Source organism: Strongylocentrotus purpuratus, unplaced genomic scaffold (assembly GCF_000002235.5).
Source record: "Strongylocentrotus purpuratus isolate Spur 01 unplaced genomic scaffold, Spur_5.0 spur5_scaffold_13, whole genome shotgun sequence".
Classification (NCBI taxonomy): domain Eukaryota; kingdom Metazoa; phylum Echinodermata; class Echinoidea; order Camarodonta; family Strongylocentrotidae; genus Strongylocentrotus; species Strongylocentrotus purpuratus.
In genome coordinates, this window is record NW_022145598.1 from 18,738,227 (window position 1) to 18,862,356 (window position 124,130).

The 124,130-nt window shown below is 37.7% G+C and overlaps 3 protein-coding genes across 4 annotated transcripts in view; 1 reads left to right on the top strand and 2 right to left on the bottom strand.

Moving 5' to 3' along the window:
- LOC574688 (proteoglycan 4) overlaps positions 1-5,471 on the bottom strand; it is a 14,643-nt gene extending 9,172 nt beyond the window's left edge. For both annotated transcript variants that reach the window (XM_030983082.1, XM_030983083.1), the window contains exons 1-2: positions 5,128-5,471; positions 3,845-4,070 (exon numbers count right to left, since the gene is read on the bottom strand). In XM_030983082.1, coding sequence (XP_030838942.1) covers positions 3,845-4,070; positions 5,128-5,307 — 406 coding nt within the window. In that variant the 5' untranslated portion in view covers positions 5,308-5,471. The remainder of the gene's footprint in view (positions 1-3,844; positions 4,071-5,127) is intronic.
- Positions 5,472-9,943: 4,472 nt separating this feature from the next.
- Positions 9,944-111,249, top strand: LOC578626 (laminin subunit alpha). Its single transcript, XM_030983592.1, has 79 exons — positions 9,944-10,430; positions 26,050-26,286; positions 27,212-27,373; positions 28,104-28,320; positions 29,581-29,790; positions 30,837-30,971; positions 32,177-32,314; positions 32,774-32,911; positions 33,840-33,977; positions 35,333-35,467; positions 36,180-36,391; positions 36,917-37,069; positions 38,174-38,194; positions 43,070-43,175; positions 43,912-44,011; positions 44,568-44,724; positions 45,476-45,605; positions 46,086-46,237; positions 47,162-47,256; positions 47,967-48,135; positions 48,506-48,666; positions 49,055-49,166; positions 49,819-49,904; positions 50,298-50,430; positions 51,415-51,544; positions 51,999-52,147; positions 53,158-53,273; positions 54,046-54,254; positions 54,931-55,061; positions 55,687-55,757; positions 56,254-56,398; positions 57,211-57,351; positions 57,656-57,808; positions 58,358-58,471; positions 58,949-59,032; positions 59,779-59,900; positions 60,577-60,685; positions 62,126-62,242; positions 62,780-62,907; positions 63,829-63,912; positions 64,459-64,667; positions 67,227-67,327; positions 67,972-68,152; positions 69,048-69,176; positions 70,082-70,233; positions 70,746-70,856; positions 71,486-71,597; positions 72,363-72,527; positions 73,285-73,472; positions 74,286-74,402; positions 75,239-75,396; positions 75,990-76,128; positions 77,231-77,321; positions 78,176-78,214; positions 80,476-80,510; positions 80,726-80,807; positions 81,136-81,222; positions 81,987-82,172; positions 84,356-84,510; positions 88,784-88,939; positions 89,322-89,452; positions 90,052-90,196; positions 90,915-91,036; positions 91,810-91,990; positions 93,025-93,200; positions 94,250-94,357; positions 94,765-94,885; positions 95,407-95,562; positions 96,740-96,894; positions 99,679-99,693; positions 101,799-101,984; positions 102,550-102,843; positions 103,097-103,292; positions 104,099-104,260; positions 104,785-104,941; positions 105,331-105,461; positions 107,376-107,478; positions 108,903-109,025; positions 110,710-111,249. Exons 1-79 carry the CDS (start codon positions 10,026-10,028, stop codon positions 110,856-110,858), a joined length of 11,109 nt encoding a protein of 3,702 aa, XP_030839452.1. The 5' UTR covers positions 9,944-10,025; the 3' UTR covers positions 110,859-111,249.
- Positions 17,286-22,150, bottom strand: LOC587682. The gene is made up of 3 exons (XM_030983084.1): positions 22,052-22,150; positions 20,336-20,846; positions 17,286-18,083 (listed from the first exon to the last, which is right to left on the bottom strand). Exons 1-3 carry the CDS (start codon positions 22,136-22,138, stop codon positions 17,545-17,547), a joined length of 1,137 nt encoding a protein of 378 aa, XP_030838944.1. The 5' UTR covers positions 22,139-22,150; the 3' UTR covers positions 17,286-17,544.
- Positions 111,250-124,130: the final 12,881 nt, after the last annotated feature.

Consider the following 124,130-nt stretch of genomic DNA (forward strand, 5'->3'; position numbering starts at 1 on the left):
CCCAATTCAAAACCCAAATGCCCCAATCTACACGTAAGGTGCATGTACAGTATGTGTACTTTTATAGCATAAAACACTAGACATCAGTGATATGTACTTTCATTGAATAAAATGAACATTTTATATATGAGGCACTCATGGAGGTAACTGTAACTGAATTCTTGAATTCTGATATGTATGAAATTTACTTTATCAAATGAAGACCTCATGGGTAGAGCTCAAATTCAATCATTCTCAATTTCTCCTCCTCATTCATCAGTAATTTTCAACTCTTTGAACAAAGTCCTAAACATCAAAGCAACTAACTATGTACATCTTATTAGCTTCAGATTAAATACAAACAGAAAACTGTTGGAGAATATTGATGCCCTGTGGAGAATCTGATGACTCAGATTTTCCAGGAAACTTTCACGTGAAATACCGCCTTGGAATCTCTCCACCCACATACCAACCATGATAACATAAACATACTTGTTGTAACTCAAGTGATTTGTCCAAAAGAGACCAGTAATGGGGATTCTAAGTTAATATGTACATTGTAGAGCCTGTATGTGTTGGCAGTGCACCTTGTTAAAAATGTGAAATTGAGGGGATGGACTTAGATTAGGGGCACCACTGTGTCTCGGAGGGGGGAGGGGGGCTGGTAAAGTCAAGCCCTGCAATGACTATACAAGACAATTGTATTTTTTTTCTCTATATAGACCTATTCTTCACATATCCCAAACACCATCTTGAAACATTATTGATTTTTTTTCGTCTATCATTTACTCTGTTACATGTAACTATGACTGTGAAAAAAATTAATTCAATATGGATCAACATCAATAAATACAACAAAAAGAAATACTGTGCAACACATCTACTTATCTATTACAAGTGTAAATTCAACTCGATTTGTGTTAATTATAAATTGTGTGGTGATAAAGCAACTTAGAATTGATCAATCAAAACCACCTGACTGATAGCTTTATTTTTCAAGATTAGACTGCGTAGACTTGTTTCACTTGTTAAAATTGGAATGGAAACTGGAAAGCAGCAATGCAATACTTCATGAATTGATTGTAAATATTGATCAACAAAGACAAATCTCACTTCCTGCACGGGATTCAGAAAGGTCTGCTTTGAAGCACAAGCTGGCTTTGTACATTGTCTGTTTTTTCCTTCTTCCTTTTTTCAACACTGGGTAATACTATACACACAGCCCTAGACATAACTTTCCTCAATTTCAAACTCAGTCAAGATTAAAAGAAACAGCAAGAACTGAAATACTGGGAGGCCTCAGATTTTTGCTGTTAGCACTTATAAATTTTCAAGATTTAGCCTGGTACCAAAAATAGAATATCAAATATAAAAATTGAAAATAAGAATAAAACAAAAACAAACACCTATAGCCAGGGCTTCGTTTCTGAAGGGCATCTGGATCTAATTCTAGAGTTTGTATGCATAAGAGTTGAGACCGATATAACATTTTGAGGTTCTTGACTGAGATTTTAGACACCCTTGTGTCCAAGAGTCCTGTGACATGTTAATGTTGAGCCCAGCTTTAGCTCTATATCATAAAAGGCAAAACAGGGTTACAGACTTACAGCATTGTTGACTAGGTGAATTATTTTTATACCATATTTAATATCATTATTTTTACCATTAATGTCTTCTTATCATTATTCATCATTATCATTAACAAAATACAGCATTTAAGGGCTACAATTTAATCTTAGAAGCAAATGACTGAACAACAGCATGGGATGATTTTAACCACATCTGGATATGAGAGATGAGAAGTACATTCCATCATACTAGTTTGTAATTTGTGATCATTTCATGATAAATTTACTTTAGCATCAACACTGCTGCTACCCGGCATTGTAAAGAACCATGAGTACCATTTTCCACCCCACATGCTATTACGAAGACACCCAACCCTTTTTTTTAAATCCACATCACTTAATGTTGGCCCCTTGACGGATACCCAATTTTTTATATTTTTTTTAGGGGAAACCAAATTTTAAATGCATAAGATAAAGCCTGATTCTTCTTCCTCTACTCCACTAAAAGTCCTGTTCCTCTCAATCTGTCCTGTATGTTCCAAATTCTTTATACCTCCATGATTGTTCTGTGAAAGTAAAATACTTTTGCTGACGTGCATCTCAATCTACCCAATACCCAATTATGACATAAATGGCTCTATCGCCATAAATCGTAGTCCGGGTGATCCTACACTTTACATGTATATGCTCCTGGGCCAATTACAGTCCAAGGGAAGTCCACCTTGATATTAAGTTGGTTTTAATAGAAGCAGAAAAACGAGAGAAGCAGAAAAATGAGAGGAACAGGTCAGTAATAGTTATTATTTGTGACAAGTTCACAAGCACAAATCAGCGCCTTCGACTGTAACTCACAGTAAAATAAAGGTCCTTCCCCGCGTGGTTTTTGATCAGGGACCTAGCCTGCTCCCTGCGGAGTCGGCCCCCAAAATAGGGGGGCATCTTATACACAGGTGCGTCTTATCCACAGAGATTTACAGTAATCTGACTTTGCTCAAACTTCCACTAAACTGCTTTCTCTCATTTTTGTGCATTTATTAAAACCAACTAAATATTAGGGTGTATTTCTTCTTTAAAGTGCGGGTTCATAGAAAATCACAAATATGGCAAATAGCGTATTACTAGAAACTGGTAAGCTAACAGATGGCCATCATGTAAGTTTTAGTTCAACTACATATCGGGTGATTTATAAAAATACAAATAAAACAACCTCTATAGCATCTGGTATATGCGAGAGATTCGCCGGAAAAATAACAATGTTTTAATGCCGTCACAATATGAACCAACCCTGCCCAAGCAGACGACACCCCATAAAGAATGAACATAATTGCAATGCTTTTATTTCTCAAATTATAATGAGTTTAGTGTATATAAATGTGATGGAATTTTACACCATTCAAAAAGGGATATGACCCCCATTCTGAAAACTAAATTCTTTTGTTTGTAAATACACAGGATAGGGGTTAATGAACAATCAAAGAAACCACACTTTCAAATTAAAAAACCTCCGGAATGATAGCATGGACGTCATTTGTTCCCTCTTGAAACGCTGAACATGCCGCGGTGTATGCAGCTGAAAATACAATGGCGTCCTATTTTGTTTACAAGCGACAGATTCCTTTTTCTTCTTTTTTCCTTGCTTTTTTCATCCAAATAATACCATGCACGGGGTTTAGAGTGAGGCAATAGATTAAACATTTCGCCTGAGGGTATTGAAGTAAGAGAAAAAACTGAAGAAAAGATGACAAAACAGGCAGTGAAATTGTGTGAGATGTCATGGGACATCGTCTGCTTGTGCACATCATGTTCAACATGTGACGTCATATCTCAGCAGCGACCGGAGAGCTTTTCAGGTGCTATGTCGGGGCTGTATCTAAGCGTTTTGTAATTGTTAATAATCATTACTTTGAATGTTGTCTTAGCATTGGCTTTTGATAACCTTGGCCAATCAAAGTGTCACCTTTGCAATAATGACATTAAAGTTAGTTTTTTAAATCAATGAATTTTCTCTTTAAAGCCTATTTGCACTAGTTTGGCAAGGAGGGATTTAGACCTCCCCGCATGGTCACTGGCAGGTGGTTATCTCATAAAATCAGCTCTCAATTAACATAAGAAAAAGGGGACCATGGGGGATCAATGGGTACCACTTAGGCATTGTCGGCTGTATAGAGGGCGCATCTGGCGCAAGTAGCTACAAGTAGTGCAATCCCGCTTTAAGGTTACATGTAGGTTTGGGTATGGGTTAGTCAACTCAAGGGTAAAGTGTTTAGTCAAGGATTGAAGTTTTTCTGAATACTTGCCTCCTTCTTGCTCCTCTTTCTGCTGCTGCTTGCCAGCACCCTCGTTGGTCTTCTTCTGCTTTGCGGCACTGTTATTTGTCGTGATCTTAGGTACTGCCGGCTTAGCCTTCTTAGGCGAGGCATTGCTACTGCTACTGCTTGGAGATGCTGTCTTGACTGGTGCTACTTTCTCCCGGTTCTCTTTCTGTGTTGGTACTGACCCATTGGTACTTGCTTTCTCTGGCTTCTGTGAAGATAAAACAAGTTAAGTCTGCATGGTTAGGCTTACATTTCCCACAAGACATGCATATATTGCCTGTTTGGAGCCAGAAGGGCATTAACCCAAATATTTTACTACAGATTTAACGCCCTTCTGGCTCTGGCTCTGGCTCATACTGTACAATTGCATGAGCAGAAGTTCAGAACTCAACTTTGTCTTTGTCTACAAGTTTTAAGGTATTTTTTGTCTGTGATCTCAATAACAAAGATGATATGAAGTCACAACATTTAAACTACATACATAAAAGCATCAGATTCTTCAGACAACTTACATACATATCTTAAAGACTCTAGGTAATTCTCTGGTTTCTGCCTAACATAGAAAAATAGCCTGGAAAGAGAATAGTTATGCAATCGCGATTACTACTCGTGATACCTCACTTTCATGGCCACATACTTACTAAGGGTTAGGGTTGGTTGAATTTTAGGCCGTTTGAGGTATCGCAATCGTAAGTGCGTATCTATTCTATCCTATTCTATTCTATCTTTCCTTTTTTCTTCTACTTTGGCCTTTGGGCGGAATCAGGAGAATTACATGTACCAGACTCCTATAATCAGTGGAAAGAATGTTATCCTATGATTCGATCCCTACTATAAATTAAGTAACTGGGATCGAATGCAGCCGAGCTCAAACACTCTCAGAGTCGGAGACGGAGTTACGGCCAAAATTTTTGTAAGAAACTTCTCTCACAACAAAGATTCCCGACATTCATCACATGAAACAGATTGCGATTTTGACCATGTACATCTGCGTCAATCATTTGATATTCATTTCTGATTTTGATAACATTTAAAAGTGTTTATTTGATGGAAAGATGGCTGAAAAATGACAGACATGAACAGATTTGATATCAATGAATTGAACTTTGAGTTTGAAGAACGTTATCAAGACCAACGAGAGCACCTGAAGAGTTCATTTTTAACAGTAACACACCTGAGCAATGCACACTAGATTATACACAGAATAGCATTTCACATCGTCAAATTTCAATAGCTTTATAGTTGAGAGAGATGAATAAACATACCGAGGTCACTCTTTTTCTGCCGCGTCTTGATTTCTTGTCATTGGATTCATCATCAAAATCGAAACTCGGTGGCTGCGGACTCGTCATGCGAAATCCAAACATGAAGACAAGACAAACCAGCACAATCACGGCTAAAACCGGGATTGTAATGTGCGGTGGAACGACGCTTTGGACATCCATGTTGGGTTATCAACCGTCACCTAAAACTCGTGAAATTCGTAGTCATTTAGGAGTTCGTTTTCGTTTTCAAGTTCACCAGCTGTTCACAAGTTTCATTCGTGTCACTGCATGATTTTTAGCGTGCAAAACATAAATGGCCGATTTTGTACACGTACGTACGTAGTGACGCACAAACTAGATTTGTTCCAGTAGTTTGTAATATCTATAAACTCAGCAATTATTTTTTTTTCAATTGAATTTAACTCTTATCTATTTTGTACAGGCATAAACATTAAAATAGTTCTTAGTTTTATTCAATATCCACTTATGATTGTATTCTTCCCTTTAAATGTATTTTAATTTTAATCACAATAAACAAAAGACTTGAACGAAGCTATCAATTACATCCTCCGCAGCCACGTAAGCGTAACATTTGCGATGTTATTGATACATCCACGCTGAGTTTCGAGAAATTGCGAAATAATAATTCGCAATAACAGAAAATCTTGGTTCAAGGGACTTTCGATGGAGTGGTGGATGTAGGCTCAAAAGATAAGAGGAGGGACACCGCCCCCCCCCCCCCCCACACCCCCTGCATAGACACGCGTCCATCCAATCCCGGTGGATTCACCCTTGACCATTGTGGAAGCCTTTGAAATGAGGGTTAGATTAGATGAGGGCGATTAATTCCCAAGATCTTAGCTGGAAAATTAACATGGGGGAGGGGGGGGGGGGTATACTCACACATTAAGACATACGAGGTGTGCCGCTCTATTAACTGGGTCATTTTTCACACAAAAATTCCTTAACAAGGGTCCCATCTTTAACCCCAAAAAAATCCCTAGACATGGGTCAATTCAGCATCAAAATTGTAAAAAAATGGGCTTTATTTCGAGAAAAATCCCCCAAAATGACCCTTAAAACAAGCGCGTATAGCCAGGATTTCATTTTAAGGGGGGGGGGCGGAAGTGAGCACATATACATATTTAAACGTCTTTGACGCGAAGCGTGCAAATCACTTAAAGAGCGGCGCGTAGGGGGGGGGGGTGGGTGCAGAGAGGGGGAGTTTCCCCCCTCCCGCGCGAAGCGCAGAAGCTTTGAAAAAAGATGATTCGTTGTACCTTTCTCGACTCGTAATCCTTGTCTGAATTCAGTCCGCCCCTCCTGCGCATAGCGCGGAAGCTTTGACGTATAATTAGACAAAGAAGACGATTCGTTGTACCTTTCTCGACCCTTAAATCCTTATCTGAATTCAATTTCCTCCCCTCCCGCGCAAAGCGCGGAAATTTGAAGTTTCATTAAATTATTAGAGAAAGAAGACGACTCGAAGTACCGTTCTCGACTCTTAATCCTTGTCTGAATTCAGCCCCCCCCCCCACCCCACCCCTCCCCCTCCTTGTCCGATGCTGAGCTTTAGAGAGAAAAAATAGAATTTCATATCTTGATCATAGTGAATCAGGGCGTTAAACAGGGACATGGGGTCGGCAAACAGGCGGTTAATTGCTCCCTTTTCATTGGAAGTAGAGAATAAATTTCGAATGCCTCCAATCAAAGCGCCCTTCCCCCGGTCCACCCAGTGAAAAAATGACAATCGAACTGAGCTAATTACTAGGCTCACAGTCACAGAGAACTATATCCATGCATTTCTGCTTTCCCCAAAGCTTTTGGGGAGAAACAAAATTCAAAACTTAAAGAACTATTGGTCGAACTTTTAAAACCAACTATAGAGCGACAATAAATATATCTGTCATAACCAAAAAGGTATTCAGTTCTATCTTATCACGCTTGTGATTTATTATCTCTCCATGATGCATGAGAAGATAGCTATAACCTAGGAATAAAATGACTTTGTTTGAATAAATCAACTGAAATCACCAAACGGAGTGACGTATAGCTATAGAGCATGGAAGCACGTGCCACTCGCTCCCCCCCCCCAAAAAAAAAATCGAGGGTGAAAATTAAAGAAAAGAGAGACTAGGGAACCCAGAGAAAAAGGGACGAGAAAGAAAATGTCTGGACCATCTCACGTACCTGCTTTCGGGGCTCTAGCCTCCCCTAAAAAAAGGAGTTGATTCCCCTCCCAATTTTTCTTAATTATTCTAGCACGTGTATAAAATAAATGCAAAACCCTCAGTTCCCCCATCCCCTATTAAAGTCAGGGGCGGATCCAGCCGGCGGCAGGGGAGGGGCCAAAGAGGGGGCCCAATTCGTGAGAAAATATTTGGTGGCGAAACAGCCAGTCGGTGAATAAGCGGTTAGTGAGCACTAATTTTTATGTTGCCCTCGAAAATTTAAAAATCGCGCCCCCCTCCCCCGTCCTTGAGCACCAGAGGAGGGGGTACTGGATCCGCCACTGCCCTAAGTCGCATCCTACAAATTAGTTCCGTAGAACCTCGCCTTGGAAAATGCCCTCGATCCTTCGTTTCTTTGACCTGAATTTGTTCTTCCATCTTCAAAAATACAAGTGCCGTAAATAAATTCGGGAAGTTTTCTTGGTTTGTAGCTCAAATATATTTTTTCATAAATTATTACACAAAATAAGGGACAAGCTACAGAACAACCAGGTATATTAAACTCACATATCCCTGGAACAACCAATTCAACAGACAATCCTCAGACATCTCCATAATAGTTAAGAGCGCCCTCTCTCAAACTTAAAACGCGCACCGTCGTAAATTTGTCCCAAAATCATGTTCAAAATGTTTCTTCGTTCGTGAATCTATTGTAGTTTCAAGTTACTCTTTCGAAAGAATTGTTATCCTTTTGCTCATCCTTATGAAAAAAATATAAAGAACTGATAGGACTATACTACAACTCCGTCCTACTATGTCTTCATTGATCGCAACAATCCTTCTTTTTTTTCTTTCTTTTTCTTGAAGAAAAAAAATGTAAAACACGTGAATTTAACCCTTTTTTGTTATAAAAGGAGACAGACCCCTTCCCTGACGCTCAAGGGGGAGGGGAGGGGGGGGGGGGATGAGTGCTCTGAGATTTTCAAATTTTCGGGCGGAAAAATAAAATAGCGCTCACTACCAAAAAAAATCTCCAAAAATAAAGTGCTTCCCTGTGACAAACAAATGCCTCTTTCGAATTCCAAGTAAACATATTATGACCCTTTTGCAAAGTGCCCCTCCAGATATGTATTGCGCATTTTTACAATGTGTGACCGGAACAAATTTTCTTGTATTCTTGTAAATTTGGATGAATAAAAAGAATTGTATTGAATTGAATTGATGTAAAATACCCCCTTCTTTATGTATAAAGTGGTCTCAGATTACAAAACGCAACCCAAGTTTAAGGTTTTGCCGTATTCCAATCGCATGAATGATTTACACTTTCACATACAGTATCTTAATGGCTTATAATTTACTTATAATATGCAGCTTTCCATGTTTCAGCTGTTTCCTTTTTCTCTAATTTCTTTTAAACTTTAAAAGAAGCTTTCTTCAGTTTTGTGTACTTCCCACCCGGACTTTGGATGAAAAAAAGAAATGATTTCAATTATGTTTGCGGGATTTAGCATCTGAAAACTTAAGCGTGATTATGGGTCAAATGGTTGAGATATTAATCTGAAGATAGAAACCCATGTTTGAGGCCAAGATCTGACAAGTGGGGGCACTAATTTTATAGGGATTCATTGGTTGCACTCACAAAATCAATGTTTAGGGATTGTTTGCAACAAAAAAAACCCATTAGAGCGGCACATCCCCGTATACCGTATTGGGTACACCCCCCCCCCCGGGGGGGGGGGGCATAGGCTCTACTCAGTTCCAGTAGGCAACGGGTTAACATGCATCTTACTTTTTAATTAAAGGTAACCCTTCAATCTTTTTTTTTGTTTTTTTGGGGGGGGGGGGGTTGTGCTTTGATCTTTCACTACAACGCCCCCCCCCCCCGAAGTTCTAAGTGATAAGGATGTGGAATTAGGTAATTCTCACTATTTGGTGTAACCGGCAAATATACATTTTTCTACGACGTGTCATGTTTTTATTTGAAAGTAATTTTAATAGGCCAATTTCGTAATGTAACCAAATTTAATACAGAAATCTTTGTGAAGTGTCTCGATACAAACTATTTCATTCACCTGATAAGAATAATAGTATTTCAATAGACAGAATCCGAATTGCATACATCATTAGTGTTTCCAGGTAGGGCAAACATTATGGATTGCCCTACCTAGCAACACTTGATATATGCAGTTTGCATTCTGACTATTGAAATACTTTTATTCGTATCAGGTGAATAAAATAAGATGTATTGAGGCACTTCACAAAAAATTATGCAATAAATTTGGTTACATTACGAAAATGGCATATTTAAATTGTTATTCTTTATTCATGATACGACCCGAATGGCCTTCAAAGAGGGCACGAGGGAATGTTTTAATTGCCAACATGATTAAAGTAGGAGGAAGGAGCCTTCGATCATTCAATTATACATAAAACAGGCCAAAGGTTGATATTTCTATCTGTCTATCTGCTTATGAAACCAGTTCCTCTGGAATTCCCTAAGAACCGCAGATTCCAGGCCAATCAGTAAAAATGTGGACTCCTTGAGCAAAGAATACAAGCCAATAAAAGTCCCCAAACTTTTGTGTGTGTATTGAGAATGCAGTACAGCGCATCGTACTGGGATTAGATTAGCGAAGTGAATAGTGGAGCGACCGTACCGTTCCGGGGAATTGGCCGCGCCCGAATTACCAAACTTCAGTTTACACGAGAGAACGGAGAAGGAGTGACATGAAAATGGCGTTGGGGCTAATCGTAAAGCTCCTTTTCGCGGCTATTTGCTGCGTATCTGCGACAAGCCATGAAAACGAGACATTAGTATTGAATCCTCCTTATTTTAACATTGCCCGTGGACGTGAAATCGAGGCGACTGCGACCTGCGGTGAGGGATTTGCTACCCCTGGAGAGCAGGGGGAACTTTACTGCAAACTTACTGGAAACACGGCTGACATCTACCGACCCGGCGAACATGTTATCATCCAAGGGCAGTATTGTGATAATTGTGACCCCGGCGATCCCGCCAAGGCACATTCCATCGAATACGCAATCGACGGTACAGAGAAATGGTGGCAGAGTCCTCCGCTATCCCGCGGGATGAGCTTCAATGAAGTCAATGTCACTGTCAATTTGGGCCAGGTAAGATGGAGGCAGATGAAAAGATGATGAAGAAGAAATCGCAAGGAATGTCAGAAGAAAAGTCAGAATTAGGAGACAGATTATGATGATGATGATGATTTTGTTGATGATGATGTTGGTGATGATAATGGTGATGATGATGATGATGTCGGTGATGATGATGTTGATGATGATGATGTGGTTGATGATGATGTTTAATGATGATGAAGTTGGTGTTAATGATGTTGGTGATGCATGATGATGGTGGTAGTGGTGATACTGATGATGATGTTGGTGACAATGATTTGGGGAGATGATGATGATTAATTGCACAGATGACTGGTGTCGATGTAGAATGACTAGAGTTGATGAAAGAAAGAAAAAGTTTGGGAAGAATGATTATTATAAAGAATTTAAATTGTTGATGATTGTATTGATGCTGGAATCATTTTATAATGGATATCTTGCTGATAGAATCAGAATGACAGAATCACTGATGATGATTGTGATACAATTGATGAGGATGATATTTGATGATTTAAAGTGATTATAATGGTGATGAATAACTACAAATAGCACGAAGATGTCAAAGTTCACAAAGGGTATTAATTAGCAATTGCACTGATGTCAAAATCTCAAACTTAAAGTCAGGTAGCAAGTGGCAGGGCTCTTGAAGAAGTTAAAATAAAAGAACATGGCAATGGTAGATGTCATGATCAGTGATGGCATTATCAGGATGATTGATGACATACTGTCATGGTGATGGAGATGGTGATGATCATCAACAATTTACACTTTGGGGGAAAAAAAAACTTTGCAAAAATTGCAAAAAAATGAATTCTTGTGTGACTTGTGTCAGTTGTAATTCATTATTTAGCAGCATAAAACTTTCATGAATCCAAACAAATCCAAACCTCTCACAAAGGTTTCATGCATGTCAGAAGTTTCATGTTTTTAATAGTAGACAGGAAGTGGACTAGCCTTTAACCTCAACAATGACATAAAGTTGGCAAAGATTAAGAAAAACATTGTGGTAACATGGAATTTGCGGAAGAAAAAACAACAACAAATATTAAAACGACACTTTACTGTAATACTAAGGATTCATATTCAGAAGCGTTAATCATTATGATGTGCATACAAATCAAAAAATTTAAAATCAAAGAGCTTAAAGCCAATTTTAGAATTAGATTGACCAGTTTTAGAATTAGATAGGATTCTCTCTAGCCTAGGATTTTGACTTTACAAAAAGTATTAAGTGAAGATCAAAATTCCCCCCACCATTAAATTTGTAGATGCCAGAGATTTCCAGCAATTCGATGAAATTTGTGTATGTTAAATTTTAAAATAGTTGGGAAATTAATACTTTACTGTACACTACATAATGTACGCAAGGAAAAGTTGCCTGTAATGTGCTATTTGCACAGGTTGATTTTAATATACCATAGCTTGTATGAATTTGTGAATCACAAATTGTGATGCTTCAATTTGATTTAATTTCTGTTGCTTGTAGGACTCTCCAATTGCATAACCTGTACACCTCTTGACTTTCTTGCACACTGCTATTTATTTGTTGGCCCAAACTGAAAGACCTACATTTCCTTTTTGCTGAAACCTGTAAAAAACTCAAGTAGCCTGTCCAGTCCAGAGCTTTTGTTCCCATTATGTGAAACGTTGTATAACTATAAGGATCCAGGCTGCACTGAGCAGCCTTTATGCACTGAGAACCCCTTTGACAAAGGGATGATTTTATGTGTAGAGACTCAGTGTCCATGGAATGGGTTATGAGGAATGCACAAATTTGCACAAAAGAACCTAGATTGAATCTTAAAGGGTGAGATTAGCCAAAGTGGAGAGCCCAAATGCACACAAGCCACACTTAAAGCTATCTGCTACCTCCCATCTCCATGCTGGGCCTAAATGGGACCAAAATTATAAAAGTGCACATACAGAATAAAGAACTGAAGATAGCTTCAGGTCTTCTAAAACGTAAGCTGTATTACATTACAATCAAAAGTCAGATCATTCTTGGTTGTAAATTTATGAGTTATGACATTGTTTGACATTTGTTTATTGGTATAGAGCAATTTATGTGAAATTGTCTTGTGTGATATTCAGTCTTGTGCATTGTACAGTAATTGACTTTAAAGGGAGAAATTATGAAGAGAAAAAGCAGACCAAAGAAAACCAAACGTCTACTTTTAGATCTACATGTAGGTATGGGCCATTATGCACAGATATCAGGAGCTCACTCTGACAGTCCTGATCTACCAGTATAGGCCTGTCTCCATCAGCTCGAGTTTGCCAAATAACCCGCTACTTTCAGACTCTGGATATTTTCCAGAAGCTCGAAATTGCGTCATCACCAGACCGATACGCTCATCACAAATTAGCCCACTATTTCCCTAATGGTGGGATATTTTGGAAACAAGATCAAGATTTCTCTAGATATTTCCTCGACCAAATATCCCGCTAATTGCAACTGGGAGCTGATGAAGACGCAAATTAACTGGTTAAATTGCGATAGGGATATTTAAAATAGTGGGTTATTTGGCAAACTCGAGGTGATGGAGACGGGCCTTATGTCACCCACATTAGTTTCACGTTGACCTCGATTTGATAGCAGCCACAGGAAGGAAGGCGACTAGACCAAACAATTGAAACCAAACCATATTGTCCTGTTGATATAATAGACTTGTTTTTATTCTTTTTTGATAGAGTGGTGTGAAAATATATGCCACCTCCAGTATTTTTGTATTTGTGTACAGTGCATCAGCCTGGAAAGGGTGGGCTATTGGTAAGATAGATTGGTGTTATAGCACTTTGAGACAAACTAGTAATGATATTAAACATTAACTTACGGTATATATTCTATATTATTTTGTTAACATTTTTACATCAATTTTCATTTGTTTCCTCTGCTTTTTATCAATTCAAGGTCTTGATAATTTTTGGTAATGGAAATTGCATGATGAGAGAATTGGTTTAAACTGATTTTGAACTGTTTATCATGCAGTTGATGGGATGTTGTTTAAGAAAATATTTTGATATAGGCCAAGGGCAAGACCTTTATTTTGACCTTACTTGAAATCATGTTCAGTGTAAAGCACAACTCATATTTGCTTGTACATGCCACTAGATTTTATGCATATGATTGTAATTAAAGGGAGTGGATCGCCAGTTTCCATGTGCAGAAGGCCATAATTCGCTGACACCAGACTTGGTGGAAATACCATTAATGGGGGTACAAATTTGCACACAGCAAACCCATAGTCCAGTCAAGAATTACCCCCTAATCTCTCGGAGAGCTCGAGAGTCTCCGGGCAAATCAAAGCATTACATAAGGTCCAATGGTCATAAAACTCAAGGCTAACCCTGGTGATTGACAACACCTGTTATTGGGTAAACACCCGAACGGTGTCGAATTCCCCATGAGAGCCGACTACTCAGTGACTTTAAAGAATGTATTTAAGTATTAACTTAGTTTTCTGATCATCTGTTGCTCATTACGAAGAGCTCCAAGATATATTCTCTACCAATGAAAGATATTTCATAGTCATACTCATGATAGTCTTGACAATTTAGCACATGGGAAAAAATACTTTAAAAATTTCGGGGGCTACTTTACAAGCTTGCGTGCATGAAAATAACACTCTTTAATTTGTTTTGCGTTGAACTCTATGCAAATTTTTGGGGCTCTTTTATGACTTTTGGAGGCTCTTTTGGGCATTTCAGGGGCTAAGTAGCCCTGAGCCCCCGTATATTTTTTTCACTGATTTAGCAGGAAAGCCAGAAACCATGCAGAAAGGTCGAGCTCAAAGTTCTTTTTCCATGTCAGAATTTAAACTTGAGATCTGCTTTGAAGTATCTTGTTCATGTTGATGGGTAACAAGATGTGTTTCTTGTTCAGGATCATACACTTGAAAAATCAACCATTCAGTGATCTAAATTGGGTCTATTCAGCTTGAAGTTCTGAACCATAAAAAGCCTGATCACACATCTTGTATAAGTTGTGTGCCTTTTGACTGATACATGTTACAACCCATGCAAGCTAAATCCTTGTGGATTAAATTGCCATTCTCAGCCTCCTATGATTCAGGGGGACAAGGTGGCTTTGTCACCGTACAAAAGGGCTGAGGTTTACATGACCCACAGGCGCTGACCTTTTAACAAAAGTGCAGGTAATGAGTTGGTCTGACTAACCCCCTTGTCAGGGTGCTGCCAATTTACCATTCTATAATCAACATATGTCGACCAGACTTCCTGTGTTCCCAAAACAATTTTGACAAAAATCCATAATGACTAGATTTGGTCAGGCCTAACTTAGTTTGATAAAATGGGAAATGCCATTAGGGGTCCTAGGGTACATGTTCAATTGTTCAAGCACACCAACACTTATAGTAGTGAAACATTATTCATTCTCCCAACCCGGTGTTTTGCAGTATATTTGTACTATTTAATGCATATTGTAAGTTGTAGTAAATAATATTAACCAGAAACTTTCGTCTGCTTGAAATTTACATAGATTTTGCAAGTGGTCAAGATTGTGAAAGTTACCTGCCAAAGTTTTTTTGACCAAGATTGAATCACGACATGAAAATTGCATTACCGGGTATTTAAGATACTATGAGTAAAAATGCAAAAAATTCAGGTCTCACACAAGCTTTAGGTTTTACATTTTGGATGTTACACACTCACTGATTCTCACAAGATCCAGAGCTGCCAACCTTGTGCGACCAAAAAAAAGGAATCATGATGGCAAAACAAAGGAATTCATAAAAACAAAACTTATAACCACAGGTGACACACTTCCAATGCAGAAATGTTCAATCATCATGCTGTTTTTTCCATACAAGCAGGTAATTTTTGTGGTGGTTATTTTGGTTATTTTTGAGATTTCATTTTTTTTTGAGAATATTTTTCTCTTCAAGTATGTTTTAAAATAAGTTTTCTATTGAATTTGTGATCAAATCACCATTTTAGGGCAGTTGTTTGACGTGCGGTATGTAAAAAAAAAAAAAAAAAAAAAAAATTAAAAGAAATTAAAAAAATAAATAAAACTAGACATATAATACTTGTTTGGAACAAGTATAGGTGGGCTGGTCAACTAACATTTGAGACAAAATAGAGCAAAAATAAGCGACATACTGCTTACAAATTCTTAAAAGACAATATCATGTAGATTCATAACGTGAACTAAATTCACCTTCTATAGGCATAACACGCAAATTATGAAGTTTTTGACATGAGGCCTTTAATCAAAATGTTCACTATGATGACGTCATCAAAATGAAAAATGGTTATTACTGCGCTTGTAGAGAATTGTCTTAGCTACAACATATCGAAATTTTGAAGAAAATTGATCAATATTTACAGAGATACAATCAATTTTACATAAATATGCTGACGTCATAATATGCAAATTCGTATTTTGAGTTCCAAGGCCATTGTGATGATGTCACGATACACTTAATGGCCAAACTAGACATGGAATCATATTTCCGACTCATACTCTATCTTAATATGAAAAAAATTGAGGATCCCGGTGCATTCCAAAGAGCTATAACGGATTTTGTATAGGCATGTTTTTGCCCATATATGCTATGTATTAAAAGACCTCGCGCGCACTGACATTTATCTTGAATTTACGCTCATCTTGTTAATAATGGTCATAAAGAGATAAACATGGAATCAAATTCCTTGAAAAAATATGAGAAATATCATGAAAGAAAAAAAAATGGCGATTCTCTGTTTTTTAATGGTGTTACGCGCGAAAACGCGCGCGCATGCTCGTACGCGCGATTTTTTATAAAATGCTTTAAATGACCTGAAACGTATGCAAAATAAATTTGAGACGAATTTGAGCATTTAAAAATTTTGCGCGCGCACTGACGCGCGGACGTACGCGCACGCGCGCGTTTTTTGACCTGAAATTGACCGGACTGATATTGACCTAGATCATGATAAATATGAAGGTGAAATTACTTTTGGTTATGAAGATATGATCATGAGTTGATTTTCAGAAAATTTCACAAAATGGCGTCTAGATGACGTCATGAGTCAAGGTCAAGGTTGAACAATTTGCTGTGTTTTGTTCTAATGCCTATACATATGTGTGCAAAATTTCAAGGCATTTGATTGAACCATTTTAAAGTTATCTTGTTAACAAAAAAGTGGTTAGAAATAAAATAAATAAATAATAATAAAGGCAATTTTAACAAAATTATAAGGTGGTCTGTATAGATACAGCCCACCTGATAAAATAAAAAATAAAAAATAAAAAAATTATTAAAAAACATATTTTATGAAGAAAAAACGTAACACCATATTTGGGAGGAAAAAACGGAGTAATTCCGGCAAAAATGGAATGGTTGGCAGCTCTGAAGATCTATTCATCATTCTCCACTGATGACAGTCATTAGGAAATAATTCAGTTCATTCTGTTCTCATTTTTTATCATGAAAAAGACCACCCACAAAACTTTCAACAACTCGCTCTCATCCCCGCTGAGGAAGCAGTTCTACTTTAGTTTTGAATTTTATCGACCAGGACCCTCTTGCTTAAAGAGTTGCATTTAAATGCAACTCTGAAAATCAAACGCAAGTCCTCAAAATCAAGATTCCAATTCGATTGAATAAAGTAAATCAAACAAACTTTATGATAGATATTTTACCAAATGCAACTCTTTTTATGCATTAGGAGGTTACGTTTAATAGCAAGTTGCATAAGATATTTGGGTTTGATCTGAGTTGCGATCAATCACAACTTGACTTTTATGCAAGATGGCCCAGACCAGTTTTTAATTTGTCAACTCTTTACAGTACAATACAGATCACACTGTCACACACACACACACACACACTTGTAACAAGGTGCTACATTTAACATTTTGTAAATTATTTATTACAAAGATCGATGTACATATATGTAAGCATGCAAATTTTCCATATTGCTCAGCATCACTTTGTCCTGAATGTTGAGAAGTCTGAACAAAGTCGCGCGATCATGTTCAGAGTGGTCACTTTTTTTTTCTCCATCTATAGCAGTTCTCAGGCATACTCATATTTTTATTGGAATGTTTTTAAACAAAGAATGTCAAACATGTTCATAGTTCATAAGTGCATCATGTCACAGATTAGTTGCCATCTTCATCGGGCACTTCAGTCTCCTCCTGTTCCACTTCCTGTCCATTTTCTTGTCCATCGCTATCACCATCACCATCACTGTCAGCGACTGTCTCCTCAACAACCTCCTGACTCTTCGGTCTACCACAGGGAACATTTCCTCCCTTTCTGTCCTTCTTGTCCTGACTGCCGCTGGACCCTTCCTTTTGCTGCGCCACCTGTTGCTCCAGCAGCCTAACCTCCAGCTTCAGTTTCTTCTGCGCTAGGAGAAGGTTCTCGCACTCGATGGACAACTTCTTCCGCTCCATCGCCAGGTTCTGCCTCTGCAGCTCTAGCAAATCATCAGCAGTCGTCTTAGATGAGGAGGAGGATGTGTCTTGAGCGTTGTGGTGTTTTCTTTTCTTTGGAGTTGGCTCTGAGACTGAGGTGCTGGAGGTGTTTCTTGTGTAATGCGGCTTCTTCGGGGCTGGTGCAATGGCAATTGGGTGGCTTCCGGGAAGAAAGAGCTTCTTGATGATCTTCTCAGGGTTGTTAACACTACCAGACACATCTGCAGAAACAAGATTTAAGGAAGTCAGAAACTAGAATCAAAGAGGGCCAATACTAAAATTCAAAATCTAAAGAATTTTTTTTAAGGTGCCAAAAGCTGGTCAAATTCTTAATAATTACATGTATTTTCATTGTCAGGCCTTCATGGCTTTAGGGGTGACTTTTTCCCAAACTAAATATCTAGACAAAAAAGGAAGGATGTGTATAAGTTACAAAGTTCTCAATACTACTGCAATCTTGCATATGGCTAGACATTGTCACCACAGGGAATTTCCTGTCTGTATTTTTACTGTAGGTTAGTTGTGATAAAAGGTATACAGTGTATCTCTACTTTCTTTCTCTATTCACCTCACTTTTGAGTTATATTTTCAAATAATTGTTTTCAATTGAAATCAAGTGTCTGCAGGGCGCGACAAACCCGCTTGCCCGACGTCCCGGGGCAACCAAATTGAGCCGTCGGGCAAGTAAATCAAATTATCACTTGCCCGATTCGGGCAAGTGATACTTTTACAGTAATTTCCTAGTGTCCAAGAACTCTACCATTCACCCGTCAACTTCTTACCCGTCGTCAAAATCCAGAAGCAAAAAAGCGATCGTTCCGATTTCGAAAAAACTTCACAGACAGCTAGCCAGCTCAGCTAGCTCAGCGCGCATGCAACAGTGACACTTCAAGCCATGAATGCCGCTCCGCTTCCACGCACGGCCGGCCGTGAGCTAGCTAGAGACAGCTAGCGCGATCGTACCAGCTGCGAGCTTATTCGCGCTCTCTCTCTCTAGCTCTGCAGGCCGCACCGACAGGCCTTTGCTATTCTCTGATTGCCGATTGGTTGAATCACGCCAAATATGACGTCATTATTCTAGGGAAATGAACACGTGCGAATCGGAATGGAATAAACAACAGGGATTTTCTAGTAAGTACAAAAAGTCAAATGTTTGATATTTATTCATAATGACTGTTAATGATTGTGAACATATTATTTAAAACTCGCTGCTCATATAAATCAGATGAATGTTTTTGTCTCGTTTTCAATTTATTACTGCGGTCTCAAGATCCGACCGAGCGAGTCATTTTGATAATAGTATCGAGACCCCCAGAATATAAGCCGTTGTTGTTTTGTTTTCATGGTTTTAGCGACGTTGTTTAGTCTAGTTTTCGCATACTTATCCGAGATTTATCGTAAAATATCTTCAATATTATTATTTAGTAAGAATTTACAAATTTTGGCATGATATTTATAGCAGTGAATGATGAAATAAAAATGTCCGTACTTTATTTAAAATAGTTGATTACCCATTATTTACATGACGTTTCTTGATGGAAGAGTTGACCCAAATTATTAACAGCTGAAAATTAGCCTACGTTTCCAAATGACAGCGGCTTGCACAGACACACATGTGATGTTGCACCATGGTACATGTGGCTACCATTAATGACATGTTTGTATCATATTTTTTACAACAGGGTCATTATGCTTTTTTACATGACTGAATATTAAAAACTTAAACCTGCTTGAACCATTCTACGTTGCCGAGATTCATGTGAATCTGATTATTTATGGAGAATCAATAAAATGCGTTTTTTAAACCTTCAACCATCCTTTGTTGACCATTTTCTTTGACATATTAGGTTATTATTCAGTACAGTTACACTGTACATGTATGTGCATTAATTTCCTATCTAAAACACTAACTTATCATTACGAGATAATAAATGCTTTAACCTCGAGTCCTTTTTCGCTTTAAAGTTTTGGGCAAGTGGAAATATTGTTTGGGCAAGTAAATTGAAAACCCACTTGCCCGACAGGGCAAGTGGTGAAAAAAATTCTTGTAGCACCCTGGTCTGAAATTGACAAAATTTTAAGAAATGAGAGTCTCTCCAGGCATGTTTACTTTGGGATTTCTTTCAATGTGTCCCCACCCCTGTAAAAGATTTTTTTTTTTAATGAAATGGAAGCTCTACCAATCATGTGAAAGAATATGTTTTGACTATGATGATACAAATTTTGCCGGGAAACCGCCTACTAGTTGATATATTTGGTACATTATCATATCGATCTGGCCTAGACATTTGGGGATACATGTATTTCTGTTTTTTTTGCGAATTTGGGTTGAAGTATTGCCATCTAAACCTCTGAAGGCAATATTTAAACAATATTGAATAGATATTTTGTACCCAAAACCCTTGAACCGCAATTTTACCACTACTGGTCTACATTTTTAAGGTAACCCATTGAGGTCATCAAATGCACTTACGTTCCTCATCGCCATCTTCCACATATTCCACATCATTGTCGTCATCATCCTCTGGATCTTCATCATCAAACTCCACCTCGTACTCCACGAAGTCTCCATTATCGGCCGCCCAGTCTTCTTCCCCCCTCATCGCTTTCATCATCATCTTGTGTGCAGGAGACATGGAAAGCTTCAGCGTCCTGTCCGAGAGGAGCTCCTCGATGTTGGCTCCTTCAGACTTTAGCTGCTCCCGCTGCATGATCATCTTCGCTTCGCTTCGTAGCTTGATCAGCTTCCTTCGGATGTCCAGGGCCGTCCGATCGGTGTGCGGGAACTGCTCGCAGTACTGGTCGAAGATGTCCTGCCAGACTTCGGTCTTCTCGAAACGGGAGCCATTGGTCCAGTTGTTCTCGAAGTATGCTGCGTGCAGTTTGAACTTTTCAACAAGAAAGCGACTTTCAGCCAAACTGTAGTTGGCCTTTCTGTTCAGTTTTCCCATGGTGTCGGAAGGTCCTGGCAAAATGTACATGCCCTGTATGTAAATGAAATTAAAAAAAGAATGGAGAGCAATTTAGCTCCGGAAAGCTCAAAGAGAACTATACAAATATTCTCTATAAATAATAATGCTCTACAAAACAAATGGGAAAACAATGAATTCTCATATTCTGCAGTAAGAAATCTCACTTTTAATTTGTGAAAATTCAAAGGTAACAATTAAAAGTGAAATTTCTGTAAAATATGTAAAATTAGAAACATACCGATACTTTTTTCCAGTCAAACAATAAGCTTCTTTATTCCCACCCCCCCCCCAAAAAAAAATATCCCTCTCCTGATATAAAGAAAATTATCCTTAAAACAATGCAGCCAAATTGAATATGGAAGGCTTAAAGCTATTAATGGAAAAAAGGAAAGAAATTTAGAAACATATGCAGGGAATAATTTTCCTGGTATCGCATCGCAATTTGCTATGCATTTTTGCATGACTGCTATACAAAATTATCTTGTGTAGCAGTTTTCTTTCATAGAAATGTACAGAATTTCATTTGAAATATTTATCCATCAGCTGAAATTGCTAATCAAGAAATTTGAGGAAAATTATTCCCTGATATGAGAGTGATTTTTCGTTCAATACAAAGATTTTTATGGGTAATTTTTTTTTGTTTTTTGCATTTGAATAAACATTTATACTGTTATTATTTAATAAAGTAGTAAAAAGAAATGTTTTAACAATTCTGAATTGTGAAACCTTGTCCCCACAAAATAATCCTGCCACCCCCTACCCCCACCACTCACCTAAGCCACCTCCTCCTCCCCCCTACCACTACCACGCCTCTACCAGTGCGACCCCCCTTTCAGAGCCACCCCTCTTTCAAAGCCCCCACCCCCATCAACCCCAAGATCGAGCATAGCATACACACAAAGCGTTCCCCCACTCCCCTATTTCAAGCACACACAAACAACTTTATAATGCTCTGCCCACATAATGTACATACACACACACTGCACTGGTTTCCCTGGCTAAACTGCAGGAGCTGTGCATTTGATCTTAGTACTGCAGTCCTAACATTAGTACAGAGTGAGATATTTTTTCACACTGAATATCAAAAATTACAAAAGATTTCCCTGTCTTCATTTCTTCTTAAGTAAATATGTACACTATAATCTTCTATGATTTTTGACTGAAGAGCTAGTGCAATTGCTGTAAATTGTTATTAACCTTTCAGACCTCAAACTTACCAGTTTTGTCCACCAATTTGTGCTTGAAACTGTACTCGTACTAAGATCTTGTGCTTGCAATGCATGCATGCAATCTTGTATGTGCATGTGTTGTGATACTACATGCATTTGTGTATAATGTAAGCGCTTGCATACACACAATGGACACACAATCTCAATCACTGTATGCCATGTATGCAAGTGAATGGCAGTGTACATGTGCTGTACTGTATTGTGGGGGTATTGAAAAAAAGTTTTGAAAAGCACCCAGGCATGCTTGTATAGTCTTTACTCAAGGTGTATGGATTTCATTTCACAAAGTGAGCAAAAATTCTTATTTTTATTTTTTAAATATGTTATGCCCCTTGCAGTGTTCAGAATACATACATGTACATGTTACTTATTTTGGCAATGTAATTCGTCCTAATTCGCCCTAATTCGTCCTTGTTTTCACGAAGTGACGGTAGTGAGGACAATCGTTACGCAAAGTGAATGCAATTTTTTTTCACTACCGTCACTTCGTGAAAACAGCGACGAATTGCTGACAGTGATGGTAATAACTATGGACAAGAAAATGGACAGGAAGTGGTACAGGAGGAGACTGAAGTGCCTGATGAAGATGGCAACTAATCTGTGACATGATACACTTTTGAACTATGAACACTAACATGTTTGACATTCTTGTTAAAAAACATTCCAATTAAAAAAATGAGTATTTTGATTTGATTTGATTTCTGCATTTTTCCAAATACGGTATAATAACTGAATAACAAAGAACATATAACATAAGGTATAATACAAATTACACAAACAAAATTAACTTCATGTCAAAATGATTATTTTAACATATGTACATATAATAACAAAACTTAATATTTCTATAAAATATTATTCTAAATTTAAAGTATTTCCCAAACTATCTGTTGAAAAAGTTCAGGAGACCGGAATCATAAGCGATGCTTAACTAGGATAGTAGGATGACGACCTCAAACAAAATATCTTATCTCAAGTACTATGGTTGAGAATAATACAGGGCCTCAAAAAAATAAAGCAAACCTGCTTTAGCGGCTACCGGTACCTGTACAAAGAAAGACCATATGTCTGCCAGTACAAGCCAGGAATGAAATTTCCCATTTAAAACCACATTTTTCACATTTCAGGGAAGGATATTAGTCAATCTGAAACAATGAGTTCAAACAAAATATCCCATGTTCTTGTGCAGGATCGTTGCCCTCTTGTAGTCCAGATTATGTCCATTTTTATATATTTTATAGTTTTCAATCACTATATGATATAGTCCTAGAAGGCTATACATGTACCTTTGAATGCTCAGTTTGTATCAGTAACTACATGCAGATGAAGACAGAGCTGATACAGTCACTACAGATCAAAAGTAACAATACTTCAACTGTTGACACCTGAATGTATGATGTGCCTATCCTTAGATGACCTTTTGGAAACCCTGAGGTCAGGGGCTTACATTCCAGACCATTATGGAGTTCAGTCAGTCTAGTCTATTACTTCAGTCCCAAACTTATTCTGTTCAGGCAGTCCTATTTATAACTTCAGTCCCAAACTTATTCTGTTCAGGCAGGGAGATGTGAGTTATCTCCCCAATAAATCATAGCAATTTTCTCTCAAAATACGATTCCCATTCCCAGGATCTCAAGATTAGCTTTAATGTAGACTTACAATGGGCTATATGCATTTTACTGGTTGTACATCAACTGCATTATATAGCTGTAGAGTACAAATTGTAGGTCTACATGAAGGAGCACCGAGCACATGCAGTGTACATGTTTGTAGGTAGGGACCTAGGATGAGTTGTATGCATAAGCGGAGGGCCGAAAGCCTGTCACATCAATCCTTGTAGGCTTGTACACTACAGACCAATCCTTGTCTCCCTGAACAACCAACCAACCAACCCATTCATTCCACATTCCACTCTGGTGAGATAATGACTTCTCTACATCTGTGTTGGGCTGGAAGCTGGTAAAGGTCATAGGGTGACTCTCGATGGCAACCATGGGAAAGTTTTGTTCTTGTCTAGTACAGATACACTGTAGGCTCTGAGGAGGTTTTAAAGGTGCAATTAAACTTTTAAAGAAAAAGTAAAAATACAAATATGTGTAAACCCAGTAATAAAAGAAAAGTCCAATCAGTTAATGAGAAGGAAGATTACCATACACGAGTTGTGACTATTACATGGAATTTACTTCAAACTCCTCTTCAAGTTTACTTGATACCAGTGACATACCGATACATAATAGACTTCTATTCCGATACAGGGAGTAGTATGAAATTATGAATAGAATTTGTCCTATTACCAGTATTCTAATTACTAAGAACTTTATAATTTTCTTATGAACCTGATCCCTTTTTGCAGATAGACCCTTATCCCCCCCCCTTTAACTCATGTCCACATTACTACAATTCAACTACTTTCATGAGCATTTCAGAATGTTTAATTTCTTAAAGCTATTGGCTTGTAAGCGAGGATACTTATCAACTTATGAAAAGAAAGGATTTCTTTTCGTCTTTATTGCAAGTCCTACTTTTGTATCACAGTTTATATAGAACACAGATAGCAGAAATCATATTATTCAATCAAATTCTTTCAAAGATAAAGACCAGTTATGGTCATGCGCTTGCATTGTGAAAGAAACATTGTGGAATCGATCAGAAAAGGTTGATCATCTAGCATATAAGTATTGGTGTGTACTGCAAGGTTTTGGAATCATCAAAATGATAAGAAATTCGGTCCAGTCTTGGTAAAGTTACAAGCACTGTACACAGAAAGATGTATATGGGACTACGCGACACATGGGCGATATCTATCGGGTCCTAATTTGACCATCTGCACTGCATTGAAAGATATTATCCTATGGTCTCTGGAGTCTGGATAAGTTTCATATTTTGCTGGGAACTTGGGGAGAATGGATATTTCAAACCCTTTAGAAACTTGGAAGGTTGTGACTTCTATAGAGTGGTGAAGTGTGACGTCATCAAAAAACTATTTTTAGAATTTCTCAATTTTTTCTTCATGACCATCTGAATGAATAGATATCCTATAGTAGCTCAGTGTAATATTGCTTTGGTTCATAACAGTACGAGCCAGAGCAATATAATATTGAGTTCCTATGTGAAATCCATTTATTCAGATGGTCATATCTCAGCCAATACTTAACATTTCCAACTGGTTTTCGACATTTGGACATTAATTTTTATGCTCTTTCGGAAAATGAAGAATAGATTTTAATGATGTCACAGCTTCGGTACTCTATGGGGTCACATTTGTTGAAAGAGGAAATTGTGAATTGTTCAAAAATTTGACTTTTTCTTAAAAATCTGGAGTACAGACTCGCAAGTAAACAACTACATATTAGAAATTGAAAAATCAAAAAAATTTCAAGAAATCTTGCTCATTTTATAGAAAAATTGACAATGAATCAATGATATATAGAGACGATATGGTAATGATTGTGATGGTTATGGTGATAAGAACAGTATTGATGATGGTGAAGGTGATGATGATGATGATGACAATGATGATGATGGTGATGATGATAGTAAAGGTGATGACGATGATTAAGATGATGATGATGATGATGATGATGATGATGATGATGGTGATGATGATGATGTGGTAATATTTTGCGCAAGCGTTGACTTGATGAATATGTAATTGTAGTCGAATTTCAATCTGAATATGCTTTTGTAGGTCAATTTTTATCCACTTACGGTACATTGAATATACATTGTATTTGGTATAACGGAAATGTAAGAAAGATGAAAGACAGAAAGAGAGCAAGGCAACCAAAACTTATTTTATGTTTGATACGCCCGTTGAATATAAAACACGCTTGCTTACATTACATTTTATCACCTGACAAAGTGTTGCAGCGGCACAGGAAAAGTCGTGATCTTTTTTGCGAGACAAACAAATATAATTAGCGATATTATTCTCGAAAACTTATTTCTTTCTAAAACATCTCTTTTCTTTGTTTTGTTGTCAACAGCTCTACCAAGTTGCCTACGTCCTGATCAAGTTCGCCAACTCACCCCGACCGGGAATGTTCGTCCTCGAGCGATCCCGCGACTACGGAGAGACGTATGAACCTTGGCAATACTTCGCCGAGACCCCCAGCGACTGTCAGTTGGAATTCGGGATGCAGTCTCTGGAAGAGATCCGCAATGACGATGATGTGATCTGTACTGCTGGCTACTCTGCTATTGTTCCACTGGAAGACGGAGAGGTAGGATACACATCTGTGTTTGTTTTTTTGTTTTTCCTAAATTAGACAAAACTTATAAAGGTTAGATGATATTGTCAAGATTACTTCAGGTGTACAGCTCTTGTGTGAATTGAAAATGTTGCCCAAGGAGCCAGAGCTTTCTTACTTATGTGCATGTTAATAATAATAATCATGAAGATCATGATGTGAAATTATCAGTTGTTTATTTTCCTGTATTCACCCCAGAGTTCCATTTCTGTAATGTCTTTAATAAGATCAACAGTTGCCACTCGCCTCTCATGTGTATTTAAACAAAATGGGTACCAGGTGGGGAGAGATTCCTGAAATATCATGTCAGAAATGATGTGAGTAAGGAGAATCGATAGCCTAGCTAAAAGCTGGGCTAATATTAGAGTACTTTTACCATCATGCAGTGTGTACATGAGTGTTACTATTGTCTTATCAATTATCATTATATCATTTTATATTGCACGATGTCTTATTGTGTTATGTCTGGATTCAGGAGCACAAAATTCATCTTCCCTTCAGGAGTTGATAAAATGATATTTGATTGCATTTTGTCTTTGCATTCACATGAAATTGTGGTTGGTGTATCTTTGGTCAAACCATCCAAAAGCAACTTGTTTCTCTACTCTTCGAGAGTGGATGAAATGATATCTGATTGCATTCTCTCCACTCTAGGAGTGGATGTTAACTTTATGGCATCTAATACATGTTGATATACAGTTAAATTATACTTGATGGCATTCTTTCTTTGCATTCAACTTAGATCATTGTTTCTCTGGTGAACAACCGTCCAGGAGCAGCTCATTCATCTACTCTCCAGGAGTGGATCAAGGCTACCTTGATAAACTTGATGGCATGTTACATGTTGATATACAGTCAAATAATACTTGATGGCATTCTCTCTTTACATTCACATTAGATCGTTGTTTCTCTGGTGAATAACCGTCCAGGAGCACCTCATTCATCTACTCTCCAGGAGTGGATCAAGGCTACCCACATCCGCATCAGGCTGCTCAGAACCAACACCCTTTTGGGTCATCTCATGGCTGTCGCTCGCCAAGATTCTACCATCACTCGAAGGGTGAGTCTTATTAAGTTATTTGATGATCAGTGGCACTGAGGAGAGGGTTTTGTATCTCTGTGAAGTTGATCCTTTTGGTGCTATCTTCTGGTTTGAATAGCTTGCAATCATTTAATTGTTCAGGTGTTAAATGTGTTGGAACAAAGGGAAACTTGTCCTTTAAACTGCAGACATTTTCATCTGTTTTGAAGCAAGATGAAAAATGAGTAAAGAGGGCTTGGTTTAAAACCTCTTAAAAAGTTGATCTGTGATACATGGCTTAAAACTTGGTTAAATTGTAGAGTGTGAGAGAACTCTGAAGGGAAAAAAAGAGGGGGAAAATGTAATGAAACCTTTAAAAATCTCTCTTTTCTCTACAAAATATTCAAGGAGCTCCCTTAGACTTATGAGTACATTTTACTCTGGGTTCAATCATCTTGAAGTAAATCTGAATATTAGTTATAACATTTTACAGTGTCAAAATTATATGAATCCAATAAATCTTACTTATTCTCTGTCAACATCTATGTCTATTGGATATCCTAATTTATATACAAACCTATAACTGGGAACTACATAATACAAGCTTTGCGTTTTTGTAGATCCCCCACTTTATTTAACTTTTTCAATGCATTTATCATTCTTATGATTGTATCTTTTGTCATAACTATCACCATATTCAATTATGTTTTCTTAGATAAAGTGGAAATAAATTAACTTGAAACTTGAAACATCTGTCCCAAATTTGCAGTACTACTACAGTATCAAGGACATTACCATAGGAGGGCGCTGTGCATGTAACGGTCATGCCGCCTACTGCGACCTGCCTTCCAGCAACGACGGAAGGAACAAGCAGGTTTGTCGCTGTGAGCACAACACCTGTGGGGTCGAGTGCGAGAGCTGTTGCCCTGGTTACGTCCAGAAGGCCTGGAGGACATCTTCCTACAGCAGCCCTTTCGAGTGTGAACGTAAGTCAAGGACTTAACCCATTGCTTACTGGAACCTGGTGGTCCCTGTGTTAAGTCTATGAGAATTAGATAATTCAGAAATCAAAGGGTTAACTAGAACCATGTCAGGGCACAAAGGTTCGTGTCCCCATTTAGATGTGGCATACAAGTTGATTTTAAAACAGTTGCTACTAATAATTGAAACTAATGTTTCTTTGAAGGGCTGTACTATGATCTCCACGACTTGAGCCCAGCTACCCAGATAAGGCGCTCTGGCAATCAAGGACTTTCTTTCACGTTAGCCATTTAGAGCACTTGGCCAATGTAGATTAAAGGAAACCAAAACCTTCATACTAAGTTACTTTTATTGTAAAGTTTAAGATGTTTGAAAAATATCAGTGAAAATTTGAACAAAATCGGGCAAGGATTAAGGAAGTTAGAGCTTTTTTAAATTACTAGTCTTTAGAGGGCGGTATTCAATTTGATGACATCATCTGTAAACAACTCTCCATGCCTTTTGTACATCAAATTTCATGTTTTTCCTTCTTTCTTGTGATTGAGATAATGTACTCCCCTGAAAGCAAGATATAGAATGCAAAATGATATTCTACTTCACATGTTATGAAGTCGGATCAAGAACACAAATAAATATGAAGAAAACAAAAAAATGGTGAAATTTTATGTACAAAAGGCATGGAGAGTTGTTCAGAGATGATGTCATCAAATTGAATACCGCCCTCTAGTGACTAGTAATTTAAAAAAGCTCTTACTTCCTTATTCCTTGCCCGATTTTGTTCAAATTTTCACTGATATTTTTCAAATATCTTAAACTTTACAATAAAAGTAACTTAGTATAAAGGTTTTGGTTTCCTTTAACGTCTTGGCAACGGCCGCTAGTGTTGAGGCAGGGAATCGAAGCCCATACCTTGTAATCCATAGTCTGGAGAAATACATCTATACCACGACACCTCATACCCGCCTACCAGTCAATAGTCTTTTAAAAAGTGCCCTCATACCTGACTACCGGTTAATAGTTGTTTAGAAGATGCCTGTCACCCCAGGTAACAGGCGACATAAATCAATTGTGGTCAGATCCCCATTGGTTTATGTGTTACTTCGGGGTCATGGCAAGATGTGCGCAGGTTCCCTTGAGCCTATAAAACAGCCAGGCCTCCTGAAGCAGTCGATTTCTGTATATTATTGATATTTATAGCTTGTTCACCTCTTCTCTTTTACGTGTTAATATAATTTTTCCCATCCACCCCATCTGCCATCTGATAGGATGCAACTGCCACAGCCACTCCAACGAGTGCGTTTACGACGAGGAGGTCGCCCTCTCCAGGGGATCCATGGACATCAATGGTAACATGGAAGGAGGCGGAGTCTGCCAGAACTGCCAGCACAACACCGTAGGTGTCAACTGCCATCTTTGTAAGCCCGGCTTCTACAGGCCAGAGGGAAGGAAGCAGTCCGACTATGACGTCTGTCAACGTGAGTTATATTTATTTAGCGCGATTCGATAAGGTATATGTAACAATATTCAACATTCCAGCTAAAACTTACTCTTTCTCAGGCCTGATTATTACCCGATTTAAATCGGTTTCCTGATTATTTTTTTTTTCCAGATTTTTTTTCTTCCAGATTTTCCCCAGATTTCCCCCTATTTCCCCCAATTTTCTTACTCAAAAGATGGAGAAAAAATTTGTTAGAGGCCATTTTTTTCACCTAACCCTTTTTTTTTTAGTTCTGACCATCACCCATGTCTTTCTGAATCTACAAGTTAGAAATGAAGAAGAGTAAATGCAACAGCAGATCAAAATAGATCAATGAACAATGTGAAATATTTTTCCCAAATCATGATAGGATGATACTAGTTTTATAGTTGATTATAGTTTTTATCAAATACATTCGTTCTTGCTTATTTTGATTTATTAAAAGAAGTATCCATAATAATCATTGTTTATAAATACTCATATGGTACAAATAGATTCATATCGTAAATAAAAACTAGATGTTGGGAAACAAAGATGCCAAATTAAGCTCTTATAACTGTAAAAACATCTAGCTTGTTGTTGCTCAAATCGCTTTTCATCCACATGCTTCATTTTCAGTAGTCCAAATTCAGGGTGAATGAAATATTTAAAAAAAACTCATCATTTTAGGTCATGAAATGTTTCCTTGTTGACCACGTAACATTTCTCAAAAGGTAAACCCATCAACTGTACTGATAAAAACATTCACAAAAATGTTGAGAGATATTTGTCATACTGCAAGCACTTGACACTAATGTCATTTGGCAAGACATTGATCTACATTTGTCACACTCAACCCAGGTGATGTAAGTGGGTACCTGGCAGGAATTAATTCTTTGAAATGCTAGAGCGCCTAAATGGCAGCACAGCTAAAGCCGGGGTAATAATCTCCAAGTTTGGAAGCACTTAGTGATTGTATAATAAGTGCTATATAAAAACTGAGTATTATTATTATTATTATTATATTATTGATAACCTTTGACATTTTGTATTTTCTTGTTTCAGCCTGTATGTGCGATCCCATCCTGTCTACTGGTAACTGTGCACCTCTAACCGGTCAGTGCGAGTGCAAACCGGAATACGCCGGTCCTGACTGCACCGAGTGTAATGAGGGTTACTACGGCTACCCCTACTGCAGACGTAAGTAGTTTTTATACTTTCACAATCCTTAGAGTATGGTATCAAACTACTTGCTTGATTTCCTTATTTCTTCTGTTCTAGGGTGATGATCTTGCAACTAATTGAAATTTCTTGTTTACAGGTGATATTATGCCAGTCACAAGATGATTTGAGATGGAATGAAACAGAAATATAACAAAAATAATCATGATATAATATATAGCCTTTTTATATTCTTGTACATGTATTTATTTATTTTGTACTGGTTATCGCATCAGTAAAAGTTATGAATGTTAGACTCTTCATGTATATATACAGTCAAACCTGCATTTATAGTGACCACCTGTCTACAAAGACCAATTTTGTTGTTTCCCTTGAAAATGATTTCTCATTGAAACATGTACTATAGGCACCTGTACATAAAAACCACCTGCCTATAAAGACCACTCTTCTTGTCTCCCTTGGGTGGTCTTTATAGACAGGTTTCACTGTATTAGATGATTTGGTTGGTATGTGGAGTTTCTGTCATCTCTTACGGAAGGCTGTACTGTTAGTCAATTGCTTTCACAGACAATATTTCCTGACAGCTATAATTCAATGCTTATTGTATAAATGGAACTGAAAGTACTATGTTTTGATATGGTAGCCTAGTAAACAACACCACCTGTACAACTTTCTATCGGTCAGTAAGGTATACCATATTCCCACAGTCTGCTATGATGGTCAAGTTACTATTTGTAGGAATGTTGGTGCATAAAGGTCAACTTGGACATCTGTTGGCTTAGGACCTGACCTTTATAGACTTTCTCAAGGGTGTAATACTTGGTCCTTCTTTGGAGTAAAATCACTGTTTTTGACAAAGTATTTTGATCTTTTGGAAGTCCATCTGTTGTAAATTGTTTTATTTATTTGTAATATTTATCAATCAATTCGTCAGTCAGGCAATGAATGAATTAATGAATTTTTTAATCAGGCAGAGCAAATTGATTTACAAAATGAACTGACAATCATTCAATCAATCAGTCAATCAGTAAGTCACTGATTTAGTCAATCAATTGAGTTAATCACTCAATTAATCAGTCAATTAACCAAACAATCCATTAAATAATCAGTCGGTCTGTCAATCAATCAATCAATCAATCAATCAATCAATCAGTCAATCAGTCTATGAATGAATGAATAAGTCAATCATAAACATGAATCCACATTTCTTCCCTTTCCTCCAGCTTGTGACTGCAATTTGAACGGAACAGAGAACAAAGTATGCCAGGTCAACGGAGGTCAGTGCCCTTGCAAGCCCAACTACACCGGACGTAACTGCAACCTGTGCGCCCTCAGCTACTATGGCTTCCCAGAATGCCAAAGTAAGTCACATGATCTTACAAATCAACATGGATGTAATATGTTGAAATTTGAATGGTCAGAGATTGTTTGCAACTATGGTTACACATAACCCTAGATTTATGATATCTTTCTCATTTATCAATGATATTTGATTTTATTTGCCCTTTGAATTTATTGAATTGTGAATTGAGAATTCATGGAAACCAGAAAAATGAAGAGGGAAAATTTCTTCTGAAGAATGATGTTAAATTTTTGTGTGTGCTTTTTTTTCTCCATTTAAATGTGGTACTCACTAAACAGGTTAAAGTTCTCTTCATCATAATTTCAATTCCAAAGTTTTTATTATTTGTTTGCTTTTTACTGTTGTTCCTTGAAAGTTCCCACATATGTGGGCATAATAAATTCATGTTATCATGTTATTGTTGATATGGTTGAGATTATCATTAATACTGTTGCCATTATTTCTGTTAAACTCTAAGGATGTGACTGCAACACCATTGGATCGTTTGACATCGTATGTGATTCCGAGAACGGACAGTGCTCTTGCCGCGAGGTCTACGATGGACGATCCTGCGATAGTTGTCGCGATGGACACTACAACTTCCCAACTTGCAGTGGTAGGTTACTCAAAGTCTCCGGCATGTTCGTACATGAAGGCATCAGGAAATGATGATGGTACCGTAAAATACAAACTTTTAGACATAATTTTAATACGATAACCATTTCTGCAACAAAAAAAATTGTGAATTTCACATGTAGAGGATTATCTTGAAAGACACATCGTAGTATTATTCTCATAGTATCCACACCATCTGTGGATTTCCTGATAAAGAGAGCAATAAATCCTCTGGCTTTACGACCAAAGGGTGTTTTGTAATGTACACACTGTCAGTCAACTTCACAGATATTATCTTTTGGAAGTAAAACTCACCTAAATTTTTCTCCCAAACCTCGAACTGAACGCTGTCTAATATCTCATCAGCTATACCCCTAGAAAACTTGTATGGGAGGATGCCCCTCCAGCTGCAATTTTTCTTCATGTGAGATACATACACACATTTAAGTGACTCAGTAACATTGCCTCAGATTCTGAAACAAAATTCTGGATTTAGTTCATGCTGCAATCATGATTATAAACCTTTAGGTCAGTCAGGAACCCCATGACTTTCACAAGCTGATCGCCTGTATGATTATCAAGATATTAATGATTGGAATTCGAAATTTCAAAAACTGTTTTCACAACGGTTTTTATAACACTACAGTCCTTGGGGGAAATGAGTATGGTCAAACCGGCCAGTTAAAGATTTTTACTTTTTTGAGGCACTTCATGATCATTTTAAAGCACAATTTTTGTAGGGCTTCAATAAAACACCATATCACAGACACTGATAGGGCCATGCATCTCAGATTTAACATTGTTAAACGATGCCTTTAAATAGGTATTCAACTCAGTCTGTTGTGAGTTGACTCTACATATAGGAGCTAAAGATTTGTCTCGAAGTTTGCATTCATTCTTTTGTTTGTTCTGTTGTATGTTCCTTTCAGATTGTAGTTGCAGTCAGGTCGGTACTGAGGAAGAGGTCTGTAACAAGACCAATGGAGAATGCCTCTGCGGAGAGAACTTTGGTGGCCTGCGCTGCGAAAGGTGCTCCATAGGCTTCTACAACTACCCAGATTGTCTGCGTAAGTTGTTCCTCCTAATTGACCGATGGTTTTCAATGTAGATACAGTCAAACCTACTTTAGTGACCACCTGTCTACAAAGACCACATGTTTTGTTTTGCCTTGAAAATAGTTTCTCATCCAAACATGTACTAAAGGAACCTGTCTTCAAAGACCACTTTTTGTGTTTCCCTTGGCTGGTCGCTATAGACAGGTTTGACTGTACAATGAAACCTGTATATAAAGACCACTCAAGGGAGATAAGAATCATGTACTAAAGTAACCTGTCTACAAAGACCACTTTTTGTGTTTCCCTTGGGTGGTCACTATAGACGGGTTGTATTTGAAGACAGATGCTCTTTATGCACAGGTTTTTTTAATCCAAATTTCAATGAGAGCGCATTAAGGTAAACAAAAGAAAAGAAAAAAAAAGCCATAGGCTTCTACAGCTACCCAGAATGTCTGCGTAAGTTGTTCCTCCTATTTGACTGATAGTTTTCAATGTAGATACAGTCAGACCTGCTTCAATGACCACCTGGAAACAAAGACCACATGTTTTGTTTTGCCTTGAAAATAGTTTCTCATCAAAACATGTACTAAAGGAACCTGTCTACAAAGACCACTTTTTGTGTTTCCCTTGGCTGGTTGCTATAGACAGGTTTGACTGTACAATGACACCTGATTAAAAATGCTGCCCTTGTAGACAGATGCTCTTTATTCACATGTTTAAACAATTTTTTCTCTCCATGAGAGCGCATTAAGGTAAACAAAAGAAAAGAAGAAAAAAAAAAAGCCATAGGCTTCTTCAACTACCCAGAATGTCTGCGTAAGTTGTTGCTCCTATTTGACCGATGGTTTTCAATGTAGATACAATGAAACCTGTATATAAAGACCACTCAAAGGAGATTAGAAAGGTCTTTGTAGGCAGATGCTCTTTATGCACAGGTTTTTTTAATACAAATTTCAATGAGAACGCTTTAAGGTAAACAAAAGAAAAGAAAAGATGACTATGTTAATCATGTGGATTTTAGTGTTTAAAAAAAATAAAACACAAAAAACAGAATTCCTGTTTATCACTGTTTCTGAGTGGGCTGTGGAAATGTTACAACCAAGTTAAAACAATTACATCTCACATTTTGAAAGTTGATAACATGTTTCTATTTAGTCAAGAGCGTAGTTTATTTATGCACATTTTAATGCTAGCAAACTTAAATGTGTAGAATGTTCAGTACATGACATACTGTCATGCCAGACCCAAGCAAAAGTCCAACTCAAACATAACAGAGCAAAAGGAAGAACAAGAATTTAGTAATACCACAGTGTTTATTTTTTATGCAACTTTAATAACCTTTCACCTTTGACATATGACCTTTGTAGCATGTGGATGCGACGACACCGGGTCCTTCAACGGTCAGTGTGACGACAGTGGACAATGTCCTTGTGAGAGCAACTTTGCTGGACTCAAGTGTGACCAGTGTGCGGCCGGATTCTACAAGTACCCAGCCTGTGAACGTAAGTATTCCAAAGGTCAAGGAACGATCAGGGCCCTGTTGCATGAAACTTACCATCAATGGCAACTACCATGGTAACAGGGCTCATCAGCCAATCAAAATCAAGGTTTCCATGGTAGTTACCATCAATGGTAAGTTTTGTGCAACTGGGCCCAGGACAGGAGGTGAAGAGGTTTTTAAAAGTTCCCAATGCTCGTTTTAAAATTCCTATCCAATCTAATCCAATCTGGGAATGTGTAGTACACCAACAGGCACTGATTAAAGTGAAAATTACTTTAGAATTGAAAGAAAAATAATTTGCTGACTTTTGCAAGTTCCCTGTAAATTAGATTATATTGATAGTGAAGCGTGAAAGGTTTAAGATTTATTTGCTCTGGTATATGTTGCTGCAAAGTTTGCTCTGGGCATTATTTTGTCAAAGATGTAGGTTAGGGTTGCGATTGGGTTTTAGGTTAGGTTTGGGATTAGGGTTTGTTCCTAGGTTAAAAATGAGAACTGCCCATGGAGCCGTTACCGTCAGAGTATATGTCAAACAACAATTTTTATCAAAAATAATATCGCTAGTGACATTCGTTTGTCTCGCAATTTATGGTCAACAAGGGATCTAAAAAGATTACGAACAATTTTTATGGTGCAAAAGCTTATATTGCATGATTAGTTGAACAGCAATTCATGTACATTTACCCCTTTACCCACCCTCTTTCCAATCCCAGCATGCAACTGCGATCGCTACGGCTCCTTCAATGTCCTGTGTGACCAGGTCAGCGGCCAGTGCTCGTGCCGTCCCAACTTCCAGGGTAGGATGTGCCAGCAGTGCGGCGAAAGTTTCTACAACTATCCCAACTGCGAGGAATGCAACTGCGACCCTGCGGGTGTCATCGACGTTCCAGGACAGCCTCTGGGAGGATGCGGCTCTTCAACTGGGGTAGGTCGTCATGGCAATGATGATGTTGATAGAATAGATGCTGGAAAACTTGACATCACCACCACTTGATACTTTCATGAATTGTTAAAGTAGACATTAATTGAAAATTACAAGTATTGCCAATAAGTTATCACTAGAAACCAGGGAGCTAGATGACAATCGAAATCTTTTCCCCTCCCGGACACAGGAATCGGCAAATACTTAATAATAATGACAAATAAAGATAATACATTGGTATCTTTTGTAATGTTGGTAATGTTTGATCTTCTTGGTAATTTAAGTAATGTTAATTTGTTAAGTTATGTTAGTAATATTTTATTTTCTTGGTAATTTAAGTAATGTTAATTCCATTAGTAGTATTGATTTTTCTTGAAGTAATCTTGATTTGTGTACAGCGCTTTGAAACTTCTATGTCACAAGCGCTTTATAAATTGTTCGTATTATTGTTCTTCTTATTATTATTATCTGTCAGACATGTTGGTCATAACCTAATTGGTAGTCATATGTCTATGATATTTATTCTAGGGTGCATGCCTGTGTAAGGACAACGTGATGGGGCGTACCTGTGACACCTGCAAACCGCTGTATTGGAACCTTGGGATCAGCAACCCATACGGCTGCGAAGAATGCAACTGCAACTTGGCTGGAACTGTTGGCGGGATGGCCATTTGTGACATTGTAAGTATTGCATACAGGTAATAGCTTGCCTCAACAATTTCTAAATTTCTTGATGAAGGCATTTAATTTATCCCTGTTTGTTATAAATATGTAATTTTAAAGCACATAACGTGTTGGAAAATACTGCTCAAAAAGAAATGTATTTCTGAATTAGCTCATATTCTTTGAATACTCGTTTTTAACTTGATGTCAGTATCTGTGTATATGTCATAACTTTTCCTGAATATTTTGTTTTTTGTTTGAAGCACAGTCAATATTTATAGTATTAATTTTGTTCATGTAACACTTTTTAAATTACAAATCTGTACATGTGGAGCCTTGAGCTCTGTAATTGTCATTTTACAACAAGCAAATAACTAAAATGACACAATATACTAAAATTACATCAATACCTAATAGTGATTAATATAATTGTTTGTGAATCTGTTGGTTCCACAATTTTTTTGTCATTGTTGTTTGTTAGATTGATATCATAAATTCATGTATTTTGTTCCTTAGTATTTTCTCTCCTTACAGCACTCAGAGTTCCCATTATGTTTAGCAAGAGCAATTTCTTGCTAGCATTTTCTGTCCAAAGAGGAAATTGGTCCGTAGAGTATTCGTCAAGTTCATGTCATCTAAACCCCTCAAAAAAAGTTGGAAACTGTTTTTTATTTGTATTCAAGGTGATACAGTATTTGTCACAATTTTTTTCAGCCATGGAATGAGCAGTACATCAGAATAAGGGGCAGGGTCAAAAGTGAAATGTTGCACTGGTATTGTTAATATGCAGTGCACTACACAGCAGCCCTATACTCTTCAAAGAAAGAAGAATGCACGGCTGAACAAGAGCAGTGCATTTGTGCAACTTTCACTTTTGGCCTTGCCCCTTACTTTTATGAAATGCACATTCTATGACTGAAAAATAATAACTTATGGGGTATCATTATAAAGAGGAATAAAAACACTTTCTGATTATACTAAAAATAGCGATGATTGTGCCATAACAAGAGAGATATAATCAAGCAAACCTGAGTTTCCACACTTTTTTTGAGGGGTTTATTATGTTTTTGTTTTCATGTCTTTAATTGTGTCGTTGTTCTTTGCTAACAATTTTGTCTCCAGGCCCATGCGCCGTGGCACAAGGTAATACAATTAATGTTGACCCCTGACCTGTAGATATATAATTGACCTTTTTACCTTTGACCTTTGACCCTGTCAAACCTTGTTACTATATCTTCTTGCACTGTTCTATGATATCCCCTTCTGTATGTATATCTCTATTTGTGTATATTGTCTTTTCAGTACTACCTATATCTCCCCATTTTGATTAACTGCACTCTCCATTCCTTTGCGATGATTAAGGGTTCATTGCCCTCAAGAACTACTCTCCCCCCAAAAAGAAAAAAAACAAAAAAACAAAACAATTAAAACAATTGTAAGCCTGTTGCATATTACAAACAAACATTTTTTGTCAACCTACAATCCAAACTGGATTGGTCATATTCATACACTGCCAGGCTTTGTTTCCAAATTCTGACATTTCTTGTTTCCATAAGTTGATGAAACAAGCTTTGCAAGTTCAGAAACTGAGTGTCAAAACTATAGGCTGTCATCTTTGGAAATTATTAGTTGAGAGCAAGGAGAGCATTAACTCAAATATATTTTGAAAAGTGTTATTGCTCTTCCTTCCAAGTTCTTAATTCTGCCATTTTGTAAGATAAGGAGTTATGACATTGTTTTATGGTAGATTGTGATAGCCTATATAATTTATTTTTCTTCTGAGTGAAGATTTAGATAGTGTTTATGACGTCCTCTCGGAGGAATGTGAGGGTGCAGTTTTTCATAACAATCCCATCATTTTTTTGGAGTCCCTTTTTGGTGTTTTTGAGCCAGAAATATTTGTGGCAAGAATACTGCAGTTGCTTTCTGCACATGCTCAGTTTCATGACAAATATTTATTACCATCGGGTTAATTTCATCCTCAGTTGCTTTCAGAGTTATTTTTGTTTTGCTTAGATTTGCTATTTGCATAAATCTGTTATGCAGTGAGTTCCACTTTTGAACGTGTGCAATTCTGTGCAGTTCCGTCAGTTAAGAACTTTAAACGGCCTACATTATAAAACTTTATATAATAAATATGGCTTTGCAGTCAGGGCTTTTAATGCACATCTACTATTCTATTTAAGTCTGGACTTAAAATTTGATTGTCTAGCTCTTACTTTGATTTGGTAAACAAACTAAATATACTTTTTATACATTAACAAAATAATGAATGGTCATATCACACCAAAAATATCTTAAAACAAACCGATAAATATTTAAAATATACATAGCTGGTCATTTTTTATTCACTTGTGTATTCATGAATCTTATCTAAGGGCGGGAGATATGAATGTATTTTGTAGCTGGAGCTATAATAAGGCCCCCCCCCCACCCTAGTACAAATTGAAAATCCAAACTGCATATAAACAGTGAACCTGAATTCCTTTTTTGTAATCGTATACTAGTTTTGATTTGGTAGTCCTCTGTTTAACTCTACTTTGACCTTTAAAAAAATCAGTATAAACACATACACATACTTTTGACCCTCTTCTTAAAATAATATAGACTTAAACAGTGACTTCGCTTTAGGGTTTTTGCTGTGTTTAATATATAAGATTGCATGCCTAGATATTGAATTTATTAGTTTTAATTATAGAGAAGAATAACAATTTCAATATGACAAATTTTAATCATACACCTACTGTGTGATGTGAAATTAAATTTCATCATTTTCCCTCATATTCATTATAATCTACCTCCTAGATTTCCAACTATATGATTGACACTATACTGTACTTATATAGACCCTGAATTATCTTTTTCTCATGAATATCAATTATTAATTTTTAAATTTATGAGTGCCCTTTCCCCTATAACTTTTCTTAATCTTTTTTTGAACTATTTATTATCAATATTACAATTATTTTAACCTACACACATGTACATGTATGTCAGTTTTAATGCACATACATGTGTGTGATATTATTCATTTGGAATGTACATTATTCTACAGATTAAGTATATATTTCATTTGATTTGATAAATATATGTTTTAACAATAATGAACCATAAGAAAATATATATTTCAAATTTTTGAATTGGATATGTAATGATGTACTTGTTTTACCATCATTCACTAAAGTAGGTTGCATTTTTATCACATCGTTTAAAACTTTAATTATTGGGATACAATGACTGTACACACAAAAATGGTAATTTTGTAGTTGTTTCCCACACCGTAGAAAAAGTAAGGTCTGAAGGAAAGAGGAAAACAAATTAAAAGGAGGGGGGGGGGGGGGAGAGTCCCAATGAGCAAGAGCCGGATGGCAAGAGAGAACAGAGTGAGGAAAATGGAGAGAGAAGGGAGGAAGAGAGAAAATGAAAGATTTGTTTATTTTACTACATGACATTATACATGACTGGAAGGAAAAAAAACATGAATGTATTTTTTAGCCCTTCAGATATTTCTTGCTAAAATATTAAAATTGTATGACATGTAGGTCCTTTCTTTTTGACCACACTTTTAGGAAATGACCACATTTAAAACTTTTTATAGATAATTTTAAAATAATTTGTATCCATTAGCTTGTGAAAATGTAATGTCCATTTTCAGAATTGTTGTTTTTACCAGCTTCTATGTTTGATCCCTTTTCCCACTACCCGTACCTTTAGCCTTTCCCCCTTGTGCTTTCCCTCGTGAATCTGTAGTTCTTTTGAACATTCTAGTATAGATTGAACAGTAGATTTACATGTGTTTAGAAAAGAAAATAAGACTGGTCCAGTGTTATCGCCTTGAGGGACACCTCTATGCATATGTTATAGGTCCCTTTTGATTGATGAAATATCATGCCCAGTTTACTGTGTTTCAAAAGAGAAAGCACTGGAGGTTTGTTCCCAACTCACACCCCTCCACCAATTCTTGCTGCCCCACCATTTCCCTGTTACCCACCCTTTTACTTCCTTATGTTGCTTACCATTGGTGGAAAGGGGAAAATGTGTGAAATGCACAAGCAGCAGCTTTACTTTGTTGCTTTTTGCACAATGCAGTTTTGCAAAAATATGAACTCCATGCTTTAGATACTGGCTGGAAGTTGTACATGTGTGATTTATCAATGAAATGAAAGAGGAAAAGAGAATGTGGAGCTTTAAATAAAGAATATGGAATTGAAAAAACCAGGGAAGACATTGACTAATGTATCTCTGTGTTTCATTATATTTTTTTCTTCCATTTCACACGGTAAAAAAGGAAGTTTTATATGTATACATGGGATAATGTTTTTTGTATTTGTTAAATAAATTTCTGTATTGTTTCTCATGGGATCATGTTTGCTGGTGATGGAAAAATCATCCCTATATATTGTATACTTATGAATCTTCACTCTAAAAAGGCAATAAAAAAATAATAATTGATGAATAAAAGCATCAACAACTGTATTGTTGCACACCTTCTTTCACACATGTTCAGTTGTATGTAAAGCTTGTGTTGCACCCAATTTATTTCATAAAATTTGCAAATTTATCACTATTCTTAAAAAGCATCTTGTTTTCATGGTATTATGGATCATGTATTATATCACATATTCTATATTGATTCTACACTTTGGTGCTGGAATTATTCAGATTTATTTAACATGTATTCATTCATCACATGAAATATTTCAAAGAAAATTATTTATTAAATTTAAAGGTATAGCGTTGTAAAAAGGTATTAAAACATGGGGAAAGGTCAAAGAATATTAAAACTTATAACCATCCATGGTGTCGAATATAAGTATAGAGTATCAGAGTTGACCTAAAAGCACTGCAATATGATTGGGATACATAATTTCCTCATTTTCTTCTGGGATATGGATTGTTATTATGTTATGCACATTTTCTAATTAAATTCTGACCTTGTACTTGGTTTATTCAACTAATACTTCCAAAAATTAGGACTACCAGTTCAGGTTTTAATTGTGTTATATTTTGTGTTATTTACAAAGAATTATGTAAAACCCTCAAAATAAAGAAGATACTATCACATTTTATAAATATATTTATAATCTTACCACCAGGCTAATTACTATTTAGTATTTATAGCATGGATTCAAATGAAGATCCTTATCTTGCTATTATATAACGAGAGAAAGGTAATAAATCTTTAAGATTATAATGTGTTTAATACAGTGCGAATGCAAACATGTGATAGCACGAACTATATATCAAAGATGACCGAAGCTTTTAAGCAAGAAGTATATATACATGTACCGTATATATATTTATATATATATATATATAAGCCACTTACGATATCTATTTTACCCGATACATGTATAACGATGGACTACATATAGCATGTTTATCAAAGATACATATATTAGGATGAAGTATTTATCCTATTTACCCACAGGTTATCCATGTATTTACTTTAATTGTTTTTGTAGTGAATTCCTCCACATTAAGAAACATATACCGTATGTATGTTGCAGTCTCAAAACACTTTAATACCGGTATTCATTGTTGGAGGGTGCACATTCATGTACCTCCAAGATGATGCAATGTCAATTCGCAAAACAAATATATAGAATATACAGAATAATACTTAATGTGCTCTGTAATAACCATTTTGTAGTGTACAACTTTCTAGGTGCCACTTTGTATTCTTTTGTAATACAAATAGTTAGAATATTCGATATAAAATTGATCAGCATTTTCTGATTTTGGTCATGCTAAACTATGTGCCTTTAATCCGAAGGTTCATTACATTGTGTGCATCATACAGAAATCCTTAACATATGGGTGTTGTTTCATCCCAAACCTCCATTGCATTTGGGGAAACTTGATCTTGTTTTTGCTAAGTATCATTCAGAGTGAGTTCTAAAGCTACAAAGTCTGATTTGTTTAGAATTAATTGAGAAGTTTGAGAATAATCTTGTTCTGTATCATTCCAAATGCGCCCTAATGCTATTGGGTCTGATTTATTTCTGAAATAAACAGAGGACTGGTCAGTGCTTCTGCAAAGGTCAGGTGACTGGACGTACTTGCGCAGAATGCCGAGATGGAACCTACCAGCTGGAGGCCAGCAACCCCATCGGTTGCCAAGGTAACTTTTCACTATAATTGTAGAAGATTTAGAAGATTGCCCTATGAGGCAATATTTTATTAAAGATGTTTATAAGTACATATGTCGTTTTCATGATAATTTAGGAAGGCTACTTACATTACATTTGACGTATGCATTGCCTTCTTAGTTGTGCGTATTGTTGAATTTTGGAGCCTCCAATATTTCGCAATATTCATGAAAATAAACAAAAAATAAATACAGTACATGTCCTCTACTTTAATAAATAATTACTGGTAATACATTTTTGAAAGGGGATATGGCACAATCCCAACAAATTATACACTTAAATGGGTAAATAATATGGTTATTTGGTTACAAAGTAGGAGGCCCGATGGCTCACTTTATGGGAGATCTGGGGTTTGAAACCAGTTGAGGACTTAAAGCCGTTGGTGGTCCCCTCGTTGCCTAATGGGAATCATACACATGCTTTCTTAGCAGTCGGGTAAAAACCAACCCAATCACAATCTATGTACTCCTGGGCCCCGTCTTACAAAGAGTTGATATCAATCACAACTATGTACATAAGACATAGGAGACTACATCAATCACAACTCTTGGTAAGATGAGGCCCAGGTATGCCAGTTGGGTATAAAAAATGGGGGGGGGGGGGGGCACGACAGGAGGCACTTTGTGCCTTCTAGGAACGCAATTGCTTAGAAAAGCAGGTTTATTGACAAGATAATAAAGTTGTCTTCATTTTGTATATGCTTTTCAGACTGCAACTGTGACGTAGGAGGATCTGTGCATGCTGCCTGTGACACGCGAACGGGACAGTGTGTCTGCCGACCTAGGGTCACTGGAGTCACTTGTGACATGTAAGAAAGTCATTCCGATTAATCATGATGATGGTGGTGGTGGTACTAAAAGTTATGATGATGATGATGAAAAGGGGATGATGGTGATGATGAATATTACGATTGTGTTGATGGTGAAGACTGTACCTGTGATGTAGGCGATTGTGTGCATGTTGCCCGTTACACGCAAACGAGACAGTGTGTCTGCCGGCCTAGGGTCACTGGAGTCACTTGTGACATGTAAGAAAGTCATTCTGATTAGTCATGATGATGTTGATGGTGGTCATGATTACAGATGGTGGCGGTAGTATTAGTGATGATGTTGGTGATGATGTTGATGCTTATTAGGTGTATGTGGCCTGCAGACTGCAGGACTGGAGTCACTTGTGACATGTTAGAAAATCTTTCCAAAGAATAAGGGATGATGTGTTTGATTGTGAGGAAGAGGAGGAATAGTAAGATGGAGAGGAGAAGTAGAAGGAGGAGGAGGATTAAGTGGACGAGGATGATGATAAATGCTTCTGATGATGAATGTGCGTTTAATCTCACTATGAACTTCTTTTTATTCCATCATCAGGCCTGAGGCCAATCACTTTGTTCCAGACCTTCACCAGATGAAGTTTGAGGCCGAGGATGGATACACCCCCAACGGTCGTCGCGTCCGCTTCGGTTACGACTCTTTTGAGTTCCCAGGATTCTCCTATCTTGGATACGCCATCATGTCTGCTATTCAGGTATCAAACTAATTCAATTTGGTTAACTCTTATCCTGCCATAATGAATACAGCCCAGTGCCACAGGGCTAATCCCCATTGTGCCAAGCCACAAATCCCCCTTGTGCCAAGTTTATTTTGAGATAATTTGATAATCTGATGGTGTGATCAATTGCACGTGCGAAGCACTCAGCCCAGTACAATGAGCATGAACAATATATGCTTTTATGAATGCGAGCATGCATGCATAAAGCAGCTAAGCTGTGGCTCGCTAGCGGGTGAATTAAGCAGCCAATCGATAGCGTGCTTGCGTGTACAAAGCACTATAACAGTAGCTTGCATGCGGCCTTATGGCAGGATATGAGCTAACTGGCATTTCATTCATAGTTGTTCAAGCTCCACTTTCACCAGCCTGGCATGAGCAAAACCTTGTGCCTGTAATATTTTCACGATACATTATTAATCTCCAACATGTTGTTGGGTTTTCAAGGGCATCTGATTGTGAATGCAATTTTGCTTTAGTGACTTTGATTCATTGAAATTTCAACCATCCTTAGAAATAGCCCATTGTGGTAGACTAAAATTTACATAAACAGGTTTTGTCAGTGATTATAAAAGTTCACTGGCCATTGGCATAAACATTTACAGGGTATGCCCATTTATTTGATATCACTTTTTACCTTGCTACTTACAAAAGTATCTTAGGACCTTACCAAAATTAAACATTAGACATTTTATATTTCATCCTGATTTGGTATCAATCGTACTCACAGCCCACCATCCGCATTCCCATCACGGTTGAGTCACCCAGCATCTACCGAATCATCATGCGCTACTACTACCCCAACGCAGGAGGACCAACCCGTGGTAGGATGACCGTTACACCTGCTGACCCTTCACAAGGTAAGACTACATGACTTGAGTGTTCTTCAGGGATCCCTAGTAGGTCCTATCATATTTCTTATGATGTATCATATAACAACTACTCCCAGGATAATCTTCAATCTGACAAGCTACTACCCTTGAGTTTGCATGCTATGGGAGTTGCCCTAAAATATAAAGAACCCATGCTTTCTGCACACCCCTTATATTCAAGGTTTGTAATCACATATTTGGGGGGGGGGGGGGTGATATTGTGCAACGTAAATAACTATTTTCAAACATCCACAATCATGAACGTTCTTTTATCTCCTCGATGAATTGGTTGATTGATTCATTCTGGATTTTGCACAGCCAGATTATGCTTGTGGGCGTGACCACGACAACATTAGTAAACGGGTCTATTGATCATTACCTGATGTATATTCATCATTCATGAATTGATGAATTTTATTAACTTGATGAATATTAATGACTTGATGAATATTCATGTCTCTTTTGCAGTGCAAGCTTCTGAACAGAGCAGTGGTATCATCTTCATCAGTACAACCATTCCTCAGTTTGTGACAGTCGAGGGCAGCGGAGTCATCAAACCTTTTGTGCTGAATCCTGGTTCATGGGTTGTGACCATCGAGGCTCCAGAGGGCATCCTCATTGTAAATCTTTCTTTTTTGTTTCGTACATGAAAATTTGGGGCGTTTCACAAAGATCCTAATTCCTAAGTTTAAATTAACTCTAAGTTGGACTTTAAAAAAATGGATACTCATTTGTAGCCTGAAAATAAAATAAATTCATTAGTGAAAATTCAAGTACTTAGACTATTTTTTATAAATTCCACATCAAGAACATTTTAAAAGAACTTTAACAAAATATCTTCATAGATGCTAACAGCTTTCCATAATTGTTACATGTAAGTCCAACTTTGGGATAAGTTCAACTTAGGATCTTTGTGAAACACTCCCCAGGAATCATACATTTGCGGTCTTTTCAGAAACAAAATTTTTCTTTTCCTAAACAAAACTCCAATTGAAAAGGGAACACTTTTTATTTGGGAGCATTTTTAGCTTGTGGCGTGAATCTGCATAGTATGGTAAAACCTACCAATGAATACCTCTGTTGTAACATACTGTTCATAGCAAGGTAATATTGCTGGTCGTCCTGTTTCATAAAGAGTCACGAATGATCCAGATTGATTGCAAGTCCTCCGATCAATCACACTCTTACAAAATCTTTAATGCAGAGTTGAAATTGCTAAATCAAGTTGCGATTCATTTGAATCAATAGCACACTCAAACCTGCTTTAGTGACCACCTGTCTACAAAGATCACATTTTTGGTTTCCCTTGAATATGGTTTCTCATTGAAACATGTACTAAAGGAACCTGTCTACAAAGACCACTTTTTGTGTTTCCCTTGGGCGGTCGCTATAGACAGGTTTGACTGTAGTTCTTTCTAAAACTGGCCATTGATATAACAAGAGTTTCTTAAAGCAAGGTTAATATGTCCTTTGTGTCGAGGAGTTTATTATGAAGTCCCACAGGATTCTGAAATGCCTTTCTTTCTTGCTTCCATCTTTGACAGGATTACATTGTTCTTCTACCATCTGACTTCTACGAAGCAACGATTCTTCAGGAGCATACGACCGAGCCTTGCATCGTCGGTACTCCTCAGCAAAGGTAAGAAAACTTTTACCCATTCCATGATCATTTCTTTCTAAAAAACATAGATTGATACATATTCTCATGAGTCATCTAACTTTGGTCCAGGTTTAAAGCCTGTCTACACTAGTTTAGCCAGGAGGGATTAGACCTCCCTGCGCGGTCACTGACAGGTGGTTATCTAATCAAATCAGCTCTCAATTAATATAAGAAAAAGGGAATCATGGGGGAACAACGGGTACCACTTAGGCATTGTTTGCTATAGAGAGGGCCCAGCAGCTACAAGTAGTGCAGTCCTGCTTTAAACCATTCCTTACAAATGGCCTAGGCGATACAAACTAGCCGAGTCCCTCCAATCACCTGGGGACGGGGTTAGGGTTGAGGTCTTGACCACTACGTTCCATGGATGAACATGGGTGGGGGTGGGGGTGGGGGGAACATGGACCCCCTTGGCTATGCATATGTGTGCTGATATCTGCTCACATATCTCTTTTCTATTAAAAACAAAAATTAAAGTAGCTTAGCATTGCAGCATCATGAAACAAAATATTTCTGTGGAGGACACATTGTAAGAATGTTTCCAGTTCACTAAATACATCAGTGGAAAAGCAATATTACATAGCAACGAGAGCAACTTAATCTAAAATCCTGTCCCCACAAGAATGAGCACACTTGTAAGACCTTCTATTTTATCACCTTGACAAGCAAAATTTTGTTTCTTCAAACAGATGTAACTTCTACGTCTTTCCCGAGGTGGACCAGTTCTTCGTCGCTCCAGGTGTTGACGGATATTCGGTGGACAGCAACGGAGGGCGCTACCCAGTCCAGAGGTTCGGAGATGATCTCATCATGCAGGAGCTTGGCGTGGATAGCATGGCTCTCGTTGATGATAACCAGGTACATTTTATAGTGTTGATAGAATTTTCGTTTAATGGTTTGGAATGGCATGGCTACTACTGGGAAGGGTCCTCTGTAAAGGACTAGTCCCATTTCTTCTCCCTCCAGTATAGTACAGACCGCCGTTGGCGTATTATCGTACCTTTTGCTTGTCAAGTGCAAGTAAGAAGGCTCTACAAGAATTCTATGTGCAGCTAAAAACAGTCTGACCGATAACATGGACTAAATATGTATAAATCATCCCGTAATAGTTCTCCTTAAAGTTTATGAATTCTATATTAGGAAATATGAAGTGATAGTCGATAATGAAGTGCCCATCATCCTTAATGCTGATATATTTTTTGTTTATTACTTTTCCATCACTGTACAGAACATCTACGGTATCGATCTACCCATTTTCCAAGCTGGACGCTACGTGCTGATCTTTGAGTACTACGGTGGTGGTCCAGGCCAGCAATCTGCTCTCATCGATGTCTACGGTTCCCAAGATACCCAACAAGGAGAGCTCATCTTCAATGATTGCGCCTTCCTGTAAGTGTGTGTTGATCATTGTTAAGAAACAAATAAAAGGAGGCTATCAAATTGGCAGCGCATTTTTATGTTTGAGTAATTGTTCAGATTTTTAGTACATTATTCATTGTGGCAAACTCTATAATCTGTCTTATTTTTAAATCAAGCTGTCGTCATTGTTAAAGTCATAATATTTGGATTTGGAAAGCTTTTTCCCAAATTAAAGGTTTTTTACAAAATATTTCTTGATCAACTTAAAAGGAAATGGGGCCCAGTTGCACAAGGGCTCAAAAAACTTAGTTGGATTCTATGGAAAGTCGAACATTTTTATTAAAATAAAATCTTATCTAATGGGTGTCTGTGCATCACCTTCCCACTCCAACATTAATCTGTCCTTGCTTTTTTGCAGATGTCGGGCGATCGTTCTGGACGATGATAGCCGTGTCCAGGTGTTTGACATCCAGGATGTCATGCCCTATGCTCAGCTCACCAAGATAGGAGGACCCTACATGCTCTCAATCGTAAGTAGCATCTTTTCCCCTCAATATTTGTACTATTATGTATCCATTGAGGGTAGTCATGCTATCAAGCTTTGCTTACTTTGTCATCCCTCCTGTTTGATGTTTTCGATTAGTTACAGCCAGCCTTTCTTTATTCTACATATACTGGTAATCTTTTGACATGTGAAAATTTGCAATGTTTTGTTTGTTATATATTTGTAAAAGTGAAAAAGGAAAAAAAAAATCAAACAGAAATAAATAAATCAAATCAAATAAATCAAATCTTTCTTTGGGTCTGCAACACATGCTCTAGAAACAATAATGTCAACAATATGTCTAGTGCATATGATGATATGATATACACTGTTATGTCTCTCTGTGTCTCCAAAGGACTTTAATAATAATAATATTCCGCTTGTATATGGTGCTTAATACATCTACAATGTCTGTAAGCGATTTACAGATATACTATCACCCTGGTCATTGAATTCAATACTTGCCCGCACACAATTCAGATATCAATACAAAGACTTTGGTGCATTCAATGAATACAAATTACGAAATTGATAGAGTTTGCAGACGTAGGACACGTTTGCATTTGCAATGTCAATATTTCCTTAACAATACTCTAATGGGTTCAAAAAAATTCTGATATTTCTCTATCATATTCCAGAGCCGTGTAATTGCCATCCCAGTGGAGTCATTCACATATGACTTTGTTACGCCAACCTTGGAGTGTGTCCGCACTGCTGATGGAGAGTAAGTGTTTATGCTACTTCTAATGATTTGTGTTTTTAGTAAACCGTAGTAATTACATGATTAAAGGCATCGTTAAACAATGTTTACAGTTTTACAAATCTGAGATGCATGGCCCTATGTGTTATCGGTGTCTGTGATATGGTGTTATATTGAAGCCCTATAAAAATTTCGCTTCAAAATGATAATTATGATTACCGCATGAGCTAAATCCAGAATTTCTTTCAGAATCCGAAGCAAAGATACCCGATCCCTTTAAGTTTCTGTTATAATGTCCAAATTCAACTTTCTGGTTATTCCTGCTGTTTACACTAAGTACTGCAAGATGAACATTTTCAGTATGTCTCCCTTTAATGCTTCAGTAAGTGATATTTTTTCTTGCCGTTTGTTTCCTAGGTGCCTGCCATCAACTTACCCCGTGCCACCAAACACCATTCTCCTGGAGGGAGAGATGAACCTGGATGCACCCCTACCACCAAACATTTACAACCCATCTCCTACCGTCACCTACCTCTCCAACGACAACCAGGTAAGTCACAATTCCTGCTACATAATGGGATGATAATATCCAAATAATATACAGCAGTGGGGGCATTAGTAAGATTTACCCACACAAGGTACCTTTGGAACAGTCTAACACGACCGAGGCGGTAGCTGAGGGTGTTTGGAATGTTTCGAAGGTACATGTACCAAGTGAGGGTAATTTTACTAATGCCTGAACAAAAGGATGTGTATCATTTGTTTTATAAGATTATGTTTTATTTATTTTTATAAAATTATATTCTATAACATGATTTTACTAATGACTGGTCATTAGAGTTGGATAATGACCGGTCATTATCCAAATTACATGTTAGGCAAAATAAATGCCTGGTCACGTGTACGCTTTCAACCAATCATTTGATTAGGATCCACGTCATCATCTTATAATACCTGATAACTCAACAATAACAAGAAGAACAACAAATAAAAAGAAAATCAATCAATTTTCATGAGAGTGAAAGAACCTTCATGTTTAACCCGACAAGTATACTGATGACCCTCCTTTTTCAGATGGCATGTGGCATCGTTTTTGAAGATATGCATAACATTTGTTATCTTAACATCAAATTGGCCCTTACGCTACAAAATAATTGCCAGAATCCGAGTTAAACAGGGTTTCGATAGGTTCCATTAGTTCACCGACAATACTGCGTAGTTGCCATTTTGTTCCGCGATCATGAGATTTCCATAATTCTCTGTTTTCCAGTGATTTGCTAGGAGTTAGAGTAAGTAGGACAACGAGACTAATCATAAACATATGTTAAGTAATATTAGTTCAGCAGAACAGTGATCTGAATATCATCAAAACTTGGATCTTTATACAATTTTTGTGGAATATACCTGTTATTTACAGAACACAGCCTCGTATCACTATGACCTTGTACCAAACAGCAAAGAGGTCGTGTTTGTCATCCACTATTAGAAACTTGATCTTTATACGATTTATGTGTGAAATGTTTGTGATTTACAGAACACAGCCTCGTATCACGATGATCTTGTACCAAACAGTGGAGAGGTTGTGTTTGTCATCCACTATTACCAACCCAACGGAGAGTCCTACGATACAGACTTCAGAGTTGTCGGCCAGTTTGATGGCGAAGGTAAATCTCTCAGGCCTGATAATTACCTGATTTAAATCGGTTTCTCAATTTTTTCCCAATTTTTTTTTTCTTCCTGATTTTACCCCTTTTTTCCTGATTTTCCCCTTTTCCATTTTTTCCCAATTTTCATACTCAAAAGTTAGATATAGCTATAGTACATTATTGTAGTATTTGATCTGGGGTTTAAATAAGGAATTTTTCAACTAATGTTAAAAACAGACTGCTGGACATTAGTCGCTAGAGCATGTCTTATAGAACCATTTGCCTACAGCTTTTCATCTTCATCATTTGATGCCGCATTTGAGTTGAAGTTCTCTCTTTTATAACGTAGGATGGCAAGTAAGTCTTTGGTCAGCACTATGAGCTTTCGTTCTCTCGTGATGTAAAGGTATGTTCAGTGTGTACATGTTTTTTAAAAAAGTTACTAAATCACCATTGTCTCGTTTCTGTGCAGGTACTTTCAATGCCAAATACTGCCCCCACGTGTCGGGTTGCCGTGTCGTCGTCACCAAGCCTGACGGTAGTAACGTCTTTGAGCTGAGTGACCTTAGTCAAGGAATCCAGGTGACCCTGCCGGAGGGAGACAATCGCCAACTCTGGATCGTAAGTCTGAGACCTGGAGGGTGTTTCACAAAGATCCTAAGTCAAACTTAACTTTAAGTTGGACCTTAAAAATTATGGAGAGCCATTTGTAGCCATAAAATAAAATATATTCAGAAGTGAAAATTCAAGTATTTTAGATTTTTATAGATTCCACATCAAGAACATGAAATCTCCTTGATAATAGAAAATTTAAATGAGTTTGTTCAACATTTTATGCCTTTTAAAATAACTTTTACAAAATATTTTCATAGATGCTAACGGCTTTCCAACTTAGATATAAGTTCAACTTAGGATCTTTTGGAAACACCCTCCTGATGTAACAAATAGTAGTCAAGTAGCTTAAGCACTTGACTTGAAATGCAAAGGTCGTGGGTTCGATCCTGGTCATGGCTCTCATGTCCTTAGGCAAGGCATTGATCTACATTTGCCACTCGGAACCCAGGAGAGAAAAGGAAGGGGACCTGGTAGGGTGACAAAAGCTTTTGTGTTAGTAATTACCATATGCCCTCACGGTGACCATATGATAGGAATACTTCCCAGGGAGTGGAGATGGTGCATATTGTCATATTTGTTTTCAATGCGCGGAGTTTTCAATATTTTAATATATGACTAATTAATTAATGATAATTGAGGTGTAAATATACAAAACCTCACAGGGCTGATATTGAGGCTGATAACGGGGTGTTGTGGCGTGCGCCTTTAATGTAGCTAACAATAAAAGTTTCAAACTGATTCAGCCGAGGACGCAGGTTCAAAACTAAGTCACGTCTTTCGGATGGTGATGTTAAAGGCCGTTCCCCAGACGTAAATATTCATATCTGATTGATACACGTCTGTAAAAACCCAACTACACACACACACAAACAAGGAGGGGTTTGGGGGGGGGGGGATCTGCACCTCCCTGTTTGATACACTACCAACATAACCCCACCTTTTGGGGTTAATCTTCATTCATTCCTTCATCTCTGCATCCATGTTTCAAATCTCTTTCTCTTCCACCCCTCCCTCAGGATGACATCATGGTTATCCCCGTTGAGATGTACACACCCGATGTGGTCAACGCTAACCCTCAGGACAGGGCAGGAGAGTTCATCCAGTACTGCAGTGCCAATGACTTCTACTTCAGGTAAGCCTCATACTCCCCAGGGAGTGGAGTTTGTGCACACATTGTGTGCGGGCAAGCACTGAATCCAATCACCGGGGTAATAGTATATTTGTAAAGCGCTTAGAGACATTTGAATTAAGCGCTATATACAAATTAAATATTATTATTATTATTATTATGATAATACATACCAGGAGGGTGTTTCACAAAGACTAAGATCGACTTTAAGTTGGACGCAACTATGGCAGGCCGTTCATGCCACTTGTTGCTCTCACCATTGGTCTCTCAATTATGATCTGAACTATCAAAAAATGTAGATTTGTGACCATGATTGGTACGTCCCTTGAGAAACCGATGCCAGTGAATGATGAGAGAAAATAGTGGTATGAACAGCCTGCCATAGTTAAGTCCAACTTAAAGTCGATCTTAGTCTTTGTGAAACACTCACCAGGCTTTGAGGAAGTAATCTTTGCATTTTCTGCATCTTATATCATACAGATAAGTGAGTGTGCTTAGGGGCTTTGGTGTACACAGCTAGTTGTTTTTTCAGCGCACTTGCTTATGATGCAGTAAAGTCCAACTTCTAGAAGAATGAATTTTGTCATTTTGTAAACTAACTACTTCTTGGAGTAGGAGTAATTATTCTTAGCCGGTCGGCTACTAAATTCTCTTATTCACATCGGATTAATAAAGGGGCCAACTGGTCCCCAACGGCAATGGATTAAATGAAAATTATTCCTATGGTCACATAATGGCATAACACAATGTCATTCAAAAACCTCCTCCCTTACAGTCCCGACTCCTCTGGCTTCTGCCGCGAGGCCGTCTTCTCTCTCTCGTCCGCTTTCAACTACGGAGCTTCGGAATGTGACTGCGACAGTCAGGGTTCCCTCAGCTTCAACTGCGACGAGCTCGGCGGTCAGTGTAACTGCCGACAGAACATCGTCGGGCGTCGCTGCAACAAGTGTGCCGTCGGATACTATGATTTCCCATACTGCAGAGGTAAGAATTTATTCATTTTTATAAGATGATGATGTGGATCCTAATCAAATGATTGGTTGAAAGCATACACGTGTAATTTGGATGACTGGTCATTAGTAAAATTATGTTATAAAACATCATTTTATATTTGTATAATAATGCACACTTCACTTTTTGAATGGTGATAAAATAGACAAATCTAGTTGATGTATGTCAGTGTCTCAATATCTCTAATGCACCTACTTTGTATACGCAAATCGAAAACCATGCTTAAAACACATGCTCATGAATATTCATGACCCAAGAGGATTTTTCTAAATTTGTTGAAATAAAATCATTGTGAAGAAAAAAAATAGGCTTATGCAGGACGTCTTCCTAGAGTTTAACAAAAAGTAGGCCATGTTTGAAGTACCTTTCTTTCTTGTAATGAGAATGGTGATGATGCTCTCTGTAGCAGCCATTTTTTATTTTGTTCAAAGTGTTCGGTCGGGGCAATTAGCTTACATTATCCATTACAACAACTGAGAATCAAATGAATACAATTCAAAATCAAAACGACTTGTTACCTTTGATTCATAGTTTATTCGTGGTTCATTACTATATCTCGATCCTCTCTTTGAATTTACATATTCCAAATCCTATAATTTGCATATTCATAACACATATTCATCACAAATGTTTCTCCTTTCATTCCTAGCCTGTACCTGTGAATCCGGTGTTTGCAACGAGGTTTCAGGAGAGTGCATCTGTCCCGAGAACGTGGCTGGGACCAACTGCGATACCTGCGCCCCTCAGACTTATGGCTACCACCCCATCGTTGGATGTGTGGTACGTTCTCACTTGTTTTACATACTCTTATTAAATAATGATAAATAGTGATAATGAGAATGATAATGATGTTTTTAATAGTAAGTTCTTGTATAGTGCTCATGTCTGTTTCGGCAAATTAGCGACATCATCACCAATTTTCGTATACCCAATGATTCTATCAAGTTTATGTCCCTTTTAGAACTTGAATTAAACTAAATAATGAGGAAAATGTCAATATTTAAAATATGTTTGTCTTCATTCTTGGTAATACCTTGATTACTCTACTTCTAGTTCATACTACACCCATCCTAGACGGCCAAGTCTTTTCCTTTCAAGGCACTGTAATTGTTTTGTTTGGTCTTTAGTTCGTCTGGTCTCGATCTCGTTGGTTTGAATGAGGTAATAATAATAATAATATCCCGCTTTTTTATAGTGCTTAATACATCTACCATGTCTCTAAGCGCTTTACAGATATACTATTACCCCGGTCATTGTATTCAAAACTTAGAGGTAGAAAATATGGGACACTAAATGACCAAATACTAGTACATACATGTATGCCTTGGACTTGCCCATGCATGCACTGATCAGTGAAAGAGTATGATCACCAATGTTTATAAACGTTCATTTTGTTTGTTTTCAGGATTGCGAGTGTGACATCCGCGGTGTGGACAACAATGACCTCAACTGTGACTTCTTCACTGGCGAGTGCAAGTAAGTCATGACCTTCGACCTCTGACCTTTATTCAAAACCAATTCCAACTGGACCAAAATCTTGTCCTTTAGGGGTAACATATTTTGCTGTTGTTGTTCAATCTTTTGTCTGTCTAGTGCTGATGTTGTGGGTGTAAAGGAATGAATGTTCTACTTTCGGCTAGACATTAAAGATAAACTTTAGTACTGGTAATGCGATTGCATTGTGAAAGATAAGGTGTAGAAAGGATCAGAAACAGTTGATCATGTACATTGTAGCATGTAAGTATTGGTGTGCACTGCAAGATTCTGGAGTCATCAAAATCATCATAAATTTGACAGAGTCTTGGTAAAGTAACAAGCACTGTACACAAATTCTTATCGGTGACATCATAGGAATGTTATGTTTGGTCACATGATGCTATGTTGACCTATCACTGAACAGGATATCATTAATCAGAAATATAGTTAGTATTCCCAATACAAATACTGTTATTTTCTTCTCTTTCTATCATAGTTGCAAGCCTAACATTGGAGGCCGGCAGTGTGAACGTTGTGAGCGTGGCAACTACGGATACCCGTATTGTGAGCCCTGTAATTGCGATGTGAACGGAACAACAGAAGAAATCTGCGACCAGACCACTGCCCAGTGTCTTTGCAAGGTAACTGTTTGTATTTTAGTTTTGAAAGTTTTTAGTGCTTTCACATATGGCTTTACCGTACTTGTATCTTTCATGTGATTCACTCAATGCACCTCTGGACTTTGTTAATTAAAAGTTTGTTGAATCATCGTGTTTAGTATTGTGAATGCTTCATACGTGGATATATGAATATGATACTGAAGAGTCGCAGCATTTATATTCTGCCACATTTCTGTTTAAAGCCCCCTGCACTAGTTATAGCTACTTGCGCCCTCTATATAGCAAACAATGTCTAATCGTTGACCATTGGTCCCCCATGATCCCCTTTTTCTTATGTTAATTGAGAGCTTATTTGATGAGATAACCACCTGTCAGTGACCACGGCGGGAGGTCTTATCCCTCCTGGCCAAACTAGTGCAGTGGGGCTTTAAGGAACAATACTCTCTTGCTTGGCATATATGAAAATTATTGCATATTTTAATTTACCGTAGTTGCGTCATGGGAGGTCCTGCTTGTTTACAGGTCAAATTTCTGGAAATGGGGCATCGGTTTAGTTCCCTCCTATAGACATTTGATGTCGGAGGGAACTATTTGTAGTTCAGTGATTTGACCTCTGAGTGTGCAAGCATCCAGGGCCTCGTCTTATAAGAGTTACGATTGATCCAAATGAAACTCATCAATCGTAAGTTCTCCAATCAATGGCAAGTTTGCAGTCTCCTATCTCTTATGTACATAGTTGCGATTGATAAGACGGGGCCCAGTTGTCACAACTCTGTCTCTCTATATATGCTATGGGTTAACCGTTAACAACTCTTTATGATGTGCTCTCACAGGACAATGTCTACGGAGATCAGTGCAACCAGTGCGAGCCGGGTACATTCTACCTCGCTGACTCCAACCCTGAGGGCTGTATCTCATGTTTCTGCTTCGGCGTGAGCACAGACTGCCGCTCCTACACACGCAGACGAGCAAGGGTGAGTTGGATGAAAAATTAATTGTGCAAATTGTAATAATAATGACCAATCATAGCAAAGGAATTATTGATTAAAAATGATGATTAAATGAGGACAGCGGAATAATTTTGATGAAGATGATGATGGCGAAGACGACAATGATGATGATGATGATCCCCCTCCCCCATTGACACCCCTGTTCTTCGTGACGATGGGCTGGTACCACAAACATTAATGCCAGTGTCTTCTCCACTCTGATACCGATGAATAACTAACAAAATTTAACAATGGCCCCTTTCATCTTCTGATAACCTTATACATGTAGATTGATATGGTCGATGGCTGGACGACAGTTAACTTTGACCCCAGCGCAGTCCGGTATGGTTCCAACTTTGCGAATATCTATGTCAGTGGAACAGGGAACACCCCGCAAAACGCGATCTATTGGAACGCCGCAGAGAAATTTATCGGCAATAAGGTAAGACACCTAGAAAGTTTCGAGCATGGTAGTTGCCATGGTAATCTATGGATAACGTATAAAGAAGGTTAGAGGTTTGAATTTTAAAACTTTTATTTTATCATACTTTCTTCAAAATGTGAGCCACACATATCACTTTTATAAAGAGATATTCAACTTAATTTGTACTCTCGATGACAGGAAGGAAATCTGCGTGTAGACTGACTAATGCGCCTGTAGCAAATAGGGCACACACGGAACCAAATTACGACTTGCGTTCTGTGTGTTTGCCTATATTCCTTACTTTTTGAAATGTCAATTTCCAATCATAAATATATTGATAATTAGACAGGCAATCAAATTCTTGACTGACCTAAAGGTTTATAATTATGATTGCAGCATGAGCTAAATCCATGATTTTGTTTAGAATCTGAGACAAAGATACCCAATCCCTTTAAACGTGATTTAAAACCCAATGTTGGGTGTCACTGAATCAGTAGAATACAGACCACTGTATTTGTAAGGTGATTAATAACCTGTAACTCTGAATTGTTTAACGTCCCTCTGCAGCTGACATCGTATGGAGGCAAGCTGGAGTACACAGTGAGAAACAACCCTCTGCCTGCAGAGATGGGTGGTGCAGGCCCCGCCCAACCCATGAGACGACCAGACATCCTCATCTCTGTAAGTCCTATACCATAAATGTGATAATTTTCTACTAATGAACCAATATCAGTTTATTAATTTATGTAAGATGCTAAACTACATGTATATGAATTTATTTATCATTTTGAATACATGCGTAATACTTTTTTTAAGTATGTAAACTTTCATTGTTCAATTCTTTGTTGCTGTAGTAAATGTTTTGTTTTATTTATTTATTTATTTATTTCTATGCTATTCAATTCAGTTTAGTTCAATTCATGAAAATTTAATTTTAATTTTGAATTCAATGCCATTGAATTTTATTACAGTTTCAGTTTCAGTTTCAGTATTAATTCTAATATCAAATCCATTTCAAATCAATTTCAGTTTTAATTTAATTTTTAACTTGAACTTCAGTTCAATTTAAGTTTCAACTTGAACTTCAATACAATTTCTATTTCCAATTTCATTCAATCCCAATTTCAATTCAAATTCTATTGATCTTTGACCTTTCAGGGTAACAACATTAGCATCATGTATCTTCACATTGATCAACCAGACCCTGGCCAGGACTTGTCCGTTTCTGTCGAGCTGAAAGAGGTAACAATTTTCTTGAAGAATTCTAACAACAACTTTCATTATATCGTTAAACCATAAACTTCGCAACTTGACACTTTGACGAATTGGCAATGGGAGCATTTTACATTGCAAGAAACTTTCACGAACTGCAAAATTCATTGTTGTGTCAGTTGTGAGGGGCCAAGGCGAAAACTTCCGGTAATTTTTAAGAATATTGATGAATTTGGTATCAGTCTGTAAAAAAAATAGTGTTCTACAAGAAAATTATGATTATTTTGTTTTGTCCGTTTGTTTTTTTATTTCCTTTTTTTTTTCTTTTTTTCTATACGGTATGCATACATTACATGTATAACCCAGGAAAAAACAAATTACTGGTAAATGTAGGGCATAAAAAAGAGCATTTTAAATGGCATCTTTGACAAATTTTCAGGATACAATGAACTGATGTCATATGGTAAGAAAAAAAACTGATTTGTAAAATACGAAATTCCATTTGAAATCTTGGTATGAGTAAAGCCTGGGTCACAAAATGCCATTACGAATTGCTACGAACGATTTCAGACAATGGAAATTCGGGAAGACAATGAAAAAACAGAGATTCGTACAAAATTATTGTTCGTATGAACCTTTGTGACCGTAGCATTAGCCATATATGTATGAGGAATCTATGAACCAAAATACATGTAGACTGTGCTACACAACTAAACTTGTGCAACAATACATTATTGATTATGTAATCAATGTGTTATCTCTTGTTGTCTTTGTAGAACAACTTCCAGTACAGCATCAGTGCGGCCGAGGTATCGAGGAGTGACTTCATGACGGTCCTAGCTAACATCGACTCACTGCAGATCAGAGCTCAGTACTTTGATAGGATCCTCACTGCAGAGTAAGTCAATTCACAATACTGTAAACGCTTTTTTTCCCCATGATAAATTTGTTCGCGTTGAGCGGCCTGAAAACATATTCGCTGGTTCTTAAATTTGCGTTGCACCCAATTCAGCCCGTTCAAAACACGCATAGATATATCTGTTAAGCGCTTAGAGACGTCCGAGATGCATTAAGCGCTATATAAAAGCTGAATATTATTATTATTAGAAGTCATGCTTTTATTTCTGTGAGTTCTAAAATACGCGCTGACAAGGTTCCCAGGACGCTTCAAAGGAACCCCATCTTGTGTCAGATAATGTCTCTGCATGGCTCTCCAAACTTTATTTGCCATTTTACCTGTAATATGTTACAGTCAAACCTGTCTACAGCGACCGCTTAAGAGAAACACAAAAAGTGGTCTTTGTAGACAGGTCCCTTTAGTCCATGTGTCAATGGGAAACTATTTTCAAGGGAAACAAAAAATGTAGTCTTTGTAGACAGGTGGTCACAAGCAGGTTTGATTGTATATGAAGTACAAAGTGCTTCTGTCCTTCTTATTTATTTATATATTTAATTTGTTTTATCTGTGCTTTTTGCATCAGTAAGCATAAAAACTTGTTAGAAAACATATCATGATAATGTTTGTGATCAATGTGATGTATGATTACCATGGCAACGTATCATCTTTTTTTCAGTTTACTTGGCGTGTCCATGGATGTGACGAGGAGGGACGGTGATGGCGCCGTGGCCCAGGAGGTCGAGAGGTGTCGCTGCCCTCCCCAGTACCAAGGATTGTCGTGTGAGGTGAGATATGACCTTCTGCCTCCGATCTTAGCGTTGTTTAAAGCCCTACTGCACTACTTGTAACTACTTGCACCCTCTATATAACAAACAATGCCTAATCGGTGACCATTGATCCCCCATGGTCCCCTTTTTCTCATGTTAATTGAGAGCTGATTTGATGAGATAACCACCTGTCAGTGACAATGCAGGGAGCAGGGAGGTATAATCCATTCTGGCCAAACTAGTGCAGAGGGGCTTTAAAATTATTTTATGTGAATATGAAGAAGAAATTGTTAAAAATTAGCCTGAAAAACAAGTTATAGAATAGTTACAGAATACTTATTTCACATCAAGTGTCACATAAGCCCTTCTGCATCTTAATGTATGAAATATGATTGGATTGTCATACGAAGTGAGATGTGACTTTCTGCCTCTGGGCATTGCAAAAAAATAGGTGTTTGTAATATGAATAGAAACATTTGAGCAATTAAGTGTAAAACAAAAGTATGAAATGGCTTTAACACTGTTTTAATTTGAATGTACGTATAAACAGGTAGCATAATATAAGACCTTCTTCATTCTAACATTGCCAACATAATGTTTTTGAAATATGAAGGGATTGTCAGACTTTCTTAGATTTTTAATTGTCAACAATATGTGTATGAAATGTCTATGGATTGTCATTTTAGGCAAAATAAAGGGATGAGAGGCAGGCATGAAACAGATCTTATTTTCTGTAAACTGTTATACTGTTATGATAATAATAATAATGACATTTGGTTCTTGTACAGCGCATATCACATCATCTCTATGCGCTTCAAAAATGCTTCGTAAATTATTACCCTAGCTTTAACTCTGGCAACCGTTTTCAGCGCTCAGTCAAACCTGCCAACCAGTACGATTTAGTTGTATTTAGTACGATTCTTAGAAGCAAATACGACAGTACGATTTTCCTTAATAAAATACGATTTTCAAAAAACAAAAAAAACAAAACAAAAAAAACTTTTTTTTTTTCTTTTTTTTTTTAATTTTTTTTATTTTTCTTTTTTTTAAATTTTTTTTAATTTTTTTTTTTTTAAATAAATATTTTGTGTATGCGTCCGCCATTTTCAATGGCAAAATGTCCATTCTGTCCTGTAAAGTATCCTACAAGCATCTCACATCAGCAATTTGGGGATGTTTATTGGTTCATTGAACACACCAGTCGTGACGAAATAATGCATATTCAACCAATGATCAATACAAAAAATCTTCCTATAGGTAGAAACTGTAAGAGGCATTGATCCGCGTAACAATCCGTGTTTATTTTCAAGAATACAACTTTTGTCAGTAAAATACAACTTTTGACACTAAAGAATACAGTTTTTGAACTCCAGAGGTTGGCAGGTCTGCTCAGTGCATTTCAAGGAATAATCCTACCAGGTAACCATTTATGAACTGTCTCTTACTTTGTATCTCTAGCTGTGTGCGGAGGGTCATTACCGGCTGCCCGGCAGTGGTCCTTACCTTGGACAGTGCGTGCCATGTAACTGCAACGGTCATGCTAGTCGATGCGACTCCAAGACTGGACAATGTCTGGTAAGTAATACTCTGAATTTTCATTTACATGCCGAATGAGTTAATTTAATGCCCTTCTCCTTTACATGCTATGAAAGTATTAACCCCTTGAGTTATTTAAAGAGAATAGACATGGTCACAGAAATTTCAAGAGTTTTGTGGTGATGATGATGGTTGGTGGTGGTGGTGATAATGATGATCATGATGATGATGATGGTGATGGTGATGATGGTGGTGGTGGTGGTGGTGGTGGTGATATGATTGAAGTGGCCCTGAAACGGATTCCTTAAAACTCTTTGCAATGATGTGGATTGTCATCATCGTTATCCATAGGCAGTTTGCAATGATGAAGGTGATGATGAAATCATTAAATATTGAAGCAGCCCTAAAAATGATTTCTTGAATGCCGAAGTGATCATATTAATTATTGTCATTACACCTCGTGCCCTCTCGGTATCTCCAATCCCCCTCATTGAGTTAATATGCCCTTCTTCAGTAGTTCTCATCTGACCTTATATTCACAGAATGTACTGATTTCACCCATTTTCCACCCTTTAGGAATGCGACCACAACACCGTGGGCGATCAGTGTGAAAGTTGCAAGGAAGGTTACTATGGCGATGCGCCCTCCGGTGACCCTGATGCCTGCAAGATCTGCTCGTGTCCACAGCCGATAGAAAACCAAAAGTGAGTTTCAAGTTTATTTCAAGTTTATTTATTTCCACTTTATCAAAGATAACATAGTTGAACATAAGGAACATGGTAATAATTATAACTAAACATACAATATGGAAACATAATGTACATGATAATAGTTATGTGAGTTGAGCTACTTTCGGAGCAGCAATCCAACATGGACGCAAACGATGCAGAATTTTTACACACAAAAAAGAAGAAAAAAAAGAGTATTTAAAATAGACAAAATCGGTTTACCTGTCCAAATATATGAAACAAACTTATATCGTCCTCTTGGATTTCAAAGGTAATGGGTACGGTCCAACTGTACGTGCATGAAATTTATGAGTCATGTTCATGAAAGTTGAGCTACTTTCAGGGCAACAATCCGACGTGCACGTGAACGATGCAGAATTTTTACAAGAAAGAAAAAAAAAGAGTATTTAAATAGAGAAAACAGTTTTACCCCTCCAAATATATGAACCAAACTTATATCATCCACTTAAATTTCAAAGCTAATGGATACGGTCCAACTGTAAGTGCATGATATTTATGCGTGGTCATGGTTCATGAAAGTTCTGTACTGCAAAGTACAACAAATTAAATTTTTGCAACTTTTGAATGTTACGTGCTGCAAATAAAGCTGTTCTTAACAATTCTTTTTAAAGTTCTTGTTGTATGAATTGATAGAGATTTACCATAAAATGAAACACTGTCGATTACCTTTTATTGTCAAATGAAAAGTTGCGTGCTGAGAAAGTCATCTGACCATATTTCTCACTTTAACACATACTAATTAAGCTGACAACTGTGGTTTTGCTAATAATGATTGCTAAGTTTCTGTTAAAATGTCATTAAATGTACAGCACATTACTACTTGGATAGTTCTCATTGATTTATGTTTTGTTTGAATTTTTCTTTCTCTTTTATCAGCTTTGCCGTGACCTGTACCTTCTCGCCTCAGGGCGACCAATTCTGTATCTGTCAACCGGGACATACCGGCCAATACTGTGACCAGTAAGATGCTTTTGTTGTATTCCATTTCATTTGGTGACTTTATGGAGCAATATCTGCTCATAATATTCGTACCCATGCCATAAATGATTTCACTTGCAATCCTTTCTGTAATTATCAGTAAGAAACATGTAGTTTATTTCATTTAGCAACTCCATTGAGCAAGCAGTTGCTCATAATTTTTCATGCCGTAAATGATTTTACTTGCGATTCCTTTCCGTAATTAATGTGGGGGGGGGGGGGGGGGGAGGGGTATTGTTTTGGTTTCATCCTGTGGAAGGCTACTGAAGATTATTCAAAGAGAAGTAGAGAAAATTAGGAGAGAGTGGGGTATTCTTTTGTGAGTGGAGTCCAGAAAAGGAGCAGTAAATTAGGTTATGAATTCGGAGTGAGAGAGAAAGAAAGATGGAAGGCCCGACGTTTCATGAGTCAACCATTTTATTGTTTGTCAGGGGATGATTTTTTTAAGTGTAAGTCTTAACCTTGGGTCCCCTGTAACCTTTTTCAACTCATCCCCCCTCCTCCTCCTCCTCCTCCTCCTGTCTCCAGGTGCGTTCAAGGTTACTATGGTAACCCTCTCCAGGGTCAGGCCTGTAGGAGATGCGACTGCAGCGGGAACACCGATCCCACCACCGGCCTGGCCGAGTGTGATCAGTCCAGCGGTAATTGCACCAACTGCGTGGTCCAAACCAAGGGGAGGAGTTGCGAGGATTGCAACGACTGGTACTACGGTGACGCCCGCGTCCAGAGCTGCCAAGGTAGGCGCAGAAGTCTTTTCAGGGGGAAAATGCACATGGGGGCTCGTGACGAAGTAGCCCCCAAAATGCCAAAAAGAGTCCCCAAAAGTCATAAAAGAGCCCCCAAAACTTTGCAAAGAGTTCAATGCAAAACAAATTAAAAGAGTGTTATTTCCATGCAAGCAAGCTTGAAAAGTAACCCCAGAAATTTGTATGCCTCCGTTACGAAGTAGCCGGAGGCATTATGTTTTTGGGTTGTCCGTCCGTACGTATGTCCCGTTCTCGTGATCGCGTTATCTGAAGAACCGATTGATGGATTCCTGCCAAACTTTGGTCATGTATGTATCTTGCAGAGCCAATGAACTGATTAGATTTTGGGGTTACGAGGTCAAAGGTCACAGGGCTCATAATGTATGCTAAAACAGCTTGTGATCGCGTTATCTCAAGAACCGATTGATGGATTCCTGCCAAACTTAGGTCATGTATGTTACTTGCAGAGCCAATGAACTGATAAGATTTTGGGGTCACGAGGTCAAAGGTCACAGTGCACATTATGTATGCAAAAATAGCTTGTGATCGTATTATCATTAGAACAGATTGATGGATTCCTGCCAAACTTAGATCATGTATGTATCTTGCAGAGCCAATGAACTGATTAGATTTTGGGGTTACGAGGTCAAAGGTCACAGGGCTCATAATGTATGCTAAAACAGCTTGTGATCGCGTTATCTCAAGAACCGATTAATGGATTCCTGCCAAACTTTGGTCATGTATGTATCTTGCAGAGCCGATGAACTGATAAGATTTTGGGGTCACGAGGTCAAAGGTCAAAGGTCACAGGGCTCATTATGTATGCAAAAACAGCTTGTGATCGCATTATCTGAAGAACCGATTGATGGATTCCTGCCAAAATTTGGTCATGTGTGTATCTTGCAGAGCCGATGAACTGATTAGATTTTGGGGTCACGAGGTCACAGGTCAAAGGTCACAGGGCTCATAATGTATGCAAAAACAGCTCGTGATCGCGTTATCTGAAGATCCGATTGATGGATTCCTGCCAAACTTTGGTCATGTATGTATCTTGCAGAGCCAATGAACTGATTAGATTTTGGGGTTACGAGGTCAAAGGTCACAGGGCTCATTATGTATGCAAAAACAGCTTGTGATCGCATTATCTCAAGAACCGATTGATGGATTCCTGCCAAACTTAGGTCATGTGTGTATCTTGCAGAGCCGATGAACTGATTAGATTTTGGGGTCACGAGGTCACAGGTCAAAGGGCTCATAATGTATGCTAAAACAGCTTGTGATCGCGTTATCTCAAGAACCGATTAATGGATTCCTGCCAAACTTTGGTCATGTATGTATCTTGCAGAGCCGATGAACTGATTAGATTTTGGGGTCACGAGGTCAAAGGTCAAAGGTCACAGGGCTCATTATGTATGCAAAAACAGCTTGTGATCGCATTATCTGAAGAACCGATTGATGGATTCCTGCCAAAATTTGGTCATGTGTGTATCTTGCAGAGCCGATGAACTGATTAGATTTTGGGGTCATGAGGTCACAGGTCAAAGGTCACAGGGCTCATAATGTATGCAAAAACAGCTCGTGATCGCGTTATCTGAAGAACCGATTGATAGATTCCTGCCAAACTTTGGTCATGTATGTATCTTGCAGAGCCAATGAACTGATTAGATTTTGGGGTTACGAGGTCAAAGGTCACAGGGCTCATAATGTATGCTAAAACAGCTTGTGATCGCGTTATCTCAAGAACCGATTGATGGATTCCTGCCAAACTTAGGTCATGTATGTTACTTGCAGAGCCAATGAACTGATAAGATTTTGGGGTCACGAGGTCAAAGGTCACAGTGCACATTATGTATGCAAAAATAACTTGTGATCGTATTATCATTAGAACAGATTGATGGATTCCTGCCAAACTTAGATCATTTATGTATCTTGCAGAGCCAATGAACTGAGTAGATTCTTGGTTCATAAGATCAAAGGTCATGGGCTCATTATTTATGCAAAAATAGCTTGTGAACGCATTCTCATTAGAACTGACAGATGGATTACTATTTAAATCAGGACATCTTGCAGAACCAATGAACTGAGTAGATTTTAGGGTCATGAGGTCAAAGATCAAAGGGTCATATATGTATATGAGAAATTGCTTGTAATCACGATATTCTGAGAACCTGTTAATGTATTACAATTGAACTTGAATTTGAAAAATTTCTTCCGTTTCAGTTTGTAAAATTGCTCTATGACGGAGGCATCATTTTCGACTGCGCGCAGTCGAATTCCATCTAGTTTAACATATTTTTTTCCCCAAGTCTTTTGGAAATTGTCAAAAAGAAGAAAATCATGAATCCAATTTCAACCAATCAAATGGCTAGATTTCTAAAGAGAGGTATATAATAGTTGCTATTCATGTAGTCGATTGACTTTGAAAAAGAGATAATGCCTCATATACTTTGAAGGAATACTGTTGACATAGCTTTGACCTACATGTATGTCAACGAAAGGCCTGATGATGGCAGCACTTATTTGATTTTTTTTTCTTTTGGCCCTCTTCAGCTTGTTCCTGTGATCGGTGTGGTAGTGATTCGTGCGACAACTTCAACGGAGTCTGCAACTGCAGACCCAACGTTGTGGGATACGACTGTGAACGTTGTCAGGTAATTCAGTCACATTTCATAAGTTATACAACTCATTAAAGCATACTAATCAAAAATTATGTACAGCTAGAATGCATAGAATCAACCTCAAAGAACTCAATCCTGGGCCCTGTTATATAAACTTGTTATCAATAACAAGTTACAATAACAGTTATAAGCTACCAAAATCGTGGCATTTGATTGGCTGAGAGCAAATTTGTCCTAGAAATTCAGCATTTGTTATCAATAACAAGTTTCATGAAGCAGGGCCCTGCATTCTGCCTGCCTTGCGACTGTGCGATGGATAGTTACTGTCAATTTACTGTAATGAAAAATCATGCAAAAAGTAGCAGATGATTACAAATTTTACACAGGTAACGTGGTCAAGTGGTATAAGTCGCCGGACTGTCGATCACAAGGTCCGCGTTTCGAGACCCGCCGGGGCGCTAATGTCCTTTGGCAAGACATTGATCTGCATTTGCCACACTCAACCTAGGTGATGTAAATGGGTACCTGGCAGGAATTAATTCTTTGAAATGGTAGAGCGCGGCAATGGCAGCACAGCTAAAGCCGGGGTAATAATCTCCAAGTTTGGAAGCGCTTAGTGATTCTAATAAGCACTATATAAAAACTGAGTCTTATTATTATTTTTATTATTATACTAGGTTGGCTACTGGAACTTTGATAGTTGTAGTGGCTGCCTGCCTTGCGACTGTTCCCTCGGTGCTGTGGATAGCCAATGTGACATGGAGACCGGACAATGTACGTGCATGCCTGGTGTGGGTGGGGACAAGTGTGATGCCTGTCTCCATGGATACTGGAACTATGGACCCAATGGTTGCTATGGTAAGTTGTTCTTGTATCCCATTTCATTTTTTTTCTTCACCATTACAGTCAAACCTGCTTTAGTGACCTCCTGTCTACAGAGACCACATTTGTTGTTTCCCTTGAAAATGGTTTCTCATTGAATCATGTACTAAAGGAACCTGTCTACAAAGGCCACTTTTTGTGTTACCCTTGGGTGGTCGCTATAGACAGGTTTGACTGTACCATATTTTCTCTCTCTCTTTCTCACTTGCTTTTTCCATTCTGTCTCTGTTTCTCCTTCCCATTCTCCCTTCTCTTTCAATCCCTCCCTTCTCTTTCAATCCTTCCCCATCTATTCCTCCCTCCCTCTCTACCTGCTCCTTGTCCACTCCCTCTATCCCCTTTCTTTCCCTTAAAAACAAAATCACAATGCTAGTTATTACCCCCTGTTTACGGTCACATGCAAACTTAAAGGCATCTTTAACGATGTTTCCAGTGTTACAAATCTGAGATGCATAGCCCTACATGTTATCAGTGTCTATGATATGGTGTAATATTGAAGCCCTGAAAAAATTGTGCTCCAAAATTATCATGAAGTGCTTCAAAAAAGTAACATTTAAGTGAACGGTTTTACCATACTCATTTTCCCCAATAGACTGTAGTGTTATAAAAACCGTTGGGGAAAATTATTTTTGAAATTTGTAATTTCAATCATAAATATCTTGATAATCAGGCAGGGTTTCGCCTTGTTTAAAGGTTTATAATTATGATTGCAGCATGAGCTAAATCCAGGATTTTATTCCAGAATCTGAGACAAAGTTACCGGATCCTTTTAAGGGAAAAAAAAAGATTCTCTTATGCTCTCTCCTTTATGCTGTACAATGCTAGTTTAATAACTAATCTTGACATCTCTTTGTGCCTTCTTCCTTTTCAGAGTGCAACTGCGACCCCAAGCTCCGTTGTGACCCTTACACCGGTGAATGCCTCTGCCCTCCTGGTGCCATGGGAGAGAACTGCGACCAGTGCGAAGACCGTTATATCCTCACTGAGCAGGGATGCCAACGTAAGTTTGGACTTTAATTTATTCAATTTAATTTGATTTAAAGCCCCAACGCACTACTTATAGCTACTTGCGCCCTTTATATAGCAAACAATGCCTAATCGGTGACCATTGGTCCCCCATGTTCCTCTTTTTCTTATGTTAATTGAGAGCTGATTTGATGAGATAACCACCTGTCAGTGACCATGCAGGGAGGTCTAATACCTCCTGGCCAAACTAGTGCAGTGGGGCTTTAACTTGATTTACAGCTTGATATTTTATTTACAGTATTCACCAATAACGTGATACAAAGTATTTCAATATAGACAATATGTACCTGAACTGTGAGAATGTTAAACACGTTAATGGTGACAAAAACAAGGAAAATTAAGAAATGGAACAATCCCTTGTCATGTCGTGTATATTATTTTGATTTAATTTGATTTTGATCAATTTTGAACATTTGGTGGTTCATTATTATAGCTAACAGCTTTATACACATGTGCCTTGATATCATAGATTAATGTACAGTTTTAAGTAGAATAACAATAAAAATCAGATGATACATGTACATGGTCATATGAAGCCAAGTTTAATGTGCATGTACAATTGGTATTGCAAAAGCATGTAATAATAATAAAATAATAATGTGGATTTATATAGCGCTTAATACGAGATACCATCCGGAGGAACATCACAGGTCATCGGATTCATTCATGCACAATGTGCACTATCTCCACTCCCTGGGAAGTGTTCCTACCATATGGTACTTTGAATTAGCCTAATATGGTACATTTTCACTGAAAGTGTAAATTAACAAACAATTTCAAATCGGAAAAGAATTACCTAGGAACTGTCATCGACAGAGATTTACAAATACAAGTCAGAATTGATGACTTCTACAATGATTTTTGTTTCCATGACGACAGCTTGCGATGAGTGCGTCCACCTCCTGTTGGACATCGTAGAAGAGATGGCCGACGATCTCGACGAGGCTGATCGCAACCTGACGGACATCACCGTGGGCGTGGTCGCCTTCCAGCGTCTCAACAATCTCAATCGATCCATCCATGATCTTATCGTAAGCTATTCCTCTTGTAGTTCTTCTCCAAACAAACATTGAAAGTAGTCTGCCATTTAAAAAAAAAAAAATTTCCCTCAATTTAAATGTTTATTAAAGAAAATGATTTAATAAAAATGTAGATGATGGAGTGGGTTGTGAAAATGAGTGTTTGAAAGTGTTATAAAGTGGAATTTATGAAAAGTCTAAATACTTAAATTTTCACTTTTGAATATATGTTTTTTTAAGGCTATAAATGGCTCTCCATAATGTTGAAGTCCAACTTAGTGTTAAGTTTGACTTAGGATCTTCTTGAAACACCCCCCAGGTCCCTGTTTCATAAAACTTAATATCAATAACAAGTTACAAGCTACTGTTATAAGCTACTGAAATCATGGCATCTGATTGGCTGAGAGCAAATTTTTTCATAGGAATTTAGCAGTTGTTATAGATAACAAGTTTTATGAAACGGGCCCCAGATATTTGTTGTGATAACTGAGATTTCTATTTGTATTGTTATCATTCTACAACAGCCAGAGGTGGAGGACTTGGATTCCAACAATGCCCTCGTCCGAGGATCGCTTGGTAACCTCACCTACCAGATTGATGATCTGAAGTATCAAGCAGGACAGGTGGAAGAAAGGGTAACTACATGTAACGGATCTCTCTACTATAAACAGTATTTCATTCCATTCTGTCCCTGTCTGTCTGTCTGTCTGTCTGTCTATGTGTGCATAGTGTTTTTCTATAAATAGTTTATTTGTCTCTTTCCCTTTCGATCTCTTTCTCACTTGTAAAGTAATCTATCAGATTGACGATCTCAATAAACCTGTTCACGATTAGCACATGTCCCAAATGACCCCGAATATCCACAGATCTTCAAAACATGAAGAGGTCCCACTTTGTACATTTTGAAATAATCACTCCTACAGATATGGAGGTGCTGAATAAATAGCCTTTGCTTCCCCTTTTCAAAGATACTTCCACCTATTTATCGTGGAGTGCACTGCTTGTGCATAAATGCATAATGATTACATAACTTCTATGAACATGTATCCAGTATTTTGTCTCTGTTTATTTCACAATTTGGTCTGCAATGACCTTTATCTGCTCATGCTCAGACTGCAACTATGAACTGGCTTCTTATGAGGCTGGATAGGTCAAAGATGGGTCTAATAATTAGGCGATAAATTTACATCTACATGTACTAATTAGATCTTTCCCCCAAGTATTGACACATATCATGTACTCTTTGTATAATTCAACCCCACAGGCCATGGCAGCAGTTACTAATGGGAATGGTACAGCCAACGATGCAGACATTCTTAAGAAAAGGGCGCAACAGATCGAGGCCGACGCCAACGCAACCATCGACTTCATACATGGTAATTTACTTCCTTATAATAATAATAATAATACAGTGAAACCTGTATATAAAGACCACCCAAGGGAGACAAGAAAATTGGTCTTTTTATGCAGGTAGTCTTTATGTACAGGTTCCTTTAGTACATGTTTCAATGAGATACCAATTTCGAGGAAAACAAAAAATGTGGTCTTTCTATACAGGTGGTCTCTAAAGTAGGTTTGACTGTATATATGACTTTGTAACACGCACATATCATCCAAAACTATCAATCAAGGCACGACAACGATGAATATGCAAAATACATAAAATCATGACTCGACAGATAATCTACAGGTACTGAAAGTAAAATGTTAGATGAACAGATACGCTTTCGGTTGTGTTTTGAAATGTTCTGTCGAATCTAACTTCCAGATCTTACAATTTACCATTTTTAAACACATTTTATACATGATTGTAAGACTTCTGGTTAATTTAGATCAATCACAACTCATTACAAAATGGGCCCAGGGCTAAAAAGTAGTAATCTCCCTGTTCGTAAAAAATTCATTACATTCCTTTTATTCTGTAGACGTTGTTGAGGAGTTGCAAGCCATCGGTAATGGAACAATATCCAGCAATACAAACCTTGGTGTATTTCATTTGATGTCTTGGTCTTTAGTGACTTCATTGAGCAATATCTGCTCATAATATCTGTGCTGAAAATGATTTTGTGTGTGATCCTTTCTGTTATCAATCACAAAAATACATTTGGTGTATTTCATTTGGCATTCCTTTCATTCTGTAGACGTTGTGGAGGAGTTGCAAGCCATCGGTAATGGAACAATATCCAGCAACACAAACCTCGGCGAGCTGTTGGCCCGTGCCCAGATGATCCTGCAGGAACTGAAGGACCGAGATCTCAACCCCGGAAAGGAGGCCGCGGAAGAGGAGAAACGACTAGCTCAAGAACGTGAGTATTCAGAAATATTTAAAGGCCGTCTGTACTAGTTCGGCCAGAAGGGACTAGACCACCCGCCGAGGTCACTGACAGATCTCATCAACTCAGCTCTCAATTAACATAAGAAAAAGAGGATCATGGGGGACCAATGTTCACCGATTAAGCATTGTTTGCTATATAGAGGGCGCAAATAGCAATAAGTAGTGCAGTGGGGCGTTAAAGAGAAGGTTGAGTTCTGGGGAAAGGTGACAAATAATTTGTGAGCATTATCATTGTTGTTATGAATGTTTGAAAGCTAACATCAGAGAAAAAATGTTCCCTGAAAAGCATGGCTCTTCAAATGCCTCGATGTTCGACATATGTCAAGTAACAGCTTAAAAATGAGGCCTGATTTTTATGTCACATGATTGTGTAGTCCCATGTACATTCTTCTGTGTACAGTGCTTGTAACTTTTACCAAGACTGGGCTGAAATTTCTTATCATTTTGATGATTCCAGAACCTTGCTGTACACACCAATACGTATATGCTAGATGATCAACCTTTTCTGAGCAATTCCACAACGTTTCTTTCACAATGCAATCGCACGACCAGAACTGGTCTATACCTTTAAAAAGAAGGTTGCGTATTAGGGAGAGGTGAAAAATAATTTGTGAACGTTATGATTGTTATTATGCAAGTTTGGAAGAACATCATTGTAACCTTTAAAATGTCACATTCTCAAGTAACATAACTCAATTTTGTTATTACTTGATCTTCTTTCTTGCTAGTGCTTGACCGAGCTCGGGCACTTCAAAACGACTCCGCGGAGGTCGGTGATCGAGCAGACGAGGTCGGCGACGATGTCGATGTTTTCCTTGACAAGCTGAATGAACTCATGGCGCTATGTGAGAACTCAGACAATGTGACAGATCAAGTGAATGCCATCTTGGACAAACATCGTAATCCTGCCTTTGAGGTGAGGAAGTCAAATGTTTACCAGTCCAGGGACCCGTTTCACAAAGCCTTTTTTTTAATGATAAATGACAAAAGTCGGTGACTAATCTGCTTATAACCAATCGGAAGCAAGGATTTCAGTAGCTTATAACAAAAACTGTCAATTGTCACTGATGACAAGTTTTGCGAAACGCCCCCCAGGGGAGTGTTTCACAAAGACTAAGATCGACTTTAAGTTGGACTTAATTATAGCAGGCCGTTCATGCCACTGGTTGCCCTCACCATTGGTCTCTCAATTATGATCTTTAGATAATATCTTTTCCTTCAATAATGAACTATCAAAAAATGTAAATTCTGTAGATTTGAGACCATGATTTGAACATCCCTTGAGAGACCAATGCCAGTAAATGGTGGGAGCAAACAGTGGTATGAATGGCTTGCCATAGTTAAATCCAACAAGGGTGGCTCAACGTTTCAAACAGGTTGACTATCCTGACGACGGAAAGTCGACCTGTTCGAAACGTTGAGCCACCCCCGCCACCCATCAATCGGTGCTATAGTTTTCCTTAGAACTACAAGCTAAGAAAGATAACCAACAGTCTTTTTCAAGACTACACTAACAGTCCTTTTCAGGACTACACACCCTCAAGAAAGATTACTGAGAGTCCTTTTCAGGACTCCTCAATCCTCCCTCTCTCTCACATGGTGCAACCGCAAGCCCACTGTATATCTACATCGCCATGCAAGCCGATACTTACAAGCAGCATCTACTCCAACCTTTTAAACTAAGTTTATTTATCTATATTTGTTATTTGTGATTTATGATTGTTTATAGGATGTCCTTGCCGAGGTGAACGCTAAGAACGAGATGGCTCAAGAAGAGGTGACCAACGCTACCAACCTTCTGGACGATGCCTATGGATTCCTGGCTGATGCCCGCAGAGCTATTGATGTAAGTCACCCTCCACCTATCCCCCCCAAAAAAAAATATTAACATAATAATAATAATGATAATAATAATTTTAAAAATAGAAAATAAAATAAAATAAAAATGAATAAATAATAGATGATTAACAAACAAAAAATACAAGAAAAAATTAATACAAAATAATATTAATGATAATAATAATTAAAACGTAAAATATGAAATAGAATCATAGAAGGGGCATGAACTGATGTATGCAAAGCGTAAAGTCCCTTGTGATCAAGCTCACAGGCTCTTAGATGCACTCTGGTCCAATGCACTTGAGAAAATGAGTGTTTATTAGCAAAATTGATTTGTGGTGTGAAACTTGTCTAATAGAATGAAAGTGGATTAAGATGGATGGGTCATGTGTTGAGAAGGGAAGATGATGAATCTATGAAAAGAGCATGGGATCTGGAAGTGGATGGCATAAGAGGGAAAGGAAAATGGAAAAACATGGTGAAGAAAGAAAGCTGTAAAGTTTTTCTGAATGAGGAGGATGCTTAAGCAAGAAGAAGTGGAGGGAGGGAGTGTCAGGGCCAAGAGGGATTGTTTGGGAAACTACATGTAGTGCGTCTCTTTAATCTATGCAAAACATATGAATTGAATTGAATTTATTGATTCATCTGTCATTGTCATTTGGGCCATTGGTTTAGGAAGAACAAAGGTCATGTCACAAACAGAATCTCACGTAATGAAGGGCTTTACAATGACAAATATACATTATGTGATCAAAAGACAGAAGCAAATACAAAAGAGGTTTCAAGGAACATGACCGTGTATCTTTAGACATTCTCATGACTTTCCCATTCTCTTGTCGCTAGGCAACTGGAGTGAATGGTTCCAAACTTGAGGCTGCCATCGACCAACTAGAGCCCTTCATCGAGCGCTACGAGGAGGAGGGACGTAACCTACCAGAGCTGGTCGATAACGCCACAGACTACGCCAACGATCTCTGGAACACTGCTGAAGAGCTTGATAGGTCAGAAAATTTCTCCATTTTGAAATAATTAAATTTATTAAATTTATATTAACTGTAAAGATACAAAGGGAGGGTATTTTACCGACATCGCTACCACTACTGTTATTTATTTCAAATTATGCCATCTTTCTGTGAAGTCAAGATATTTTCAAAGTAAAGCAAGGCAAAAAAAAAACCCATCTTAATACTACTACAAGGGAGGCACGATGGAGGTCCCTGGTTCGAAACCAAATCAATGTGCTTGTGCCCTTTGATAACGCATTAATCCTCATTACCAAGTTCCTCAGAGAGGACTTAAAGCCATCGGTCCCCTGTTTGCTTACTTACAAGCATACATGTACACACCCTTTCTTAGCAGTCGGGTAAAACAAACAAACAAATCATAATTGTTACATGTATTGAATTAAATATTTTCAATTTCTGAATTTTTGAATTCTTTTAGGTGATCCCCAGGCTTTGGCTGGTGCTAAAACCATACTATTAATGCTACATCATTTTGTCAACCTTGTGATATTTCCTATGTATTGTTATCATCTTGCCTGGAAATGAAATAAATAAATATATAAATTTCTATCACTCTAATTTCCCCTCAGGATGTTTGACAGTACTCGTAACCTGTCTGAGAATGCGCTGAAGGCTGTCCGAGCTTACCAGGACATCGGTAACGCCATCGACGAGGCCGAGAGAGCGGCAAGGGCAGCCCTGAATGCATCCGGACTGGCACTTGATGCTGTAAGTTTACACCCCCCCCCCCTCCTCCTCTGTAGCTGTTGATCCTTTCTTTTTAAATCTATTCAGGACAGTTTCCACCTATTGCAGTGTGGCTGAATACTGTACATTTTGTAAAATAAGATTTCTATGTTTATCAAATAAGCAAAAGGAGCAAAGTTTCAGCATGCACTTTGTCCCTTTGTGTTGCATTCCCAATTGTATTGATGCCCCAAAATTAAAAGGTGTATAAGTAAATTCTGTAAATTGGCAACAAATTTTGGTTAGAAAATGTGGCACATTTAAATGTAAACACATTTAAAAAATTAAATATCAGTGTTGTCAGTATACACACTTTGCACATTCATGGAAGTTCCAGCCAGTGCTGTTTACAGGCATGCACAAACTAAATCTATTTATCAAATCAATTTAGAAGCATCCCATCCGATTATGCATTCATATATAGAGAGGAGCAGTGAAGTGAAACGATCTGGCACTATGCACCTTTGATCTTGACCTCTATACACCGATTCGGTTTGGGGGTTTTATGTACCTGCCCGCCGGTGGCGGCGCTATAACTGGGGGGCTTCTCCGATCCAGCTGACAGTACAGAGAGCTCGAGAGCGGTTACTAGCTAGCGGAGCAGCGACCCTGGCCGGCCTGGGCGAGGTTCGGTATAGGTATAGCATACCCGTTGCAATGTAAGCTAGCTAGCTGCAGTCAGACGCCCCCCAGTTATGGCGTCACCTTATGAGGGCGCACTTCCACCAGAAGTCGCCCGAATCGGTGTATAGAGTACCGAAGCTGTGACATCATAAATATCTATTTTTAGATTTTTTCAATTTTTTACTTAAATTTTTTTTTTTAATAATGTCCAAATATGGAAAACCAATTGAATATTGGCTCAGATCTCCTATAGGAACTCAGTGTTATTTTGCTCTGGTTCATAACAATATGAACGAGAGCAAAATAACACTGAGTTCCTATAGGAAATATATTTATTCAGATGGCCAATACTTAACATATTCAATTGATTTTCGACATCTGAACATTATTTTTGATGACGTCACACTTCACCACTCAATGCACCTTTTGTACATTTGTACCTTTTTATTTTGACCTCTAGGCGAACGACTTTGGCACCCAACCTCAAGATTCCAAACGTCGCAGTAAGAAGCTTCTACGGAAGGCAGTTGAAGCCGGAGAAGATATGGAAGGTAAAATTTCTTTATTTCTCGTTCTTAGAGCCCTACTGCACTACATCTATGCGCCCTCTATATAGCAAACAATGCCTAATCGGTGCCTGTTGGTCCCCCATGATCCCCTTTGTCTTCTGTTAATTGAGAGCTGATTTGATGAGATAACCACATGTCAGTGACCTTGCAGGGAGGTCTAATCCCCCCTGGCCAAACTAGTGCAGGCGGGCAAATCTGTCTTTACCATGCATGCCCATGTGACGCCACCAATTTGCAAATATGGTTATCTACATGTTTAAGCCCTTCCATATGCAATATTTCCATAGTATTCCCATCATTCTCCTGTACACCCAAAGTCCATATAACGTGATTTTCTTTTCCATAGCCTTGGTTGATGTCCATGGTTCTGCGCCATACAAAAAATATTTACATGTCTGCATACATAAATTGATTTTTTTTTTTTTTTTTTTTTTTTTTTTTTTTGTCCATCTGTTTCTACCGCTACCCTTATGGTGAGAGCTAATCAGCTACACGTAAATGCTTCTCTGTGCTATGATACTTTACTATATGAAACATACTTGTATTTGATAAAACACAGCTTTGTATTTCAGACTAGTTTTGGTGTGTACAGTATTTAGTCCTGCATACTCTAAAGTACCTATTGTATGTCATTCCCCTGGAATTTGCTTCTCTTAAAGCTTGTTTTCTACTGCGCTTGTTGGTTTGTTGTTTACTTTTGTTAAAAAGAAGACAACCTCAGCATTTGTTGAATTCCTGTGCATAAGTTTATTGTTGTTGTGTGTATACTCCTGTGTGTTTAATAATGGTATGCTTCTCTTGAATTTTGTGCCCCCTCCCCACCCTGTCCCTTGCAGCCTCCCTCCCTAAGGCCTCCCTCCTTAACCAGAGTTTGAGTAAGTAATATCCCCAAGCATCAAGTTCATACGTATATATTTTCCATCCTGTTTGTTTCTTGTGTAAACATCATGCACCTTAAAGATATACAGTCAAACCTGTCTTAATGGCCACCTCTCTATAAATGCTACCTGTCTATAATGATCACCTGTATTGATCCCTCTATTAAATAAGAATTGTTTGTTGTAGGACCTGTATAGAAAGGCCACCTGTCTACGACGACCAGGGCCCCGTCTTATAAAGAGTTGATATTAATCACAACTTATTTAAAAATGACACCTGGCTGGAATGCTCCCCAGGGAGTGGAGAATGTGCATGCATTGTGTGCGGGTAAGCCTGAATCCGATGACCGGGGTAATAATATATATATATATCTGTAAAGCGCTTTGAGAGGGCCTTCGGTCTTGAAAAGCGCTTTATAAGAACTAGCTATTATTATTATTATTTGCGATTTGCTATGTACAGCTTGATTGGAGGACTTACGATTGATTCAATCATAACTCTTTATAAGGCGGGGCCCAGGTATCCTATTTTCCTTGAGTGCCCTTTATAGACAGGTTTGACTGTATCTAACATCATTTATAACTTCCATATAAAAAGTGATTGCATGTTGTTTTTGTTATGTTTTATTTGGAATGGTTCAGTTTCTAATTCTATATAACCAAATGAATGTATCTTATCAAATATTTCCTACGTTAATTCAATTTTGTTCCAGACACAATCAACTGTCAACATTTACAGTATTGACACTTGTAAATGATGCTTGTTTTAGGTATATATCTGATCCAAGGGGAATAGTTGCAATTTATAAATCAAGATAAATTAATAAATTATATTTCTCTATGCGCTTTACATTGTATTATGTAAAAGCTAAATTAATTATCTACTGTTGAATTATCCTCAAACAAAATTCTGACAAAATCTTGAAAATTAAAGTAGTACAACAATAACTAAATAGAACAACAGTATAATTCATTCTTAAATAATGATACAACAATTATGGAGCAAAATTTTATTCATATGTTACAAGTTATAGACATATACAATTTCATTTAAAATTATAAATAACAAAGCATGAAAATAATTAATTCTTAAAAAGCAGAGACTTCCAGGCGGTCCGGAGTGACATGCCCGGCGATCCGGATGTTGACCGCGATCTGGACTTTGAGAAGCCCTGCCCTAAACCGACCCCTTAGACTAAACTCATCTCATGACCGTGCACAACACATGTACATTAATGACTTCTTAATATCATAATACCCATGGAATGTCACCTTACATATAGAATTTATATTTGCACATAATTTGTAAGCTTGTCATATTATATGTCGGACTAATGTAAATGTTATGTTGCATGTTCTCTTTTCAATTTTGTATATATCCAATGTGCATGTTATACCATATTTACCTAATAAATCTTGTCTATCAAGTAATCATATTTTGTTTTATATCAAAGGGATTGGGTATCTTTGCCTCAAATTCTAAAGAAAATCCTGGATTAAGCTCATGCTGCAATCATAAATATAAACCTTTAGGTCAGTCAGGAATCCCATGACTTTTACAAGTTGATCGCCTGTCTGATTATCAAGCTATTTATGATTGGATATCATAATTTCAAAAACAGTTTTCCTAACGTTTTTTATAACACTACAGTCTATTAGGGAAAATGAGTACGGTAAAACTGGTCACTCAAAGATTTTTACTTTTTTGAGGCACTTCATGATCATTTTGAAGCGCAATTTCTTTTAGGGCTTCAATATTACACCATATCACAGACACTAATAACATGTAGGGCCATGCATCTCAGATTTAACATTGTTAAACAAAGACTTTAATAACCATCATTGGCGATTGATGAGAAGAGAAAATTCACTTGTGAACTCCTGTTCTGCACAAAAAAGCAGCAGATTCTTTTTTTTTAAAAGATTGATATTTAAGATCAATTTCAGCGTATTGTGTACCACAAACTAAAGCATAAACATGTGATAATATAGAATAATTCTGAGATCAACTACACATCATATGGCAAAGCTCTATACCTTTAATAGTCATACCGCAAAACCAACTCCACACTGACTCCAAACCAAACAATTCTTGGCGATCCAAGGTGATGTCATTTTCATACAGTCTTGTTGTTGTTCTGCAGTCAGTCTCATAGGTGTGACTGGGATATTAGTTAGCTATTTGGGTCAATTTTATAGGAAATCCTTTCGCGAGTGATGACTTATTTCTTTTTTGATCAATCCTTGCTCTCAACCAGGTCTCCGGGATCAGCTGAATGATGTAGAACAGGAGGTGGAGATGGTGAAAGATAACTTGGATGCAGTGGAAGATGGTCTGGCAGAGATAGAGAGAGGCATTGCAGCCATCCCCTCTCGTAAGTATTGATGATGATGATGATGGTGGTGGTGGTGGTGGTGGTGGTGGTGATGATGGTGGTGGTGATGGTGGTGGTGGTGATGACGGTGGTGATGATGGTTAGGGTGATAGTGAATGATGAAGTAGAGGAGGTGGAGATGGTGAAAGATAACTTGGATGCGGTAGAAGATGGTCTGGCAGAGATAGAGAGAGGCATTGCAGCCATCCCCTCTCGTAAGTATTGATGATGATGGTGGTGGTGGTGGTGGTGGTGGTGGTGGTAGTGATGGTGCTGCTGCTGATGGTGATGATGATGATGATGGTAGGAAAAACAGTTTTTGTGATGGTTTTGAAGATGATGGTGTTGTTGATGATTGTTGTGATGATTATAGTGATAATTATAGTGGTTACAATAATGATTTTGATAATGTCTGTAATCATAATAATGCTTGTTAACCAGTAGCAATGTATTGATAGGATAATGTTGACAAAAGAATGAAGATTACGATGATCTAACATCTACATTAATTCTTTTCTTGGGGTTTTGTTTTCTTGTTTACAGCATCTAGTGAATGCACCATCATTACTAATTGTGATGCAACCGATCCCACCTGTAGACTTGGTTATTCTGGAGACAACTGTAACATTGGTAAGAACATCATACCCCTTCTAATCGTATTGCCAACTGGAAAAGGGTGGTATAGTGTACAGTATTTGTACATGTACCTGGATTTAACATGTATGGAATAAGAGAAGTCAGTAGCCAAAAGGTTAAAGGTGAAATCCACCTTAATATTAAGTTGGTTTTAATAAAAGCAGAAAAATGAGAGAAATGGATCTGTGAAAGTTTGAGGAATAACCAATTATTAGAAATAAGAAAGTTACAAATTTTTGAATTGCAATCAATCAAACACAAATTGGCAACTTCGTGATGTATCTTGCGAGCTCCCCTCCCATTTGTGTTTCACTGATGACAAATTATAAAAATCTTTCTTATTTTGCTCAAACTCTTAATGACTGTTTCTCTCATTTTCTGCTTTTGATAAAACCAACTTAATATCAGGGTGGACTTCCCCTTTAATGTTTTACTTGTACAGGTACTTCATCCAAGTTATTGCTAGCTCTTGTCATGTAAAAATAGGGGTACAGGTAAGCAATATTGGTTTCAGTGTTTTATTTGTTCAATCAAAACAAGTATGTAAATAGCAATAATTGTATTATCCTTGGTTGAATACTCCACAATTTTCACAATTATTTCAATAAACCAACTTGAATTTAGAGGGGGCTTGCCCATTCATAGCAACACATCTTTTTCCGTCATCACGCAACTTGGAATAGTTTAAACAGGTGCTGACACGATTTTAGTTTGTCACATTATCATCACCATAAACTCTTCTCCATGTTGTTCGTCAGCTAACCTTGGAAACCTGGCAGAGGGCGCCGCAAACACCGCCATGGCCGCCGAAAGCATCGGAAACGACGCCAAGGACCGGGCCGATGACATGATCGACCGCGCTGGAGACGTCAAGGCGAAGCTCAACGGTCTTGGCGCTACGATCCAGGCAGCTAACGATAAGATGGCCTCTTCACAGAACTCTAGTAAGTTGGTAACCTCTTCGTTTATCATTCAATGGCCCGAATTCTTAAAGGAGGCTTAACTTAACCCATGGTTTAAACCCTCATTTACATAACCCAGTAAGTCGGTAACTCTTCATTTGATCATTCAATGAGTTTACTTCAATCTGCCAGCTATTCAATTTTCAAAGCTTATTTTCAAATATTCATAAAAACAGTATATGAAATACATGAATTAATATTTGAAACAACATACTTGTCACTTCACAATCATTACAAGTTTTAAAAAAAGGATTGGAAACTTCAACACGAGACAATATTAATACAGTAGGCTTACGGTTGCACCATGTGAGAGCGAGGGAGGATTTGGGAGTCCTGAAAAGGACTGTCGGTAATCTTTCTTTCTTGAGTGTGTGTGTAGCCCTGAAAAGGACTGTTGGTAATCTTTCTTTGAACTTATAGTTCTAAAGAGAACTATAGCGCTGGTTGGAGAGGATGGGTAGTAGGAGAGACAGGAATGGTTATATAATTTGAGGAATGATTCCTCTTTTGATATTGGATTTTTGTTTGTGGTAACACCTTATTGGGGTGTTCATACAAGAATTGTTGGGTTTATTTCAGTGAAAGTTACCAGTTCTTAAAGACCTGATCTTTTTTTTTTTTGGGGGGGGGGGCCTTTGTATCACTCAGAACATCAAACATTACTATATTTCTGCATTCTTTGCCATCGGTAAAGTTGACACATCAAAAGTAGTAGTTGGGTTTTCATACCGACAACAGAGCATCTGTCCTTGATGGCACTTATAAGTTTTTAGGCTTTGTAGGGAACAATAAGATTGTAGCACATGTTTCTACTTGATATCTTTCTAACTTCTATTGAACTAGGGAACCCATCTCCGGAAATCATCGTTGGTAAGGCCCGTTGTAAAAAGAAGCATAGTTCATAGCATAGCGATTTTTTTTTTCTTCAGTGTATTTCACCCACTTAAACCGTTATGAGCTGCATCACAAATATGTTGAGGCACCTCCTAAGTAGTCTTCACTACTGCAAATGAGCTTTAGAAGTCATCTGTTGAGAGCCAGAAGAATATTAGTATTGTTATAGAAAGTGTTTCGTCCTTTACTCTATCCACCTTCCCATCTCACAAACTAGATGAGTCCCTTTATTATGAATGGTTTATAGATGTACATGTATCACACCCAACATGCACATGTAACATCACTAAGATTCTAATTTCCCTTTACCCCCTCCTCCCTCCCCCCCCCTCTTTCTCTCTCTCCCTCAAACTCAAAGGCCCAAATTCACAAAGGAGGTTTGTCGACAAACCTAGGTTTATGTGCATCATTTGACACGTTTCAACGTGTTTCGAACCATGGTCAGCACATAAACCTAGTTTTGTCAACAAACCTCTGTGAATTCGGGCCACAAAGTCTCTCTCTCTCACTCTCTTCCTCCTCCTCCTCCTCCTCCTCCTCCCCTTCTCCCCTCTCCCCTTTCTTTTGCTCTCTGTGTAACCCTAAAAACATCTCTTTCCCTACTTCTCTCAACCTCTCTCTTGCCTATTTCGCTCTTGCATTCATCTACATATAAACACAATTTGCACTGAAAGAGATGAGTTAAGTAATACTTACTAAATATGAAAATCAACACATTTTCAAGTAGGCTAGCTACACTGTAGAAAAACTGCAAACATATTACATGTACCGGTACATGTATGTACATGAATGTTTTTATTGTACATCATTTTTAATAGCTGTTGCAATGCCAGACATGACTCTGGCAATCATCATGGATGTCTACAGTTACCAAAGTGTATTTAGGAGCAGCATGCATAGAATCGTAGTACATACATGTACTGGTCTATTGTATTTATCAAGATGTTCTCTGTATTCATGTACATGTGTAGTTACTCCTTGCTAGTCACCACTGTACATCTTATTCTTAAGACACATCACATGATGATGATGATGATGGTAATGGTGATGATGATGGTGATAATGGTGATGATGATGGTGATGGTGATGGTGATGATGATGATGGTGATGATGATGATGATGATGATGGTAGTGATGATGATGGTGATGATGATGGTGATGATGATGATGATGATGGTGATGGTGTGGATGGTGACAATGATGATAATAACGATGACATCCATAAATTTAAATTCAATTCTCTTCCATTCCCCCCCCCCCCCCCCCTGCAGTTGATGAAATCCGTGACATCGAAGGAAAGATCCCAGGCTTGAGGGACAGGCTCAGAATGCAGCACCGTCTCATGGACAACATGACCCTCTCCATGACCTATGACCTAGCCGAGATCCAGAAAAAGATTGCCGAAGCACGTTCACTGGCTAACGGAGTAAGGGATCATGTCCATCAAAATATGAAAGTTTTTAAAATGAAGGAAAAAACAGAAAAAAGAATTGACCCCTCCAAAAATAGATTTCCATTTGAAGGAAATATTTTTGTGTTTTATACCTCTTTTGATAATGCTGTGAATACCAGCTCTGATTGCATGTGCAATTCCAACTGATATACCTTCCCTCCCTCTTTTTGATATCATCTTATCTTATAAATCCCCCCCCCCACCCACTACGCTAGCAAGCTATGTCTTAAGATTAATATACAGTTAGCTTTGCTTATCAGTTACAGTACAGTAAGCACGGTTTTAACCCTTCACTTGCCTTTGTAGATTACAGGAACAATCAGCAGACTGCCAAACTTTAGTGCTGTCACAAAAATACTGTGTGAATGTACATTAAACAAGATGGCATTCCAAAATGAATTAGGACTTAAGCAGAGATGACGCTAAATGTGGATGATGATATAGCCTCTGCTCAGTACCTAGTACACACTTATACTGCTACGGTCAAGAAAGCATTGTCATCAGATTTGAAAATTTGGTGTCCAGGAGAATGATGGGAATATCATGGAAAGATATGAAAGCTAATAGAGAAATACAACATCTTGATAGGAATAGTTTAAGTAGTCACCTGAAGAAAATTCATGACAACTGATAATTATGGACAAATTGTAAATGGATTGAAAGATTTTCTCTTGAAAAACATGAATAATTTGCTGAAAAATCATATAGATATCGTTGAAAGGCGTACAATGCTTTGTGGCTAGCTGTGTCTTGCATGTGACGTCACAAATCTTGATGCTCTACGGAGGACAGCTAAAGGCAGAAAATCTGGATCTCCAAATTTTTGAGAGATGATTACTGCGGGCCCCAAACATATTTTGAAGAGGGAAGTTTTTATATTTGATCAGTAAGGCTTCCTCTTCTCAATGATAGGAATTTTGCATCAATTCAAAACACTTTCAATTTTTTGGGTGACTACTTTAAAGCAATTAAGGCAAAATACTTTGGCCACATTAATAGACATCAAAGTATCTTGAGAGATTTATTGTTGCAATCAACCTCTGAGCTGGGAGAAGATACCTTCATAGAGAGATAAACCAGTTCAAGTGTTTTAATGTGTGATACATGGAATCTTCTGAAAAGTACTCTTTTTGGAAGAATAATGATGCACTATACACAAGCTTTTCAAATCTGTTTTCCAGATATCAGATTTCTACAAAACACAATTCCTCTAAAAACAGATTAAAATTAAATTTCTTGATGATAAATTCATTGAAGGGTTTCCTTGAAACCTCTTAGTGCTTTAATAAGCTTTGCATGTAGAATGTTTATATTTTTGAAGCGAGAAGTTTGAATGGGCAGGCAGTTATGTAGTTCTTTGCATTTTGTACCTTTACAGCAAATTTAGGCTTCTCAGCGGTAACATACAATTGTTGTTTTACTCAGTTATCCAATTTGAATTAGGTTATCAATATTTGGTTGAGATTATAATGCAGTATGTATTGATGTTGCAGATAATTAAGTTTAATTTATGCAGCTGTTGATGAGATTATAGTATTCTTGGAAGTTTTGTAAATGAATGCTTTTTTTTTCTTTACCGGACCAAAATGTTATTTTCAATCCAAGACACAGAATGTCATGCCATTGAACTCCAAACAGTGAGTAGCAGGAAATAAAGACATGGCAGCATAGAAAAATTACAGTGTACTTTTAATACAGAAAATTATACAACATTTGCTTTTTGGTTTTATAAATAGACCTATTAAAAACAACGACCATTATGATCAACATTAGATAAATGGAGGCCCTGTGTAGAAGAGAGTCGCCATCTTTGCACGTTAAGAACCCACTGCACTATACGTTTAAGAGTAGGGGGAAACCCCAGTGAAGTGGTTTACCCTGCGCACCCCCAATCAGTTATACCGGGAGGAGAGACCCAAGGGTTACAGGGTTTCAGTTTGCTTTTCGCCTCCCAGGCACAGGTGACGCCAAATACTTAATAATAATAATAATAACAATATAATATATTGAGATGACACTATCACCCTTTAATTTACATGTACCTACCGTCAGATATCCACTAGAGGAAAAAAAATAGCAAAAAAGCTTTTCTTTATCGTAGGCCAGCAGAAGTATATAAGGCCATAAAGTTCAACTGTTTGTCAGTTTAGAAATATTTACTTTGCTGATCAAACAGCTGACGCGAAATGTAGGGCTTTCAGCTAGAAAAGCATTTAGTACAACTTTCGGAGAGAGACTAAAAAGAAAAATATATGCCTTTTTTCTCCCCACACTCTGATGACCTCTCCAAAATTCATGACAAATGAAATAGAAGTGGTAATATGGACATGGTCCCAATTTTCATTTAAAAATTAGCTCTGCAAGCAAAAAAAGAGATAAAAGTGCCTTTTCTTTAGTGTGAGTTAGATTTTCTTCATTCCACTTTGTATCATAACGCATTCTGCCTGCTCATATTTGTTTCTGTCATGATAACATCGTGAGGGTTAGATGTTTACTTCGTATCCATAGCAACTATCAGTAGAGTTTATACTAGTGGAAAAGTCGAGCATGAGTTAATGTTTTAGATGGTGAAAGGATTTTATTTTTTATTTGAGGCAGTGCCCTGTCAGTAGTATAGTAATTTAGAAGGGAAATAGGCAAAATGAATAGTCAGTGAGGCGAGTATTTATCTACAAGTATTTTAGAGGGTAAAATAGATTTAGGAAAATCCACCAGTTGTAATTCTAGAAACTACACATATTGCAACTTATGCAGTAAGATTGTAAGGAACTATTGGACTTTCATGTATGACAAGTTTGAAAGTTGATTTGAAGTAAACATATTTATATATTCTATGTAGATGGCGATAAATTCAGCATTCTTGCCACTGCATAAAGAATGCTGAATCAAGCAAAAAAAAAATGGTGACAAGGGAGCCAAATTATTACATTTTTGGTTAGATTGTTGGAATTTAAAACACAGAAAATTGGAAAGACAGGAAACGTGTGTTTTTTCTAATGGTACATGTTAACATTAGTTATGACAATAGGAGGGAAAGCTTGTAAATTCTATATCATGATACATTAGCTTTTCATACTAGAGGAGGAAATGCCTTGCTTCTGTTGATGGTAGATGTGTGTTCAGATTATGATTTTTCTTTTGTACCTTTTCTTTTCATTTATGCATTTTTCAATGTATATTTCTATTGTGCTTTCCATATTTTCTGAGATTGTGTCACTTGTGGCATGGCAGTTATTCATGAAATGTTTATCAGCTGTTTCTACTTTAGTTTGATGCTCGATGGACTGAAAGAATTTTTGACAAAGTATTTATGTTCAAGTGTTGCACTGATCCATAACTGTACACTGAACTCAAACAAAACACCCAAACTCCTTGTAGGCAATCAATTAATTATTGTTCTTCAGAACAACTTTGTTAATGTACAGTCCCTTCCAGATTATAGTAATCACTTTTCCCAGCATGATAATCACACTTCTTAGCATTCCAAGCAATCATTTATACAGTTAACGATTTTTGCCATTTTTTGTCAGCATGTCAAATATTGATTTGTCCCCATTGTTTTTTGAGAATGTGGCGTATTAAAGCTTACGTCTAAAAGTATTCTACAAAGGCCATACTTCAACCAGTCCACCTTTCATTCTTGAGTTACAAAAAAACACAAACAACTTCCAATTTATAAGGGGTATAAATAATTCAGTTGTGAACTGTACATGTAAACAGATAGATGACAAGTAAACTGCCATTTTGGGGTATTAGTTGGGGTCACTGATTTGCAACAGAATGAAAATCTATTTGTGTTCATGAAAAATACAGAGTACCGGTATATTTATGAATATCTCTTGTATATATATATATATATATATATATATATATATATATATATATATAGGTTATTTACTTCTTTTTCTTTGCCATGCGCTTAGTAATACGTACAGTGTATTTGTAACAGAATATTCTTTGAAGATCGTGAAAATAGGAAATTATTAGCCTTGAAAATTTGACAAATGTTTTGTTCAGCTTGTTGTATTGGTGTTCACTTCCATACACGTGCATCTATCGTCTGTTTGCTGTTTTCACCATTGTCTAATTTGAAATGAGCGGAGCACTCACGAACGAGGCACAAAGATTATTTCACAGTCCAACACTGCCTGCTTTTGAACAATGCCTGCTCAAGCACACAATCACCTCGCCTCTCGCAAACACGACTGCTATTAAACCTGTTCATGCATCGTTACTTTATCCACAGATCAAGGTCGCAGCCAAGTTTGGTCCAGACAGCTACGTAGAGCTCAAGGCCCCTGCGGAGGTTTCCGAATCTACCCCCATCTCGTCTTTCTCTTTCTACTTCACAACCCAAGCCAACGATGGACTCCTCTACTACGTCGGTGGCCCTGCAGCAGGGGTATGAACTCACCTTATTTTTTTTTATTGACAAATTACATATGGAAGGAATGATTTATCCTTGAAAAACACGAACAATTTGCTGAAAAATCATATAGATATCATGGAAAGGTGTTATATCTACATAGTAGCTGTGCAATATGAATTGATCTAATCGAGGGGTCAGTGACGCAAAGACTGAGCACTTGGGCCTTATGGAGTTAAGTCTATGTTTCACTAGCCATTGACTTGAATGGTGTTAAGTCTTTGTGTTTCCTGGAAAGCCCACATTTTTCTGAACATTTTTATAAAATATTGAGTTACGTCTTTGTGTCACTGAGCTTTCGTGATTATAATATAATTATTATTATTAAAACATCTTCCCTATTTTGACGTCCGAACAGGATGATTATCTTGCCCTCACCTTGGAGAACAGGAACCTCGTCTTCCGATACAACCTCGGTGATGATGACGCCATGGCAACAGTAGCTCAGGACGTCACTGATGGACTGTGGCGATACGTCCTAGTAGAGAGGTATGTTAATGTACATATGCTTTTTATTGGATCCCCCCATTTCCTCAGAAATTAAGAATTCCTTGTAATAACTTTATTTTGTGCAAAGTGTATTTGTAGAGAAGTATATGACATGCACAGGGCGTATCCAGGATTCTGTAAAGGGGAAGGGGCACAATTCTATTAAATTTCTGATGAGGGAGGGAAAAAAAGGTTAACACGTATTCAATCTCTTACCAGTACCGGTAAGCAAAAACAAACTTATTTTCAGGCACCGTTTGGGGGTAAAAGTTCTGAAAGGGGAAATAAAAACAATGGGAAGGGGATTAGCACATTTTTTTGTACTTGTAGAATTTGACTTTAGGTCTTAAAGCCCGTCTGTACTAGTTTGGCCAGGGGGATTAGACCTCCCTGCATGGTCACTGACAGGTGGTTATCTCATCAAATCTGCTCTCATTTATCATAAGAAGAAGAGGATCATGGGGGACCAATGGTCACCGATTAGGCATTGGTTTCTATATAGAGGGCGCAAGTAGCTATAAGTAGTGCAGTGGGGCTTCAAGATGATTTCAAAGTGATACATGGAGATGAAACAAGTGTCTTGAATTATGAATCTTCAGGTATGGTCGCTATGCCAAGGTCACGGTTACCACAGAGAGCACCGGCGATCAGGACGGAGAGTCGTCAACCACTGGAGTCTTTAACCTCCTAGATCTCCAACCAGAGTCCATCATGTACATTGGAGGTGCTCCACAAAGTGCTGATGTAAGTGAATGATGATGATGGGGGCTGGGGATGGTGGTGTTGGTGGTGGTGGTGATGATGATGGTGGTGGTGGTGATGAAGATGATGATGGTAATAGAGGTGATAGAGGGATGTTTGATGATGTTGTTGTTGATGATGACAGCAATGATGATGTTGATTGTGACGGGGGCCGGGGTGGTGGTGGTAGTGGTGATGAAGATGATGATGGTGATAGAAGGATGTTTGATGATGGTGTTGTTGACGATGACAGCAATGATGTTGATGATGGTGATGATGACAACGATGTTATGCATGGTGTTCTTGTGGATCACATTTTGTCTCCCACCTTTTTTAATATTTTTTATGTTTGATGAATCATGTGGCAATTTTATGGAGATGATATTCTTAATTGTGAATAACCCCAACCGATATCAATGATAATGGATTTTTGTTGATGATGCATGCATGTACATCAGTATAGGCCTCAATAAGAACTCGACAGCACATTTGCCTCGGGGTCCGAGAGAGTGTTAAAGTGTCGGTAGTTTATAATGATACACTTTCCATACAGAGTAGTACATTGTTTTGATGTCATGGGGGGGGGGGTGCGTGCATTGCTCAAGACCCATCGGTTGTAACAGTGAGTGCTCTCTTGTTGATTGACAACACAATTAGCCTTTGAGAACCTAGGGTTATGTGCCTTTAGTGATTAATCACTGTTTTTCTCTCAACCAAACAGTTACCAGGAGTGATCAGCAACCGCGACTTCATCGGCGGGGTGGACGAATTCCAGTTTGGCGAGACGCCCATCGGAGTCTGGAACTTTGTCAATGCTAGCTCTGTTAACGAGGGAATCATGAGGTTTGTCAGTCATCAAACATTGTTTAACTGTTTTACAAATTTAAAGCAATGAAGTTAAACAATTTATGAGCTTTTTATTTATATTCTATAATTCATAATAAAAATTTGTGAGCTCTCTGATGCATTTTATGTCAATGTTAAAGGTTATCATTATAGAAATGTCCCCTGACAATGACTTCTTTTCAAATGCCCTGATATTCAAAACATGTTGAGAGCTTAGCTTAGGGTAGTCACCCGAAGAATCTAAAGTGTTTTGAATTGATGCAAAATACATATCATTGCGAAGGGGAAGCCTTACTGATCAAATATGCTTCCCTCTTCAAAATATGTTTGGGGCCTGTAGAAATCAACTCTCAAAAATGTTAATTTTGAGATCCAGATTTTCTGCCTTCAGCGATCTTCCATAGAGCATCAAGATTCGTAACGTCACACGCGAGACACAGCTAGCCACATAGCATTTTACGGCTTTCCATGATATCAATTGATTTTTCAGCATTTTATTCATGTTTTTCAAGAGAAAATCTTTCCATTCATATGTAATTGTCCATAATTATCAGTTGTCGTGAATTTTCTTCGGGTGACTACTTTAAGAGTTTGAACCAGACTTTCAGGCTACATATACTTGGTCTCACTTTCCTATTTCTGTGTGCAGTGCTGTTCCGTATTTTTATATTTCAGCAATATTTGATCAATTTTTTATTAGGATACAGTGAAGCCAAAAAGTGACATTGGAAGATAACCAAATACATTTGTTCCTTCCTTCCTTTCTTCAGGAATGTGACGGACCTGGCGGTGACGACCGATCCCGACGATCCTAACTCTGCCGTGATGTTCGACGGGTCGGGTTATGCCATTGTTCAACGCGGCACTAAAGAGATGTCGGTCGGTAACCGCATCCAACTTCAACTCAAGACCCTCTCTCCCAACGGTCTCCTCCTCTTTGCAGGAAATGAGGTATGTTCTCAGTTTTTTTAATCATCTTAAGCAGGGCTCCCACTTAGCCGAGTTGGAGCCTCGAGTTGTGGCTAGCTGGCGCGATCTTATAGCAAGCAGTTTTATCATTAAAACATACACTGTATTGCTTGATATCAAGAATTAAATTCTTGATATCAAGAAATCGACTTCTTGATATCAAGAATTACCATTGCTTTACAATGTAAAATTATTTCTTGATATCAAGAAATATGTTTTCATGATAAAACGGCTTGCCATAAGATCCCGCCAGCTCGCCACAACTCGAGGCTCCAACTCGGCTAAGTGGGAGCCCTGCTTTATGCTGTCCGTCTTCCTCTTCTGTCGCTGTTCCTCCATCTCTATTTTTCTCTCTGTTCATATAATGGGCAAGGTTAAAGAGAAGGTTGAGTTCTGGGAAGAGGTGACAAATAATTTGTGAGCGTTATCATCGTATTATGCAAGTGTGGAAGAACATCAGATTAAAAATTGTCCCTAAAAAGCATGGCTCTTCAAATGCCTTAATATTCTAAATATGGCATGTAACATCATAAAAATTGGGACAGATTTTTATGTCACATGTTTGTGTAGTCCCATATACATCTTTCTGTGTACAATGCTTGTTACTTTACCAAGACTGGGCCAAATTTCTTATCATTTTGATGATTCCAGAACCTTGCAGTACACACCAATACTTATAATGCTAGATGATCAACCATTTCTGATCGATTCTTCACCGTTTCTTTCACAATGCAATCGCATGACCAGAACTCAACTTTATCTTTAAGTTAATTCCTAGGTCCTCATCAACTCCCACATCCCTTTCTGTTTCTTTTCTTCTTTCAATGATTTATAATATCTTCCCCGTCTTGTGTTGCTTTTCAAACACGGTAGGGCGATACTTTCTTCATCGAGATGCACAGAGGTCGCATCTACCGCACGTACAACCTGGATCAAATGCTGAATCTGTGTTTCTTTTCTTATCTTAGCAATTGCTAACAACTTCCCCATTCTGTCTTGCTTTACAAACACGATAGGGCAATACTTTCTTCATCGAGATGCGCGGAGGACGCATCTACTACGAGTACGACCTCGGTTCCGGACCTGTCTCCAAGATGTCTAAGAATATTTACAACAACAACAAGTGGACTACCATTACCATCTTCCGTGTCGGCAAGGCAACCCAACTCTTCACCATTTCTCAGGGACCCATGTGAGTATAAATTTGAACTTTGAACTTTTTTTGGAAAATTGAATGTAAAATCTCTACCAAACTGCCAATGTGACATTACTCATATGATGAAGTGTCAAAGGTCAATTCCAACCGTTACGGAATGACACAGTTGGAGAAGTTTCAATTTTTAATGAAGAATGTCATAGACAATGTGATAAAGACCTACATATTAATGATTTGATATATTAACTAATATGAGGTACTTTCACATTTGGGTTCCCTATCAACCTCTCATCAAATTTGTGAAATATTTAATTTTATATAGCTGATAAGGTATTAACTTATATGAGGTACTTACACAACATTTGGGTTTCCAATCAACCATTTATTGAATTTATGGAATATTTAATTTTGTATAGGTTTGTTATGGAATTACATAGAAGGTTACTTCTAGCCCCAAGACAAAATGCAGATTAAATTACTAAAAAAGAATAGAATCAGTCATGAATGTGCCATGGCTTTATTATTGTTGTGAGTTTACAAGGTTTTTGCATTGCTACAGGGGACAAAGGTGCATACATGTGGCATTAATACTTGTTCTATTCGACAAGAACATGGCAGCTTAGGAGTTAGAGGTATAGGCCAGTTTTGGAAACGCCCCCCCCCCCCCCACCCCTCTCTAAAAATGCAATGGAAGCTCTTATTACCAATTGTGTGAAAGAATATGTTGAGACTAACATGTGATGATACAAATTTTGCCTGGAAATCGCCTAGTAATTGATATATTTGGGAAATTAATATGTCTATCCGGACTGGATAGATATCGCGTAGTCCCATATACATCTTTCTGTGTACAGTGCTTGTAACTTTACCAAGACTGGGCCAAATTTCTTATCATTTTGATGGTTCCAGAACCTTGCAGTACACACCAATACTTATATGCTAGATGATCAACCTTTTCTGATCGATTCCACAACATTTCTTTCACAATTCAATCGCACGACCAGAACTGGTCTATACCTTTAAACAGCAAATCATAACAAGCAGACAGTGATTAACAAATTTCCTATGTGATGTGTTTGTCATAGTTCTGAGGACTTTGCCCAATTCTCCTCACCTGGGGCAGAGACTGAGCTTGAGACAAACAATCTAATCTACATTGGTGGATTAGTGGGCGTTCCAGATGACCAGTTCACGTAAGTAGAAAAAGTCCTTTGGAATCTGATTGATGAGAAAAATTGATGAGGATGACTAGGAAGAGGAGAAGGAGAAGGATGATGATGATGATGATGATGATGATGATGATTAGGAAGAGGAGGATGAATGATGATGATGATGATGATGATGATGATGATGATGATGATGATTAGGATGATGAGAATGAATGATGATGATGATGAGAAGGATGATGAAGAGGATTATGAAAAGAAGGAGGAGGAGAAGGATGATGCTGGTTCTGATGATGAAAATGATGTTGAGAATGAAAATGATTAGTTAGTTCGTACTCTAAAATGACCTGACCAGATGATACTAGTATGTATCGTCATTCTTCAAGTAGGAATATAATGATTAAACCCATCTCCTCCCTACTATTCTCTTTCAGACGTGTCACCCGGGAGAGTTTCCGTGGCTGCATGGCCAACCTTGTCATCAGCTCTCAGAACGTTGATCTGACCGCTGCAGATGTCCAGACGGCTGGATTCTTCCCAGCATGCATCCGCCAGGTAAGTCCAAAGTCCAGCAGGAATTGATGTTAGCGGTGAGCGATTTTGAACTGGTAACGCGGAAGAGAGTTCTGGTAAAAACACAAAATAACTTAATTTTCAGGCCTTTTCAAGGCTTGTAATGTACGGAAGGTACCAAGCATCAACATGTTGAGTATCTTTATAGGTCAGTGCTGTAAAGGCAACTGGGGGGGTTTCATGAAGCTGTTCGTAAAGTTACCCATTATTTTACGAATGACTTAAATATGAAAAGCCAAATGGGATGCTCAATCTTTTTTAACTGCATCAACTAAAGTTGAACTGTGCAGATGTAGATTAACATTCTAATTATAACAAACATTTTAATGCAAAGTATATTTTTTGCCATAATTTAATTGACGTTATTGGAAATGTAGTCACACTTTGTTAAAACATCAGGAAAAACTTTGGGCATCCTTTCTGGCACTTCATATTCAAGTCGTTCGTGAAGTTATCCCTGTGTGTTGTTGTTTTTATTGTAATTTGTGTCTTTGAATTTGCAGGACATCCGGGTGGCCACCTACCCCGGCCCCAGTGGTGGTTACACCGAGCTGGCCATGCTCGATGATCTGGACCTGATGGACGATGGGGACTTCATCCTGCGCTTCCGCACCGAGCAGCCCGATGGTCTGATGCTCTACACTGCTGATGACACGCAGGTAAGGAGGGGTCAAAGGTGGAAGGTCATATCAAGTTTGTCTTTAAAGCCTTACTTTCCTACTTGTAGCTACTTGCGCCCTCTATATAGCAAACATTGCCTAATCGGTGCCTGTTTGTCTCCCATGATCCCCTTTTTCTTATGTTAATTGAGAGCTTATTTGACGAGATAACCACCTGTCGGTGACCATGCCAGGAGGTCTAATCCCCCTTGGCAAAACTAGTGCTGACGGGCTTTAAAATTATTATATTGGTGTCATCTTTAGCAGTCTCCGTTTATGGACACCGCAGCAGACAGCACATTTTGGAATTTGTTTTCTTTTACGGTAATCCTTTTGAATTTCTCTGTGAGTATGCAAGAGACCTCAAGTTGTTTTGAAATCTTTAAACACTAATCTCTGGCAAAAGAGCTATACATGTATGTAATTGTTCAAGAGAAGGTTGAGTTCTGGGAAGAGGTAAAAAATAATTTGTGAACGTTATCATTGTTATTATGCAAGGGTGGAAGAACATCAGATTAAACATGTTCCCTGAAAAGCATGGCTCTTCAAATGCCTTCATATTCTAAATATGACATGAAACATCGTAAAAATCCAGGGACAGATTTTTTCGCCACGTGTTTTTGTAGTCTCATATACATCATTCTGTGTACAGTGCTTGTAACTTTGCCAAGATTTGGCCAAATTTCTTATCATTTTGATGATTCCAGAACCTTGCAATACACACGAATACTTACATACTAGATGATCAACCTTTTCTGATAGATTCCACACCGTTTCTTTCACAATGGAATCACATGACCAGAACCCAACTCTATCTTTAACATTGCTTATAATTCCTGACATGACCAAGGGCAGATCCCAGATTTGGGGGGAGAGGGGAGGCTCAGGGGGGGGGGGGGGTTCCTGGAACGAGATTTAAGGAATCCTTCACTCCATGAGTGTGGGGGGGGGGGGGGGGGGGAGGGGGGAGTTGTTGGATGAAAAATGAAAAATTTCTAGCTTATTTTCCGCCTCCTTTATTTCTCATTTTCTCCCTCTTCCCTTTCTTTACCCCACTTATCTAGGGGAGCCCCCCCCCCCCCCCTCCCCACACACATGTGCATAGACATACACTTTCTATTCATAGCATACAAGGAAAATTATCTTATCAAAACGTTTTTTCTTAACTATCTCTCAGGGTTCATCTCTTGCAATCATGATGAAAGACGGAGCCGTCCTTGTAGTTGCTCATAGGGACGAGACCGCCGAGCTTCTCACCCCCGAGGATACCTACAACGATGGAATGTGGCACACCATTAACGTGCGTCGCCCTGCAAGAAGAGCTAATGCAAGGTGAGTACCACCTGACGTATATCACATGATTTCTAGTTTGATCGCTTCTAGGCTGCTGGCTTTGAATTGTATATGAAATAAGATAGACTCGTACAGTCAAACCTCATTTAGCGACCACATGATAGAAAGACCACTTGTATTTTATTTCCGTTGATTAGTGAAATCTGTGAAAATTAATGTACCTCAAATATTTCTACTTTTACAGAAGTGTATCTTGTGAAAACTTTATGAAAATAACCTATAGCTAAACTGTGAAACAAGTTCTTTGACAGTTTTCCCATTTAAATTCATGTATCAAAATGAACCAGCGTTTCTGTAGGATGTCAGCAGATTTTGAGGGTCGATGACACAAAGACATAACTCCATATTTAGCCAAAATGAGTATTTGATATCAACATGTTAGAAAAATGTGGGCTTTCCAAGAAACACAAAGACTTAAATCCACCCAACACATTGACGTCAATGGCTAGTGAAACATAGACTTAACTCCTTAAGGCCCAAGTGCTCAGTGACACAAACCACTTTTTCTCCAAACGGAGTTACGTCTTTGTGTCACTGACCCCTCGGTTTGTACTTATTTTGCCTCTCCCTTAAGTGGTCTTTATAAACATGTTTGACTGTACATGTCTCATCAGCTCGGAGCCAAAAGGGAGTTATCATAACTCATATTATTTAACACAGAGTTAATGCCCTTCTGGCTCTTAATCAGATAGATGATGAGTTGCTACTGTAGTTCAAACAACTTTATACTAGTACTAGATTAGTAATGCTTGCCATTAGGGTCTGTACCATTCATTTAGTAGCGTAGTTGTCAGCTCAAATAACATCTTATGCGGAAGACTAAATGCAATACATTTTATAGCAATTTGTAGAAATACTGCATTTTTACAAATGCAAATTTATGTTCACTAAACATGTGGCCAGTAGCAGTTTGAAATTAGTGGAGCTTTAAGCAATAGATGAAAATCATATTTAGTTTATGAGATGTGTTCTACTATTTAAAGGAATTTGTCGTAAATCTCTGTGGCATCACTGACATCTACGTGTATCTGCATTTGAGAAGACATATATACTGGTTGAGCATGTACATTGTTCCTCCCAAAATAGTGCGTTTGAGGAGCTCACTTAAAAAATGAGAACATCGCTATTTAATGCAGTAGAATTCAGAATTCAAATTAATGAAACTATGTGTAGTATCCACTGCAATTATATTCATTGTGCTTTTAGTAGTTAGTGTCTATTTATCATGATCATGTGTAGACCTAAAAAATGCCTAACCTATTACGCTTGTTCCTAAATGGTATTGTAATGGCCTCCCTTGCTTCAAATCTTCAATTTAGAAAGTTACTGTGATGATGGTGATATTTAGGACGATATATTTTTTTAAAAGGGGGTTATTTTGGAAGTTTTATTTCAGGCGTTCAAACGTCTGATTGTTAAAAATTAATAATGCAGGGCGATTATGGAAATCGCTGTGATAACATTTTTACTGGTCTTCTCTTGTGAATGAATGTATTAAACCTGTGAATTTGTGCACAATTGTGGCAAATTTTCATCTCATCAACACCTTTCGCACATTTTTTTTGTTCTTATTTATATTTGAAGAAGAAAAAGACACTTACAAAAGTTAAGTCATTATTTGAGATTTTTGTTTTTTCACAGACCCGTATTTAACTATTTTCATGATCTTATGAAAAGAACTAAATGTTGAGTTTGTTTCTTTTTTTAACAGCAGCTAGAAATTAGCTGCAGTTTTTTTTTTAATAAGGACCTTTATTTAATTTTGCTTTTATAATGGAAGAGACTCGTGTTCTCTATCCCTCTTTAAAGCTTTCATCCTCCCCTTCGCTCCCCTTCTCCCTTCCTTCATCTTTCCTTTTAAAGGCTTCTCCCTCTGATTAAGCTTAATTAAATACTATCTCATCCCTCATTCCCTCAATTTAAAATTTAGGAGAAACTCGTGCAGATGATTTCATGGTGGAACTGTTTGAACAACAAAACTTAGTGTTTCCTTCACAATTACAAAACAGTTTAATATTATTATGTACATTTACTTTTTCAGTAGAAGATACAAATACACTTAAAGGGATTGGGTATCTTTGTCTCAGATTCTAAACAAAATCCTGGATTTAGCGCATGCTGCAATCATAATTATAAACATTTAGGTCAGTCAGGAATCCCATGACTTTTACGAGCTAATCGCCTGTCTGATTATCAAGATATTTACGATTGGAATTCGAAATTTCAAAAAATGTTTTTCCAACAGTTTTTATAACACTACAGTCTATAAGGGAAAATGAGTATGGTAAAATTGGTCACTCAAAGATATTCACTTTTTTGAGGCACTTCATGATCATTTTGAATTTGAAGCGCAATTTTTTAGGGCCTCCATATTACACTATATCACAGACACTGATAACACGTAGGGCCATGCATCTTAGATTTGTAAAACTGGAAACATTGTTACACAATGCCCTAAATACTGCTTTTAAAAGAAGGATGATTGAAAATGTTTTTGATACTTCATAGAAATCTCAGTCCTATGGAAAGTCTGCCAAACCATAACACTAGTTGTAACCTTTGACCCAATCACTAATGCTAAAATTTGAATCGTCTGCATTTCAAACAAAATCAGACAAAATCCCAAAGAAAGTTGCTTCATAATTTATGCTACCATTGACCTGCAAAACCTCTCCCCGCTTAACGTTCAATGATTATATATATATATATATCTCCCAATCTTTTTTCCTCGCTGCAATTTCAATCCTTTATTTAACCTATTAGCCCTGGTTTTGATGAGTAAGTAGTCAAATATTATTTCTTAGAACTTTTTATATTACTCGTTTTAGTTTTAGTTTTTAGCTTGTTTAATTTATAGCTTTCTTTAACCCTGCATGCCAATAACTTCACATGCACCTTTGTATGTGTGATTATTTTTTAAATTCACATAATACCCAATTATTCACTTTCTAACAGCAGCTTTTTTGTCTTCTGTTTATGATTTTGTCTTAATTTTTCTTTCCCAATTTGCAACCTCTGTTTTTGTCAGACCTTTTTACCCTTTTTTCCTCTTGATTTGCACTTATAATAAATCTTATTATTAATCTATTAATCTGAATTATTTGCTTTGTACATGTAACTCTTTTAATCCTGTTGTAATCTTTTATTTTGCTATGTGACGTTGAACAAAACTCACTTGCCCAGGACAGCTGAATTATGTTGATAGGGGAGCAAATAAACAACACAATTGCTCATTAAAGCAAGCAGTGTTTTGAGCTTTACATGTATGTACATGTATCATGCATCTATTTCAATTCTCGCTCGCTATCAAGAATTGTTAGTTTTTCCTTTGTAAAGACTTTGGGCAAGTGCAATTTATATTCGGCTAAGGGTTTTTGAAGGCCAAATCGCCCAATTAGGTTTTCCATTTGAGGCATCCATCATCTGTGTAATGACTGCATTGCTGTGAGCAATTGATTTCAAGTAGATTCACAGCCCTCTAAATCTCATATATTATTAAATTATTCCACGAAAGTTATATATCGGTAAGAGTTATATGTGAATATATTTACTGAATGTTAATGTGTACTGTATACTCCATGCATGCACATGTATCATACAGTTTATATTAAAGTAAATACTGTTTGCAATGCACTGTCTTAGGATGAAGTATACTTGTTTTAAGAGCATTTTATCCATTGTGTGTGCCTGCATGACTGTTTACAGCACTTGTGTGAAATATATTATTCATCAGCAAACTATATACAGTACTTTGTGTATTCATTGTTAGCATAAGTAAATTATTCAAGCATGTTTTAGTTACCAGCAATATATTGAAATTTGAAGTTTATTTGTTCCACATTTTGAAATAATTATAATGGATGGAAAATATGTACGAACTTTCGAAATATATAGATATGACAGGTAAGGTAATACAATGTAAAATTTGGGGAGCCTAAATAAAAAGCATAGCTTGTATGTGAATAGGCTCCCGTACTGAGTAACATAATATAGTACCTGGTAGGTCTGAATTAAAAAGATATTGAAAGATTATTGAAAGATATTGAAATATTATAGAGAAGTTCAGAAGAAAGTAATTTGTTACCTGTATTCACTTTAAATGTCAGCTTACTATAGTTTGATGAAATTGACCTGGTTGTTAATGTGTAACTTGAAAGCCAGGTGTAGTGTAAGGCAAAATTAGTTTGAATTTCTGTCCTCATTGAAATAAATTCATTCTACTTTTGAATCAACCCATACCCATATGAATTCCTTCAATGAATCTTGTACAAAATGATTTTGTTTACTTGATTTCTTCTTATGTTATATTAAAATCAAATAAGAACGAGTAATGACATTGTAAGTTCATAAAGTTCAGTGGGGTTATCGAGAGGGACATAGTAATTTACCAATTTGTAAAGCCAGGCTATAGTATAGATACAACTAAATTATAGATACCCTTTGTAAATTTGATGTTTTTTGTATTTTTTGTAGCTCAAGAATAAAAGGAGGACTGATTGAATAAGGGCCTTTGTAGAATACTCTTAGATCTGAGCTTTAATATGTTACATTGTAAAGAAACATAAATCAGGACATGTCAATTTTTCACAAAAGTAGAGAAGTCGCCCGCTTCTCACTTTATCCATTTCTAAAGATATGCAACAAGCTCTCTGCAAAGATCTTGCTCAGTGTTTCCCCCTTTTTGGCCACATTTTTTTTTAAATGTTGCTTTTCCAGCAATTTGTACCTTTCAATCTGATGTTATCTGTTCTGATTTGAATTTTTTGTCCATATCCTTTTGATCGATTCATTAGGCTGTACTTTAAAAAGTAGTACCCCATCCTCTCCCATCAGCTGGGTAAGCCTGTATTCTTACTCCAATTCTTGAATATTCATATTTTTAGACTCTCCCTGTCGGTCGATGATAACGAAGCAGTCGTGGAAGCCTTTGCCAGCCGCAACATGAAGACAGGTGGCATGCTGTTTGTTGGTGGTGTTCCTGAGGGATACGACTTGGGACCTATCACAGTCCCAGCAGCGGCCAGTGAGCCATTCATTGGATGCCTGGCAGATATATCCAGCAAACATAGGTAAGTTATGTCCATGTTTACAACAACATTTGCTGGATTACACATACATTTAGACAACTTTAAATACATTCTTATTGAAATTTGGGCAAAGAAAATACTAAGCAGAGAAAACAATTGTCATATGGACATTTCTCCACAGAATCCATGTTTTACAACAATTTTATATCTATGCTAGAATTATTGTAGATGGAATACACTTTGCTTGCAGATTTTGTGATATAACACATTTGTAGATGCTTTTTCTCAGAGGATTTTACATATAGGGCTCTTGCATACAGATTGTAAAAAGTTCAATCAAGATCCCCTTCCAAAAGAGTTGGTGTGGAGCCCTGTATATAAATATGTACATATTTCATTACTAATCTTGTTTTTGTTTCATTTATTTGACCCAAATTAAGAATCAGTCATTTCTCTCTGTTTGAAAATGAGGTGAAGGAGATTTCACTCATGTTTATGATTTTCATATCACAATCTACTGATGTTCTTGGGAGTAGTATATATGTAAGTAGGTGGTTTATAGCCAATATTCATGCATCTTGGATATATCTGTACCTTATAATAACAGGAAAATCACCTTTGCCAACCGTATGCGTGACTTCAACGCTTTCTACGGATTCTGTGACCTGTCGCTGTCAAGCAACGCCACGGAAGGGGAGGTCACACTCACTTCCCCAGCCCCCACTTCGGCCGCGGGCCCGTCGACGACTCCATCCATGCGCAACGACGGACCTTGCGTCCTGTCGTCCAACCCAGAAGACGCTCCTGAAGACCCGACTAACGAGGGCGCTGTTCAGTTTGGCGTCCTGTCCGACAGCCGCGTGGAGTTCCCTACGCTTAAGTCATCTGAATACAGTAATGGGTGAGTGATGCCTTTTTTCCCCGAATCTTCTTCTTTCTTGAGGGGAAAAAGAAAACCCTTTTTTTTAGTGCTCACTATCACCCCTGTAACACCCCCTCCACCCACATGTACATGTACACACTTATGGCAATAACTAGGTTCATTCACATTGGACCCATCATCCTTGACAACAATTTTGTTTCCATTGAAAATGATGTATTTTGCAACATTTTATTAGATAAACTATAATTTCCATTCAACTGATACCTTTCAGGTACGACCTTTCAGTTGCTGTGCGAACCGGTGCCCGCAATGGCATCATCTATTACGCAGCAGACGGTTCTCAGATTGATCTCTTGGCGCTGTTCTTGTATGAGGGTCGTCCCGTCATGGTCTTTAATCTTGGATCAGGGAATCTAAGACTGGAGCCCTTAGATGGCCGCACAATCAATGATGCCCAGTGGCATACGGTAAGAAATCCCTACCCTTTAGAATTCTCGGTCAGTTTTATCTGATCGTAGAGTACCGGTAATGATTTTCAACTCGGATGATAATTTTTTAAACTTTGGAGAAGGGTATTCTAAGACTGGAGACCCATGGCTGCACAGTCAACGATGCCTAGTAGCATAAGATGAACAGTCGATTCCCTCAAGGAAAATTTATGAATTCTGGGTCAGTTTTATCAGATGTTAAATACATCTAAGACTGAAGACCCAAAATGGCCGCACAATCAACCAGTATTTTTATGCCTATGTTTCTATTGTATGTAACACCAATAAGAAACAAATTGCTTTATTATTTTGGACAATAAAATTTGAATCTTGAATTATGAATCTTGAATAATCAAGATTTTCCAATTGTTTCCAGATGGGTTCTTTCACAATGTAATCATATATGACCAGGGGGTGTTTCACAAAGATCCCAAGTTTAACTATTCTCTAAGTTGGACTTAATAATTTTGGAAAGTCGTTAGCATCTTTGAAACTATTTTGTAAAAGTTATTTTAAAAGGCATAAAATGTTGATTCAAATCATTCATACTTTCTATTATCAAGGAGATTTCACGTTCTTGATGTGGAATTTATGAAAAGTCCAAAATACTTGAATTTTCACTTTTGAATATATTTTATTTTAAGGCTACAAATGGCTCTCCATAATTTAAAGTCCAACTTAGAGATAAGTTCGACTTAGGATCTTTATGAAACACCCCCCCCCCCCTATACTCTACTTTATCATTCACTGTAGTATACTTTAAAAAAAAAATATTTGTGCTACAGATCAGAACATTCCGCGACAAGACGAGTGGTGAGCTGTACATCGACGGGGAACTGGTCAATAGCGGTATGAGCACCCCAGGGGCTCGTCTCCTCAAGACTACAACCAACTTCTTCTGGGGCGGACTGAGCAAGGATCTTAACGTCGCCAACAATGACGTAGATGTAAGTCAAAAAGCCAGTTCATAGTTGCAGTCTGAGTTTTAGCAGATTAAGGTCACTGCAGACCAAATTGTGAAATACAAGGAGACAAAATACTGGATACATGCTCACAAAAGTTTTTGTTGTTAAAATTGTCAAAAAGATACAAGCTGTCATATGCTCTCCTTAACTGTTTATCTGTTTTGGACTTTAAGTACTTTATTACATACATATATGGACTAAAACCCAATGGGGACAGCCTTTACACAAAAATTTATATTTTATCTTTCATGACGACATCCAAATTTAAAGAATACAATGAAAGATTTTTGTTAAACATAGTAAAGATGATGACAAAAATTAAAAATAAAAGGATCATAAAAAATTTACAAAAATTTATTTATTGATGATCCTACATGAAATTCAAACTAACATAAATAAGGGTATAATGGCAATTGCAAACAAATACAAAAAAAGGTGAGTGTTAGATTCAAAACTTCAGTGAAGTGTTAAATTATGCGTGAAACTGTTTCAATTGCCTATTTCAGGAAGCTAGCCAGATCGGGCTGCTGGGATGTATGAAAGATTTGACGAACAACGGAGTTGAGTTCGGGGTACGTGCCAACGAGTACGAGATCCAGGCTTGCTCTCAGATCATCGAACCAGGTGTTTACTTCGGTCCTGGCAAGGGATACGTCATCCCTGGTAAGTTATCCGATATGTCGTACAGAGCTGCCAACCATTACGTTTTTCCTGGAATTATTCTGTCTTTTCCTCAAAATTACGGTAGTACGTTTTTATGCCCCTGCTACAAAGTACCCGGAGGCATTATTTCTTCATAAAATTCTTTTTATTTTAATTATACTTTTATTTTGTTGTTGCCAATCACCCTAAAATTAAGGTTAAAACATGTTTGAAGAGAAAAATATTCTCTAAAAGCATGAAATGCCAATAATACCCCCAAAACAATACTCCTATACTAGATGATCAACCTTTTCTGATTGATTCCACAACGTTTCTTTCACAATAAATCGCATGACCAGAACTCAGCATTTATCTTTAACTCACCAACCTTTTATTTCAACCCCTTTCAGACGAAACGTTCATGGTCAACCAGAGGCTGGAGGTCCGCATGTCGATCAAACCTCGGGTCAAATCAGGGGTCATCTTCTCCGTGGCTAAACCCGGGATGGACTTCGCTTCCTTTGAGCTAATCGACGGCCAGGTAAGAGTGAATCGGTCACATGACACTCGTTCTGGGTCCCGTCTTACAAAGAGTTGATATTAGGCGCAACTTATTTGCGATTAATATCAATCGCAACTATATACATAAGAGATTGGGGACTGCAAACTTGCGATTGATTGGAAAACTTGCAATTGATTTGGATCAATCGTAACTCTTTGTAAGACGGGGCCCTGGACATGAAATGTATGCTGCCCCCAAGAAGGCTGTCACTGCCATTGACAGTACATGGTGCTGACAGCCTCCTTGCGGGCGGTTGACGAAATCTACATTTTGTTGTTTTTGGGCTCATTATTACTTCTCACATTATTGATGTGAACGACGTTTTTTTAAAGCCCCACTGCACTACGTATAGCTACTTGCGCCCTCTATACAGTGCGTCCCAGAAAAAACGAAACCGAGAAGTATCAATGTTTTATCATAACCTAATTACAACCATAATTAATGATTAATGATTAAAAGCAATTTGAAGGAAGGAAACCAAAAAGTAATTTGGCGGGCGGTATCTGAATCTCAAAGAAAAATTCATTTTTCTAGAAAGTTCATTTTCTGCTCTTTTATATGATACCTCAATCAAGAAAAATGAGCCAGGAATAACAAAGTTCTGTTTGTTTAAAGTAGCCCTTACATTTTCATAATTTTAACAAACTAATTCGTTTTTAGCGGGTGCCTGCTGTAGCAAAAAGCAGATTTGACGAAAGACTTAACTCCGTTTCGTTGACAATCGGCCATGCATGAAGACTCGTCTACGGCTGATTGTCAACGAAACGGAGTTAAGTCTTTTGTTAATTTTGTTTATTGATACGGCAGGCAGCCAGTGAAAACGAATTTGTTTAATAAAATTATGGAAATGCAAGCACTACTTTAAACAAACAAAACTTTGTCATTCCTCGCTCATTTTTCCTGATTGAGGTGTCATATGAAAGGGCAAAAACTCAACTTTCTAGAAATGTGAATTTTTCTTCGAAATTCAGATACCGCCCGCCAAATGTCTTTTTGGTTCCCTTCCTTCAAATTGCTTTTTATCACTCATGTGTGTAATATGCATTATCTGAGTAGCATCACATGAAAGAGAAGACTCTAAGCTTTCCAAATATGTATCATTCATTAATTATAGTTGTGATTAAGTTATGATAGAACATCGATACTTCTCGGTTTCGTTTTTTCTGGGACGCACTGTATAGCAAATAATGCCTAATTGGTGTCTGTTGGTCCCCCATGATCCTCTTTTTCAAATGTTTAATAATTGAGAGCTGATTTGATGAGATAACCACCTGTCAGTGACCTTGCAGGGAGGTCTAATCCCCCCTGGCCAAACCAGTGCAGACGGGCTTTAAAGGAAGATGAGCTTTTAAATCTTTCAATTCGCAACACTGAATTGCTTTCCTGTACAACTTGGCATTTCTTTCAATCTTTAACATTGTTCCTGTCTACCGGTATGTTTATGCTTCAGGTACATGGCTGTTTATTAAGAAAAAATAATGATAGACTACCAAGACGTAGCCTGGATTAAGTCCCTTAAAGAATCACAGTTAATTTCATCTCCACAGAATCAATTGTATATCAATAATGATTATAATAAATAGTAACTACCGTAACAATTAATGTCATGCTACAGATGGATACAGTGCATGGTAAGATACAATTTCTTGCTGCAAGATTCAAGATACAATAGATTTTTGGGGATTAATTGTTATTACATTTTTATGTTACAAGGCCCAGGTATGTTCCTTTCTCTAAAATATTTGAAAGAAATGCCATGGGTAAGACGCCAAAGATGGGTATAACATGGGCTGTCTCAAGAACTTTTTTAAAGTTGGAAATAGGGAAAAAAACTCCAGTCCTGAAATGGATTTAAATTTTTTTTTTTTTTTTAACTTGAATTTTCTTCTACAGCTCTTCTTTAGAGTAGAGAATGGTGCTGGCAAGTTTGAGGCTACATACATGCCTCCAGAGGGCAGCGCATTCCTGTGCGACGGCAACTGGCATGATCTTCTAGGTAAATATCAAGATGTACATCAAAATGTTCAGAAAAATGTGGGCTTTCCAGGAAACACAGACTTACCTCCACCCAACACCCCATTGAAGTCAATGGACTTAACTCCTGAGGCCCAATTGCCCAGTGACACATAAACCACTTTTTCTCAAAATGGCCAAAATGGAGTTACGTCTTTGTGTCACTGACCCCTCGACATGTACATGGTGGTATATTTCATTCTCTTGTACTACCCCGTCGTTCTTTCCTTCTCTCCTTCTCTTTCTCTCCCTCTCTTTCTCTCTCTCTCTCTCTCTGAAAATGAAAATAACAAGAAACATGCATTCAAAAGAATAATTAACCAGACTGGTCGTTAAAAATACCATTTAATAGTATGCCATATGTAGAATCAAAATAAAATATACATTACAAAAAAATAATATCCGTAGTCCTGAACATAATTTTCTCACAAATATACTACAAAAGCTACAGGCAGAATGCTTTTATTGTGAAGGGGGAACATTTTGTTAATTCTCTGCTGTATAGCTTATTGATGTATTCATTTAAAAATGTCCGATAGAAAAGTACAAGCTGAAGATGAGATAAGGAATAATAATTTACGGAACTGATGAGATTTAAAAAGGGCATGTAATGTTATCAATATGAACATAATTGGAGATAGAAATGCATCGGAGTGTTGGCTCAGTCAGTAGAGCGTCCGCCTCAGAACCGGGAGGTCGTGGGTTCGAACCCCGGCCGCGTCATAACAAAAGACGTTAAAAGATGGGAGTTGTTGCTACCTTGTTTGGCGTTCAACAATAAGGGATAGAGCAACGTCGATCTGGCGCTGCTCAGTGGCTGCCAGGCTCACAATCAATTGGGCAAAAAGAATTTCTGTTTCGGTTTAATAAAATTTGGAGTGGACTATTAGGCTATTATTATTATTATTATTATCAGTTTAGAAAAATATTTGACAGTTGGGTGGAAACAAAAAACAATTACCATCAAAGTTATTCACGGAAAGTGAACCTTAAGTGACTGGGTAACTTTGCCTCAGATTCTGAAACAAAATCCTGGATTTAGCTCATGCTCCAATTATAATTATAAACCTTTAGGTCAGTCAGGAATCCCATGACTTTTACAAGCCAATCGCCTGTCTGATTATCAAGATAGTTATGATTGGAAATCGAAATTTCATTTTTTATAACACCACAGTCTATTGGGGAAAATGAGTATGGTAAAACCGGTCACTCAAAGGTTTTTACTTTTTTGAGGCACTTCATGATCATTTTGAAGCGCAATTTTTTAGGGCTTCAATATTACACCATATCACAGACACTGATAACACATAGGGCCGTGCATCTCAGATCTAACATTGTTAAATGATGCCTTTAATGAAACTAATTGTACTATCCCATCTCTCTCTTTCCCTCTCTCCTTATCCACAGTGAACAAAGAGGGCTCTTTCATCCGAATCACCGTCGACGGAGACGAAGGTGACCAGGTGGAGGGACCAAGTGGAGCCACGGCCGCCAACACCAACGATCCTCTCTACTTTGGTGGAATCCCAGGTAAATATCACTTTAACTCTTATCCTGCCATAATGAATACAGCCCAGTGCCACAGGGCTAATCCCCGTTGTGCCAAGCCACAAATCCCCCTGTGCCAAGTTTATTTTGAGATAATCTGATAATCTGATGGTGCGATCAATTACGCGTGCGAAGCACTCAGCACAGTACAATGAGCATAAACAAAACTGCTATTAAGAATGCGAGCATGCATGCATAAAGCAGCTAAGCTGTGGCTCGCTCGCGTGAATTAAGCAGCCAATCAATAGCGTGCACACGTGTACAAAGCACTATAACAGTAGCGTGTATGCGGCCTTATGGCAGGATACGAGTTAAGCGGGACTGCACTACTTATAGCTACTTGCGCTCTCTATATAGCAAACAAAGCATAAGCGGTGACCATTGGTCCCCCATGGTCCCCCTTTCTCTTATGTTATTTGAGAGCTGATTTGATGAGATAACCACCTGTCAATGACCATGCAGGGAGGTCTAATCCCTCCTGGCCACTCTAGTGCAGATAGGCTTTAAAGGGCATTGCTGGGACTTGCACTGTGAAAATCCCAAAGCTTGTAAAAGGGCCAAAATGTTGTAAACAAATCATAATTGAAAACTTTCATAAAAGCATGGTGGCAAAAATAATCATTGTTAGTATTTGCAACTGGCAGTGTTTTATTCACCCCATTTGTTGTGTACAAAATGAGGACTTCAATTTTCACTCATAGAGAGAAAGCCACAGAGTCTTTTGATCTTGGACTCGTTTCACAAAGCCTTTTTTCAATGGCAAATGTCAAAAATCAGTGACAAATCTGCTGATAGCCAATCAGAAGCAAGGATTTCAGTAGCTTATAACAACAACTGTCATTTTTCACTGATGACAAGTTTTGTGAAACACCCCAGTTCTTGAGGGCTTTCAATCCCTGATAGGGGCTCTAAAAAACCAGCTTCTTGCATGTTTAACCCATTAGCAACAATTGCCCACCTACATGTATAATGAAATGGCACAATATATTTCGATTCATACTGCTGAAGAAAAATTGGATCCAGTCTAGAAAGAGAAGTAAAAAACAAATTGCCCCATGCTATGTCCACTTTTTTCCATTATTGTATTGTGTGTGAAGCCAGGAATTCTGAAAAGGAATAATATTAACAATCCTTGAAATGAATTGGCACAAATTGAGAGATTCAGTGTCAGTGTGTTTTTATGCAAATCAGCAATTTTTAAAACTTTTTCCATAGTAATTGTCAATAAATATACTTTGCAGATTCATGACTTCTTATTAGAACAAAGTAGCAATAGAAGAAAATGGTGGCCTTTGAAATTGAAATTAAAACTTTGAAATACAAATATTTTTTAAAGGGGTTATTAGTGTTATGTAACACAAGCAAAGTTCTTCAATATGACATTTGGAAATCATTGTTTTCTTTACCTTTTTCAAGAGATCCTCAGTAAATTTGATTACAAAGTCTCTTGAAAAATCTCGATTTCAATCTTGTCCATAGTGTATTGAAATGTGGAAACCATCACAATGATGTCATCCAAAAATGAATTATATTTCTATAGTGCATTATACAAAATATGTCTCTATGCGCTTTACATTGTATAATGTAAAAGCTTATTAATTATCCACTTTTGAAAATGCCCTTGAGTTGATTTTTGACATTCTTCACTTCTTTGTTCCTCCTGCAGATGGGGAGGAAGGCAACCATCCTGGTATCGAGCGCAACGCTCACTACGTCGGCTGCATGCGTGACATCATGGTCAACGATGACCTCATCAACATGGCCGACGGTATCTTCGAAGGCGACGTTGATACACGCTCCTGCGCTGCCAACTGAGTGCACCGACGACCACGATCTAGCCCCAAATGCACATGCGCGTTTGTTACTCCTAAACTACATACCAACATTTATCTTTACATATGATGTTAGTTTAATCGATGTTCCCCTCCGTTCTCTCATAAATTTTTTAATATCAAATTTTTACATAATTTTTAGCAAATTTTTAAAGTGAAGAATAATCCCATTTAAATACGAAGACCATTTTGCGTTTTTAATGATTGTAAATTAATTAATAGGATATTGTTTGTTAGGAACGAGAAGGGTTTTAACTATGTCAACATGTAACATGATGGGTTTACACCCTTCTGACTATAAACAGAGGATGTACATGTTTTATTGTTCAGAAGCTCAGGAAAGAGACAAATGGTGCTCACTCTGTATTTTAAGACAGTGTCAGAGCTGCCAACTAGTACGGATTTTCCGTAATTGGTACGGAAATTAACGACCATTACGGAATGTTGTCTCAAATTACGGATTTAAAAAAAAAAAAAAAAAAAAAGATTTTTTTTTTTTTTTTTTTTTTTTTTTTTTTTTAATGAATTAAATATGATTTATCGTAGCGAGTGCTGTGAATAGGAGCCATTTTTCATGATAAACTGTGTTGTGATGACCTGAAATTCAATACTTAACATCTTTGTGTGAGTAAAATCACCAAAAATTTCAGATAATCATGCGTCCGCGCAGTGTTGGCGTGTCGTTTTTTTAGATTCATAGCGCCGCATAAGAAATTACTGATTTATACCCCAAATTACTGATTTTGAGCCTTGTGATTACTGATTTTCTGTTCTGGAGGTTGGCAGCTCTGCAGTGTTTTATTTGCTGAAAGTACTTTGCAAATCCTACATTTTAACTTTGTCATCCTAATTAAGACTCGTACATTGCTTGTGAACATGATAATGTAGATCTCTTGTTCAAGAGAATGTCAAAGTTTAATATCAAGACAACTCAAAATCTTCAGAGAAAGAAAAGAGACTAGCAGAGAGATAGCATATAAAGAAGAAATACATTTTCTACTTACTCATATCAAGGTGCTAAGACTTAAACATACTGAGTGCTGAATTTGCTATCATAAAATGTGACGTTATATATGTAGAGTCGACAACTTTACTGTACCTTTGTGTAAAAGTGAAAAGGTAGATTGCTGTTTAGCAAACCTACCATGGTGCTCTTAACATACTATGCAATTTTTATACTCGTTATCACTTGCTGCCTTTAAATGATGATGTGAAGAAGAAAAAATCATGTCTCGTAATTTAAAAAAAGTAAAGACAGAAAAGTACCCTTTTACAGCTATAATTCCTTTGAAAATGAACTTTTTATATGATATGAGCTTTTATAAGAAATGTTCCTGTGATAATAATCATGTGGTAATACTCGGTAAATACGAGTTTGATAAATGGTATGTATTTTTTGAGTATTTAAAGGACTTTGGAATGTTAATCTTTTATATCTTCTTCAGGAATTTTCCCACTGGCTGGGTAGATTTCTATACCAAGGACTCAGTAGATAACTTTTAAAATTATTTTTAGTAATTTTCACCGGGACAACAAAACTACTGCCATAATGTATCTGGTAAGGTATTTTATTTACTATTTTATTATTACAAAAGTGAGGCAAAATGGTGCTATTTTAGGATGAAGAGTTACAAGTGTGACTCGTCTTTGCCTTGACTTTTGTTACAGAATATGACACTTGTGGCATGTCTTTGTAAGCTCAGTCTTAAACGTAATTTCCCTATGACAATATCTATGGTCCTGAGAGCCAGAAGGTCGCTATCTCAAATACTTTGATATAGAATTAGGGCCCTTTTGTCTCTTAACAGACGATATGCTGAAACGCCATGATATAAGGTAACAAATCCAAGACTTGCAAGTGAATTTGCCATCCCCTAAAGGAAATAAAGGGTGTGAAACAGAAGATCTGTCACACTTACATGGACTATTTAACTATCTCCCTACTCACCCATCAAAGAGCTTGCTAAAAGACATGCCACTCGGGTCTTATTCTCACTTCTAGAAACCCATACTAATCCCTTTTTTACTTTTTTGTGGTATTATATTTATTTGGTATAAAGGAAAGGAAATCTTTCTTTTTTTATAATTGAGCTTTTTTAGAATTTTATTTTGAACAACTGCCTAAAATGAAAAAAAAATACTAACCAGGGATCTGCTTCACAACTCACTAAAATCTCTTCACCCTCTCCAGTTTTAACAAAGATATTGGTACAGAATTATATTTCATTGTTATTCAGTGTTTTTCACTATTTTAGTTCTCCATAAACAGTTTGTAAGGTAGAAATTTGTATTAAGATAACCCGTTAATGTGGCCTTGTAGGCTGCATTCGTACATGAAACTCGTCAAGCAGTATGACTTTTTAACTCATGACGATTAAATATAAATGCGATCCCAATTTCTGTGTGAAATTGTATGATTTTGTTCATTATGATGATGATGTTGATGATGATGGTGGTGGTGGTGGTGGTAATGATCATGATAGTGGTGGTGATGATAATGATGATGATGGTGGTGATGATGATGACGGTGATGATGATGGTAGTGATGATGGTGGTCGTGGTCGTGGTGATGATGATGATGATGCTGATGACAGTGATGATGATGATGATGGTGGTGACAGTGATGATGATAATGGTGGTGTTGATGTTGATCGTGGTCAGAGATTTCAAAGAGCAATGATTCTTAAAATGTTAAAATCACCTTTTTGTTTTGCTTCTCCATCTATTGAGATTTGTTCTTCACCACCCTCCTCCACACCCTTCCCCACCCTCCTCCCCACCCCCTCCCCCATCCTCCTCAGTCAAGAAATCCCGTTCCCTGCCCGGATTAAAAATGCCCCTGCGACGCTCATTGGATGTGAGAGTGCTGGATCAGTAACGCCGCTCCTCGGTTTTGGTGATATCCTGATCACATACCAGCTTGAGTCTCTCCTTGGTACCCAATGACGTCATAGCTGATCCATAAGGGCTAGGGGCTCCCACAACTATAGCACGACCACAACAAGAAAGGGGAAAAAACATAAACCAACAAATAAATAAATACAATAAGAACACAAAACAAATCCTGTTCAAGCTGACTTAATTTGTATCTGTTATTCTTGTATATTGTCGTATGTTGGAAGCTTTGCGAATAAAAATCAATCGATCAATCAATCAAGGATACAAAGCGAGGATTTATGTAAAGTTATTGTTATATTCATTTGTTTTGTCTGTAATTTTTTCCTCTAAATTCTTGCAAATATCGAATTTTCCGTACATATTCTTCTTAAAATATATGTTGGTCGATGTTAGGCCTACAATATTACAATTAACAAAGCTTGTCGAGATTCTAAGGGTTTATATAAATTCAATAAAACCATAAATACATCGTAAACTTTAACACTATTCTAGATCCGTAAAGTTTTCTTACGCTCTTCGCCGCATGTCCAGGCGTTGTGTGTCTCGTTGACATTACAGTCCGTCCACACGTTGACACCTGTGCTGAGTTCATACAGCCCGTTACCTGCAGATGTCTTGAGAAGTTTTGTCCACCATGGCTGTGGATGGTCCAGGAAATAGAATCTCGTGCGCATCATTGTTTCTAGCGTGTTTTGTAATTTAATGAATTAAAGAGATAAAACATAAAGGCATTGTTACGAAAATGGAATTATAATGTAAACTATAGAGAATTGGAAACGTCCTACAAGGTCACGTTATCATGGTAATAACACTTGTTTTCAGGAGCTTTTATATAATTTTTAATTGTGTGTCTGTAAAGCCCGGGGAGGGGGGGGGGGATGAGTCGTAGCTTATACGAACTGAACGTACAAATACAATTAAGCTATTTATCATTTGATAAACGAACATTAATACAACATAATTCAATATTAACAATTTCATTTTTTGTATGCATGTGACTAAAATATAGCACAATTACATAGGCTTAATATGAACATTTACCGCACTTCAGTTTATATTCATGACTAAAAAACTAGAAACAAAATTGCCTTTTTTTCGATCAGAATACGAGTGTCAGTAAATACTCTTTAAATTTTGATTTTCATATTTCTCAACATATTATCATACAGAATTGTAGTTATAAGTTTTTCCTTTATCAAAAGACACCGTCTACCCATAAACACTCCCCTCCCTTCCCTCTTGATGTGTATTACTTTTCTAAACTTTAATTGATGGATTTGTTTTTTAAAGACGTTTATTCTTTACCTCCTTCATCGAAGATAGATGTACACTGCCCTGTACGGTTGGCGAGCAGCAGGAGATTGTGCAAGTTATGATAAGCCCAGGGAGACCAACCAGCCGGACATAAACCTTTTTTTTTCAAAAATGGGAAGAAGAAGAAGGAGGAGGAGGAGGAGGAGGAGGAGGAGGAGGAGGAGGAAGAAGAAGAGGAGGAAGAAGAAGAGGAGGAGGAGGAGGAGGAGAAGAAGAAGAAGAAGAAGAAGAAGAAGAAGAAGAAGAAGAGGAAGAAGAAGAGAAGGAGGAGGAGGAGGAAGAAGAAGAAAGAAGAAGAAGAAGGAAGAAGAAGAAGAAGAAGAAGAAGAAGAAGAAGAAGAAGAGAAAACAAACAAGAATATCAAGAAGAAGAACAACAACACCAAGGAAGAAGAAGAATAACAAGAACAAGAAGAACAAGAAGTAGAACAAGAACAAGAAAACGAAGAAAAAGAACAAGAAGAAAAAAGAGGAATAGAGAGACAGATAGAGACACAGACAGAGACAGCGAGAGGGAGGAAATTAAGAACTTTATGATTTCAAAATTGCTATGTCGAGTTTATCATCATCATCATCTATATCACCCGACATTTAGAAGTATACCGATTTATACTTCCGTGTCAGCATGAGAATATGCATACCAGTAATTCTACATCTTATTTCTTATATCTTTCAAAAATATAACTGAAAATTATCACTGTGTGTCTGTATGTGCGTGAGAGAGGATGCCGTTGAAAAAAAAGAGGGAGAGGGGTTTATATATTTTATCGAAAGAGAGAGAGAGAGAGAGAGTGTGTGTGTGTGGGGGGGGGGTTGTATGTGCGTGAGAGAGGAGGGGTGGGGATGGAGAGAGAGATCGAGATATCGAGAGGGGTATATTATATTTTTACGTGTTAATAATTGTCACTTATTAGAGCGCAGGTCTTTTTTCTTATTATCTTTCCCCCTCAATTTATGACTAATAGCATATTCCCTCAAACACAATGGCATCATTAATTAAATTTCATCTTAATTGTGTAATAAACTCACTGATATGACATTGCTTGCCGGTGTAACCGTGTTTACACTTGCACTTGTAGGAGGGTTCAACTGCACCATCACCGGACCCCTCAATAATTTCACCGATGGTTTCTATACACCTGCCGTGTTCACACGGGTGACTCGCGCACGGAGGTAGCACTTCATCTTGTTTAGATATCAAGAAATTAACACACAATGAATTAATAGAGTTATACAACGCGGTTAAAAGAAAATTATAGTATAACAAAAGACACACAATGGCAAATCGTGAAATGATTTTTTTCTTCTTCTTCTCTTCTCTGCTTTAATTTTCTCTACTTAGTTTCCTCTCTCGTTTCCGTATATAATTGTACTGTATAAAATGTATGAAATTACAATTATGTGGCTTAATTTTTGTTATGCCTCAACAGGGTTTATTTAAACAACTTCCATTTCACTTGCGATTTTGTTTTATCAACTTTTATATATTTTGATCCCGATGTTTAATGAAAGAAAGAATGAATAACCGATATAAAATAAACCAGTGCGATACATAACACCACCATGTGTGCCGATATAAAATTACAATCAAATACGAAAACTAAATACAAACGAATATTGATTCATCATTTCGTATTATAAGAAATAACGATAATAAATGAATAAATAAGACAAATAAATAAATAGCAAGCGCAAACAGTAGTCAACTTTATATTTATAAAGAATCCCCCTGCACCTTTTTAAATTAGAAAGTTCATACAATCATGAACAAGTGAAACAGGTCAATCCTAAAGGGGACAAAATGACAGGCAGACCAAGGGTTTTTAGGGCACTGTATTTATTTTGATATAATATTGAAATGTCTCAAAAAGATCTTAAAGGCACGGACTTTGATAAAAGATAAACAAATACTGAAACGAGTACTGAATTTAATTTAAAATCCTTAAACCGATCCTTAAACTGATCTGTGGTCAATTTTCCTTCATTTTTTCGACTTACAAACCAAGTGAGTTATATATAAATATACAAAAGAACTTGAACATTCAACTGAACTACATAACCTAGGGAAATCATGTATCAACTTCCTTCATCCTTCATGATGACAATGGATACTTTAGTTATTTATTTATTTATTTCTTCTTTTTTGCTCGAATAATTTAAATCAATTCTTTGCAATCACGTAGGGTAGGATAGATGAAATATGATATTGTCGAACGATTGCAAACGAATTGATTTAATATCTGACGGGGACAATAGAGGCATATCATCATGAGCATTGATACTATACTCTGTTGCTTAGCAACCAGAGAATCAACATCCGTAGGCCTACTGTCCCCTTTTCTCTGTTACGTGGAAATCAAAAGCTTTTAGGCCGCATAACACAATATGGATTTGCAAAATGAAAATCGATGCATATACAATAAACAATATTTTCTTTCATATTATAATCTCAAGTCTTCTTTATTGAAAACTATTGATTCAATTTTATTCATTTATCATTTTATCCTTGTTTGCCTCTGGCTTTATTTTTTGTCGTAGAAGTGAAGGGGTGACTCCGCGACTTTGTATAAACAGGGGGGGGGGGGAGGGTTACAACTTCCCAAAAGTCTGACAAGCTATACGAAAAAGGTGGGGGTTACCAAGTACGACATTATACCCCTACAAGTATTCTGACATCCACATAAAAAAAACACAAATAAACAACCCCCTCCCCCCCCCCCCCCAAAAAAAAAAAAAAAAAAAAAACTCGCTAGGTAAGCAAAAATAAAAGGGGGACTTAGAACCCCGCCCCTGAACCCTGCGGAAAAGTTTTGAAATGAACTTACCAATCTCTTCACAACGACCTCCCTTGTAACCATCGAGACAGATGCATTTGAATGATGTGAGATTTCCCAAGCATGAACCCTCGTTCAAGCACGGATTCGAGACGCATGCTGTCAACATGAAAACACGAAAATAAATGGCACTGGTTCCTATACAAACAGCCGTATAACCACATAACCATATAAACATTGCCATCATTGAATTGTATATTAGCTTAATGAAGATATATTTACTAGATAAAGTTATACTTCTTGTCTTATAATTACAAGGCGTTGGTGCTATGAAGTGGCAAGGGGGGGGGGGGAACTGCCCTAACCCCACCATTTTTAAAATACCTATACTCGGGCAATCATCACATATTCAAGCATTGAGGTATTTGGTTGTTCACATCAGACAGAATATGCAATTTTGATATTCCATTTAGTGTATTTTCATAACAGAATATTAATACCATCGAGTATCAGATTTTCGCTCTCTCGCAAGATTTAGAAACTGGACACTATATTCATGCTATAATTACAAACATGAATGCTTTCGTCATCCTACCAGGTCCCAATTTTTCTCCTGGGTATGGAGTGGCAAATGCCTTGCCAAAGGACTGTAGACCTATACAGAGAGACGGCGACGGATCTGTCCCCGATATGTAAGCCCGGAATATCTGACCTTTACGAAGCAAATATTTCTTGTCATTTTTGCTGGGGGAGGGGGGGGGGGCATGTTTGGCAAATAATAGGGGTCAACGCCCTGCCCCCGTAACCCTCCCTTGGGCCTATATATACGAGATTGAATACAAGCCTCTAGATCCATAGTTTACATAGTATTGTACTATATCATGTCATGTTGTTGCTCCCATTGTCGTTTGGACCGGTCATATATATCATTTTGCTTCATTGTGTTCTGTTTTACCCGATTGGATAAGAATGATACCCAGTAGGTTGTATACCAATCTAAATCTATTACTCCCTAATTTTTTAAATATTTTTTAAAAGAAGATATTGCCTGCGTTATAAATATTCAACTAAAACGATCGCAATTATTTTATATTTTGTACGAATAATATCTCATTGTCATTTTTGAACATTTCAATAGGTAACACATTTGGCTACTGAAATTGCCAGAGGATTATTTTACAAATTACATGTAGTTCCTATATCGTGTTAACTTTGCTTTTTACAATTACTTGTATACTCAAGGTCAAAGGCGCAGACTTTGTACTGTCGTCTTTTCATCGCTCGTCTACAGGTTGGTATGACATCTGAGACGGGTATATCTCGCTCAACCAAACGGACGTTGGCACCCTGGACGACCTCGCTACCTTCGGGTTTCATCACGACGTCGCAGTGTCTTGATGTCAGTATCTCCACAGCACATGATGAAGCATTGCCCGAGGTTGTTCCTGTTTTTTTTTTAGATCATGATTTGAAATGTTCAAGAAACAAGGGGCAGCCAATTTCTGTCTTATTCATTATACAGTCAAACCTGCTTTAGTGACCACCTGTCTACAGAGACCACATTTTCCCCTTGAAAATTATTTCTCGTTGAAACATTTACTAAAAGAACATGTCTACAAAGACTATCTGTCCTTAAAGACCATTTTTTGTGTTTCCCTTGGGCGGTCGCTATAGACAGGTTTGACTGAATAATGAATTGATTCGCATTTTACCACCAATACCATCAGCAAAATCCTCCTCTTTTTAATTCTCATGATGCTATACCATCTTTCATCTCCTACTCATCAACACCTTTATCATACTTCTCCTCCGCCTCATTATTATCTTTATACTCCTCCTCCTCTCTATTATCCTTCCCCTTACCATCATCCTTCTCCTCACCCCTCCTCATCATCATCATAAATATCATCATTACAAAACACACACATGAACATTACCCTTCAGGGTAAAGACCAGATTTGGAAACGCCCCCCTTTCAAAAAATGATATGGATCGAAGCTCTTATTACCAATCATGTGAAAGAATGTTTTTCCTAATACGTGATGATACAATTTTTGCCGGGAAACTGCCTACTAATTGATATATTTGGTAAATTATCATATCGATTCGACCTGAATAAATATCGCGAACTTGAATGCACTTCAACATTGAACATTTGGGCATATATTTTTTTTTTTTGCGAATTTAGGTTGAAGTATTGCAATCTGAACCTCTGAAGGCAATATTTAAACAATATTGAATGGATATTTTGCACCCCAAACCCTTGAACCGCAATTTTACCACTACCGGCAATTTCTATCTGTATCCTTATCATAGATTACGTCGTCGGATGCTCTGCCCTTGCCGGGTTGTTATCGGCGGATCTAGGCCTAGGATTTTCCAAAAGGGAGGGGGGGGGGGGGGGTAGCCGAAGTCAGCGTGTGCGCGCGTAAGCACGAGCCCTCCGGGTGGGGGTCAAGGTTCCGCCTTAGGACTCCTGGCAGGGTGCAGCGGAATGGAGCTCTCAAAGCTTTTGAGTTTCTTTTAAATTAATTATTATTTTTTTTCTAATAGCAATTTAGAACATCCAATATTTCATACAGCTCCTGATTTTTCGGCTGGCGACAATTTTGTTCTCATTTTTGTTCTCTCTCTCTCTCTTTCCTCTCTTCTTCTCCTTCACATAATGTTCTCTTTCCTGTCTCCTTTTTCTTCCCTCGCTTTCCCCCTCTTTTTGTAGGCCACCAACAGGAGGGCGGGCTGCCGATCCGGCCCCTGGATCCGCCACTGACAATGATAATCATTTCACTAAAATCCTCAATATCTCCATTACCATAATCACAATCCTTTCCGTCCTCATCGAGGTCGTCTTCCTACTCATTATAAATATCATAGTCATCTTCGTTATCCACAACACCACTTAACATCATCATCTTCATCATCAACAACATTGTCATCATCAACATCATCATCCTAGTGATCATTATTCTCATCCTACTCCTCCTTCTAATCCTCATCGGGATCTTCATCGTCATCATCTTCATCACCATCATCTTCATCATCAACATTATCATCTTCATCATCATCATAATCGTCTTCATCATCATCATCATCATCATCATCATCATCATCATCATCTTCATCATCTTCATCATCATCATTATTATCTTTATCTCCAACATCACCTTAATCATTATTACCATCATCCTCATATAATCATCACCTTCATCGTCTTCATCCTCCTCCTCATCATCATTATATTATCATTACACACTAGGTTAATTATTTCCTAATTTAACTTACCCATTGTCAACCCTGCGTTATTCAGGTAAATAAATACTCCACAGATCAACACTAAGTACTTCATCATGAGAGCGATGATGATGTGTTACTAAGATGAAATCTTTGCAATATACTGAATGACGGATGCGAAGTTGGTTTATTTTATAATCAAGCTTGGTTACGATTTGGTATTGATTGTTCAATCAACTGAAAGATGCATTTGAAAAGACAATCCGCCTGTTTGAACAATACAGAGTGCAGTGGCGGATTCATGATTCTCGGGGAGTGGTTGGGGGGGGGGGTGGGAGCAAGACTGACATTTTTTGACAATCACGAGTATAAACATTTTGTTAACGAGCAAGAGAAAATAATGTAGCGACAAAAGTTCTATTATTTTCAGATGTCGGGGGGAGCGGGCTAAAGTATCTGCCAGAGCAGAAACAGCATTGGAAGGGGGGGGGCACATTTTCTTCTGTTTATTTATATTCGATGAGCACTAAGATAATTATGCTAGAAGTGGTTTCACAGGGATGGAGGGGCGTGCCCCCCTCTGAAATCAGGCCCCTGGATCCTAATTGGTGACCGATTCAACGTTAGTCGTTAGGGTGATATCTGATACAGAAGAATGGAAAGCAGTGATAGATAAATAAAAAAGAATCACTAATATCTAATCAATAATTTTTTTGATTGATTTTGTTGACAATGCATTAGAACAGTCGAAAAAGACGAAAATCAATAACAGGTAAACCTTCATGCAAGCCGATAAGGGAGTTTACAGATACAATCTGCGCATGGGCAGATAAAGGTCATTTGTACCAAAAAGGTACAACCCACAGAGATGAATACTGGATATGCGCTCATGAAAGTTATGTAACATTATTCATTTATGCACCAACGGTACATTCTATGATACGCAGGTGGAAGTATTCTTTTCAAGAGGGCAAACAAAAGGTATTCATGAAGCACATCTCGGACTTTGGCAGTTATTATTCGAAGATGCTCAAAGTGGAACTTCTCCATGTGTAAAAGATCTGGGGATATTTGGGGTCATTTGTACCATGTTCTATCTGTAAACTCCCTTATTAGCCTGTATCATCAACAATGCAAAAGTGGACAAATTGTAATAAGCAAGAGTATTTTATTTCAAGTTATTTTCAAATCAACAAAATACCTCAAAGTAATTAACATGTCTCTAATATCCTTTATTCTGAATTGAAAATTCTCTGGACACTTAATCAGAAACTGTCCTAGACCCGTTGCACATGATGCGCCATTTTGTTGACGCAAGAGTGTGTCAATGAATGACGCAGTCTTTGACGCACCGTATGAAAGTAAAATCGTCACCAGCTAGTTTTGAAAGTGAATGAAAAATAAACAACTTTAAATGTTGTGTCAAAGTACTGGCCGTTTGCTAACACTTGTTCGATTGGCGCATGTGTATAGGCCTAATAGCGCAACCGAACTGACGCTGGCTCATGCGCAACGGTCATTAATCACGCATCGTGATGACTCTCAGGGGTAACAAACGTTAATTTTTGGAAGAAAACAAAGTTATGTCTGTAAATTAGCTTCATCATCCATGTTACTTGTGTGTTGAATCGGGCCCTGATGAAGTAAATGGGTATTCCACTCAAGAGGATGGCTACGCCAATAATAGAATCCACAGGCGCCCCTAAGAAAGCAAAAATCGTAAGAAACGTGCACACCAGCGCGAAAATTACAGGAATGATAAAATGGACTTTAAAAGGTCTTGGTCGATCAGGTTCTTTGATTCGCAAGTACAGGAGACCAACCGCTAATAATCCATAAAAGAGGAAGTTGACGAAGCTGAATAGATTGATCAGGGTAAAGACGCTGTCAACGAAGCACAGACAGGCTGAAATGAGTGACGCAACAATGACGCAAGGAATTGGTGTCTTGTGCCGTATGCCAACCATGGCTAGGAATCGTGGAAGATGGCCCTCTCTGGCTCCCGCAAAGAACTGCCTTGAACCCCCCAGGATGCACCCGTTGAGAGACCCGGCAATGCAGGACAAGACAACTGAGATAGGAATGATGACAGAGAAACTCCCCAACGCCTGCTCGGCGAAACTGACTGCAACGGCTTCAGAGTTTAATAGCTCCGCAGAGGACAACACTGTAAAGTACGCCACATTGGTCAGGGTATTCACAACAGTCGCCAATGTCGGAGAGACTATGACTGCGATTGGAAGATTCCTGGAAGGGTTCTTTAGTTCTTCAATAACAATGTTCAAGCTTTGCCAGCCAGAGTAAGAGAAGAGACACGCATAAAACCCCGTCCCCAGTCCTTTAATATTAGTATATGTAAAAGGTTCTTGGAAATTTTCAGTGTTTCCCATCCCAAGTTTGACCATGCCGGTGATGATGATGACGCCGAGAGCGACAAGTTTGGACAGTGATGTGGCATTCTGCAGAAGAGAAGATGACTTCACGCTCCAGCAGTTGACAAACATGATGAACACCCAAGACGAAAATCCAATTGAATCCCCATTGAATGTCCCCATTGAATCCAATTTGGAGTAAATGGAAAGTGAAACAATGGGTACCCATTGAAACCAATGGGGACCAATTGCCAATTGGTTCCAATGGGGACCAATTGCCAATTGGTTTCAATAGGTACCCATTGTTTCACTTTCCATTTACTCCAAATTGGGGACCAATTGCCAATTGGTTCCAATGGGGACCAATTGCCAATTGGTTTCAATGGGTACCCATTGTTTCACTTTCCATTTACTCCAAATTGCCATTTGGTATTGAATTGGGATTCAATGGGGAAATTCAATGGGGATCCAATTGGTAAATCGATCCAGTTAGAAGAACCAGTGATAAATTATTTTGATACTTCATAATCGATATTGGCAACTGTCCACCAATTAGGTATATTCCGATCTCATTTGCATTAACTTCATCACAAAGATCATTTGAAGTGAATTCAAGAGTTTCATCTACAGTGACTTTGGCTCATACAAATATATATACTAAATATG

Bases quoted from the DNA above. Each gene is read 5' to 3' on its own strand.
- LOC578626 (XM_030983592.1), top strand. From the start codon at position 10,026: ATGAAAATGGCGTTGGGGCTAATCGTAAAGCTCCTTTTCGCGGCTATT. The intron at 35,468-36,179 runs GTAAGTATTCCA...TTCCAATCCCAG, and splicing joins CAAGTACCCAGCCTGTGAAC to CATGCAACTGCGATCGCTAC. The intron at 68,153-69,047 runs GTAAGTTGTTCT...CTTCCTTTTCAG, and splicing joins TGGACCCAATGGTTGCTATG to AGTGCAACTGCGACCCCAAG.
- LOC587682 (XM_030983084.1), bottom strand. From the start codon at position 22,138: ATGCACATACAAGATTGCATGCATGCATTGCAAGCACAAGATCTTAGT. The intron at 20,847-22,051 runs GTAAGTTTGAGG...ATTTACATACAG, and splicing joins CAAATTGGTGGACAAAACTG to GGCATGTACATTTTGCCAGG. The intron at 18,084-20,335 runs GTAAGTGCATTT...TTGTTTCTGCAG, and splicing joins GGAAGATGGCGATGAGGAAC to ATGTGTCTGGTAGTGTTAAC.